Source organism: Sarcophilus harrisii, chromosome 3, assembly GCF_902635505.1.
Source record: "Sarcophilus harrisii chromosome 3, mSarHar1.11, whole genome shotgun sequence".
Taxonomy (NCBI): domain Eukaryota; kingdom Metazoa; phylum Chordata; class Mammalia; order Dasyuromorphia; family Dasyuridae; genus Sarcophilus; species Sarcophilus harrisii.
In genome coordinates this window covers 359291649-359435827 of record NC_045428.1, presented here as the reverse complement: position 1 = coordinate 359435827, position 144179 = coordinate 359291649, and positions in this window count along the sequence as shown.

Here is a 144179-nt window from a genome sequence, read left to right as displayed (position 1 = left end):
TGGTCACATAATAAGAGGATGGTATTGTTGAGATAATTGGACTTCAGCAAAATACCATGTCTCTGGCAGCAACCCAGTATCTGAGAGGACCACAGTAAGGAGCAAGCTGACCTTGTGGAGTTGTCTTGTACAGATGGAGCTATCTGTATTGACGCCCACAGTTACTGTACACAGATTGGAGGTTAAGCTAGAGGTGTCAACTCTTTATTTTTTCCCGAAATAATGCTTTTATTTTGTTCTTTAAATAATAGTTTTTTATTTTCAAAATACAGGCAAAGAGTTTTTAACTCTCACCCTTACAAAAACTTGTGTTCCAAATTTTTCTCCCTCACTTTCTCCCACCTCCTCCCCTAGACAGCAATCTGTTAAACTTGTGAAATTCCTCTATACATGTTTCCACATTTATCATGCTACACACACACATACACATACACACACATCAGATCCAAAAGGAAAAAAAATGAGAAAGAAAAAAGTAAACAAACTACAACAAAAAAGGTGAAAATTATGTTGTGATCCACATTCAATCCCCACTCCTCTCTCTGGGTACAGATGGCTCTCTCCATCACAAGGCTACTGGAATTGGCCTGAATCACTTCATTGCTGAAAAAAAGCCAAATCTATCAGAGCTGATCATCTCATAATCTTGTTGTTGCTGGGTTCAATTATATGATCATTTTAAACATATTTAAACATATTTATCATATTTAAACATATAAATATTAAACATATTAGTCGTGTTGTGAAAGAAAAATCAGAACAAAATGGGAAAACCATGAGAAAATAAAAACAAGCAAATAAAAAAAAAAGCTATCATTTTCATTTTTAAACATGAGGAAAATGAGACAGGCAATTAAGTGACTGGCCCAGGGTCACATAACTAGCAAATACCTAAAGCTATATTTGAACTCAGGACTTCTTGAATCCTGGCCCAGTGTTCCATCCATAGGACCATCAAGGTATCTATAGCAAAGATAGAAGTTATAAAATATTCCCTTCCCCAAACTTGAGAGGGGGAGTAGAAGGGGATACTCTTTCCCATTGTGTATGTCTCAAGAGAGAATGGGCCCAGATATAAAGTACAAATGATGTATATATATTTAGGGAGCACGTGAAGCTAAAGTATATGTAGCAACTCCTGGTCCTGGAATTACTTTTTTCTTATCATGGGCTCCCCACTAAACTTGCTGTGAGACGAGGAGTCACATTGGCAATTTGCAGCATGAAATATTTTGACTAATGGATCAATCTGGCAATGGGTGTCAAACAAGTCCCTGGGGTGGGAGGAGGGTCTTCTGGTATCTTTGATGGATTTTCTAATCTCACAAGTTACCTATCTAGGCACATCCCTCTCCAATACTTGGTTCACTAAAGGCAGGAAAGAATAAACAAGAAAGAAACAGAGGTATCATACAATTGCAGGTAAGCTCCTGCAGTTTTTTTCCATTCAAATACTATCATTTAAGAGAATGAGAAGATTGTCCACTGGAACATTTTGTGTGGGCATTTAGTTCTGACTCAGCTTCTACTAAGTCATCAGCCCTTCCAGCTCTTCAGCCACTTAGAAGACTTAATTATCACACCGCATTAGCCCCCAAGCCATCATGGCCAAACTTGGCTTCCCAAATTCCATGTGATTGACAGAAAATATTACACTTTTTCCCATATAACCCACCAGGAAGGGCAAACACCAGCAGGCCCTAAGGACTATCTATTCTAGCCTTAACTACCTAATCCCTTATTGCAAAAGCAGTTCAGCCTAATCACAGAAGCCTGGAAGTCCTTACCCATAGTGCCCCATCTCTGCAAAGAGAGGGAGATGCATTCTTATTTCTCTACTTCAGACCCAAGTTTGGTCATTATAATTACATAGCATTCAGTTAGATTTTGAAAAATCATCTTCTTTCACTTAGATTGTTAATAATCATCATATGTATGTTTTCCTGGTTCTGCTTATTGTTTTGCTACATAATCCATGAATCCATATCTTCTCTTTCAAGCTTTTGTGAGCCTGTACTATTTGCTGAACTTTTCAGGTAGGTGTAGCTGGAATACAGCCCTGGACCCAACTCTTGGAAATGTCCCTAAATTCTAGCTGGGAATGGAGGGCAGAGGAACAAAGAAGTTTAAGAAGGAATCCTGGGCTATACATTCATGCATATTCTCTGACCTAACAACACCACTACTAGGCATAAATACCAAAAGAGCTTAATTTTAAAAAAAAGAAAATAACTTATATGTACAAAAATATTCATAGCAGCCTTCTTCTGAAGACAAAAAAAAATGGAAATTGAAGGATGCCCATCAATTGGGGAATGGCTCAATAAAGTGTAGTATGTGTTTGCAATGGAATATTATTGTTTTATGGGAAAGGATGAGCAGGATACTCTCAGGATAAAAAAAAAAAAAAAAAAAAACCAAACTGGAAAGTCCTCTATGAACTCAGGCAAGGTGAAATATACTGTCTATAAAGTAATAGCAATGAGATGACCAGCTATAAATGACTTTGCTATTCTCAGCAATACAATTATCCACAATTACTCTGAAGGACTTACAATGAAAAATCCTATCCATACCCAGAGAAGGAACTGAATGTGTCTGAATATAGAATGAAGCATTCTCTCTCTCTCTCTCTCTCTCTCTCTCTCTCTCTCTCTCTCTCTCTCTCTTTCTCTCTCTTAACTTAATTTTTCTTGAGGGTTTTTATTTTCATTAGCATGAGAGATCTTTATTTTCTTTCACAACTTGACTTTTATGGAAATTCCATAACTTCATAAGTGGTTTCTTAATTGCGGATGGGATAAAGAAGAGGACCCAGAACTCAAAAAAAAAATTAAATAAATATAAAAAAAAAACCTTTGTTTTAAATGGAACTGGGGGAATTTTCAAATAAATAAATCAAGTACATTTTTTTTTTTAAAAGAAGGAACCCTGGGTTTAAGGGTTGGGATGGAAAGGGAACTGCCTGATCCTGAAATGGTCCCTTCTCCTGTGTCCAGCCCCCTGCCAGGAGCTGTAGTTGTAGGGGTCAGACAGATTGCCTATGGCAGCAGCTCAGCTTCCCACTTGCTTCCATTCCAGCTCCACAGCCCCTCATCTACCCACCCCTTTCCCTAGCTGGCAGCTGCTCTCTCTGACAGAGGAGATGATTGCCTTGTTTGCAGCACTTTGTTGGGGAAAGATGTGGAGGAAGGTTAGATTTGAGGGAATCAGGACTGACAGGTTGTGATCAGTGTGCGCTCCATTGTTATCTTCTTCCTCCTCTCAGGCCAGCGGCTCTATTTCTCCTCACTCCCCATTTCTATCTAGGCAGACACCTCCATTCAAGCTCTCACTCAATCATTTTCACTTCTTTAGACTATCCCAACAGGAGCGCTGGAAGGGGTCTTAAAGACCAACTAATCCCGTGATTTTTCTATCTTTTTGGTCTCAAATCCTTTTATACTCTTGAAAAATATTAAGGACCATCCTTCTCAAGAGTTTTTCTTTTCTGTCCATCAGTATTTACTGTATTCAAAAGTAAAATGTGTATTATGATGAAAATAGTTTTGAACTTACAGACCCTCTAAAAAAAGGTTTTTTTGATCCCAGGAATCTGCCCACAATATCTGAGAATCATATATCAGGTCGTGAAAAGACAAATGATTAGTTCTCTATTCCCGGTCTCTGGTGTTCTAGCTTTGTGAAGCACTTTCCTCGAAACAATAGCATATGATTATCCCCATTTTACAGATGAAGAGACTGAGATTTAGAGATTCCATGATTTCTCTTTAGACACACATAAGCAAAATGTAAAGCTGGGGCTCAGAGCTCCTGACTCCAGTCCAGCCTTCCTAGTGTCAGCAAACTTCTTTACCTTCCTAACTAAACAATCTTTTTGTCCCTCCTCTTGCCTATGGGACTGAAAAGGGTCCCAATTAAGGCAGCCAGCTAGATGGCACAATGGTTAGTATGTTTGTTGGACTTGGAGTTAGGAAAACTCAAATTCAAATCCTTCCTTAAGCTTAAATGAAATACATATTATCTCATTTATAGCTAATAAACCTTAAAACTCTGTGTGTTTCACTCTCTGTGACCCTATTTGAGGTTTTCTTGGCTCGAATGGTTTACATTTTTTCCTATTTTATTTTTCAGATGAGGAAATTCAGGGGTAACTGACTTGCCCAAAATCATAAAGTTCTGAAGTCACATTTGAACTCAGGAAAGTGAGTTTTCCAGATTCCAAACCCAGGACTCTATCCATTGTGCCACCTAACTGCCCTAAAATGTTATGTAAATGCTAGCTATTATTATTAAACTAAGTCCAGCTAGTCCCTATATCCCCAGGACTTCACCTTCTCATCTTCTCCATAGATAAAGTGTAGTGATGCCCCAACCCACCAATTTAGGAAGTGTTTCAGGGTGTCTAATCTCCAGTCCTCCTCCTGCTGCTACAGAAACAACCTTCACTCTTAGACCTTATATAGCCCTTTGTTTTGAACCTTGTTAAAGTACTTATCATGGATGACTATGTCAGAGTTATCTGTATCTGTGTCTTCTCCCTGGAATGCCTGCAATGCTTGCCCTACCTCTCTTTGTATTTCGAATTACTATTCATTTTTTAGACTTTAAAACAATATGAGGTAGTGGAAAGAAAGAGCCCAGACTTGTAAACAGTTGTGGACTCAGTTCAAATCCTGTTTTAGGATTTATTGTGTGACTATAAGCAAATTACTCAATTCCTCTAAGCTCAGTTTTTTCATCTTTAAAAGGGAGATAAGAATACTTTTATTCTCAACCTCACTGGGTTGTATAGAGAATCAAATGTGATAATGCATGTAAAACTCTTTGCAAAGTCTAAAGTATAATATAAATGCTAGCTATTATTATCATCATCATTTTATTATTACTTAAGGGCAACTAGGTGGCACAATGGATACAGTACTGGGCTTGGGATCTGGAAGGCTCATCTTCCAGAATTCAAATCTGCCCTCAGACACTTACTAGTTGTGTAACCCTAAGTAGGTCACTTAACTTTGCTTGCCTCGATTTCCTCACCTGTAAAATGAGTTGGAGAAGGAAATGACAAATCCCTCTAGTGCTTTTGCCAAGAAAACTCCAAATGGGATCATGGAGAATCAGATAGTACTGAACAAGAAAATTTTTATTATTCACTCTCCTGCTACTTCTCAGCCTTCCAGCATCTCTCCTGTTGGTAATGACTTTTCCCCTCCAACCACACATAATATTTTGTTTTGCATTTCCCCAGCCTTTGGAAACCAAGAACAGTGCAGATTGCAGCATACTTTGTGAGTACCCTGCAGTACATTTCATTTATCACATAATACTACACATTATATAATTTGCATGTGTGTTTTACCTTTCTATTAGGCTGTAAATTCTGTAAATTTTTTTCTAGAGAAGTTTCTCTGAACTTTAGATCTCTCACATAAAGTATGTGGCATACAGTAGGCACTTAATGAATGTTTGTGGAATGGAATTGTTGAATTTATCCTTCGTGGTGGGTCAGGAGGGGGATGGGATTGGGGGCAAGCTAGGCAGCAGTATCCTTTCTTAACCACCAGAAACCACCTTTCTCCATCTGACACAGTCCTTTAGAAAGATGCAGGTTTTTTCTACAGTGGAAGCTGAGAAGTTGGGAGGAAAGCAGGGTTATGTCCAATAATGCACAGAAATTAAACATCCAATATGCCATGTTCAGTGCCATTCAGACCAATCAATCCATCTTCTCCAGGTTCTCTGATGCGATAGCTCTCCGGGAAGCCAACACTGTGATCTGGTTGTTAGCTGTGAGGTTGTTTATCAGTCTCTTTGATGGAAAACAAATGTCTCCCACCTTTATCCATCTCCCCCTCCCAGCCCCCACCTCATTTTCATTCTCCTGATCACACAAAAGGCTTCCACTCCACAGATCTGGAAACCGCTTCCCTGGAAGCAGACCCACTGAAGAAATTCAATGAAGATCTGCAGCTGGGGAGAAGATAACAGAAGATGCACTTTAAAGGGCTTCTAAAGACCCAGGCAGTATGCCCAAGAAGGGCCTCTCTTTGCTCTCTCTTCCACAGTCCAGGAGAGGGGAGGAAGCCATCCGCTTTTTTTCCCTTACACACTTCAGGATCGGGGTTCACCTTCGTAGGAGTTTGGATTTAGAGCTAAAAGGATCCTTCGAGGACATACAGGCCAGCCTACACATTGTCCCAACGTGTAAAGACTTAGAGGTATTTGGAAACTGAGCACAGTGAGAATGGCAACATATTGTGGGTGCACTAAAGCAAAGGAAGGGCCCCTAGAGCCCTGGCCACCTCCTGCTGTCTCCAGGGCTTCTACACTCTGTGGGTTGATGATTGCTCAAATAGGGTCGCAGGATGAATTGTCAGGGAAGTAAACAAAGCAACAAACCTCCTTCTTAAGCATTCCAAAGTTAGATAAACATGATTTGGGGATTAACTGATACCTCCTGGTTTTAAAGCTATGATCCCATGTTTTGCCTTTCCCCCACTACTGCTCTGTTCCCTATGCACTCTGCTCTTCTCCCCTTGCCCACAGTTCCCAGAGCTCTCATATGGGGAGCAGGGAGATTTGGAGAAGTTGGGAAAGATGACTCTAGAAATAACGGAGTCCTTGTCTATCTTTCACAAGATACCTTCATACCTTCAGAGCAACTGGGAAGAGACTTGAGTAGCATTTATTAGGCCCTTATTAGATTCAGGCCCCATGCTAAGTGTTAGGGCTACAGAGGAAACCAAAAAATAAACGGCCCTTGTTCTCAAGGATCTCATAGTCTAACAAAGGAGGAGTTATAGTAGGAAGGTAAGAATGGAGGGCATTCCCTCCATTACTTTTTTTGTGTAAAGGAGACAATCACTGAGGCTGAATCCCAGACTTCTGCCTTGTTTCTTTGCGCAGAATGATGCTTGCTGCCTGGGCTAATTGGTTGCTAGCTTCCCATTGTTATTGTCATAGCCTAAATCCTTGAGGATGAGGATCATCTTCTAAGTGACCCTTGTAGATTATTCCATCACCTTACCCTGTGTTCAGCAGACATAAGGAGCCTAAGAAATGTCTTTCTTTATTGGAAATTGAGGGGATGTCCATCAATTGAGGAATAGTTGAACACGTTGTGATATATGAAAGTAAAGGAGTGCTATTATTCTCTAAGACATGATGAGCAGGTGGATTTCAGAAAAACTTGGAAAGACTTATGTGAATTTAGGAAAAGTGAAGTAAGCAGAACCAGGAGAACATTATACACAATAACAGCAACATTGTGGGATAATCAGCTATGACAAACTTGGCTCTTCTCAGTAATGCAGTGATCTAAGACAATTCCAAAAGTCTCATGATTGAAAATGCTTTCCACATCTAAAGAAAGAACTATGGAGACTAAAGGCAGATCAAAGCATACTACTTTCACTTTTTTTTTTTCTTGTGGTTTTTCCTTTTTGTTCTGATTCTTCTTACACAACATGATTAATGTGGAAATATGTTTAATATGATTGTATATATCAGATTTCTTGCTATCTTGGGAAAGGCAAGGGGACTCAAGGAGAAAAAAAATGGAACTCAAAATCTTATAAAAGTGAATGTTGAAAACTATATTTACATGTAATTTGAAGAAATAAAATTCTGTTAAGTTTAAAAAGTCTCTCTGTTATTTAGAGTTAGAATATGATTTATCCCTGAAATTAATATGTAATCTACATCTTTGAACAGTTCTCCCACTTCCAAGTCCCTCTAGGGGTCATCTAGCCTATCTCTTGCCTAACTGAATCCTGTCCAGCAAGAAATTCCAGGTGATCTTACATGTCACCAGCAATTTCTTCCTGAATTATAACACCTGTCCATCCTAGGACCACTTCCTTGAAATACAATAGAAAGAACTATACAGTCTATGTATCCTTGAGCAGGTCAATCTGCAAAATGGGCAGGACTAATAAAAAAATATTTTTTATTTTATAATAATATAATTGTTATAATAGATATATATATAATAAATAATAATAGATAATAAAAATAAGCATTTATTAAATATCTACTATGTGTCAGGCACTATACTAAGTGCTGGGGATACAAAAAGAGGCAAAAATTGCTTTCAAGGAGGTTCCAGTTTAATGGACTATATAATTCAGAGCTCTGTGAAGATACAGATTGATTTATATTGGTGTTCACATTCCCAATCATTCAACAAACATTGAAATGCCAAGCAGAATGCCTAGTACATAATCAAAACATATGGAATCACTACATATTGCAGTGGATAGAGTTCTGGATTTGAAGTCAAGAAGACTTGAGTTCAAATACAGCTTCAGACGTTTATTAGCTCTTGTAATTCTGAGACACTCACAATTTCCGTCTGCCCCAATTTCCTCAACTCAAAAATGGAGATTTTATCTTCCAGGGTTGTAAAATCAAATGCAAAAATATTTGCAAAGCACTTAGCACAGTACCTGGCACATAATAGGTACTTAATAAATGCTGTTCCCTACTCTTTTAAATACATATTGATTGACCAAAGGTCCCTTCCAACTATAAATTTATGATCTAATAACTTGTGATCAGTGGAGTCCCAACCCTGAACCTTAACCTGAAACAAATCACTTCATCTCTAATAACCTGGTTCTTCCTAACTTTACAATCTTCTCACACAATATTTACATCTTCCCTCTGCATTTTCTGCAATCCAGTGACACAGGACTGACTCCTTTGCTGTTCCTCATACAAGACACCCCATCTTCCAACTCCAGGTATTTCCACTACTATTCTTTCATTTGTAATTCTCTTCCTCCTCATCTCCACCTCCTGGTTTCCCTGGCTTCCTTCAAGATTTGGCTAAAGTCCTGTCTTTGGCAAAAAGTTTTTTTCAGTCTTCCTTGATCTTAGCACCTTCCCTCTGAGATGATCTTCGCTGTATCCTACCTACATTTTGTTTGGAAATAGCTGTTTGCATGTTGTCTCCCTCAATAGGCTGTGAGTTCCTTGAGAACAGGGACTATCTTTTACCTTTCTTTGTCTCCCTAAGACTTAGCACAGTGCACATAGTAGATACTTAATAAATGCCTGCTGATTTCATTTGTCTTATTGATTCTCTAAACCTCAGTTTCCTCACCTGAAGAATGAGGATGATAATACTTGTATCACAAATATGTAGAAAAAAAATGTTTTCTAAACTTTAAAGTATTCTAGCATATGTGAAATAGGTATCATTCTGCTTCCCATTTTACAGGTGATGAAATCAAGTCCCAGAAAAATAAGTAATTTGACAGGTAACAAAGAACCTCAAAAGAACTGACAATGATATGACTGGGATTAGAACATTTATTAGATTTATAGGTTGAGGGATCAGCCACCTCAGTGTCCTATGGGTATAAGGGCAGTTGGCTGTGTAACAGGCTTATATACCAGAGAGTCCCTAGATATCTGACACATTGACTTATGTGGAGTTTCCATTACTGGCAAGAATATGTGGGTTTACAAGATATCATTATACACAACAATAGCAAGATTATATGATGATCAATTCTGATGGATATGGCTCTCTTCAACAAAGAGATGATTCAAGCCAGTTCCAATGATCTTGTAATAAAGAAGAGGAGGACTGTGGGAACTGTGGATCACAACATAGTATTTTCACTCTTTTTATTGTTGTTTGTTTGCATTTTGTTTTCTTTCTCATTTTTTTCCTTTTTGATCTGCTTTTTCTTGTGCAACATGATATTTGTGGAAATACGTATAGAAGAATTGCATGTGTTTAATATATATATTGGCTTTTTGCTGCCTAGGGAAGGGGGTGGGGAAAAAGGAGGGAAAAATTTGGAACACAAGGTTTTGCAAGGGAGAATGTTAAAATTATCCATGCATATGTTTTGAAAATAAAAGACTTTAATAAAAAAGAATATGTGGGTTCGGCAGTAAACCTACTAATCAGGTAATAAAAGGAACAAAGAACAAGTTTAAGGAACAAGGCTTGGACATGTGGATTTAGAAAATGTCTGTTTGGATAAGAACCTATTTGAGAAAATGACATTTTAAGCTAAATCTTACATTCACTGAATAAGTGTTGCCTCAGGGGTCAGAGACTGGTTCAACAATATGGGGTCAGTCTCACTCAGGTGTGATAGCTCAGCCCCCACACCTGCTCAGTGGTCACAGAGTTAATAGGTGTCAAGAGTGAGAATTAGTATTTCCACCCACTTTTGCAAAGCTTCCCTACCAGAGGCCCCAGGGCTTCTTGATTGGTCCAAGGGAAGAGAAGGATTCAGAATGTGATAAGGAAAGAGAGAATATCCTAGTTTGGAGAAGGAATTGAGGTATCATTAATAGGGCAGACAAATGCCCCTACAACTTCTTCCCTTCCTAGAACACTTCAAAGATCCATCTCCCTTTCTAATTGGGAAAAGCTAAACAACTAATTACTGCATACTGGGTCCTTTCATCTTTCATCTGGCTTAGAGTTGGCTTCTGAGCTGATGAGGAATGTGAGGGGAGGGGTCATATGACCCCGGGTTTTCTACACTGCTTAAGTTTAGGACTTCACAGGACTTAAAGCTAGAAGGGACTATAGAAATCATTTGATATAACCCCTTCATTTTTGTTAGAGGTGGAAGGGACCCTCAGAGGCCATCTTACCTACCCATACCTGACCATACTCTCTACAACATGCCTGACATGTAATCATTCAGTGGGAGCTCAGCCTCCTAAGGCAGCTTCATTCTACTTTGAGACAACTATAATTGGAACAAAATCATTCCTTATATCAAGCCAAAATCTGCCTCTGCAATTTCCACCAATTACTGCTCTAGCTCTGCCCTCTCGGGCCAAGTAGAACTAATCTACTCTTCTTCATAATAGCCCTTTGAACACTTGAAGACAGCCACCATGGAGCTCTGCCCTGAAGTGTTCTATTCCCCAGCTGACATATCCCCTATTCCTTCATTTCATCCTCATAAAATATGACCTTAAGGCTTTTCACCATCATGATTTTCTCCCTCTCTATACTCTTCAGCTTATTAAATATCCATCCTGAAATGTGCCCTCTCCCCTTCCCCCAACTGAACAGGCAGCTAGGTGGTACAATGGTTGGAGCACTGGGCTTGCAATCAGGAAGATTCATCGGCAAAACCTCCATCCTAGACACTATTTTTTTCATGTAGCCCCATTAGTCTTTTTTAACTGTTATATTACACTGTTGACTCATACTGGGCTCTCAGTTCACTAAAACTGACAGAGCTTTTTCAAATGATTTGCTGTCTAGTCTTCCCCATCTTATTCTGTGAACTTGATAATTTTTTTTCATCTCAAAGGATATTAACTTTATATTTATCTCTATTAAATCTCATCTTACTACCCAAGGCTCTGGGCCCTCTTCTCTTCTCCCTCTACTATCTCCCTTGGTGATCTCCAGTTCTCATAGGTTTAATTATCATCTCCGTGCAGATGATTGCAAGATTTATGTGTCTAGCCCTATACTCTCTCCTGAGCTCTGGTTTCATATCAACAGTTACCTTTTGGACATCTCAAACTGGATGTCCTATAAGTATCCCAAACTCAAACTGTCCAAACCAGATTCTCCTCCTAAATCTCCTTTTCTGAACTTTCCTATTACTATTAAGGACTCCACTATCCAGGCTCACCACTCAATGTCATTCTCAATTCTTCTCTTCCACTAACTTCACATAAGTATTTAGTTTGTCTTTTCTCCCTCCATAATATCTCTGGCACATGCCCCCATCTTTCTACTCATACATTTACTCCTCTAGTGCAGGGACTCATCACCTCACCCCTGGAGGACAGCAATGGTTTTCTGATCTCCCCAGCCTCAAATCTCTCCTCAAACTCATCCTCCACTCAGCTGCCAAAAATGTGTTGTTGTTTTTTCCCCTAAACTGCAAGTCTGAATGCTCTCCCTCATGGCTTCCCTGGATTCCTTCAAATTCAGTTCAAGCCCCACTTTCTCCAAGAGACTTTTTACCCCATCTCATTTACTATTAATGGCTTCCCTCTCGAATTATCTCCCATTTTCACAGCATATATTTTATATATACTTAATTGTATGATGTCTCCCTGGTTAGAATGTGAGCTTCTTGAGAGCCAGGACTATATTATTGCCTTTATTTGTATTGTATTAACCAATTACTAATATGGAAGAGGGGAAATCCAGGAATAAAAAGTGGGTTTATTTTAATGAGGAATTGGGAGACATGCCTTTGATAATATCACTCTTAGACAAAGAGACTCATCTCTACCCAGACCACCTCTACTTTGGGCAATCTAGACAAAAGAATCTATTCTCCATTCAGTCTTACTGAGTAGAATTATGGTGGAGTTATGATAAGAATTCTGCCTAGATAAGATCGTCTTAATTTTTAATCAGAACTAAATTTGAATGTTAACTTTATATTTATCTCTATTAAATCTCATCTTACTTCCCAAGGTTCTGTTCTGGGCCCTCTTTTCTTCTCCTTCTACTATCATCTTTGGCTTCCCAAAGTGTCACTGACTTCATTTTATTGATTATTTGTTAGCCATAATTAATAATTGATTATTAATTAGCCAGAAATTATGTCTCTCAGACTTTTCATTTGTCATAGTATCTCCAGGGCTTAGCACAGTACTTAACACATCATAGGCAGTTAACAAATGTTTGCTGCTTGTGGATTGATTCCTTATTAGATTCATATCAACATTCTAATCTGTAAAGATAATTTCAAATCCTGGATCTTTGACCCACATCTTGTCTATCCTCCCTAATTTTGTATCATATGAACATTTGGTATGTAGGTATGGAATATTGAAAGAGGAAAGCTTCAACAGCACAGTGCCAAACACAGATCCTAGAGAACTCCACCAGAATTCCAAGTCAGCATCAAATTGTTAATAATTATTCTTTGGATTTAGCCAGTCAAACAATTTTGGATCTACCCGACTCCCCTCTCCTCTGGGACCTGGGTTCAAATTCTAGTTATGATGCTCACTAGATTTGTGACTAGTCAATCACTTAACCTTCCAGATCTTAGTTTCCTTATTTTTAAATGAGGAGGCTGAACTATGGCTTCTAAAATCCCCTGTAGCTCTAGATTTGTAGTATTCGAATCTAATGATATAGTCCACATATCTCTATCTTTTCCACAAGAATAGTGTGGGAGATATTACCTAAGAATTTGTCAAAATCTAAGTAAATTATGGGCAATTAGGTGGTATAGTAGATAAGGAGTTGAGCTCATCTTCCTGAGTTCAAATGTGGCTTCAAACCCTTACCTAATTGTGCAATCCTAGGCAAGTTGCTTAACCCTATTTGCCTCAATTTCCTCATCTGTAAAATAAGCTGGAGAAGGAAATTGCAAAACATTACAATATTTGTTCAAAAAAAAGGAGTCACATTCACATGAGCAGAAATGTTTGTAACAGCTCTTTTTGTGGTGGCAAGAAATTGGAAATTGAGCGAATGCCCATCAATTGGAGAATGACTGAATAAATTATGGCATATGAATGTAACTGAATATTATTGTTCTATAAGAAATGATGAGCAGGCTGATTTCAGAAAAGCCTGGAAAGACTTACACAAACTGATACTGAGTGAAGTGAACAGAACCAAAAGAATATTGTACACATTGTGTGATGACAGACTTAACTCTTCTCAACAATACAGTGATCCAAGGCCATTACCATAGACTTGATATGGAAAATGTCATCAACATCCAGAGAAAGAACTGTGGAGACTGAATGCCAATCAAAGCATACATTTTCACCTTTTGTTTGTTTGGTTTTTCTTTCTCTTGGTTTTCCCTTTTGTTATGATTTTTCTTTCACAACATGATTAATATGAAAATATGTTTAAATGATTGCATACATATAATCTATATCAGATTACTTGCTGTCTTGGAGAGGGAATAGGTAAAGAATAGAGGGAGAAAAAGTTTGGAACTTTAAATGTTACAAAAATGGATTTAGAAAGTTATATTTACATATAATTGGAAAAATAAAATACTATAGAAAAGAAAAATAAAAACAAACAAAAAAAGGAATATGAAATTCCAGACAGTTTTCTTTTTACTACAACAGGATGCTTCTCTAGATTTTTTTTAAATAACCCAGAATCCATCCCACCATGTCTCACATGAAAAAATTGAAGTTCAGAGATATTAAATGACTATAATCTAAGATTGTACAAGGGCATGGTCTACAAAGGTAGTAAGTAGAAGAGCTAGTATTCAAAGCCTCTAATTCCAGGTACAGGGTCCTTTCTATAACACTTACCATGTTTATCTCTTTGTATCCACTTCACTAAGTGGAAAAGATGACTCTCTTGTTCATGGGTGATATCTGGAAAAAATCTGAAAGAAGGTGAGATTGAAGGGACACGGGGAAATGACAAATTTATTTCTCAGTGTCTAGATATTTGTTTCCACACAACTCTTCCTCAGTCTCTGGGTCTTTGTGTTCTTCTCTGTGTGTGGTTCTCTTTGTTTTTCTACCCAGATGTGCTTCTGCTCCTATCAATTTTTCTATCCATGTGTCTCTAATTCTATCTCGCCATTTGTGTGTGTCCATTTCTGTTCATTACTCTTTAGAGCTTTCTCTGCTTCATTTTTTTGTAACTGCATCTTTCTCACTATCTTTGTTTCTGTCGTTCTCTCTGTGTCTCTCTCTGCTTGTCTCCATCACTGAATATCATTGTGCCTCTCCTCTTGTCTCCATGTCCTTAATTTCTATTTCTCTGTGTACTTAATCTAGGTGCCCCTCCTCCTCCATATGGATGAGCAGAATTTGGTTTGCAGAGGAATGTATTTTTTGGGAATTGCCAAGTGTCAAGAATATAATGGCACTGTTATAGCCAAGTTTTAAGTGTTCTTGTCAGTTTCTGGGTCAATAGCTCACTTGTCTGGTATATGAGAGTTGGACTCCATGATCCTTGAGTTCCTCAACAATCTCAGATTACTGGGCTAAGAGGAGAAAGACTAGAGATATAAAAGGGAAGAACTTCCTCTGTGAAACTCAAGGAACTCTTGGCTGCATTGGCCCTGGTATCTAAGCACCCTAAGAACAAGTCTGCTTGTTCCATGAAGGTTTTCTAGAATGAGTGGAAGGGAAACCTTCATTTTACCAACATGTTCTAGATTGTAAACTCCTTATGGGGAAGGACTAGAGCTTCTATTTCTTTTACATTTTAGAATGAACATTAATAAATTGGAGAATATCTAGGGAATAGTGATTCTGTTGGCAAAGGACTCTGAGATTATACCATCTCTAGGAATTGGTTGAAAGAACTGTAGATACCTGGCAAGGAAAAGACTCAAATGTGATCATTGTCTTCACATATGACAGGCAAAATTTGAGGGACTATTAAATGGAAGAAGGACTTGACTTGTGTTTAACTTTTGAGGTCAAAATTAGAATAAACCAATGGATATTTTGGAGACAAATTTTGTCTTGTTGTAAGGAAAAAACTGAACAGCTTCCATTAGAGTTGTTCAAAAATAGAATAAGCACCACCAGAAAGAAAAAAAAATAGTTCTGTTCTATGGTGAAAGGATATGGTTCAAATCCTACCTCTGATCTTTTCTACTGTGATCTTGGGCAAATAATTTAAACCCTTAGCCTCACTTTCCCTATCTACAAAACAAGAGAGTTGAACAAGATGGTTTCTGAGCAAATCATAGATCAAGAATGAAGAACCTTGAAAGTTAATAAAGCACACACACACACACACATTTTACAGATAAGTAAATGGAACCCTAGAAAGGTTATGGTCACACAGTTAATAGCTGAAGGAGCTTGAAAAGATAGTAGTTTAAAGTCAATGATCTTTGAAGTTCCATCCATCTCCAGCATCTGTGATTCCATGCTTTCACATTCATACTTATTTTTGCTTTATAACACCCAATGATATAGACAGAGTAGTATTATCATTTCTCCTTCACCCCTAAGGAAATAATGCAAAAGTAAAATTAGAGACATCAAGAAATAATGCCTTCTCCATCACTTTTTTATAGTTCAGTCATTTTTGTGACCCCATTTGGAGTTATCTTGACAGATATTGAAATAGTCTGCCATTTCCTTCTCCTGCTCATTTTACAGATGAGGAAACTGAGGTACTCAGGGGTTAAGTGACTTGCCTAGGGTCACACTTCTGAGGCTGGATTTGAAGTCAGGTCCTCCTATTCACTTCCCACCTAGCTGCTCTTGTCTCTTTCAAGCAAAGGCTGGATTACCCCTGGTCAGACAGGTTGTAGGGTAGTTGGATTAGTTGCCCTCCTGAGTATCTCCCACTCTTAGAGTCTGGATTTCTATAAAGAAAAATGAAACAAAACAAAAATGCCCCAAATCACAACACAAGTGAGAGAGAGGAAAGGAACCAGCTGGCACCCAGGCGTTCTTCCTGAAGCCCCACTACAGTACTCTTCTTACCCAGCTTCCCCTCAAGCACCAGCACCGTGCCACCTGAAGGAATGTATTGGGCCCCATCCCCTGCTTGGACCACCTTCCCCTCCTCTCCTGCCAACCACTTCTCCCTCTGGATCTGAGGCCGGCGAGGTGCCCTCTCTGTGTCAATGTTTGTTGGCCTGCTGCAAAGAGAATGATGAACAGGAAGATTTGGACAGCAAGGTATGGCACAAAGCTATGTTAATTCTTCATAAGCTGCGTCTGTTGCCTTTTATATATCAACCTGAAATGTAATTATCTTTATGGCTCCGGGAGTAAATCACGGGTGTGTGTCAAAGAGATTTGCTCCCCTGTTTTATTACGTAATATATTAGCTCTACAGTTTTAAGATGTCATTACTTGGCTAATCACACGAAACGTTTTCATGGGCAAACAGTAATGTTGGAAGAAGCCAGGGGCCAGACCGCTGCTGCTAAATCTTTCAATGGAAACCTGAAAGACCTCAGGCTATCAGGCTTGTCCAGCCCTGTGCTTCTAGGCTCAAACCCTGTCCACTCCCCACATAGTTCAGAGCTCTGCACTCTCAGAAGGGGTTGGAGACATGTGAATAGTAGAAAACAATCTACCCTGGATAAAAACATTAGAGGATCCAGGATATTTCAAATTGGAAAAGAGAACCCTGAAAAGATCATAGAAGGAATATTCTAGAGATGAGAAAGAATTCTGGCCTTTCTAATGAAAATAGGTCACAGAGATGGGAGGTGAGGTTGAAACAAAAATGATTTGGATTAGAAATGAAGGCACACAACATGGAAGCATAGTGAGGGATTTTACAGATGAGAAAGCAAAGAAGAATGGAGGAATGTTCCATTTAAGATTGTACAGCTGGGTATCAGCAAAAGCAGGACTAGAATCCTTATTCAGGTAATTTCCCATCTCTAGATCTCAATTTCCTCAGACTGAATAATCTCTAAAATCTTTTAGGCTCTAAAGGTGATGACCCTGATGCTTTGTATGTTGGGTTGGGTTATTCGGGGTCCCAGAGAGGAGAGGGAACTTTGAGAGAAATCTGAAAAGATGAATAAAAATGTAATCCACTAAAAGGAGGGGGAAGTGTGAAAAGAGCCCACACAAAGTCACAGAAGAACATCACCATTATATCAGAATATACCTGATAATTCTGGGGAAAATAAACAAGTTTGCTCTGAGTGGAACACTTATGTAGAAGAGTTGAGTCATGAGAAATAAAATAGTAAAGGTAGGTGAGAACCAGATAGGTTATTTAGGAATATTATGCCAGGGTTCATTCCACAGGCAGCAGGGAGCCATTGGTGGTATTTGATTGTAGGGGAGCAGATCAGGAATAGACAATGGGAACAACAGGGAATTATGAGTTTGGTTTGGGATGTTTTGAATTTGAGCTAAACAGTGACCTGTCCCAAAGGAGATGCTGGGAACACATTTGGGGATGGAAGACTGGGACTGAAGAGAAAGTCCTACATGTGTATCATTTCTCTTCATCGGTGGCACTTGCTTCCCCGTTCTCCACACCTGTATTCTCATCCTCCCTTACTGCTGCTTAGTATCACTATTTCAGAGAAAGAAGTCCACAGCTACTACAGTTGGATCATTCAAGACCAGATTAAGCTCACCTCCCCCAGGCAGGCAGGTTTCTCTCTCTTTCTTCCTTCCTCCCTTCCCTGGAGCAAGTGAATCCTCCCATTGGTGACTTAGCTTCAGTTGTCCCCACCCACCGTCCCCTCCCTGCTCCCCAGTAATGTTCCACCAAAAGAGATGCAATAAATCCCAAAGGGCCAAGTGGGGTTCCCACCACTGAAGGAACAGAGGATCCTCTGTGAATGGGAACTCACTGAAGAGAGGACAGAGGAAGTAGGCAGTGGGCCTTCCCAATATCCTCTCTGTATAACCGTGTCTCATCAGTGTGCCCACCAGAGCCTGCTATGTCAGGGTGCCTTGCAGTTCCCAGGGTATCCAGCAAACGCTGGTAGATCTGCCCAGCCTGAGGCATTCCTATCACTCTCAGCCTCTGCTCCCACCCCTAGTTCCTGCTCAGCAACTTCCCAGCATCTGGAAGAACACCTGGGAGCCCCAAGGGGAGGGAAATGATGCTCTGGTGTGACTATGGTTATACATTGGCAACTATGTGATCAGTGAGGGAACACACAGTGACAACATGTGGCAACACTCCCACTTGGATGTTGGTGCTTTCTTGGATCCCACAGGGACCAGTCACTGCTCTAAGCCTGATCCCTTTGGGAACAACAGCAATACTCGTAATGTTAATAAACTTGACAAGCAAGTAAGAGCTTTGGACTTAGACTCAGGAGACTGGTTCTTTCCCTTACTAATCACATGACCAAGTGCATGTCCTAGAATCAGCAAAACTTTTTCTTTTTTGATAACTTTTTATTGACAGAACATATGCCTGGGTAATTTTTTACAGCATTATCCCTTGCACTCATTTTTGTTCTGACTTTTCCCTTTCCTCCCTCCAGCCCCTCCCCTAGATGGCAGGCAGTCCTATACATGTTAAATATGTTATAGTATATTCTAGATACAATATATGTGTGCAGAACTGAACAGTTCTCTTGTTGCCCAGGAAGAATTGGATTCAGAAGGTAAAAAATAACCCAGGAAGAAAAACAAAAATGCAAATAGTTCACACTCATTTCCCAGTGTTCCTTCTCTGGGTGCAGCTGAATCAGCAAAACTTAGAATCATTTAACATGGAGACCAAAAGGGACTTTGCTACCTATCAGCAAGCACTTATTAATTGCCTATTACATGCCCAGGTACTGGACATGTAAATACCAAGACTGAAATAATCCCTCCTCTCTAGGAGTTTACTTCTAACCTAAGAAACAATAAGTATACATATAAGCATAGGATAAATTAATATCAAAAGAATAAATTCAGATAAATAAAATGTAATTAAATACAAGGTAGGTAGGTAGAGAGGGTTGGAAGCTAGCAAATGACCTACTGGGTCATTGGGATCCTTCATTTTACCAGTTAAGAGACTGAGAATCAGTCTTTCTCTCTCCTAATCTAAGTTTCCTTATCTGTGAAATGGTGATAGTAATATATGCACTGCTTACCTCACAGGATTGTGAGGGATCTGATGAGACAATGCATACCGTAAAAGAAAAAAATGTCATCTATATTCAGCTACTCAACTCAACAAACATTTAATTAATTATTTAATTATGAGCTCTCCAATTCCTGGCATGTGGTAGGTATTTAATAAATGTTTGTTGGTCCATTGATTGGTTGGTTGATTCAATTATTAGAAGAAACATGGAATATAATATTGGGCTTAGTTAAATCAGAAAGACCTAAATTTAAATCCTACTTCAGACATTTACTGTGTAACCCTGGGTAAATTCTGTAACATCTCTCAGGATCAGTTTCTTCATCTATGAAATGGAGGTAATAATAGCAACTAGCTCACAGAGTTGGTGGGAAGCTCAAAATGAGATGATATTAGTAAAGAGCTATATTAATGTTAGCTATTATTGTATGAAAGCATGCATTATATATAAACATGAGGTATTACTAATGCCAGGGTGACTATAAAGAAATATGATTGCTTTTCTTTTCCTTTCTTTTTATAAACAAGCCAGAAGTCTCACGCCCCAATAATTGTTGTCCCCTTTAAAGTACTCATTTGGAAAGGCTAAGTATTTATTCTAACAAAACAGACATTTGCTCAAAGCATTTGGGGAACTACTTTTGGAAACCCCCTCAGGATTCACATCACCATCTTTGAAAGATCCTTTTTGGATATTGTCCAATCTTCTTCCTTGGAAGGTAGACATGAGTGTAGCAGACAGCAAGTTTTATGAGGAATCTGAGGAATCAAATTGAGGAATAGTATTAGGGTCACATAGACTCTAATACTCTTAATTCAATTCAATAAACATCTACTAAGTACCTGGTACACACTGATAAACTCTGGAGTTTCCAAGAAAGGAATAAAACCATCATTACACTTACAGCCTACATTATTCTATGGCTCATAATTAATATGAAGGCAGTTCATGAATCCTAAAATTGGAAGGAACCCTCAGAGGCCATCTAATCTAATCTACTTGAAATATAACTAACTGCCCTCTACAATATGTCCAATTCTGGACTTGAAGAGCTCCAGGGATGAAAAGCTCACTTCTCAAGAAGTTCATTCCACTTTAAAAAATGTTATTGAAACTACCATATTAGCCTCTTTCTATCCACTTTCCAAAAGGGAATGTTTTGTCCAATTCCTTCTCCATGCCAAAAAAAAAAAAATCACAAGTTTATAACACATACTATATACCAGTCAAGAGCTGTTACTTGACTCGGTGGATAGAATGCCAGGTGTAAAGGCAGGAAGACTTCATATTCCTGAGTTCAAATCTAACTTTAGACAGTTGGTTGTCTATGTTGTCTATGTGACCTTGTCAAGTCACTTAATTCTGTTTGCCTCAGTTCCCTCATCTGTAAAATGAGCTGGAAAAAGAAACAGAAAATCGCTCCAGTATCTTTGCTAAGAAAACCACAAATGAGGTCATGAAGAGTTGGATATGACTGAAAAATGACTCAACAACAAAAACATTCCAGTCACTATCATCATACTCAGACCTAACCAATAGAAAAGAAAAAGACATTTTTTTGTGAGATAAATTGAGTCCCTTCTGAAGAAAGCCAGAAATCATCTAAGCCTTTGTGGTGGTTTCAAAGGCCCCTGTTGCCTGCTTAGGGGTTAGTTGAGGAACAGTGATTCCTCCTTCCAGGCAGTGGTTAAGATCTGAGGGCTCAGGGTGGGAAGTCTGGAACTGAAGTGGGGAGGAGAGGGGCAGCGAAGAGATGATCTGGTTTACTGGCACCAGGCCCTGGAACTCAGCAGAGCTGATGTGAGGAGGGGACTTAACCTACTTACTGGCTAATCCTTCAATCTGTCTTCAAAAAGGCACTGAACTCCACAGCAGGCAGCCTGGCCTGGGAACCCCCAGGGGCCAGGGTAGATGGAGAGACACACCTCAGATAGCAAAGAAATCTAGTGTGTTGGGGGCTGGATGTGGGTACCAGGGGGAGAGAGGAAGATGTATGGAAAAAGCCCTCCCTTTGTGCCTTTTCCTGAAGGAAAGGGTAACAGTGATCTGAACCTGTAGATATTTTCTCTCCCTAAAGCCTGGCCTCCTGGGATTAATCCACTCTTCCTAGAATGGCAAAAAGTCTCCCCCCAAAAAATGTCTTTATTGAACATCACACAGACACACATCTAGTCCACTTCTCACAAAACCTTGAATTCCTTAGTTCTTCTCCCAAGACTACTTATCTCTGGGACTGAGAGCTCCTTCTTACCAAGAGGTCCCTTTCCCTTAGGACTGAAATCCCCATGTGATGCTGACTTTCCCTCAGCCCTATCAAAGGTTATTTCCAGCAAGCAAAAGAAGCATTGGGTCCCTGCTATTTCTCTTTGTAGAGCTCCTGAGCTTTTTTTTTGGAAAGCCTAGGTCTCCCTTCCTGACAATTCTCTCTCTCTCAGAACTTAGTTCCTTTCCCTGTCACTGAACCCTCATTCCAAAAATTTGGCCCAATTCTTAGCAGACAGCCCCCCATTTCTAACACTCCAGCCCCCCATTTCTAACACTCAGTCCCTATCTTTGATGCTTATTTTCCATCTTTATCATTAATCTACATACCTAATCCCTTCATCTCTACCCCCAATTTTGTTGTTATCATTCAGTCGTTTTTCACTCATATCCAACTCTGTGACCTTGTTTAAGGTATTATTGGCAAAAGTTCCAAAGTAGTTTGCCATTTTATTATCCTGTTCATTTTACAGATGAGGAAGCAGAGGTAAACAGACTTAAATGACTTGTTCAGCGTCATAACTAATAAGGATCTGAGGTCTTTTTGACTCTAGTCCGAGGTCTCTATCCACTAGCTGCCCTTTGCCTCTAATACTTAGCCTCATCCACAGCCCTTGGTTCCCTGAAATTTTTTAGGTATTTCCTTTTTTTTTTTTTTAAATAGATTCCATTTCCTACCTCAATGTCTTTGCATAAGTGATTCTCAATGTCTGGTCAGAACATCTTTACTTCTGCCTTGTAGGATCCTTAATTTTCTACAAAGCACTACTGAGATACCATCTCTTTCTCCAAGCTTTCCCGATCTTCTTAGTTATAAATACACTTCTCAAAATTGCTTTTATGCATATTGTCTATTAACTCATACATTTCTAATCTCAACCCAGCAGAATGGGAAGTCCTTGAGGTTAAGGTACTTAATTTTGTTTAGCATCTAACACAATGTCTTGTATGTTGAAGGTTGGCTATCCCTCAGCTCTCTGACTGAACAATCCTAGGTACAGGTATTGTGGCTCTCTCTAGCTTGGGTCTCATTCTTTCCTGGGCTACTCTCTTTATTCTTCCCCTCAAAGTCCATTTAGGGTTAAGTACCAAGTCCCAAAGCACCTGGGAAACTCTCAAAAAAATGTTTGCCCACCCCATTCGGCTCACTAGATTCCCCTGATAATAACTTGGAGAGGAGACAGAGAACAGCCAGTCCATGTTACACACATATATGATATTTCAACACCATGCACTCATCCTTATCCCTTATTCTTGGCCTCCCCAAGTTCCAACACTTAGTCTTCTACCCCCAGAAATTGGGACTACCAGAACCAATATTCTCAGGACTGACCTCTTTCCCCATTCCCCATCACACCTGATCCATGGCTATGACCTCCTGTATCTTTGTCATAGTCCTGATCCTATCCAAATTTCCCACTCCACTCTTCCTCACCCTCATATTCAAACTTATCTTGACTCAAGCTCCCCCAGCAGAGAGTCAACCTTCAGTTACCTTCTGCTCCCTTTCATTGCTTCTTGCCCGTTCAAGTAGATGATGACTTGGGCTCAACATAAGGCAATGACTAGAATTGGGTTGTTCTTGGGTTGCTCTGCTACAATTATCCTTGTATAATTATTTGTTATTAACGTATATAATATCTATTATAGATTAATAGAGATATAATTAATATAATGTAATACAATAATATCAATATATCACAAATACATTAATATATTTATATATTATAGTAATATATTGTAATTAATTAATGAATAATATTAATAATTAATAATAATTATCAAAAGGCCAAACCTTTTATTTGGACCAGTTGGAAGAAATGAAGCTTCATGGCTGTATAAGGAATGCAATAAGTTTTTGTAGATTTGCGGGGGGCCTATGTGGCAGATTGAATTATTCTAATTTTTGAAATGATGCAAACATTCTGCCAGTCACATGTCTTTGTTTTTCCCTAGTTTCGGGAAGAGAACTATTGAGTTGGCAAAGTGATTTTGCAGTGAGATGGATAGAGTGCCAAAGTCTGCCATCCAGTCATGAAGGTTCCTGATTGGCTGAGGGTGAGCCTGGAGATTTTGTAACAGGCCAACTGTGCACCCATGTAGACAAATCCACATTTGGCATGAGAGTGCACTGGGATAGAAGATGCCATTCTTTTATGGGGCCTTAGGCCAATGTAGGCCTGGAAGACTTTAGTTAAGTAGTAGTTTAGAAATCTTAGGTGCCACTCAGACTGGGAATAGGTGGATTTTTCTTTTATGAACACTTCTAATTACCTTATCCACACGTGTTATTTTTGAATTTATATATACCCTTTTCTCTTGTGAATAAGTCCTAAGATACCCTTTCTTGTCATCTATAGTTTGCGGAGACAGAGTGGAAGGGAAGGTGTTGGAATAAAACAAGATAAAGAGTCAGAAAAAGAGGGAAGTAATTAGGGATCAAGGGTGGCAACTCAGACCACCAAACTAGCTCAAAAACCAAGGCTCATAGGATCAAAAATAAAGGGCTAGACTGATCCCAGACGGCATCTTATACAATTCCCTCATTTTAGAGAGAGAGAGAATTTGACCTGAGAGAAGTTAAGTGACTTTTTTTTATAGACACATAGTTTATGTGTCATAGGAAGAACCCAATGCCAGGTTTTCCTGATTCTAAGTCCAGCACTGGTCATTATTAGTGCATGCCCAGATGAGGCTCTCCACAATAACAGCTGCCATTTATAGAGCACTCTAAGATTTATAAAGTGCTTTAGAAATGTTACTACATGGGGTAGCTAGATAGTGCAGTGGATAGAGCACTGTCTTGAAGTCAGGAGGACCTGAGTTCAAATGTGACCTTAGACTCTTTTTTTTTTTTTTTTTAATTTAATAGCCTTTTATTTACAGGTTATATGCATGGGTAACTTTACAGCATTAACAATTGCCAAACCTCTTGTTCCAATTTTTCACCTCTTACCCCTCCACCCCCTCCCCCAGATGGCAGGATGACCAGTAGATGTTAAATATATTAAAATATAAATTAGATACACAATAAGTATACATAACCAAACTGTTATTTTGCTGTACAAAAAGAATCAGACTCTGAAATATTGTACAATTAGCTTGTGAAGGAAATCAAAAATGCAGGTGGGTATAAATATAGGGATTGGGAATTCAATGTAATGGTTTTTAGTCATCTCCCAGAGTTCTTTCTCTGGGCATAGCTGGTTCAGTTCATTACTGCTCCATTGGAAATGATTTAGTTGATCTTGTTGCTGAGGATGGCCAGGTCCATCAGAACTGGTCATCATATAGTATTGTTGTTGAAGTATATAATGATCTCCTGGTCCTGCTCATTTCACTCAGCATCAGTTCATGTAAGTGTGACCTTAGACTCTTAACATTTACTAGTTGTGTGACAAGTCACTCAAATTGCCTCATGCAAAACACCAACAGTACAAAAAAAAAAAAAAAAAAAAGGAAGAAAAGCAAAAAGTATTACCACATTTGAACCTCAAAGCAACTCTATGAGGTAGGTGCCCAAGGTGTAATTTATTATTCCTTTTATTGTTAAGGAAACTGAGGATCATAGAGTTCAAGTGACTTGTTCAGGATTTTCTAGCTAAAAGGTGTCTGAGACAGAATTCAAATCTGGATCTTTCTGATCCCAGTTCCAACATCCTATTCTCTATACCCAGCTTATTAAATCATGGTTTATGATCCCATATTGAGTTTTATAACTGAATGTGGGGGGGGTCACGAAATGATTCATTATCATCCAATCTTTGATTGGTATACCCATTTTATGTACCTGTATAATTGAGGTCACAAAAAGGGTCATGAGTGAAAAAAGTTTAAGAAGCCCTACTTTATATATCCTGTTTTTCCATATCTTTGAGTATCTTTTGTAACTATAGAGAGGTTCCTCGTCATATTGAGGACACAGAATGGTGTTCAGGCACAGTGTGAGGCGGGGACGAGTGGAAGATAAGGAACAAGCAATGATTACTGAAGGTGATGCCATGGGACAACAATAGCAGCATGGCTGATATGTCACTGTCCACCCCTGAGTCTCTCCCATTCTAGCCTTTCCCAAGGCTGAGAGAGGATGGGCACCACTAGGCTCTTGGAGTTAATAAATGTTGACATTTAGAGAGCTGGAACTGTCAAGGTATTTTATTGGTGTTAATATGATGCAGGCAGGATTATCAGTTCCCCAAATTGTCCTCTCACACAAAGCAAGTAAAGACAGAACAAGCCTCTTCTCTCCCACCACTCATTTAGGATTTGATTAAAAGCATCTTCTTTGTAATGAGGACAGGATTGAATTAGCACCAAACTGTCCCTGCTCCCTGGTTATATTTTTCTGTCTTCCTTAACTCTTCTCTCTGTGATAGGTGGATATCCCCAAACTTTCCCCTAGAGACTCAACTTCTTCCTCTCTCCACTTATTTAACCCCCAGAAATCTCCCCCCATCTCTGTCTATCTCCATCTCCGTCTCTCTCTTTGTCTCTTTCCCTGTCTCTGTCTCTCTCTCTCTCTGTGTGCCTCCTAACCTTTTTGCCTCTTTCTCTGTGTGTGTGTATGTGTATGTCTGTCTCTCTGTCTCTGTCTCTCGCTCCTCTCTCCCTCTTTCTCTCTCTCTGTTTCTCTGTCTTTGTCTCTGTGTCTCTCTGTCTCTATCTCCCTGTTTCTTTCTCTTTCTCTGTGTATGTCTCTGTATGTATCTCTCTATCTCTTTCTGTCTCTGTCTCTAGCTCTGTGCCTGTCTCTCTGTCTGTCTGTCTACCTCCCCTCTACTTTTGTACCACTTGTTTTCTGTTTTTCTCTTTGTGTCTGATTGTTTCATGTTCTCTCAGTATCTCTATCTATAGCTGTGTTTCTGTTTCCATATCTCTTGTCTCTGTTTTTTATTCTCTGTGGGTCTCTGCTTATATTTCTCTCTCTCGTTTTTCTGTGTTTATGCTTCAGTTTCTCCATCTGTCTTATTATTTCTATCTGTTTCTGTATCACCCTGTGTCTTTTTCCTTTTCTCTCTTTGGTGTATTGTGTGTGTGTGTGTGTGTGTGTGTGTGTGTGTGTGTGTGTGCCTTAGTTTCTGTTTCCTTTATCTCCTACCTGCCACCCAGCTTCTCACCCAGTTTGTCTTATACCTCACACTTTTTCCAGGTTCCTATGTGTCCTGCCACTATGACTGAGCAATCCATATGAGTGATTTCAAAGCCCAGACTGAAGAAATTGAAACATTAGTCAGCAAATGCTACAGCAGCCCTTTCTTTCCATGTCTCTTCTCTTGTCTCACTGTGGCTCAATCTTCATCATACTTTCACTTTTATTTCTCTTTCACCCTCTAACTCATATGCTCACTCTGGAAGCACCCTCAAGCTCATGCCAGTGACCCTTTCCTATCCATCAAGGTACTATGTGTGGCTTCCTGCCCACTCCCCTCCCAATTGCCTCCATCCAGGGACCTGAGCTCCTCTACCAACTCAAGCAGCCCAATCTCTCCAGCTGCCTGTTCTGATCATGGAGAGTGATTTGTTATCACTTCTCATCCATGATTCCATCTGGCCAGTCTTTAACATTCCAGCAGCAAGTATACAGGGTGGCTCAGCATCCAATCATACCTGCCATTCCATCCTCATCTAGGTAGGGGATCCATCCATGACCATGAGAAGGCTCCCTAGAGAGCTTGGTGATACTTTGGAGGGTTGGGATAAAAAGATGCAGAAGATAAACCTAATCCACATATCTACTTCTTCTTGGGTAGCATTGTGAGAGAATGGAGTAAGTTGACAACTTTCCATTTTATCCTCAGAGCTGTCCCAAAGTGGGATTAATTGAGTTAAAAGGTGGTAAATTTCTCATTCCTGGAAGTCTTCAAGAAAATGCTAAATAGTTACTTGTCAGGGTTGTTATTGAAGGTATTTTTCTAATATGAGTTATCCTACTTGGCCCTTGAGGTTCTTTCCAGGTCAGAGGTTCTGTTTCTGTGATTCTATCTAGACAACTGTTGCTCCATTTCCCTCAGGAGCAGCCCCTTTCCCATTCCCAGGCCCTGAGGAAAAGTACACAGCATCCAAGCGTACCTTGGATATCACAAAAAGGCATTAGATGAAACAACTTCATAGGGGGCAGTTTGTTCCAAGAAATGACTGCCAGTAGAGTTGGTCATTACTAATTTATAAGCTTATAAATGAATTAATGGGTGATTGGTTGAACAATGGTACAACAGGGATTTGTGACTTTGTGGCTAGGTTTGGTTATAATGTATTAAAATTATTACAAAGTAGCTTTGGTGGAGGATGTGTCTGGGTATGACATCTTGCAGGTAAATGTTCCACTGCCCTCTAGGGGTCTCCAGCTCTGTTTGGGACCAATCAAGGATATTACCTTCTCTTCCAGCTATGGAATCATAAAATCCCAGAGTTGGAAAGAATTTAAGAGATCAGCCAATCCTACCCCTTTTCTTACAGCATAAATCTCTGTCATTTATTTGAAGACTCCCGAAGAATGCCACAGGTGACAAAGCTGAGGCTCAATTATAGTGACAGTTGCTAAGAGCTGAGACCCAAACCCAGGACTCAACTCTTGGTCCACTTTTTTTTCCTATACTACACCTTTCCCTAATCAATAAGTATTTGAGTGTTCAGGTGTTTTCAGGAGAGATGCTCCGTGAACACTGCAAGAGTCAGGAGAGGCTTCCGGTTGGTGATGGGATTTAACTGTACCTTGAATGCAGGCTAGGATTTGGACAGGGAGAGGGAAGGAGGAAAGGTATTTCAGACAAAGGACAAAACTAGGGGAGCAGTAAAGAGCACATACAAAGATCTCATAATGTTATTTCTCTCACTTAAAACCAGCTGAAACCAGGACAGGATGAGTTAAAAAGAGAAAACCCTGAAGAGCTAAAGGGCTCAAGGTCTGAAGGGATGCCGGACTCCAATCCCTGGTGGGATTTCCCTGAAAGCTGCTTGTCATCTTTGACTTTAATCCTAGAGAATAAATTTTAGAGCTGTGTGTGTGTGTGTGTGTGTGTGTGTGTGACTGCATACTCATACACACATATATGTGCTTCTCCTGTCCTACCATGTGCTCTAGGACTTCCCAGAAAAGGAAATTAAGAGGCATCTGGGGGAGTCAAGCTTTATGAAAGGGATCAAATCCTGGGAAGAGGGGAAAGAGTGAAGTCCTTAACTTAAAGCAATGTAGGTCCCTGTACACCTCTCCTTTCCTGACCAGTCCTCACAGGCTCAGCTCACCCAGTCCAACCCTGACTGGGCACTGTGTCTAGAAGGTTGGGGGAAGGTTGAAAGACTGAAAAGAGCTGGGTTCCCAGACTCCAGAACTTAGAGGCAGGATAGCTCCCCACACATGCATCAGCTGGACACCCCAGGTGCTACATAAAAGGCACTGCCTCCTCCTGCTATTACTATAGCAGACTTTTCCATAAACTTCATGTATGACAGGCCAGGAAGGCTCATTCTAGAGCCTTTGCCTTGGCTGCCTCTCACTTCTGGAAAACTTTTCCTCCTTAGAATCCCTGGCTTTCGTCAAGATTTGGCTAAAGCAACACTTTCTACAGATAGACTTTCCTGGTCTCCCTGTTTCTTCCCTTTCTCCTAGGCAAACCTGTCCCTCTCCTGTAACTATGCAATTTCCTATCTAACTCAGGCACAATTACATTAACAGGACTCATAGATGTCATACCTTCAGGTTTCCTTCCATTGACCAAATCTATGTAATTTCCTTCTATCTCAGGCACAACTACACCAACAGAAGCCACAGAAAATCAGTTCATGGAAGATGTCAGATCTTCAGACTTCTTTGCACGGACCGAATCTATGCAATGGGTGAGAGAGCCCCACTGTCTCAGGGTTAGGAAGTCTGGGCTATAGGGGTGGGAGGGTGGCTTATAAGATAGGGACAACATATTCCTTGGTTTCTGAAAGACAGAAACATAGCTCAGGCAACAGGGAAGAAAAGCAAAGTTCATGGCATGAGCATGTCATGTTAGACACAACAAACATACAAACCCAGACACTTCACACACACAGTATCCCATAATACACAGGAATACATGGAATTCAACATAAATACCTCCATATCCCTATTCATGTCTCCAGTCTGCGTTTCCTCAGATCAAGGAGTATTATCTCTCACTCTCTCGGTCCCAGGGCTCACGTCTCAGTTGCTCACCCTTCCCTCCCTCTCTTCTTTCAGCTCCCTTAGATTATATTTTCCCAGAAGGCCAGGATTTCAAACTTAGGAGAAGAATCTGGCTGGGCCACTGAGCCTATTTCTTGCTTTCTAATTTCAGGAACTACTCTCTTGCTCTTGAAGCACCCCTGGAGTGATGTCCTATCTTTGGTCCATGTGTCAGAGTATGAGACAGAAGGAAATTACATAGATTTGGTCAATGTAAGGTCTGAAGGTATGGCATCTATGAGTCCTGTTGATGTAATTGCGCCTGAGATTAATAGGAAATGGCATAGATATAAGGGAACCAGATCCCCCCTCATTCTCTCCAAAGATCCAGGGAGTCACAACCCTCTAGCCCTCTGACAGAAGGGCTGCAACACCTTGCTGGCCTCCATATCCTTGACATATACTAGTTCCCCTTGGGGATCTGTCCTTAAACTGACACCTCAAAATGAAGTCATGATCTCTGTACTAGCCGAGTTTTGGGGAGTCAGTCTTCCAGAACCAGTCACCAGGATGCTCCAATCCTGTTCATTGCCTACGTGGAAAGCCTCAACTCCCATCCTCCGCTACCCCTCCTCCTCTCCTCATTAATCCTACCATCACCCCACCCCCACCCCCAACAGACACCCACACACTATTCTGTCATGGTCATTGAACTGCAGTGAGATCAGCCAGGTCCCATGTTTCCCCATCTCCCCACCCCCAACCCTGCCAGAAGGGTCATGTGTTTAAGAGAAAGGATCAGAGCTTTCTCCTGATTCCCCAGCCTGGCAGGGCCCCCTAGAGGTCAGCTAGTCATCACCCCACCCCTTTCCCCACCTTCACCAGGGCTTATCCTTATGTCCACGATTCTTTCTGAGGAAGGAATGCTATGGACTTTCCTGGTTGAATTGCATGTGGCCGGATTTCAAAAGCCTCAGTTTTGAGGGAATTCTCCCTTTGTCTGACCTGAACTCCATTCCCCTCCCACCATCTCCCTCTTTTCCCTCGGGAAATCCTCCCTCTCTCCTATAAGAGAAGAGCTTGTCTCCTGCCTCCTCTCCCCAGCCCACCCAGCTTCCCAGTGAATGGGTTCTGTGCTGCCATGTGCCCCCTCTCCAATCTTGCCCGGCTTTTAGTGGAGCCACAGAGTACGGGGAGAGGAGCATCCCTCAGTGTTGTCAATTTCACAGCTCCGGCTTATCAGCATCTTCATATGGTGTCAGTCTGTCAACTGGGAGCTGGGGGGCTGCGTGTGTAACAAGCCTGGTTAAACGCTTTTTCTCCCCACCCCCCTGCTGAGGACAATTTCAGTGCTGCTTTCCATGTCTTGATAGCTTCCCATAAAAGACATTCACTCACTGTCATCCGTCCTTATTTGATTATCTTCTTATTCAAAATGCCCGGAGTGATCCAGTTAGGAGAGAGCCCAATTCTTGGCATTTTGTTTGTTGTATCTAGAGTTAGCTCCATTTGGACAGGCAAGGGAAGAAGGAAGAATATTGGGGCAAATTAATTAGGCTTGATATGGAAGGAAAAGCATGTGTGGCAAAGATTGGAGTCAGGGAGAGAAAGGTTGGGAAATATAAGGGAAGTAGGACACAATATTATTTACACATGTAGTTGGATGTATTGGATTTTTGTTTATTAGTCTGTCACAAGGGGAGGTGGAGAGGAAGGGTGAAATGGCTACATATAAAAGCAAAACACAAATAAAATTAACAAAACCAGTGATGGTCTTAATCTCTAAGATAGAGAGGTTTGGACATTCTGTTTGAATAGAATGTTACATACATCATCAGATACAGCCACCATATTGGGTACTTTTTGTTTAATCTTTCTTCCTCATTATAATCTGGATTTAACCTGGGGCAGAGGGAGGGAAAATTTTTTCAGAAATTAATATAATGCGAAGATAATAAGCTCCATAAAAATGTATATTTAAGAGAATTCCTGGAAGTCCAGTAACCTGAAGGGTTTCTAGGCTACAAGCTGGGAGTTCTTAACAATGAAAAACGCCACTAAGAGCCTTGAGAAGCCACTAAATCCACCCCCCCTACCATGTAGCCCTGACCAGTGCTGACATTTTTCAGCTCTTCAGGCAGATAACATGGAGGAAAAATGCCAGGCAGAGACTTCAGAATGAATTAGATATCAGTGTTCTTCACATATAAGAGAAGTGCACACATTCACACATACACACACATTCACAATGAGTGACAGATTACCTGAGCATTAATGAAGCCACAATCCTATGTTCTACCTAGCTTTGCTGTGTTCTATAGGAACAATTGATACCTTTCAACTTGTCAGACATCTAGAAAACTTGGGCCTTCAATTATAAGGGGACAAAGGGAAAGAACGGATAAAATGTTGACCTCTTCCCACAGCTGAAAAAACAGTTCAAAGCTCATGTCTGATTGATGTGGGAGTGGAGAAGGAACATATTCCCCCATGAAGAGGCAGCACATTCTATACATACTATACACATTGTGGCTAATGTTGAAGAACAGCATAATGTGTAAAATTGACCTAAAATGCTGGCTAATGTGGCAGCCTAAGCAGTTTAATTTACCAAGAGCAACTTAATTTACAAGAGTAGCTTAATTTACCAAGTCCATAAGAAAAGAGATAATCAGGAAATTAAAGGTATGTTTATACCTCAATTAGGTATTTTCTGGCGCTTACCTTTTGTGAAACACTGAACATTATCCAGTTCTTTGGAGGTTAATGTTAGATGATCTTTCTATAGTAAATATAAACTATTGCATATACCCATAAATGCTCTCACACAAAACCACTTAGAGACCCATTCACATTTATACATTTATTGAACAGAACTCACCCAGATGTTCACATGCTTACACACTCACACTCAAACATATAAATATACCTAAACTTCTTTTCACATGTTAACATGCTTACCCACATGTATCTCACACACAGATAGATAGATAATACATACATATGCTTTTTAAAAAATCTCTTTCTCTCTGAGAATACATCAAAATGTACTCCCCCGAGCCTGATGGGGGAGGAGGAAAGAGAGAAGAGCATAATTATATGTCAGTATGGTATTTTTCTCACTCTCTTGTGGAAATCAGAAGTGGAATGGCATGGAGCCTTCATCCAATATTCATTGGGAATCATCCTGACATGATCCTAGGGGGAAAAAAAATTCCTTTCAAACCTACTGTTCCATCCCAACTCCTCAAAAAGCTACAATGCTCCAGTAGCAATGAACAGAGTGGAGTGAAGCAGAGTTGGCGCTGTGTTTGGGGATCAGCCCTGGTGGCGAGCACACGGCAGCAAGGCTTAATTATGATTCACTGAGCCGCATTGTGGAGATGTTTTAGAGCCACTTAATTAGTGTAGGAATATACAGCCATAATTATCCTGAAATATGGCCTAATTAACCTATGGAAAACCCAGGCCCACTGCTCGGGAAAGTTGGAGACATTAATAGTCTATTAATATACTGGGGCTGCTCATCTGCCAGGGCTGCTGGGGGGCCACCAGGAGCCAAACACTGTTTTCTGTTTGAGGTAACATTGCCATAAAGCAAGTTTCTGTAGAGCAGAAGAAAGGAACTAGGAGAGACACTGGGCAAGTCCAGGGGACTCTTGAATGAATAGTATTTTCTGGAGGCACCTTGGAGAAGTTAAAGCATTTAAGCTTAGACCTGCCTAGGGGAAAGAGGATGGAAGAGAATTAGTTCACATATCTACCATAAAGCCATCCTGTGAGGGAGAAAGGAGAAGGATCGTGTCTTCTCTGTATAGATAAGGAAATTAGAGGCTCATAGCCCTTGAATTGTGTCCTAATAGACACAATTTTGGAAAGGACTTGGGTTGGTCTTGAAACCCATGCTTACTGATTCCAAATCCATTTTTCTTTCCATTACACAGGACTGAAGGCCTTCTGACCAAAGAGTTGACTTCAAAGCCAACTCAGAGCTTATTTAACAGACTCAATGATTCTCTTCAACAGATGTGCCCAAAGCGAAGATGCCCATTACTGGGATGAAAGTACAGTGTCATTATTAATTTGAATTCAAATTCATCACTCCCTCTGTGAACAGACTTCAGTCCCCAGGACAGGGAAAGGGAAGTGGGCAGGTTTCTTGAATCCCAGTGACAAAGCATTCTTGAAGAGACCTGGGGAGACTTGAGATTTGGAGTCTGCCTGGTCAACACTGTCACAAATATTCCAGCAACATTTTCATTCCTTAGTGATCAAAGCAGTCAGAATTGAACTTGCTGTAATCATCCATCAGGGAGTTTGCTTAAAATTCCTCTAATTATGGAAGAGCAGAAGATTGCTGCACATAGCATTCTGAATAGAGAAATCGAAGGCACCCTGCTCCCAGCTGCCAGGAGAGATGCAAGCTTGGAAGGGAAAGGCAAGGTCTAGAGGCAGGAGGAAGTGAAGCTGGGCCACAAATCACAAGATAAGATGATGGAAAGGGAAAGATTTTTTTTCCTCTCTGCCATTGACTGTTGGGCTTCACTCAGAATTGAGGTTCACATGACCAGGAGATGAGAGAGGCATTTCTGCCAGCTGGAGATTGATATCAATTGAGCCAGGGCTGTTTCTCCTGGTGCAGAACATAAAGTAGGAAAAACTAGCAGAAGAAGTAAGAGCAGATAGCATGGTGGAAAGACATAAAACCCAGGAAATATGGATCCCGAGAATGAGGGACATGATCCTGTCTCCTCCTATTAAGAAAAAAAAAACCTGCCTGGTTCCCAGTGTCTTATCTAGGACCCCCTACATTCCTCCCCTCTCCACCTACTCTACTGATGCTTTGAACAGTGGTATAACTGTCATTATAAAGCCATTCTTCTTGATGGCCAAAAGCCTAGTAATGGAGCTGCCATCATCAATGGTGCCATCCTCATCTCTCCCATTGAAATCCCAACCTCGGCATACCTTATCAACTCATTTTGGTGCTTCCTCTTTGCCATGGAATCTACAGATTAGCCCATATCACCAGAGACATCTTTATGTCGATGAAGACAAAAACAAGAGAAAAATAAAATATCAAGCTTCATTAAGTTATCATCTTAGACCCTGACAATTGAAAGCCCCAGGATGGAGAAACATCCCCTTCAAAGTCCCCTAAGATTAAGCTGATTGGAACTGCTCCTAGAGCCCAAGGTATTGGTGCTAGTGAAGAAACAGAACCAGATGAACTAGAATCCTCATAACCATGATTCCTCCCCACTTCATTAAAGGGAATAGGAGAGATTTAATTTGTTTAATTGAAAGTAATAACAAATGCAGAGAAGAGGAAAGGGGAGGGAAGGAAAAAGAAAAAGATAGGAGGAAGAAATGGATTTGGTAATAGGAAGACTAGGTTTCCAATACAAATGCTTGAGAGAAGATTGGGATGTGGTGGGGGGAGCTCAAGTCATGAGTCTTCCTCCTTTCCCACTGCTTCCTGGTAATCTTAGGAACTCAAACCATCTCCAGCCTTGCTCATCAGACTGGGTTTAAGTTCTTTGGATAAGGAAGTGATATGTACTGGTAAATGTTTGACAACCAACTTTCCCACACACATAAACAAAAATATACTCATGTCACTCTTTTAAGTTCAATCAGCATTAACACTTTCTTAAGTCTAGACAATTAATTAACAATAAATCAATTCCTGAATTGTAGCATTTGCCAATTATGTGGTAAATGCTCATATTGAAAATTTAACAATCAGCTCTTTTGAACTATTTCTAACTGCAGCCTCCTGGTTATATTGACAAACGGGAGTATTTGGTACTCCCAGGGATACTTTCTGGTTTGGAAATAATGCTTCATTCTACCAGAAACAGAAAGGATGAAGGATATCCTATCTCTATTCATTTTCTTAATGACAATGGGAAATGGATTAGAAGGGCTGGTTCTGAGGTGAGGAGGGAGATAATAATAATAATAGATTATTATTAACCTGGTCTATGAAGACAAGAGAAGCAGCTGAAGCCTTGTAGGCAACTGAGGGAAAGACTAAGCTTATGATGGAAGAAAGAGGACTAGATTTGAAATCAAAGCCCCTCTGCTACTTGCTACCTGTAATGAGCTTGGACAATTCCCTCCCTATTTCTGGGTCTCGGTTTTTTCTGAAAAATGATGGGGGTTAATAATTCCAGAGAATGGATAATGAAGCATGCTACCCACCTCCTGCCAGAGAAGTGATGGATTCAGGGAGCAGAACGAGACATTTTTTAGACAGACAATGTGGGAATTTGTTTTGCTTAACTATGCATATTTGTTACAAGGGTTTTATTTTCCTTTTTATTTCTAAGAGGAGGAGGCAGGATGGAAATAGATATTTGTTAAATAAAATGAAATATTTTTAAAATGGAGAGGGATGAACTAGATGGTTTTGCACTGGGTGACTTTCAGCTCCAAATCTATAAATGTATGAGAAAGAATATGGATAGAGAATGGGAGTTTGGAGCTGAGGAATTAAATTGATTAGCATGCAATGAGTAAACACTATGGTATTAACCTCTTACCAGAGCACTTTGGGCATCCCTGGTTGGTCTCTAGCCAAGGTTCTAACTTAGAACAATGGCCTAGATGAGAAGAAAATGTAGTGGTGGTATCCGTAGGCAAAAAGTCCCAGCAATAACATGGGACATTAGGTGGCTGATGACTTTGTATAACAAGAGAATTGCAATTAAAAGGATGATCAGTCCCTGGGCACCAACAGGGGTCCTGATGCTGGTTGTTTTAAAAAGCAGCCATAGTGGGGAATTGTTTTGTTTTGGAAAGGTACCAGTGGAGGAATTATAAGGCTTCAACTTGGACAATGCCCAAGCTCCTTTGACAGATCTTCCAGGAAAATTACTAAAATGTATTCAGATTGAGTCTTTTTTTTTCTTTTCCTCTTTTTTGCTTCCCCATTGCAAACTGAGTATTTTTATTTTCAGACAACAAAACCCAGGTAGGTTGAGAGCTCACAAAGATTCCTCATTAGACACTCAGCAGAAACCACACCCTCCTCTACATTTCAAACAGTAGAGGAGGAAGAACATCTGGCTGAGGGAAATAGAGAAGTGAGTGATGAGAGAAGATGGCAAAGGTAAAGTGGGAGGCAGGGAGTGCCATAACCTATCACCTACAGAAACTGTCTGGTTCCCATCTCTTTGTCTGAGGATCCCCTACATTCCTCTCCTTTCCATGCTGCTCCACTGATACTTTGTACAATGGTACAATTGTCATTACAAGGCCATTCTTCTCAATACCAATAGTATAGTGACAAAGCTGCCATTACTACAAGTGCCTTCCTCACCCCTCACACTGTCATGTTAACTTAGGCACACCTCAATTCATTTTGGTGCTCCCTTTGTGGCATGAAGATCTACAGATTAGCCCATATCACCAGGACATCCAACATCCCCATGCTGATAGAAACAGAAACAAGAGAAAAATGGGATCCCAAGATTCATGATCATTGATAAAAACCAACATCACCAACAGTGCTATCTTCCTTGCTGTCATTCCACTTCCAACCCACACACTTTGTTAAATCCTTAAGTGCTTCTTCTATGGCATAATATTAGCTGATATCACCAAGATGATGGAGACAGAAACAAGAGAAAAATGGAATCCTAAGTTTCATGTTCATTGGCAAAACTACTTCACCAACATCATTGCTGTCATTCCAGTTCCAAACTAGGCACACCTTGTCAACTCCTTAGAGGAGATAATCTCATAAACACCAAAAACATCCTTATGGGGACAGAAATGAAAAAAATGGTACTGAAAAAAATTCATATTCGTGGGAAAGGTTTGCAGATGATACTAAGAACACATTGATGTCACCCACCACCTAGGTGGTATAATATGTGCTAGTGCAAAGTTTTGCTTGATTCTTCAACAGAAACCCCTTACCATACAATTCTTTTTGTTTTTGCTGAAGCAATTGGGATTTAATGACTTGTTCAGGGTCACACAGGTAGAAAGTGTTAAGTGTCTGAAGCCAAATTTGAACTCAGGTCCTCCTGACTTCAGGGCTGGTGCTCTATCCACTGAGCCACCTAGCTGCCCTTCCCATATAATTCTTATGAATATAGGGATATGTGCATTCTGGCTGGAACTAAAGGAATTGGCATACAATTAAATCATAGAGATGTTAATGGTTATGCTCATTTACAGGAAAAGAAACAGTCATACTATAAACTCTGGAAATGGGGTTGGTTGAAGAGAACTTGGAAGTTGTAGCCAGTGATGTCAGAAAGTGATACTGTATAGGAACTGAGAGTGTTTAGAGAAAAAGTTGGTCCCAAAAGGGGAATAAGATGATGAGAACAAAAAGTCACATTATTTAGCTCTTTAAAGACTTCAAGCTTTATATGTAGATAGAAAACTGGGCTTAAAGACAGAGAGATCTGGGTTCAAATCTTGTCTTTGCCACTAACTCAAAAATAATAGACAACCCTGATAGTCTGGAAGTCTTTCCAGGTATCTAATCTCACTAGCTGCTGCAATTTGTGTTTTCTCTCTTTCTTCTTCAAACTCTCCTGCTTCCTACCATTGTGGCTCTTTTACTTACTTACCCTGCCCTTTCCTCTCTCCCTTCTTATCCTGGGTTGTTCAGTTGTTCTTCAGTTATGTCTGATTCTTCATGACCCTATTTGGTGTTTCTTGGCAAAGATACTGGAGTGGTCAGCCATTTCCTTCTCCAGCTCATTTTACAGATGAAAAAACTGAGGCAAAGAGCATTAAGTAATTTGCCCAGGGTTACACAGTTAATGTCTGACTTTAGATTTTAACTCAGGAAGATGAGTCTTCCTGATTTCAAGCCTGGTTCTCTATCCACTGTGGCACCTAGATGCACCTTCTTGGCATTAGTAGGTCACTTTAATCTTTTATGTCTCTCAACTAATTCTCTAGGACTTAGCTACTAAATTAACTCCATTGGAAGAGAGAATTTTGCCTGATGAAATCACCGATTATTCCCTAAGTGGAAAGTATGGAAAGTGTTTGTTTATTTGTTTTTTTTTTCACAATATTCCTATGGGACATGCAGTGTAAATGGTATTCTCATTTTATCCATGATGTTCACAAGACTTCTGATTTCACCTGCAGTAGTCTGTCCACTGCATTACACGCCATATACTATGTTTATAATTATAGTTTACAAAGTATTTTCACTTGAATTTTTTTATTTAGTCTTTATGATACCTTTGTACAATTAGGGAAAATATCAATATACTTATTTGACAGATGAAGCAAATGGATCTTTGAGAAGACCCATTCATTCTCTTTCAGCCAGAGCTTCACAGCCCTGACTTATTTAAATAACTTTCCTAGGATCACATAGCTAGAGAGCTGGATTTAGACTTGGATCTCTTGGGAGAAATCAGATTAGTCTAGATTAAGGATTAAGCAAAGGCTAAAAAGCAGAGGATTATATTCAGGGAATCTATGAGTAATGACTGGGTCAAAGTTCGAGTGATCATGAGAAGAATAGATTTGACCTGAATCTGAGATGACCTTGAGTTTACAGAGAAAAGGAATTATCCTTTCCAGAGACTCAAGGAACTGACAGTCAAAATTCAATCTGAGCCTGATGGTTCAGGGTTAACTAGTAAGGTATGATAGGGTGGGTAAGAAATAAGGTGAGGACTCAATCTTGGAAAAGAAATTCCTATTGTGTATGGTGACAATAGAAAGTTCCCCAAAACAATCAGTATTGGTGACCATCTTGTTGATGTGTGTTCTATGACAGATCCTCCTTTTGTGTCCTAAACACCCACCAAAAAAAGTTCCTTCTAAGAAGACCCCATGATTTTCTAAGATGAAGAATGATGAGGTGAATAGAAGAAGGCCATCAAATCAGAAAGACCTGAATTTGTGTCCTGACATCCAGACTGATGGCACCATATTGGACTCTTTGTACCTGAGGAAACTCTCTCTGACTTTAAGTTATAGATGAGATGCTGATCTATATCCATGATGTTCTATATCCAGTGCTTAACATCATATTTGGCACATAGTATATGCTTAATAAATATTTATTGAATTGGATGGAATGAGGAAGACATTTGCCCAAACCAAAACAATTTAAAAAGAGATAGATAGATAGAGAGAGAGAGAGAGAGAGAGAGAGATTCTATGACTTGTTGAAATTAATTCTAGGCTCTGAAGAGGTCATCTCATCCTTCTCTGTCCCTCCAGGGTAACTTCACCTCAAATTGTTCTAATCTCTTTCTCTCTCTCTCTCTCTCTCTCTCTCTCCTCTCCCTCTCCTCTCCCTCTCCCTCCTCCCTCTCCCTCTCCCTCTCCCTCTCCCTCTCCCTCTCTTGCTCTCATTTTTTGGGGGGGGTTATTTAGTTGATTGGTTTGGGATTTTTTTTGGTACCTACCCAGGCAAATAGGAGCTAGTCCTCCAGTTTCACCACCTACACAGTCTGGAAGATCTTCTTGACAGCCAACTTCAATTCTTCTCACTTTCTGTCTTTTACTTTCCTTCATAATGATATTCTCTGTGCTTTTGCTCCCTCTTCTCGTGTTTTTTTTCACTCCTTTCTTTCCTTTCCTCTCCTCCCCTCTCTTCCTCTCTATTATTTCTCTTTAGTTAATTCACTCAACTATAGAAAATTAAAATAGTTGAGACCAAACTCTATTGACTCTGGTTGAAGGTCTTTTCATTTTTGTGTAAACCACAGACCCCAGAAATTTATACAACCACCATTAAAAACCCTTTCAGACTCATACTCCATCCTTTTTCCTATTTTTTCGGTACTTCCCCCTTACACATTATCTTGCCTATAGTGCCCCCTTGCTGCCCACCACATTCTCCTAGCAAAACACAAAGATGCTACCTTTTTTGAAATTCTTATCACCTGTCACATTGAGCTCCCTCCTTTTTCCCCACCCCCCACAACGTTACTTAAGTGATGGTAAAGGTAGTGGCTAAGTGATCTGTAGCTTCCTTTCCTTCTTCTGCTGTAAAATATGGACAGCGGGAACCACGGGAGAAATGAGCCTTGAAAATTAATCTGCTTTACAATCCTCATGAATATTTAAAAGCTGATGAATATGTAACTACATTTCTCTTCTCTATTAGTGCCTGCTTGGGTGTCACTCCAGTTTCTCCAGGTTTTCTTTAGTCAGGGCTTTGAAGGACTGACTTCTTCTACACCAATGAGTCATCAACATCTCCTGGACTTCCACCCAGCCCTGAGATTAGGACCCATCCCTTTAGAATTCTCAGTGAATCTCAAAAGGATCCCCTTTACACCTTTCCCAAGACCAAAACTACCAGGCTAATAGAAGATAATTAACTAAAGCTAGTGCTTTTGGGGTGTGGGATTTTAGGAGTAGCTGAGTCAGAAAGATATTATATAGGAACAGCCAAAGGTCAGTAGAGAACTTTAAACTAAGGGCTTGCTCTGACCTAGATCTCTCACTTGTTCATCAACCCCATGGATGAGGGAAGGTAAAAGTCACAAGGCATTAATGAATAGAATTGTGAGAACCAGATTAGTTAAGCCAAAAGAAAGAAGATAGAACTGTCTAAAGCTCCTTGGGATCCGATGAGAGAAGTAGGTGATGGGCATGCACAGATAAGGGATAGGGTCCAAGATACGCCTTACACAGAACTGATTGATACTGGCCCTTGTTGGATGTCTAAACTGCATTTGACATGAATAGTTCCTCTGACTTTTGTCTTTCCTAGATCTACCTGACTCACACTTCATACTTGGCTGGACTCTGAGAGGTATGGCAAACATAGTACGCCCCTTAGCACAAAGTCATTATCGTCATCATCATTATCATCATCATGGTTTCTCTACATAGAACAGTTTGCAACTTACAAATGACTTTATTTGGCAGAGCAGTTATTCTAATTGCCATCTTACAGATGAAGAATTTAAAGCTCAGAGGAATGTTTCACAGAATTTTAGAATTACAAGGACCCTCAGAGGTCATATAGTCTAACCTGTGTGCTTAGAAATCCCTTCTCTAATAAATCTGACCCTTGGTCAAGTAGCTTGTGTCTGAAGACTTCTAGAGATGAAAAATACATGACTTCTTAGGATAACCCATTCCAGTCAACTCACCCAAGATGATGCAGATATCAATCAATCAATAAACACTTAAGTGAATACTATGTGCTAAGTATTGAGGACACAAAAATGGAATTATACCTATCCTCAAGGAGCTCGGGTTCAAACAGGAGATAAAACATGTAGAAATATAGGTATATACATAATAGATACAACATAATTTGGAAGCAAGTATTTGTCAGACGCAGGTTTTCTAAGATCACATCTTGAGGGGTTTCCATTACAAATTATTTCCTTTCCCCTTTGAACTATTTTTATCCTTAGGTGAATAAGAAGTCTCTGCTGCCCAAGGACAGCAATCACAGCTAAGCCAATCTGACTTGAAATGAGGGGCTGCTCCAATATCTTGATGTTTTCAAGATATGCTGCCTTTAATTCCTCTTAGTTTTGTTGATGATTCACAATAGATCTTTCGCTCTTCCTTCCTGGTGAGGTACAAATACATACATCTACTATCTGGGCATCTTTATTGGGTCTTTTGGAAAACAGTAAGAGAAATGTACAAGATTGCATTTGGAGGAAGAAAAAAGCTAAGTTTGTATATGACTTCACTCATGAGACTCCATTAACAAAAAGAACCATATCACACCCCTCCCAAGATTACCTACTATATCAAAAAACTTCTCATTACCTCTAGGACCATCTCACCACTCACAAGACCGTCTCACTGCATCTCAAATAACGTCACTCTTCCCCTAGTACCATCCTACTCCAGTCCTAAAAGCATCTCACTTCATCCACTATATCACTCCTTTTACAACCATCTCACCTCATTCAAAACTATTTCACTCCTTCCAGGACTGTCTTCATTGCAGACATTCAGCAGCTTTGGGGACCATTTCAATTCATTCTCGATCCAACTCACTCAAACCTTAATAAATCTCATTGCTACAACCATACTACACCCCAAGGCCATCTCACTGCTCCCTGAGCCATTGAACTGGTCTACTTTTCCTTATGCTCCACTTTGGTTTCCCTGGATCTCATCTTCTTCCAATCTAGAAGTGGGCTCCAGAGAGGAACAGGCTTCACTCCCAGCTGCTATATGTCTCCATCAATCACCCTGCAGGAGGAGCAACAGCAAGAACAGCAGGGCACTTTCCCAAACAGCAAATCTTTTCTTAGACCTCGAAGCAGACTCAAGTACAGAATCAGTACCCTGCGATGGAGGAGGGGTTAAGCCTAGGGCTGGCAGGAGAGCCACTCCAAGGAATGGACCAGTGGACCATGAGGTCACTCCATGGTGCTAAGATTCAGAACAGAGCCATGACTTAGTAAGAATTTGGTGTTAGAATGGGCTTGAATGAAAAGCTCTGATGTAACATGGCACCAGTCTAGGAATTCTGGGCTTGAAAAGCATCACTCTTTGGAATTCTAAGGAGAATAGTATTTGAGAATTCCAGGCAGGAACAACCCTGAAAATTTTAATCCAAACTCCACGCTGTGGAAATTCTACCTTCATCCAACCCTGAGAATTTGAGGTCAGATTGCCCTGATCCTGAGAGTTCTTCCAGTCACCCAAGTTCATAACTTCAGACTCATCCTCAATTCTTCACCCTCCTTTACCCCTATAGCCAATCAGTTTCTGGGCCTTGTCACTTCTATCTCTACAGGATCTCTTACATTCATCCCCTTCTCTTCACTCACATAGCTATTACCTTAGTCTATTACCTCATTCTTCCCAACAGCTTCCTAGTCATAGAATCTATTCTAATTTTACTTGCTTGTCACCTCTCATCACTCTAATCATCCTAAAAGTAGTCACTCAAATCATCTTCCAACACTCTATTGATCACATCCCTCCCCTACTAAAGAGCCTACAGTGGCTCCCTACTATTTATTTTACTGAATTCATACTTAATCAGACCAATAACACATTGATCAACCATCTTTCCCCCTCACCCAATCTTACTACCTTCACATGCCCCAACCCAAATAACCAGGTGGCCAGCCCCAACACACCACCTCTCATTCCTCACTCTGCACTAAATGGATACATTTGGCTCTTCCTCCTCTTTTCTTAAGTTGCCCTCTCCTTACCCCTTCATCATTCGATGTCACATTCTTTCTTCTGTGACCTACTTTCAGGAAGCTTGATGATGGAATGAAATTTCTTTTATTGTGAGTATAAATTGTGTTTCATCATTATAGCAGCAGCAGTCGGGATGGGGGAGGGGAGGTTGTACAATTGTAGTATGGACTTTGGATAGACACTATGATGAAATGAGTCATTGATTTGATACAGAAAGGGGATGAGCTTCTAGCTGGGTTAGGACAGATATGGAGCTAGTATTTTCATCTTGGCAAAGGAGCAGTGATCTAGAAGATTGGTGACAGTAGTTAAAGTGTGGACCTGGGGTATCAGCCTATTAGAGGGAAGACAAAGGAAATTTTAGGGAAGAATGGGACTGCTCTTTGTCAGCCTTATAAGATTAATCTCAATGAACTAGTCATTCCTCTGCTCTGCATCTATCCCTTCACATTTCCCAAGGTAGTGCACCCCATAGTCATTTCCATAACCTTCATATGTGCACTCGGTGGAAAGGACTATTTGCCATGCATCATCTTTTCAGTCAGACCTCCACCCCAATCCTCATATAGATAGTTGTCAGCATCAATGCATCATCTTAGAGAAGAAACAGCAATGTAGTATGTGAAGGGAAACACATATCTATTCATTTTCACTTGCTGATATGGTTCTCTCCATGGGTCTTATTGCTGTTCTTAGAGGTGCTTTATCAACCACCAAAGCCATAACTTGGGAACTTCTCAAGGACAGAGATCTCATGTCTCCTTCCTCTAGATGTCCCTGCCCCTGCATATCCTATATGCAGGTGTGCCCTTTTTAAAATGAAGTTTGTTGGATTTCATTTCAAAAGAATTGGCTTTGGGTTCTGGCTCTAATACTTCAAAGCTGGATGATCTTAAGCAAGTAATTTTATCTCTCTTGAGATTCAGATTTTAATCTGTAAAATGAGGGTGATAACACTCATGTTGTCTCTCTTACATAGTGGCTGTGAAGCAAGGAATGAGGGAGGCATTATTATTTTCGTTATCATTAAGAGCCTTGGGGATGCAGGAAGGGCCACTGAGTCACTATGATGAATGACAAATAGAACACAGGTCAATCAGTGGAGCATTTGCCTTGGTTTTCCAGGCTCATCTACCTTTCCTCAGAAGAATGAACCAATGAGAACAATGGCCACGAAGGCCTTTGAAACAGGAACTGTGGAGCATGTTAGACATCAAAGGCTCTAAGGTTATTCACTGTCTCCGGCCCATTGCTGGTCACCTTAACTTTTATCCTACCATTAGATTTCAGTAATGTCTCTGGAAGAGAGAATAAAGATGAAGACTTTGTGCAATTCTGCCTCACTTAATTTCAATTCATGAGTCAGTCAAGACATCACCTGTGATAACATTGGTCCTCTTCAAAACAAAAGTCAAACAAGAACCTGGTGGTTGTGAGGAAATCATTTTGTAAACCTTAATTCACTATACTAGTAATAATAGCTAGCATTTATAAAGTACTTTAAGTTTCACAAAGTAGTTTAATAGTATCACTTGATTGTCACAAAAACCTTGGAATTATATGCTATTATTATCCCCTGAAGTTCCTTCTAGCACTAAATCCTATAATCTGGACTCAGAAGATCTATATTTCATCCTCAACTCCACTGTTTACTAGTTGTATGACTTTGGGCAAATCATTTAAACTCTTTTGGTCTCAGTTTCACCAAATGCTAAATAGGGAGAAACAACTTGCACTTCTGACTTTACAGGATTGATAGGAGGACTGTACTATTGATTGTTGTTGTTCACTCTTTTTGAATCATATCCAACTCTCTGTGGCCCCATTTAGGGCTTTTCTGGCAAAGACACTGGAGTAGATTGCCATTTCTTCCTCTAGTTCATTTTATAGATGAAAAGCTGAGAGCCACACAGGATTAAGTGACTTGCCCAGAGTCACATACTAGTAAGTATTTGAGACTGGATTTGAAATCAATCTTTCTAACTCTAGGTCCAGTGTTTTACCATGATACATAGGTATATTATATAAATGTGAAATAATAATTGCTACAATAATAATCATTATCATTTCTAGGTATGCGTTTATGGGCTAAAAGATTCATTGGAATGTTACCAAGTTTGGGTACAGTGCTTTAAGTGAATAGTGATTGCTTAATTTGGTGTGGTGGAAATAGCATTGACCTAGCAGTCAGAAAACCTAATTTTAGTTCTGAGTCTTCTAATAATAATGAGGATAATAATGCTTTCCTGGATCAATAGCAGTGAGGTATTATAGTGTGGTATATAGAGTGCTGAGCCTCGAGTCAGGAAAACTTATCTTTCTGAGTTCAAGTTAGGCCTTAAATATTTACTATTTATATGATCCTGGGAAAGTCCCTTAATCCTGTTTGCCTCAGTTTCCTCATCTGCAAAATGAGCTAGAGAAGGAAATAGCAAAGCACTCCTTTATCTTTGCCAAGAAAACCCCAAATGAGCCACAAAGAATCGAACGTGACTCAAAAAGACGGAACAACAGGTTAATAGTAGAGTCCTCCATTCAATATTGTAGAGTTAGAAGTGTAAGAATTATTATCCTTATTTAACGCAGGGTGGAACTGAGGTCAAGAAAGTTGAAATGACTTGCTGAAAGTCACACAACTAGTAAATGGTAGATGAAATACAGATCTGAGTCCAGATTATAGGACTGAGTTCTAGAAGAGAGTTTAGAGATTATCTAGTTGAATCCTGCTCATTTTACAGATAGGGCTTAAGTAACGCATCCAAGGTCTCCGAGGTAACAAATGACAAAGACGGGATTCAAATCCAAATCTAGTACTTCTTCCATGACACCAGATTCCATCTCACTAAAACAGAACGATAGAGGCAGAAATTCTTCGCAAACTATAAAGTGAAATAGAAGCATGTGGTCCTATTATTCCCCTTCTCACCGTCTCCTTTCACAGAGAGGAGGGGGCGCGGATCCTCAGCTGGACAGATGCCCCCTTGCTTGCACGCCACCGTCAGCGTCAGAAATTCCTGGCCAGGATTGGGTTTGCGGTACCCAGCCCCAGCTCCCCACTCCCCAGCTGACTCCACAGCATGAACAAGAGCTCGTCTTGTCAGACAAGCCCCTCGCCTCCTCGCAGAGCAGAACAAGCAGAGCGAGCCTGGTCCTTGTCGGAGGCTCGGAGGCGCCGAGCATAATTACCCAGCACTTGGGAGCAACAGCCCCTCCCCCACAGCTGGTACATTTGCTGCTACCATACAGCCAGCAACCATGAAACCAGAACAATTCTGTCCAGGGGGAAGTAAGAGTGGGTCTTGTAAAGTAGGGTCAGGCAGATGGAAGATCTGATGGGTGGGGCTAGAGGCTCTCGACGAGATGTGTAAAATCTGAACTCACCATTAATCTATTTCCTTTCTTACCCCTTTTCTCCAGTGAGACAATGTTTTGTTTTGGTTTGGTTTTTTGTCCCATTTTCTTATTTATAAAATTAGGAGCTTGAACTATGATCTTCAAATCCTATAAAAGCCTTTTCTCACATTCCTGTGAGGTAGATCATGCCATTCTATTAAGTCCATTTTACTGATGAGAGAATTGAAAAGGTATAACAAAAAATGGCAGATCCAGCAAAACAAAAGCCTGCAGATAGCTCATCTCCCAGTAGAGTGAAAAGACAACTGACTCTCTGATCAGAGGATGGCAATTAAATTCTGCTCTTGTTTTTTAACTATCCATATGAACTTGAGTCTTAGTTTCCTCACCTGCAAAGTGAGTGTTTTTACTGGATGGCCTCTGAGGTCTCTTTCCATTCTCTATCTATGAAACTATGAATACCCTATCCTTGGGCTCTAGAAAGATTTGATTTAAGTTGCATGTGAGCTCTTTGGGGGTAGAGTCTATTTCTTTTTTTGTCTTTGTATCTCCATTGTCTAGCACAGTTCCTGGACCATAGTGGACACATGATAAATGTTGAATTGAATTAGCAATAGTTCTTAACCTAAGTCTCAGTATCTTCATCTTTAACATGGGAATGATGGTGTCTATCCCATTTCACAGTTTTAGAAACTAAATGAGATGTTGTTTGTTATGTGGAATATAGAATAACTGAACCTTCTCTGGCACCCTACATCCTTCCCTCTGCCTCTGTCCTCCATATGCTGTCTCCTTTTCTCTTTAACTCTCTCTGTACCTGTCTCTGTGTGTCTGTTTCTGCCTTTCTCTGTTTCTTTCTCTCTCTTTCTCTCCTGTCTTTTTCTCTCTGTCTCTCTCTCTTCATTCTCTCTCTCTCTCTCTCTCTCTCTCTCTCTCTCTCTCTCTCTCTCTCACACACACACACACACACACACACACACTGAATTTGAAGTCAAAGGATCAATATTGAGTGCAAACCAATTTGGATATTTACTATCAGTATGACTTTGGGCAAGTCACTTAACATCTATGTATTTCAACTTTCTTACCTCCAAAGTGGGTGTAACACTATCTATACTAGCTCTTGTGAGGAGTGTAAAGGAGAGTGTTGTGAGGAGAGTACCTATAGAAACATGAGCTATCTCTATTACCTCAACTCAAAGGGATCTGATCATCTACACCAGAGGTCACTTAGTTTAGGTCTTTTTTTTTTCTGAGTCCCTGAGTCCCTGAGTCCCTGAGTCCCTGAACATTGTGCTCCTTGGGTGGGGGAATAGGAAGACAAGATTAGCATTTCAAACCTTCCTGAAGTTCTTCTTCCCCTGACTAGAGCCTCAGGTCTGAATTAGCTACAAGACTTATGGGTAATAAGCATTGAGATAAATGGAACAGTGATTAGCAGCCCATTCATATCATTTAAAAACCTGTTCCCTTGAGCACTGGCAGCTCTCAATAGCTCTATTGCCCTCCTCACCACCATACCTCTTTCTCTGAGTGCCAGGTAAGAGAAAATGCAGAACCCCAGAAGGATTTTGGCCTCTCCCTCCCTCCCTCCTTCTCTTGCTCTGGCCAGCCAGGCCAGATGGATTATGTCTTATTTCTCCTGGATTTGGCTGCAGGAATCAAACAGTATTTAAGGTCATTGATTGTTCCAAAGGCCAAGTGTATAATGTACCAGAAAATGAGTTTTGAGTGCCTGGCAGGAGGCAGCTCAGCTCTGGTCTCCACTTTAGCTCTACTTCAGCCTTGAGGAGAACATTGGCCTACATAGTTGGGAGGTGGGAAAATGGGAGAGGGAAGAGGGAAGAGGGTGGGCAATGGAGGCAGACTTTGGGAACTTGAAGCCCCTTCCATCTCCCATGATGTTTCATGAGAGTCTTACTAGACCTAGATGTGTCCTTCCCATCTTCAGATGAATGCTCAGTTTATCTATAAATTAGAAAGTCACACTCTGTATACCTCATCTTATTCTCTCTCTCTCTCTCTCTCTCTCTCTCTCTCTCTCTCTCTCTTTTTCTATCTCTCTGTCTGTCTCTCTGTCTGTCTCTCTCTCTTTGTCTCTCTGTCTGTGTTTCTCTGTCTCTCTGTCTCTCTCTGTCTCTCTATCTGTCTGTCTCTCTCTTTCTTTTTCACACACACATACACAAATATCAAGTATACACACAAAAACACAATGTTAGAAGCCTTCATATTTATTTTTACCCAGTACATGACCTATTATCACAAAAGAAACAGTGTGACATATTGGAATGAGTCAGAATTTGAGTCAGAAAATTTGAACCTCAGTTTCATCATCTATAAAACATATAAAAACATTTGCTCTATCTACTTCTCAGGAGTTGGTTTCTTGGTTGGTTTGTTTTTAAAGAAAAATGCTTCATAAATATTAAATAATTATATAAATATAAACTACATATGTAAATGCAATTTAATGTGTGTATGTATTTAATATAGTGTATATGTAGTTAGCACTATACTATATTTACTTCGGCATATATTGACAACCAAAGCAAAAAATACTTCTTTGTGAGCCAAGAATTAAAGTAGTGGACCTGGTTGAATCAGCACACTGGACAGCTCCCAAACAATTCATTAGCTCCACCTTGGTCATCTCTACCTTTTCTGAAGTGTCTCTTCCAAACACTTGTCTCAGTCTGTCAACATTAAAGTCACAAAGACAGTGCTGTTTTCCCAATAAGATCCCAGTTAAAGTACAAATGAGAAATGACTATAAAAATCACATTGCTCACAGTATGTAAAGCGTTAAATAAGCATCATTCCAAGAACAATCCTATGATGACAGTAGTAGTAGTGCTATTATCTCCATTTTCTAGATGAAGAAACTAAAAGTGAAAAATGTTGTATGGATTATTCACAATTACATAGATTTTATCACAAACTAGATTTAAATTTGAGTCTCTTGATTCCAAATCCTGTGAGTACTCTTTCTACCCTTTACCATGTTATTTTTTCAATATAAATAGCAATACAGATTTTCATTGAGTGTGTGAAAATAGAGGTGGAGTGATCCTAGCAGGGACATGTTGCAACATGTTTAAATTTGCAGCAACAAGATTTGCAAGGTCAATGAGTCATATGTTAGCAGTTCTGAAGAATGGAATTATCTACTATTTTTTCTCAGGATGAAGATAGATAACCAATATTCACAGCAAAACATTAAAAAAAGGAGAAGCTAAGAAAAATCTGCCAATAAGACACTTGAGTTGTTAAAAGATATTTGTATAGGGCAACTGGGTGGCAGAGTGGATAGAGTACTGGTCCAGGTGTCAGGAGGATCTGAATTCAACTCCAGTTTCAAATACTTAACACTTACTAGCTGTATAACCCTATACAAGTTACTTAATCCTAATTGCCTTGCCAAAAAATGAAGATATTTGTGTAGAAGACATAAAATTAAGACTTTCTGACTAGCAGCATTCTGAGGCATAAATTGGTCATCCAATCATTTTTTTAAATGTCAAGAGATTTAATCCTCTCAAATCAATAGCTCACTATGAGAATGATAGCTGCAGAGTGGAATGTATGTAAAGTAACATACGCTGAAAAACTTGAACTTGAAGAGAGTTTCTGGAAAGACTGCTACCCATTTGAACAATGAAGAGAAGCAGTGAAGCCTTGTTATTTGTTCTGATCTTTTAAGGGAAGCCAAACGAAATAACACATTGCTGAAGAAAATAGTCATTGGTGATGAAATGAGAAATTCCAGCATGACCCAGAAACAAAGCACTCAAATATTCTCACGACCCAAGAAACAACACATGTCAAGCTTACAGGGGAAGACACATTGTTGATTTATTCCTTTGACCTCAATTGTCATTGTACATGCCAAATTCATCCCACAAGGTCAAATAGTCAAACTGATTGAGCAAAAGTTCTAAAGCTCTTGGAGAGATTCTATGATGCACGAAGGAGTGAGATGTTTTAGGGTTTGCTATAAGAAAATCAGATTGGAACAAGATTGATATTTTCCAGTCAGATTATCCACTTTAATTATCAGACTTGAGTCTAAATGGCTTTGGGTCACACTTCAAAACCAAAGTCACTCCTAAGATTGGCCACCATTGAAGATATTAAGAAGGATGACTCCAAAAGGGTGTGCCCCTAAGGTTCTGAGCAATGGAAATAACTTGGAATAAGTACATAGCCATCCAGTGTGACTACTTTGAAGGGTACGATACTTATTTGGATTTATAAGCTCTAGTATGTCTGTTTAAATATTAGTCCCATTACTTTAAAGCTAATGTATCTGCTGCTCTCCTGATGGCATATTAGATCTGGTACATTCCTAGAAGTTATTCGTCACTTTAGCCCAGAGGAAGTAAAATATAGGGTAAATAAGTTTTAATGTGTATATTTTGTGGGGAGGAGGATGACAGAAAGAAACTCTGTGTGTCAAAAAGTGAGAACAGGAAGAATCATGGAAATAATACCAGACTGGGAGAGGAGAAAGGAGGGAATAGGCTTAATATGAGGAAGTGTCTAGATTGGAGAATTTACAAATGAGTGGTATAGGACCCCAAAAGAAGATGAATATTGTATGTAGAAAACTGTGCAGGGCAGTAGGGAAGATGTGATGTTACAATGATAGGATTCTTACTCTGATGAAGCTCATAGGTTGGATTTCACTGCTCTTTATTCTCTGGCTCAAGATTCTGATCTCTTAACCTTATGGATTTCTAAGCTTAGATCTGCATCAGAAGACTTTGGCACCTTTCCCTAATGACTTTTATCCCTTCTGCCATTCCACCAGTCACAGTGGCCATCTTCCATTCTATCCCTGTTGCTGCATGATTCAAACAAATGCAATTCTTAAGGGAAAAATATACATTCAGAAATCGTGTATAAAGAGCAAAGCAATTTTTGACAACAATAGCTTTTTATTTTCAAAATACTCGCAAAGATAGTTTTCAACATTCACCCTTGCAAAACCTGAGCAAAGCAATTTAAAAAAAATAAGTATACAAAATAATCTGACTTAAAGACTGGATGACTTAAAGACAAGCTCACAGAACTATTCTTACCAACTAAAAATTCACAAGTTAAATCTTCAACCCACAATGATTCCTAAGGCTCCATTTTCTGTCCCTATATAATGCCAAAAAATGCTATGGAAAGCCAGAAAATTAGAGTAAAGGGGGATTTTTAAGATCACAGAGGGCAAAGTCCTTATTCTATATAAATTAGGAAGCTTAGACCCCCCAAAAAAGGAGGTAGTTATCCTAAGGTCACAAGCCAGTATTTAGTAAAAATAAGATCTGTTCTCAAGTTGTCTGACTCTGAATCCAGCACTCTTGCCTCTGTGCCCATGTTATCTTTCCATTCCCAGAGCAAACTCTCATATTCTAGGCTCAGCATAGTTAAACATTCTGTACAGTATATATTCATTCTTTCTACAATTCCAGGCTGTCCAAATCCTCAAACATCAATGTTGCCTTCATTTGGCAGAGGTGGGAAGGGGAAGGATTGGGAAGAAGACCTGTACCTTCTCACTATAAGAAAATGCCTTCTTATTGTTGTTTTTTTTTTGTTATTCCCTTGATTACTCTGTGCATAGAAGGGTCAGGACCCACTGATCTTAACTTTGTTCATTATCTGAACCAGTGCCTTTCTTATTTCTGACATTGACATTTAAACTAGCTTACTGTTATAGTGATCTATGAAACTTACAGTTACCTTCAAACCCTTTCTTCCCTATTTCTTCTCTTCCAGGTTGATCAGAATATGAGGAAATGGGCTTATATTGCAACAAGAGAAAGAAATACTTATATGAAGAAAGGAACTGCCTAATAGGCTATTTAAATCATAGAACAGGAGTAAGAGGGAATCCTTATAATTGTTGACCTTGTTATGAAACAAGTACCTGGAGAAAAGAAACTGACCCCTTTGCCAACCTACAGCAACCTACGAAGGGAAGTCATAAATGTCTTAAGACAACTGTTTGATATGAAGGAGAGTAGTTTTGCAGACTCTCTGAAAATTCCAATGTCGTCATTTAATAGGAAAGTTTCAGCTAATGAATGCCAGGGATAACAGTAGCTTCTTAATAGGACCTTTAATGAAGACTCATTTCAGCTTTTATTAACATGGAGGAGGAATAAACATTGTTTCCCTAGCCATCGGGCATCAGCGGGAATGAAAATCAGTACCTTAGCATTCTCCCAGTCCCTGCCTCCTGGATCTGTATTGCAACAAATATAATTATGATCCCCATTAGCATCCAGTGCAGCAGAAAGGATTGAGACTAGAACTGTAGGACTTATTTGGGAGGTGTGGTGGGGCACTGTATATTGGAAAGGCTATGACATCATCTTTGAAGCCTCCATTTGAAGTCTCCAGAGAGACCTGTGGACATGTCATTCTCTCTAGGGGCCGAAGAGTGAACAAAATGAGAAGGTGACTCTATTAGATTGTGAAATCTCTGAAATGTGAGCCCCAACCCCGGACACAGTTCAGGAGTCCTACTTAATTGTCCCATTTCCTAAATCATCACTGCCGTGAGTCCCAATGGAAAACTCCAGTTGGAAGATGAGAATAACTATGAAACAAGTCCATTATTATCCTATTCTTGCTGCTTAACCCATCTACCAATAGTTAGCACACAATCACCAAGTTAATTAGATGAGTCTCTGGGCTCCAACCAGTTAATCAGGCTGAACTAAGCACCAAGGTGTTAAAAGCACCATACTAGGCACTAGTCAGAGGCTCAGATGAAAAGGCAGCTATGGAAAGATCCCATAACCAGGTTTCAGGAGACATGAGTTCAAAGGAGTTAGCTCCTTGACCTGGGCAAGGTCAATTCCCCTCTTGGGGATGAATTAGGCTACCAGGGCTAGTGCTCTGGGAGAGCTCCCAAGCTAATAGGCAGATAGCCATACCCCTATTAAACAACACTTAAGTAAGTTTATAATTATTTCCTAACTGCTCAGAGATCAGAAGCAGTCAAGGGCTAGTCAGTTAGGTGAAGGCTTCCTAGAGGAGATAAATTCAAAGGCAGAGTTTGGAGCAAGGGACAGAAAGACATCATCATCATTGTAATAGCTCTCATTTTTTCCAGCTCTTTGAAGTTTTCAAAGTCTTTCCTTGAAACTATCCTGGAGCACAGGCAGTACAAATATCCTTAACCTCATTCTACAGATGTGGAAATTGAGGTTCAAGGAGGTTATAACTGAGTCTGGAGTCAGAAAACCTAGGTTCAGATCCTAACTCTGATACTTAGTATGTGACCATAAGCAAGTCACATTTCTCCCAGCTTCCGTTTTCTCATCTGTAAAACCAAGGATGCTGGAGTGAATGGCCTTTGAAAGCTCTTTGCATTCTACTTTTATGATCTGATCTGCATCAGAATTATGGCTCGCCTATGATCTCAGAGCTAACAGGTATTAGAGTGGGGAGAGGCAGAAGAAACATTGATCTATCAGGGACAAAATGGAACTTTGCCCTAAGCTCCAACATGAAGGGAAGGGCCCACTCCCATTTCCCCATCATTCTAAGGTGATGACCATCCCTGTGGTTTGCTTGAAGATTTTGCACAAGCTTTCCATAAGACCTTCTGTGGACTAGGCTGCCTCCTTTAAGGAGAAGAACTGTCCCATTGGTTGTCACTGCATTCCTCTCCTCAACTATCATGATATCATGAGCAACACTTCAACTGAATTTGCCCCAAGTCTCCTAGAGTCTAAGACTTTAATGCTATATCAGACTGATTGTGTAAAGAAGCCTGCTAGGCTTTCTTCCTAAGTGAGTGATTTACCTATCAGTGGTATATTGATTTGATTAGAGTAGAATCAATGTTGGTACTCAAAGCTCACAAGGGGAGACTCCTCTTTTCTAGGAAGAAAAAGTGGGAATAAGGAAAGTTCTAACCCAGATAAGGAAGGAGATGGTGCCAAGGCCTACTTTGACCTGTGGTTTTATTCATTTTATTCTTCCTACCAGGTTCTTGGTGCCAGGTTGGAAAGAGAGACTTTACAACTCAAAGAATTCATCAATAAGATTTCATTAAGGAGCAGTAATGAACTGAACCAGCTACATCCAGTGAAAGAACTCTGGGAGATGACTATGAACCACTACATAGAATTCCCAATCCCTATATTTTTGTCCACCTGCATTTTTTATTTCCTTCATAGGCTAATTGTACACTATTTCAGAGTCCGATTCTTTTTGTACAGCAAAATAATGGTTTGGACATGTATACTTATATTATATTTAATTTATACTTTAACATATTTAACATGTATTAGTCAACCTGCCATCTGGGGGAGGAGGATGGGGGGAAGAAGGGGAAAAATTGGAATAAAAGGTTTGGCAATTGTCAATGCTGAAAAAAGTTACCCATGCATATATCTTGTAAATAAAAAGCTATTAAAATTAAAAAAAAGATTTCATTAAAATTCAAATGGAATCATGAAGATTTTTTAAAACCATAACATCTGACTATTATACCCCATCTGCTCATAAAGCCATCGGTAGCATGTTGCCCCTAGAGAGAGAGCATGATGGCCCTGAGGAACCAAAATCTGTGAAGAGGGAACATTTAATAGAGGTGGTGTGGTACAATGCTTAGAATATTCACTCTCAACTTAGGAGACCCAAGATTGAAATCAGGGTCTGTCATTTACTATCTGTGTGACACTAGACAGCTTTCCTTATTCCTTAAAACCTCAATTTCTTCACCTGTAAAATTCTAATAATTAACATCTGAGAAGCAGCATGGCATAGCCTCAGAAAACCAGGGCAAGAATCAGTAAGACCTGGATTCAAGTGAAAAGTCACTTAACTCCTCGGTGTCCAGAGGCAACTCTAGAATTATCCATTTCAGAGCAGATGCCAGTCTGTATTGATAAGAGAGATTTTCCTCATTAGGTATTCCCTTGCCCAGTGAAATCACAAATCTGGTTCAGAGAAAGAAAAAAAACACTAGTAGCTACATAATTTTAAAGTCTTCAAGTGATTTACATATATAATTTCATTTGAGCCTTAGAACAACTCTGTAAGGTAATAGAAGGAATATACCATTTACACCAATGAGAACTACAGGAGGTAGAGTGAGATGGAGGGCAAAAGAGAAAACCAGACAAATGGCTGCAGGGAATCTGAAGATCACTTTCAGCTCAGGAGATCAAGGAAGGCCTTGTGGAGGAGGTGCACCCTAAGCTGGTTCCTGAAGAAAAATAAGATTTCAAGCTGGCAGCGATGAAGCAAGATAGACAGTCTACATGAACCCACAGAAGCAGAAAAGTGAGAAATGAGATTAAGGAACAGCTAATGATGCAGATGCAGTTTGGTTGGAACACACTATATGAAGGGAAGCAATGTGAAATAAGTCTGGAAAGGTAGGTCAGAGCCAGATTGTGGGGGGATTTAAAAACCTGACTGAGGAATTTGTGTTATATCCTCTTGTTCCTAAGTACTCTCTCTGCACAGAGACAACAGGGACCAATGAGCAGCAGTGGGAGGGAGGCAGAAATGAAATCTCTTGGCACAAGAGTCAGAAGACCCTCTGGCCCGACTGAATCTCCTTTTTTTTTTTTTTTTTTAGGAAACTGATGCTCTTGGGCAATTAAGAAAAAAAAAACTTTCTGTTGAGGAATCTTGGAGGTTGGATAGGAGAGAAGGCAGCAGAGGAATAAGGTATTTGAGCTGTCTATTGATTGACATATTCTCTCCTGCTCAAGAATATGCTGTGGCTCTTTATTGTCCACAAGCTAGAGCCAAGAGCCTCCACAAACATAGATATAATAGAGATAACAGCAGATCACAAGGCTGGAAAACCAAAGTGAGCACCACAGTTCCCTGATCCTTCTTGCTGTTGAAGGAGAAGGGAGCAAGGGAGGGAAACATAAACTGAAGAGAGGGAAGTTTCCATTAGATATACCAGAAAGTAGGAAGGCTACCCACCTAGGAGTGGTTTGGTAGAAGAGACCAGCGTGGCGTGGGTGAGCAGCTCCTGTGATATAAGCAAATGGGGCAGATTTCAGGGGAAACCAGGCAGCATGGAGAACTGGTATCCATGAGACATCATGGAGGGTTACTGGACGACCTGGCCATCCGATCCCCACATATCTCAGATCCTCCTCTTCTCCTGAATAATTTCACCTCCCACCACATTGATCTTCTCTTGTCCCAGGATTAAATTCCATCTCCTACATAAAACCCACACTAGCCACAGTAGATCACTTCAATGATCCCTCCTACTCTGAACTTCCTACAGCTCCTTCTGTCTGGATCACCTCCTTGATCTTTATAGATATCCCAGTATTGGTGTTTCTCCTGCATGCATGACTTGTCTCAAGAGAATATATATAGGCTCTTTCAGGACAGACGATATTTTCTGTATCCTTGTACCCTATTTCTTTATATCTTTAGCACTTAGCACAGTACCTTGTGGCTTCTGGTGATAGCATAGCTAAATGTTTGTAGAATGAATAATGTTATCTCTGATAGTAGATGGAAAATTCCTTGAGGACAGGGGCCTTATTCATTCTCCTTGGCATCTCTCCCATGCTTTGTATGTACCAGTCATTTAAGAAATGGTGGTTGATCAATGAATTGATCAACTGGACAATTGCCCAATTCTTTCTTAGGCCTTTATTTGAAATGATTATAAAGTCACAGCATAAACATCCCATTATGAATTACGTTTGGTGATGTACTCCTTGAAAGGGAGTGAGGAAGGAGCCAGCTGATTTCTTCTACCTGGGAAATGGATAATTCTTTCTCCCTAAGCCTCTCAGAGTTTAAAGTTCTTAGAGGGATCTTGCCATCTTTTCATTCCCATCCTCCAGACCAGCTCCAAAAGAAACATCTGTCTCCTTGGATTGGATTTCCTCCTCCTGGGCATGCCCACTGCCCCCTCCCACCTGCCCTGCATCTCCCCAGGCTCCCCTCGCCTGCTCAAAGTCATGTAGCCAGGAATGTAATTAGGCCTTTCCTGGGACGTCATCCCTTCTGCACAGTCAGGCTGCCCGTCCAACAGGGGATAATTTATGGAAATGGGTAAAGGTGTTTTAAATTATTCAATTTAAATGTAAATAGGGGAGATGGTTTCTCTGAATAAATTGTCTTATTTATGTTCGACCCTCCCCCTCCCAGTGAAATATGGAGCTGTTTGGAAACTGCTTAAGCAAGGGGGCTCCTCACCCAGCCTGGTAAATAATGTGAAGATTACCCTTGTTTGCTTAAAAAGGGATTAGAATTATAGATAAGAAAGCCCCCTTTTCCAAACTGCAAGCCAGGGACCCCTGATGGATTGCTGGTCCTCAGACCAGCAACACAAAAAATATTCCTAGGGGCTCTCTTGGCTCTGTCCAAATCCCATAGGCTGAGACTCAGAAACTTTTGGCCAGTAAGTAACAAAGAAAATGGAATCATGGTTATGAGAGGGGTGAGATTAATTCCACTTGACCCCAGAGAGCAAAAATAGGAACAAGGCATATAAATTCCAAGGACCCAGATTTTGTGCTCAAAATCAAGAATAGAGCTTCAAAAATTTACAGCTGTCCCAAGACAGGAAAAGCTGCTCATTAGAGTAATTTGGGAAGTGTTTAAGTAGAAGCCAGATGGTCATGTCTCAGGTTGAAATGGAAAGTTGGAATGTGGAACTGCATGACCCCTAATATCATTTTCCTTATTTTGAGCCTAAAATCTACCTCCTTATAACTTTTATCCATAGATCCTGCTTCTGTCTTCTGGAGGTCAAAGCAGAATATACTCTCATATCCATGGCAATTATTTGTCTGTCCCTTCCTTGGCTGTAACTTCTGTGGGCCAAGTAATAGGCCCAGTCTGGTCCTGAGATTCTATGATTTGGTGCCCTGTTGGCTTCAGGATTAGAAAGCAAACAATTAAACAGACTCCCCCTTTGTCAGCGTGGTGGGGAAATGGGGCATCATAGGGTGCCAAGGCAAAAGAGGATGCAGGTGGCACTTGGGCTGTACAAAAGAGATTCCCCTGGGGTGCCCCCACTGTGCCAGGGCAGCCAGGAACAGCTGAAGCGAGTGGGAGCTGATTGTCCCAGAACTTCTGCCAAGGTATTTAGGGAAGCCAGGTGATGGGAAGGGGCTCATATACCTTGGAACAAAGCATTCTAGAAATGTGAGAAACAGAACGTGTGCATCAAGTAAGTGGAAGGAAAAGAAGGTAGAGAAGGGCTGACTTTAGGCACTGATGAGGTGATTGTAAAATCCCAGCATGAATGGCCCATTACCAGTCTTATTTAGTGATAGACTCCTGGAAAAACAGGAGACAGACCAGCTGATTCTTCCTACTTGATGACTTCTGGTCTTGGGTCTCCTCCCCTTCTGCCATTATTCTTATGTCTCGATTTCTGGTCATGGTTATATCATGGATTTCTGGTCAGCCTGGGACTAGGGTATATGCTGTATGAAAACTTGCATGTGCATAAACACACACAGGCACCCCCAGGCCATCCATCAGAACTATGGGATGTGTGGCTGATAAGGGCTTTGGTCAGATCCAGCTGAGTTGGGCCTTCCTGGATTGTACCACAGGAACGTTCACTCAATGTCACAACTAAAGAGAAGCTATACCCAGCAGACCCTCCTTAGGCATGGATAATAATACTCATTTCTCTATGCAGGGAAAAACAGGGGAATTCTAGAGTCCATTCTCAGACCCAGGCACATAGAGGGCAAGGCTAATTGGAAAGTAAAAACAACTGATTCTTGGCCCCTCTTATCTCTCCAGTAATTACCTCTCCTCAATCCTAAGGATCACCACTGTTTGTGATGCCTTTAACCTCTGAGGGCCCCGCAGTCAGACCTCTTCCCTCCCCACACCCCCCCAAATGCAAGTACGTGTCCTCCCCCCCTTTCCCCCACAATACTACCTTCTGGTCAGTTTCTTCAGGTGACTGACTTTTAAATTTTTTATAAATTAATTCACTAAGATGAAGAGTAAATTAATATGTTAATGGGTTAATGTGTTTTCCCTTCCTACAGGGGATTTCTAGAAATATCAGCGCATTAACCCAAAGGAATTATTGCCTAGTACAGGTATTTCACTTCCTATGGTAAACCAATAGAGGAGATTAAGCAAAAGTAAGCTCCTCAGACATGTCTCTTTTTCTTCTACCAAAAGCAAAGTTTGACTCTGGAGGGATACACATTATTTTTTATGATAGCTTTTTATTTTTCAAACTACATGAAAAGATAATTTTCAACATTCATCCTTGCAAAACCTTGTGTTCCATATTTTTCTTCCTCTCTCCCTTCCCTCTCCTAGACAGCAAATAATCCAATATAGGTTAAAGATGTGCAATTCTTCTAAACATATTAGGGATACATATTATTTACTATCTTGTTCTCCAAGGAAGCTTGCAAGGGACACCCTTCCAGCAAAAACGTCCTCAAAGCTGCTGAGAAAGAAAATCAGTCTTCTTATACATTGGCTTTTGGAGTCAGAGGACATGGATTCAAATCTGACCTCTAATACTTACTATCTATGTGACTTTGGACAAGTTACTTAACCTTTGACCAGATGGTCTCTGAAATCTCTTTCAGAAATGGAGCCATGATTCTATGGTACAAACAAAAAGAAAAAAAAAAGGAGCTGTCTCAGAAATAATCCAGAGAATTCTTGTCCAAGTTACCACAACCATCTCATTGCCATTATCACTATCATCAATCTTCATTATCACATTGTATGGGTTTCATAATTACCATTATCACCACTATTATAATTATCACTAGTGCCATAATTATCTTGTGGAAAAGAAGAAGTTATCTGGTATAAACAATAGTGCAATTAGGTGAATTAAGAACTAGTCCAATGACCAGACCCAAAGAGTTGTCATTAATATATCCTTGTCAAGCTGGAGGGAGATAGCATATACTTACTTGTTCAGTCATTTCAGTCATGGCCAACTCTTTCCAGCTCCATTTGGGATTTTCTTGGCAGAGAGAATGGAGTGGTTTGCCATTTCCTTCTCCAGCTCATTTTACAGATGAGTAAACTGAGGGAAATAGGGTTAAGTAACTTGTCCATGATCACACAGCGAGTAGCTGTTTGAGACCCTTGAACTCAAATATTCCTAATTCCAGGCTGGGGACTCTATCCACTGTGCTACCTAACTCTCCTAGCATATACTAGTAATGTGCACTTGTGATCTCTGCTTAGGACTGTGCTCTTCAGCATTTTTATTGGTGACCTAGATAAAAGTATAAATGAAACACTTGCCAAACCCAAGGTTACCTTGTGTCTGCCTTATTTGTGTTTTCTATACACATATAAATAAATGTATATGTGTGTATATGTACATATATATATGTGTGTGTATGTATATATATATGTGTATGTATATATGTGTGTATATGTATGTGTGTACATATGTGTGTGTACATACACACACATACACACATGTTGTTTCCCTACATAGAAGGTAAGATCCTTGAGATCCAGGGCTATTTTCACATCTCTCTTTATATAATGTCTAGCATGTGCCTGACACATGGTAGAAACTTAATAAATACTTCCTGATTGATAAAAAGTTGAAGCAGATATAAAAGATGCAGTGGAGTTAATATATCCTGAGTTCAAATCCTGCTTCAGATAATTACTAGCTGTGTGATTCTGGGCAAAGTATTTAATCTCTCTGAATTTCAGCTTCCTTATCTATAAAATGGGAATAAAAATAGCACCTACTTTGCAAAAATTTTGTGAAGATCAAATGAAAATATATGAAAGTATCTGGCAAAACTTAAAGTGATATATATTTATATCTGTGTGTATATATATATGTATATACTGGATATTATTATTGGCTCTTATGAACTAGTAAGGATAGCTACTATGTTGGATTACAGAATCTTGATCAAAAGGGTCTCAATAGTATAGAATAATGGGCCAACTCTGATAAGATTAAATTTAATACGGGCAAAGGTAAAATCTAATACTTGGGTTTGAAAAAATTAATTGTGTAAATACAAGATGCAGAAGGTGGGGCTATTTAACAATTACCATGAAAAAGATCTAAGCATTTTAATTGGCTACATGCTCAATGTTAGTACTGCAGACAGAAGTCTGCCACCTTAAACTCAGGTTTATCATGGAGACAGTACTCAGAATGAAAGCACTGCTTGAGCTCCTACTAGATTCTGCTTTAGATCAGATCACACCTGAAATACTGAGTTCTGTCTGAAGATTATATTATATTTTATTTATTTTTTTATTATAGCTTTTTATTTACAAAACATATGCATGGATAATTTTTCAACACTGACCCTTGCAAAACCTTCTGTTCCAAATTTTCCCCTCCTTCCCCCCTAGATGGCAGGTAGTACAATATATGTTAAATATGTTAAAATATATGTTTAAATCCAACACATGTATACATATTTATGCAGTTATCTTGCTGCACAAGAAAAATCAGCTCTAGAAAAAAAAAAAAACCTGAGAAGGAAAACATTATGCAAGCAAACAACAACAGAAAGAGTGAAAATGCTATGTTGTGGTCCACACTCAGTTCCCACAGTGCTCTCTCTGGATGTAGATGGCTCTCTTCATCACTGAACAATTGGAACTGGTTTGAGTCACCTCATTATTGAAGATGGCCACGTCCATCAGAATTGATCATCATATAATATTGTTGTTGAAGTATATAATGTTCTCCTGGTCCTGCTCATTTCACCCAGCATCAGTTCATGTAAGTCTCCCCAGGCTTTTCTGAAATCATCCTGTTGGTCATTTCTTACTGAACAATAATATTCCATAACATTCATATACCACAATTTATTCAGCCGTTCTCCAATTGATGGGCATCCACTCAGTTTCCAGTTTCTGGCCACTACAAAGAGGGCTGCCACAAACATTCGTGCACATACAGGTCCCTTTCCCTTCTTTAGTATTTCTTTGGGATATAAGCCCAGTAGAAACACTGATGAGTCAAAGAGTATGCACAGTTTGATAACTTTTTGAGCATAGTTCCAAATTGCTCTCCAAAATGGCTGGATCCGTTCACAATTCACCAACAATGTATCAATGTCCCAGTTTTCCCACATGCTCTCCAACATTCATTTTTATCTTTTTTTTTTGTCATCTTAGCCAATCTGAGAGATAGGTAGTGGTATCTCAGAGTTGTCTTAATTTGCGTTTCTCTGATCAATAGTGATTTGGGACACTCTTTCATATGACTAGAAATAATTTCAGTTTCTTCATCTGAAAATTGTCTGTTCATATCCTTTGACCATTTATCAAATGGAGAATGGCTTGATGAAGATTATATTTTAAGAAACAGATTGAGGAAGTTATTCTAAGTCTGGGCAGCTAGGTGGTACAACAGAAAGAACTCAAGGTCTGGATTTAGGAGATCTGAGTTCAAGTCTAATTTCAGACATTAGTTATGTAATTCTGGAAAAGTCACATCACCCTGTGTACCTCAGTTTCCTCATCTTTAAAATTAGCTATAGAAGGAAATGACAAATCATCCCAGTCTTTTTGCCAAGAGAACTACAAAAAGGGATCACAATGAGTCATATACAACTAAAAATGACTGAATATCATTTGAAGACAAAGTTCAAAAGAAGGCTCCCAGGATGCTGAAGAGCTCTGTGAGGGTCAGTTGAAGGGCCTGGCAATAGTTAGCTTGAAGAAAACAATACTCAGAGGAGACATGATCTGATTTTCACAGGATCATCTTGTTATGTTTATCTCTAAAGGACAGAATTAAGAGCAATGGGTAGATATTACAGAGAGGCAATTTGAGGTTTATGCTTCCCAAAAAAAAAGTCCCAAAGTGACCCAGACTGTCTTAAGAGAAAATAGGTTCCCTTCACTACAAATCTTCAGACAGAGGCAAAATCACCACCTCATTGGTGGTAGATTCTCATTAGGTATGGGTTGCATTAAATGACAACATGGAACGCCTCAGACAGCATGGATTCAAATTCTAGCCTTCCACTTGCTAAATGGATGGTGTTGGGCAGTCACTTAACCTCTCTAACTCCATTTCCTCATCAGTAAAGTGCATGGATTGGACTAAAAGAATTATGCCCACTAAGATCCAATGATCTCTACCTCTATCCCCTGCACCCATAGGGAAAATTTCATATTGATTCCTCACCCTGCCAAATCTAATTCCCATTCAGCCCCTGAGCATAATCCTAAAATGCCCAGCTTCCTCCTAGATATTGTCTCTTATTGATCCAGAAGATCGAGAGGCAGATGAACCTGACCATTCTTCAACCCCCTAGCTCCAGTATCATCCTCAAATAAAATAGATGTGGTTATGTTCAATTCCTGGAGACAGACCCCCACATTGGTTCTGCCACCAGCTGCGTGTATTCCTCAGCCTTCCAAAACCCCAATTGCTCACCCTCACTACCATCTCCACAGATCACAGGGACAATCAGTAAGAGATGGACAAGGTTCCTGGAATCAATTTCACGGACCTTGGGCATGATAAACAGCCAAGTAGAGAGGAGCAGCATCCACCTAAGGAGTTAATGGCCTTGGGTGTCTGCATATGGGGTCACTCCTTTTTAGCAGAGTCTTGTCTTTCTGACTCAGCTGCCTTCTCCCCTCTGAACTCTTCATAGTTTTGCTTTCTCTCAGAGTGACATAAGAAGTATTGTCTGTCTGCCTGCCTTCCTTTCTCTGTCTCTTTGTCTTTTCTCTCTTTTTCTCTCCCTCCTCTATATTCTCCCTCTTCCTCCTACTTTTCTTCTTCTTTTTCTTTCTTTCTTTTCTTTGTTCTTCTTTTCTCTCCCCTCTCTCTCTCTTCCCTCTGTCTGTCTGTCTCTGTATCTCTTTGTCTGTCTGTCTGTCTCTTCCCTCTCTCTATCTCTGTCTCTCTCTGTCTCCTCTCTCTCCTCTCTCTCTCTCTCTCTCTCTCTCTCTCTCTCTCTCTCTCTCTCCATCCACACTCATACCATAACACACTACATTCTCTGCCAGCACCAGCAGACCGACTCCAAGGCTGGAGGTGATATGACAGAGCTGTCCAAAGCAAGTTTGCTGGAAGGTCATTTTGGATGGAGAGATATGAATCCCTTTCCTAAACATCCCCCAAGGAGACTTTATAACTCTTGTCACCAGAAAGTCCAGCATCTATTCTGAATTCATCCTGTTATCCTAAATCTATCCTTACTTCTCCAAGGGAATAGAGTAGCAGTCTCCTGTCCTTCATAAACCTCCTTAAAGATTATGCTGATTTTTCTGTCAGCCTTTTCTTTCTTGAAATACCAATAACTTTTCCTCCTGAGGCCTATTTCAATAAATCCTACTAAGTTTCTTTTCTTCAGTTTAGAACAATGAGACAGCTCTAATGAGATAGAATTTGACAGGACAAACATAAAATCTGAAACTTTGGTTCAGGTATAAATTATAAGTAAGAATGAGACGTAGCACAATAGGGTAAAAGGATCTGAGTTTGAATCCCAACTCTAACATTAGCTGTTGCTTTGCTTCTCTGAGTCTTAGTTTTCTCATATATAAGGTTGGTAGAACCAGTGTAAATGTCATTATCTTCATTTTACAAGGTGGGATATTGAAACTTCTGAATCAGTTAATGGAAGAACCAAAGCTATAAAGAGATAATAGACAAAGATAACAGAAAATTTTTCTTTAAGGGTCTCTAAGAGCAAAAGAAACAATGTGGCATGGAGCATTGGCTTTGAAGTTAGGAGGGCCCAAGTTCAAATCTTAAGACCTGGGTGAATGAATTTATCTGTGCTTTTGTTTGCCTTCTATAAAATAAGAGGACTGGGCTAGACATTCTCAGAAGTTTCTGACAGCTCTAAACCTGTGTTCATACTTCCCTCAACTTGCCTAAGAAGTTGTCTTCCTAGAGATAGGATAAGGGTAGATCAGTCTCTGAAGGGCCATAGGGTCTCAGATCTCTAAATGAAGGGCCTGCTCAGGGCTCTGCTCAGGTTTTCTAATTCTTTGTCACATACTCTTTCCATCTTACAATTAATCCTTGATATTCAGTAACAACATCCCACCCCTACTCAAGGAGACAAACAGAAGTTGAAACTTCAAGGTATCCCCTTGGAATTCCCTCTTTCTCTGCTGACCTCTCTCTGCCTTACCTCTCCTAAAGAAAGAGATGATTCCTAACTTCGAGGATTTCTGATGAGTCTTCCTGCATGATTATGGAGGCAGAAATTGTGGTTTCTCTGAAAGTTACATCTCTAGCACAGTATTCTGCACACAGCTGGTGTTTAATAAGTGTTATTGATTGAATGAATAAATTGGATCTTGGCTGCAAATTATTTCTAGACTCTTGCACTGAGATCTGTTGGTAAATAGGTAAATGAATGACTATGGACCTGATTGGGAGGCTTAAAGGCAGATTGGAGAAACCCGATGCTCAAAGAAAAGAGATTTTTTTTTTGAGATGGGGGTGGGGGGAGAAGACTGTGGCTAAGGCAACAGGCAGAGCACTGGATGCCCCCCTTCCTCTTTCTGACTAGGGGAGCAATCATCCCCATAGAGGAAACAGCAACAAGCCTTCTTGACATTTGGACTGGAATTATTAACAGATACTTGTTCCCAATCAGGTCTCAAGTGCCTCTGAAGACCGATCAGCTGCCAGAGGGGAGAGACAGAGACTGCCCAGATCAGGAAGAAATTGTTCGTTGCCCCTGCCTTCCTTATCCAAACCTAAGGAGCTTCTAGAGCCTGAGGATACTGGAAAGAGCCATAAGAGAGCATTGAGGGAAGAACCTGAGTCCTCAATTTTGAAGGGACAGAAAAGTAGCACGAGATAGAGGGATGGGAGACTATCTTACTAAATTCCCTTTCTAATTTGGAAATACAGAGAGGTCTTTGAGAGTGAGAATGGAGTCAGGATCCTAGAAATAAGGAAAGGTTGTTTATCAGCTGGTGAGAGCTGGAAAAGGCTCCCTAGTGCTAAAGTTCATCTTTAAAAGGTATGTAGGATTTCAGCAGAGGCAGGACATTCCAAGAGGGATCAGTCCGAGAAAATCAATGATTCAGAAGAATCCATGGCCCATTTAGAGAGCAGAATCTAGAGCTTGGCCGGGATGGAAAGATAGCATATCTATGCTTAGAGAGGGAAAGAAGATGCAAGGTCAACAAAATAGTGGAGATCCTTGAATGCCAAGAACTATGAACCATGCTCAGGAGGTAAAAACGAGCCAAGTAAATTCACTTTATCTCCCTGTTATCTGTGCTCATATCAAGCACATGCTTCGTCCATATCTGGTGGTACCAGAAAATATTAGGAAAAGAGCATTAGTTCTGAAGTAGGGGTCTTGAGTGCAAAGACTCCTTTTGATGTTCACTACTGGGTGATCTATCATCCCAATTGTTATTTTGCCACTGGGCCCAGATGACTCCAGAGAAGAAAGTGAAGCTGCTGGTTTTGTACAACCCTTCCTCCTTTTAAATCCAACTGACTTGCATGCCATGGCATCACCTCCCTGATGTCGTGGCACTCTTTTAGAATGAAAGACAAACAACAACCTCAGTGATTAGAGCTATTCCTATTGGTTGGACATTGTTCATTCTTCCTTTCTTCCTTCTATCGTTCCTCCCTCTCTCTGTCTCTCTCTCTCTTTCTGTCTCTGTCCCTCTCTCTCTCTCTCTCTCTCTCTGTCTCTCTGTCTGTCTGTCTATCTCTCTCTTTCTCTTCCTTCTGACCACATAGAAATTCATACTGATACCTGTGGGTGCTCTGCCAAAAAGCACATAATGATTTTTTTTGATTGCTGAAACTTCCCAAGATATCTTGGGGTTTATCGGATACATTTTTTTTCTTAAGGACCATGTCTTAAATCACTCAGGCTCTCATTGATAAACCAAAATTAGGTTTCAGACCAAGCCCTAGTTGGTCACAGGACTCTTGATTGACTCAGAATGAATGTAAATAACAATTGTTTCTGTTTTGGCCAGAAACCCTGAGGATCTTTCCCTCCCAGATTGATTTTTTTGGTAAGGTAAAAAAAACCATTCTTTGTCCCAATTCTTACCTAGCCTTACTCATTAACTGAGCATTGCCTCAGTCAAACTGAGACCCATTAAAGACTTTAGCTTAAAAAAACCAAGGCCTTTCACTACATCCCAGACAATCTCCGTTATCCTGATAGGAACCCAGATGGCCCTGAAGGAGAAAGTGAGGCTGGTGACTTTGCACAGCCCACCTTCCCTTAAGGATCAACTCCATTCATGTCTTGGTATTACCTCCTTAATGCCATGGTCCTCTTCAGAAATGACAGACAACAATACCTGTGTGATCTAGAGCAAGTCACTTAGTCTCTGTTTCCTCATCTATGAAATGAGGCCTGGGGGGAGGGGTTAAATGATTTCACCCAGGATACACAATAAGCAATAAAGGTGTTATTTTAAAGGGAGCATTCACTACGCTCCCATTAAATTTACACACACACACACACACACACACACACACACAAAATGCCTCACTCCTAGTCCTACATGCTCGCTCTCTCTTCCATCTTTCAGAAAATTTCTGAAATCCCACCTTCCAGAACTAATCTGGAGGAACCATGTCCCCCAACTCCATCTTTTCCAAACAGAAAAATTTTATCACATCTCTCTTTTTTTTTAACCACTCACAACCTTCTTAATTTATAGTCATATAAAGCAAATAATTCTTTCAACTCCTCATAGTTCATTATGTACCTACTACAGAGATGGTATAGAAAAAGGGGGACTTCACTGGGAATTCAGAGATCTGGTTTCTAATCTGACTCTAATACCAATTAGCTTTGTCAGCTTGGACAAGTGGAACATTACTTTCTCACTAAAAGTACATCATAATCTCGGCTTCACTTCCATCCACAGAAGTATCACAAGACTTAAATGAGAGAATGTGGAAGAAACTGCTTTGAAGCCATAAAGTGAGATATAAATGAGAACTATAATTATTTTTAGTCTGTAAGCTCTGTGAGGGCAAGGGCCTTGTTTCAAATACTCATCTCTGTCTTTCTCCCAGGGCTGAGCAGGGTACATCTCACATAGTACACACCTTACTAACTGCTTTTGGTTGAATTCTATTGAGTTGAGCATTATTACTGTAAATAATAATTAATTGAGAAGCATCTCTACCATGGGTAGAGCGTTGACCTTAGAATTAGGAAAAGTCCCACCTTTGATACAAATGACTGTGTGACCTTGGACAAGCCACTTAACATGAAAGCTGCTTCAGGCAGCTTTCAGTGCTGATCTGTATTGGTAAAGAGACTTCTTCATCTGGAGCTTAAAAACCATAGGTTCAATCACAAAACAGATCGATGCTACAAACACTGTCTGCTGCCCACCACTCTGCACCTGAGACTTTCTGATAATGTTTTCCTTCTTGTTGGGAAGTTGATTCTGAGTTCTAGAAGAGTTATACTAGGGGAGCATAAGCTGGTATTTGTTGAATTCTCTGTGATTTACTAAGTATTCTTTGTGTCATGGCATTTTGTTGTCTCAAGAATCCTGTCAGGAAGTCAGCTGTAATTGTTCCCATTTTAGAAGTGAATAAACTGAGAGTAAGAGCACTGAAGTAACTTGCCCAGAGCACTTAGTTATTAAGTGGCAGGGAGGGAGACACTCAAACCCACGTTTCCTGTCTCAGATTCCCAAGTTGGGAGGGACTTCCCAAAGAAGCAATTCCTCCAATAAGAATCAGGCCTTCTATACCCCCACACACCCCCACACACCCCAGCGACCTGTTGGAATTTATTTCAGTCACCAAAGCTCTCATTTCTATTAAAACTCCATTTGCCAGAGAAGCAAAAAGGTAATTATGATCCTTCGTCTTAAATCACTCTGCCGCTGAATTATTAAAGGGAAGAATTAAAAATAATCAGGCTTTTTCATTACACTTCATAGCAAGGAAATTAAAGGTGTAAGAATGTATTTTTTTCCTTGAATTTAAGTATTCATTTTGGAGATTTATAGGGGAGTCGAAATGATTCCCTGCGTGCCTGGCTCTCCTTTTTATGAAAGGGGGAGAGAGAAAAAAAAAAACCTTGTAAAATTAAAAGGGAGATAGAGCGAAGAAGGGATTTAACATAAAGAAGTACATCTGAGTGTTTTGCATTTTAATACATTTTTTTTTCTGCACAATTACACCATTGAGTGATATGGCAGGAAGAGATTAGGTTGCTGCTAATTTCAGATACAGGGTGGTGAAAATGAAAAGGGGCGGGAGGTTTCAACAGCTGTTGGGTCAGTGGAAGCATGCTAAAGCAGCCATCATGACTAACTCTGAAGATCTCCAAGCACTCCGTGAGTGATAGGCTTTACCTTCCAGGATGTTTCTACTCCTTATTGATCATCAGATCCCCATTGTGGGTAGGCAGATTATGCAAAGTGGGTTTACTTTAAAGAACAGTATGTATGAGACATCAAAAAGGAAAAGAAATAGAGCTGTTAACAACTGGAGGTTTAACATAGAGAACTTTCTAATTATCTGGGTCGAGAGATTATAGAGAAACATAGTCAATTAAATAAGAAACAAACATTTTAAAATCAACTTCTCATTTTATAAATGAAGAAACTGAGATCTAGAGTGGATAAGTGGATAAGACATTTTTAGTTCAATCAAAGAAGTAGAACCTACCTTGCCATAGCTATGAAACAAGTGTAAACTCTGTGGTGTCATGGGTGGTGGGGTGAATGACAGTTCACAGCAATAAAAACTTTCGCTTACAAATTACTTTAAAGGATTCAAAGAATTTTCCTCACAATTCTGTGTTGCAGACAATACTAACCCTCACTTTGCAAAGGAGGAAACGAAGATTTGATCATGCTCACAAAGCTATTAAGTTTTGGAAGTGGGTTCCAACCACAGTCTCTTGAATTCAAGCCTTGTGTCCTTTCACTACAGAGCAAGGAGAGCTTAATTTAAGAAGCCTTCCTGGAGAAAATGAATCTTGAATAGGTTTTTTAGAGAAGAGGGGAGAAATGTGGTTTAACAAAAAAAAGGACCTCTAAACAGATCACATCAGCTCATTTAAGGCATCACCCCTGCTCTTCCTTACTTCATAGGAATTGTTCAAAAGGAAAAAAGGGGAATAGATATATTAAAAAAAATCTCCAGAATGGGTCCTCTAACACTGAAGGTTTTCAGGAAGAGACTGGATAATCACTTGTTAGGGATCTTACCAAAGATATTCCAATTCAAGGAGGGTCTGTACTAGTACTGCTATTCTGTTACTCTGTTAGTTAGCTCCCTATCCTAGGAATGGTTCACGTTCAGGCTAGATGACCCTCTAACAAAATGTAATTTCTGAACTGTCATGCAGCATGAGGTTCCTCTAGATGTCTTCTGATGTTCTTTACAAGTCCAAAATTCTATTAATAAGTGCTGAGAAAGTGTCAAGGATTCACATTATTGGCAACAGCTGGGCAGCACCAACTTCGACCCAGAGAAGGGGCCCCAAGAGAGAGAACTCCATCCCCATCCAGATGTGTACCAGCAACAACAGCTGGCCTGCTTCTCACTGACTCCACCCTGGGCCCCTGAGCAGCTGTGGCAATGGAAGTAGGGAGAAAATCTTACCTCTGTCCTTATTCTTTTTTCTGCCCATACTAACTGGCAGCCCAAATCCTGGGGTAGGTGGATGAGAAGAGAAACGCATCTAGAAAGGAAATGTGCCTGGAGAGTCCTTCTAACCTCCTCCTTCCCCCACCTCCCCAGCAGTAATGAATTACAGGGAGACGCTGCTGAGAGGTGTCAGAACAATTTCTATTAAACATAATTTCCTAATGAAAAGGTTACGAGGGAGTTCGCTGGAGCTAATCAGGATTGAATGCTCCTCTTCAACTGAGGGAGAAAGACTGGGGGTCCTGTCCATGGTGCTACAACACTCAACCCAGCCTGTGCTGGGAGAGGGAGGATCCTGGCATCTAGGTGTCCAGGGGGACAAAGCTCTGAGCAGCTGCCTATTTTCCTGATGGTATATATGTTAGTTTCCCTTTCTTAAGAAAAAAAGATTTCATGTGTCACAGCACTAGCTTAGAGTCTCTAAGCAATGATTATAGATAAAAACAACAACCCGCATTTCTATAAGGCTCTAAGTTTTTGAAACCACTTTCCACTAATGTGAGAAAAAGCCATTGCCCTATGAGGGAAAGAATAGAACTGCTGTTGTCTCTATTACAAACATGAGGAACAAAAAGGTCTCAGTTGGAGGTGACTTGCCCATATCTTAAGATAATTCATTATCAGAAGCAGGATTGGAACTCGTCTTCTGTTTCCATGCTGAGCATCCTTTCTACAATGCAATGGTGGCAAGAATACCCTCCTTACCTTGGTTCAGTTAACATACTGTAGTGGGAAGAACAGAAAACTTGGAGTCAGGAGAGCAGGGTTCAAATACTCCCTAGCCAATCTTAAACTCCCATAAAATTATTTTGTTGAAAGAAACATAGAAATCTTGAAGTAGGAAGGATGTGGTGGGGGAGGGGGAAATTGGTGATAAACACACTTTAATTCAGAAGTATTAAAGAGAATGTGACCTCCATGACTACACAACCTATTTTGTCTCTTTATTCAGTAAAGTTTTCTATCTTGCTGAGAGAAACAGAGAAGTAGGGAAGGAATGAGAGACAGAAATAGAGACAGAGAGACAGACACAGAGACAGAGAGACAGAACAAATAGAAAAACAGAGTTAGAAATAGAGACAGAGACAGAGAGAGAATCAGAGAGGAAAGACCAGGAGGAGAGGAAGGAGGAAGAGAGAAAAAGGGAGAGGGAAGGAAAGAATTCATTTAAAAGAGAATTATAAGATGACATTTTCTACGTGGAAGGTACTTTAGAGGTCAGTCTCCTCATTTTACAGTTGAAGGAAATGAGACCCTGAGAGGTTAAATAGCCTGTCAAATGTCATACAGGCAATAAGTAGCAGAGCAATGTTCTTCTCAAACTCTAATCCAGGGGCTTCTACTCCAGTCTTGGCCCATTCTCAGGCATGAAAAAAAGTTTATTCCTTCTAAGAAGTACTGAGTGAATAACTTGTGCTAAAAAAAAAAAATGTAATTCTGTGTTAGACTTGCAGACATAGCACCGAAGAAAAACTAGCCAGTCTCTAGGTTAAATGCCTTTCACATTAAATCCCATTAAAGGAAAGCAAATATTATGTCTCTGTTTTCCAATTATAGAATCATAGGTTTTGGAATTGAAAAGAAGCTTAGAGGGAATACAGGGAGCAACTATGTAGCTCAGTGGATAGAGCACAATTCCTGGAATTAGGAAGACTCATCCTGAGGTCATAATTGGCCACAGACATTTTCCTAGCTTTGTGACTCTGAGCAAGTCACTTATTTAACCCTGTTTGCTTCAGTTTCCTCATCTGTAAAATGAAAGAAATACAAACCACTTTGTATCTTTCTCAGGAAAATCCCAAGTTGGATTGTGAAGAGGCAGACACGACTGAAACAATTGAAGACCACTCCAACCTCCTCATTTCTCAGAAGAGGAAATTGAGAACTAGAGACTTGTCCAAGTTTATAAAACACTAGAGATAAGGTTGAAACCCAGATGAACCTCATTTTGCAGTCCAACGACTGGATATATTGAGTATGTGTAAGGCTAGCAATTCCCTATAAGGTTATGCTCATTGGTCCTATAGTTGGCCTTCACCAAAAATTTGTGTCTAAGCAGTTTCTTCCCTTTCCCCATTCAAGTCCATTCATCTTAGAAGCTGAACTCCCATTGCAGTGAAAGTTGGTGCTTCTAATATGTTGAGGGATTTCTCTTGAACTTTCAATTACAAACCATTTTGAAATCATCATCACCCTCCCTCAGCCTAAAGATTGACATAGAATAGAGAGAGAGATTGGGAGACAGGCATTATATAGACAAGAATAATAGAGAAAGCTGGGTAAATCTGAGCTTTTAATATTGATTAGTTCAATTGTCTTTCAGGATAGGGGTCAGAAACCTGAGCTAAGGGAGAAAGTCCTTTAGAAGTACAGCCTGATCATAGTAATAGTCTCAAAAAAGTTATCTAGGACTCATGGATCACAGAAGCCACAGCACAAACCTTTTATTTCATAAATCAGAAAACAGACTCAGACAAGTAGAGTGACTTGCCCAAGCTTATACAGATAGTATGCCACAAAGCAGGATTTTCATATAAGCTGTCTGGAAAAGGGAAACAGGAGGGAGATGGAGTTTCAGATATATCCTCAGACACAGGACCCCAGAAACCGTGGATCTAACAGGTTCAAAGGAGTTCTATTCTCTCATCCTTGGAAGAAAAAAGGGGAATTGTGTGAAGGAAGAAAGTATTTATATCCCACCCATCATCTGCATACTCACACATTCCCCTGTCTATCTGTAAGCTGCCATCTTCCCTTTTCCATCCTAAGGACCCCCCTCTCCTCCATTGCCTTTCAGAGAACATGGAGCTTCCATCCCTCATTAAGATGTAGCTGTCACTGACTCTGTCACCCAACCTATTCAGGACATTCAAAGCCAGCATAAAATATGCAGCTGTCTTCTCCCAACCCATTCCTTCTCTCTAATTGCTCCATGCAGATTAAACCGGGATATTGCAGTTCTGTCTGACAGGAAATTCAAACACTTATTTCCTCAGAATGCAAGAGCAAGACATTTCAGCCTCGAGGTATAGATGGCTGGGTTTTCCTTTCTTTAGGGATGCCTTAGGTCCCTCCATTTATTCTCTCCTAAGGACATTTACCACAAAGGCTGAGAAATGAGATGAGTAGTAGAGTAGTGAGGGGTAGCAGGTGGGACTTTGAGGCTCATTGACTCTCGGTTCATGAGCAATAATAATGGGATGATAATGATGAAGTTGAGATTAATGTAGAACTCTATGATCACAAAGTGTTTTCACAGACATCATGCACCAGGAAAAAATATTGAATTTGTAGCCAACAGACCAGATTCAAATCTTATCTCTGCTACTTTCCATCTGTGTGACTTTGGACAAATCACACAACTTCTCTGGGCTGGTTTTCTCATCTGTAAAATGGGGAAGGGGAAGGGGAAGGGAATGAGCAGAACCAGGAGAACATTGTACACAGCAACAGCAAGATTATGTGATGATCAGCTATGATAGACTTAGCTTTTCTCAGTAATACAGTGATCCAAGGCAGTTAAAATAGACTTGGGATGGAAAATGCCAAACATATTCAGAGAAAGAACTATGGAGACTAAAGGCAAATTAAATCATATTTTTCACTTTTTTGCTTTGTTTTTTCTTTCTCATGGTTTTTCCCTTTTGTTCTGATTTTTCTTTCACAACATGACTAATATGGAAATAAATTTTTAAAGGATTGTACATGTATATAACCTATATCAGACTGCGTGTTGTCTTGGAGAGGGGAAAGATAAGGAAAGAAGGGGAAAAATTTGTAATTTAAAATCTTACAAAATAACTATTTTTACATATAATTGGGGGAAAATACTATTAAGTGAAAAAAAGTCCTATCCAGTTCCAAATTTATGATCCTATAAAATTGGGGGAAACCTAGTGTCATTGAAGAAGCTATTAGCTATCATCAAAGCATATAAGATGATGAGAGCCTGGTCTGTGATTGTTGTTTGTTGTCTGTCCATTTTTTGAAGAGGACCAATGACATAATGGGATGGCTCCTTGATTAGTATGTGATTTGGCTTTATGTGAGGCAGAGTTGCACAAAGTTGTTAAGCTTACTCTTTTTTTTCATTGAAATCTGGTGATAGGACAAAAATCAGGACAACAGGCAATGACATGGGATGTAGTGGATGAACTTGGTGTCTTCAGTGTCTGAGCAAGCTCTTAGTGCTCCATACATAGCACTTGGTTCAACCTCCTTCCTGGACAATGGAACAAATTGTTCTCATCTGCCCATTCCACCAGGGAAGTTTTCTTGGGGTAGGTTAGAGATAAAACATCTCTCTAACTTAGCAATGGTTTGAGACCTGTCAGTGAAGGTAACCCAACAAGCCTCAGAGCTGTTGATGAGTTAGAGGAATTGGATTGGAGTAGTGACAATGTGACCAGGTTGGAAAAGAAACATACATAAGAGAAAGAGGGAGGGTTAGAAGGATCAGGACCCAGAAATCCTAAGCCAGATTATTAATGAAGTGCAACTTCAATCATGTAATGTGTCTCTGCTTCCTAACTGCCACCTGTAGGAAAAACACCTAGGAAGGACCCTAAGAAGAAGAAATCTGCTATTACTGCTAATAAAAATCTGCTGATCAGCTTAATTTGTCTTTGTAAGTTCTCTCATTTTTTCCCAATGCTTTCCCACTTTCTAGTTCTCTGGCACCCTCCAAATATTCCCTTCTTAGACTCCAGACTAAGCCAAGTACTAATCTATATTATTTGTCATATCAAATCCATGCTCCCCAGTCTTGGGCTTCAAGGACCTTCCACCTGTCCTGCCAGCTCTTTTCCTATCTCAAAATATTCATTTCTAAACCTTTCCTTGACCAGCTCTTCTCCCTGCTAAAGTCACCATCCCTAGCACACAGGTTATTTACTTGCACACAGCATCATAGAATCTCTGAGATGAAAGGAATTTCCAATATTATCTGGTCCAGCCTCAGTCTGAAACATGAAGCTTGTCTAAAACTTCCCTAAAAAATAGTCTTCCAATTTCTACTTCAAGGCTTCCAGAAATGGGAAATTTGTGTCCAGTTTCACTCTTCTTTCCCAGCCCATTCCCCTTTTCAGGTTTCATTTTTGAATTTCAAATTCCCTCTGTTTGGAAGCTCTTCTACAACTTGTGCTAAAATTTGCCTCCATAGAAATCCCATTCATTCTTAGTTCCTGGTTCTATCCTCTGGAACCAAGGAGTAGGTTGATCCCTCTTTCATGTGATAATCCTCCATATACTTCAAACAGTAATTTTATTTTCCTCCCCTTGTCTCACAGGCCTTCTCTTCTCCAGTCAAAGAGACTTTTCTCAATTCCTCAAACAGAAACTTAGCTGGTACAATCTTTAGATCCCTCATCATTCTTTTTGCCCTCATCTGAATATGCTCCAGTTTGCCAACAGCCTTCCCAAAGTGTGGCCACCAGAATTGATCCCAATATTCCTGATGATATTTGACCAAGGCCTCTGAGTATTGACACAAGTTTTTCCCAAAGCCTCTCCAGTAAAATTTCTGCCCTGCCTTCAAAGCCCTTCACAAAGTTCACCCTTCCAGGAAGACCCTCTTCTGTCTTCCTCATCAGTTCTTATCAGCCACAAATTGCCATATCCATAGCAATCATGAACGGATCCTAAGCATCTCACACATGCCCTCATATTTCTCCATTGTGCATGTGGGGTGTGTGTGTGTGTGTGTGTGTGTGTGTGTGGTGTTTCCTCACTTCTCCCCACACAGAGATACAGATGTGACTTGGGTGCACAATGGAAGAAAAACACATAGATGAAAAGAACTCAGACAAACACCAATGAAAGGAAGCAATTCAGCTGAAGCAGCAAATAACCTGGCTCTGTAACTTTGAGAGGCTCGGATGTATTTTCCCAATTTTTCTTTTTGGTAAACTTTGGCTGAGTGAATTTCTAATCCCTTGGCTGTACCAACTGACAGTGAAAGCAGGAAGCTAAACCCCAGCTGAACAGCTGCAGGAAATCTGGGATTAATAGCCACAAAGCAGATAATCTAGAGATTGACTGAATCTTTATCAAGCTTCTCTTTCTAAGAGTTTAACATGTCTTTACAATTCTTCAAATCACTTCTCTCTTTGACCCCCATCAGCCCCATGAGGAAGATTAGATTATTCTCCCAATATTTCAGATGGAGAAGTTGAGGCTCAGAGAAGATCAGGCAACGGTTAATCAGTGGGTCTGAAGGAGATTTACAACAGTAATAATGATTAAGCATCTACTTTGTGTAAAGCAGTGTGCTGGTTATTGGGGAAAATATTCATATTTTCAGACATAGTCTGACATTATCCCTGACATCAAGGTGCTTACAAACTAGTAGAAGGATAAACACCAAAACAGATGGCTATGATAAAAATATGTATAAGCATATACCTATATATAAATAATACATATGCATAATATGTATAAGCATATACCTATATATAAATAATACATATGCATAATATGTATAAGCATATACCTATATATAAATAATACATATGCATATATGTAAATACAATATAAATATTATGCATTAGAGAAATACAAATAAAAGTACTCTGAGTACATTCAAAGGTAACAGGAAACCAGCCCTCTTTCTATCTCACCTAATACTCCATTCTCTGGCCACAATTAGCAGGGGAAGAGTACAGGAAGATTGCTATCCATTTGGGTTCTGCCCACAATGCATGAGCTGCCAGTAAGCCACACACAAAAAAAAAAAAGAAAGAAAAAGAAAAAACCAGAAATGCTTTCAAAAGATCATCCCTCATCTATCACTCTTTACTAAATACCCTGGGACAAATAAAAACTACAGCTCCTATTTCCATAAAGCTTTAAAGTTGTTTCCTTAACTAGCCCATGATATATGTAGACATTATCCCCATTTAGCAGACCGAAAAACTGAGAGCCAGTTAGTAAGTGTCCAAGTCTCTTTATTTCAAGTTGACTTCTCTTTCTACTAAACCAGGATGCTCAGACAAGGATTCAGATGCTATAAAAGTAAGAGCTTGGATTAAAATTCCAATTATAGCTGTGTTTAGAGTGGGAGTCCAGGTAGATGAATCTGAAAGACCAAGACAAATGCTCTACTAATTGAGGCGTATTCTTGTTTATCATAGGGACTCAGTGTGTCCCTTTCTGAATCCCCAGCAAAGATGGAATCCTTGCAAGTCAAGTCTGTCTTTGTTTCAGAGTGACTTTTTAGGGCCAAAATGGAGACTGTTCAATTGCTCCTGAATCACGCAAGATTTTAATAGTCTGTAACTCTGGCTGAACAGTGTAAGCCTCCCATTGAAGGCTCCTCTAAGCCTTGTTCATGTGAACACTCTGTCCTGCCTGTAATTGAAGGGACCTTTATGTTGTCTAGTGAGACAACAAAAGCAGAACCCCAGAATCCTCCTCCATCCACCAGGAAAAACACACACAGGCCAAATATGTCCGCACTTCTTGGCAATATGAGAGGGTCCCATCATTTTACCAGGGCCGTGTGGGGATAGACCGAATGCCGCAGGGCCACCTTCGGGCAAGTCTCCAACCAGTGAGAGGCCAAACAGCTCCCTGTGAGGATCCAGAAGTGGGGACAATAGACAGCCCCCTTCCCTGACTGGAACTCTGGGAAGTTCTACATGGAGCTTGAAAAGCAGGAGCCGGGGATGGCCTAGAGGGGAATATAAATAATGGAGGTAATCAATTAAAGCAGGGCTGCCTCTGCTCCCAGACACGGCACCATATACAGCAACACAGGTCCAGGAAATGTGCCCCCTGGAGAATTGAACTGACCCTCTAAGTAATGAGGGCCAGAGGCAATCACATTTCACACTTCCTGGGACCAGTCCGACCAGCAGCTGCAGGGCATACATCTTGTGGATTCCACCAAATAAAAATGGAATTGAGGGGGTGAGGTGTGTGTGTGTGTCTATGTGTCTGTCTGTGTCTGTGTGTCTGTGTGTGTCTGTTTCTGTGTCTGTGTGTCTGTCTGTGTCTGTGTGTCTGTGTCTATTTGTATGTCTGTGTGTCTGTGTCTGTCTCTGTCTATGTTTGTCTGTGTGTCTGTCTGTCTGTGTGTCTGTGTCTGTGTCTGTTTCTGTGTCTGTGTGTGTGTGTATGTGCTGTTACTCCCACACCAAGGACAGCACCAGACTTCACTACTGAGCAGACCCTGACGATACCAGAGATGACTCCTCACTCCCCCTCCCTCACTTTGTCGGAACTCGACATGGCACTTGTCTGCTTCCCAGGGACTGGGCACTGCACTTCCCTCTCTCTAAAGCAGTTCTCCCTTCGGACACATCTCCCTGGAGGCCCACTGGGGTTTGAGGTATTTCCCCAAGACTCTATGAACACATGGACCAGTGGCCTTCCCTCTCTCCCCTTGATGGTTTCTGATCATCTTTCTTCTCTCCTTGACCCCCAGTTACTGAGCTTCCTGAACTCTACAGGAACAAGCTAGAGAGACTAAACAGGGACCCTTCTTTTCCCTCCCTTCATTGGGAAAACTAAAAGATTTTGTCCCTGGGACCAATTCCTAAATTTCCCGGACAAAATTACAATTATATAAATTGTAACACTTTTCCTTCTCTCTCTGTTTCTTCTCTTTCTCTAAATGCCCCCGTTCTGCTTCTGTCTACCGCTTCTCCTCTTCTTGTTCTCTCTTTCTTCTGCCTTTTTTCCCTCCTCTCTGTTTTCCCTTTATCTCCATTTTTTTCCTTTTGTCTCTCTTTCTGTCTCTCTCTTTCTTTCTCTCTTTCTCTCTCTCTGTCTTTCTTCTTTTCTCTCCCTCTGTCTCTCTCTCTTCTCCCCCTTCTCCCTCTCTCTCTCTCTGTCTCCATTTCTGTCTCTCTCTCTGTCTCTGTCTCTCTCTGTCTCTGTCTCTGTCTCTGACTCTGTCTTTCTCTCTCTGTCTCTCTCTCTCTGTTTCTCTCTGTGTGTCTCTGTCTCTTTCTCTCTCTTTCTCTCTCTCTGTCTCTATCTCTGTCTCTGTCTCTGTCTCTATCTCTGTCTCTGTCTCTGTCTCTGTCTTTCTCTGTCTCTCTCTCTCTCTGTTTCTCTCTTTTCTCTTCTCTTTCTCTCTTTTCTCTCTCTGTCTCTATCTCTGTCTCTTCTCTGTCTCTACTCTTCTCTTCTCTTCTCTCTTCTCTCTCTTTCTCCATTTTCTCTTCTCTTCTCCATTCCTTCTCTCTTTCTTTCTCTCTCTCTCTCTCTCTCTCTCTCTTTGTCTCTTCTCTCTCTCTCTCTTGTCTCTCTTCTCTTCTCTCTCTCTTTCTCTGTTTTTTTCTCTCTTTTTCTTTCTCTCTTCTCCATCTCTTCCTTCTCTCTCTCTTCTCTCTGTCCTTTTTCTCCTCTTTCTCTCTGTCTCTTCTCCTTTCTTCTCTTCTCTTTCTCTCTTCTTTCTCTCTTGTCTCTTCTCTTGTCTGTCTGTCTCTCTCTCTCTTTCACACACACACACACACACACATACACACACACACACCACCTCCTAATGAATTAGAATCCTGGTTTTTCCACTTACTGTGTGACCTCTTTGAACAGACTATATAGAATTCCAATATCTCCAAATAGATATATATGTCTAAACAGAGACAGAGATAGAAAGGATTGGGTTCTGCCCAGACTCAATTAGCCTACGGGATAATATAGAAAGAGGGAGGCAAAATAGCGGCTCCTTGACTCCCTAAAAGTTCTGGAAGCAGGGAGGTATGTCCAGGGAAGCAGAGCAGTTGACTTTATAGACAAGGAAGGCATCCGTTATTGCCAATTACCCCAACAAGGGTAACAGCATCTCTGCAATTCTGGATAGCTGCTGCTAGCAACAAATACAGACTGGAAACAGGGCGGCCTTTTGGCTAGTGTTGAGTCCATTATGCTGTTCCCTGAGACCTCTTTATGACACAAAAGTATAGGTAGAGGGAGCTGGCTCCCTTGTGGATGGTCCAGAATTAGACTGTACTATAAGCCGACTGCTGGCCATTGGTGATGGCTTCATGTTCCAAGATCTGTGATAGTAGTGTCCCTGACAGCAGCTCTTGGACCCTTCCCCATCCTCTCAGTTGTGGCTATGTCAGAGGCTAGGAGACCCTGGATGTCAAAGGTCAAGTGATCCTAGCAGCAAGATTGGGGGTGCAATACCCACATCTCCCCAGGGAAGCAGGACGGAGCACTCAGACTGGGGATAATCTGGGGAGCAGCAAGTCGGAGTCCTTTTGTAGTAATTAACAGGTCTTTGTTCCCATCCATGATCTCGTCAGGCAAAGCTTTAATCATCTTCTTCCCTGCAATGAGCAGCCTTCTCATTAGGGCCTTAAGAACCTCTATTATAAACATGTAAATGGAACTCAACGAGGAGGGAAATATTTGACTGCTCCAATTTCCTTTGTGTCTCTGTCGGTTTTTAGCAGCACATGGCACGTGATTTTACTGCTCAGCAGCCCGGTGCCGGCACGGTGCCGCCGCCACCTTGTCATACTTCTCCATCTTTCCTTATCAGAATTTAATTACCTTCCCCAGCTAATGTTTGGAGAACCCCTCTCCATCGATTGATTCAGAAGTCAATTTTTTATTGCTCCACACTCAGTGTCACTGAGCCAAAGGGAGCTCAGGAGCAGGTGGAGCTGGGACCAAGTGGCCTCCCAAACACTGCAGGTTACGGAGAGCCATCTGATCAATCCCCTGCCTCCCTGCAGGGTAACACCTCGTTGGGCCCAAATGGATTTGTATCTCTACTCTTCTTTAAAGGTCTCAAGGAATGGGACTCATGAGCTTCCATTTTCAGTCTACTCAGAAATCTTCACCAGGTGTCTACCCCCTCCAAAGCAAAATGGATGTTTCTGTTCTTGAGTGGGAATTAGAGAGGGAGCTTATTTAGGACTACAGGATCACAGGTATAGTGCATGAGGTGACCTTCAAGGACATCTAATCTAAGCCTCTTATTTTATAGATGAAAAAACCGAGGTCCAGGAGTAGAAAGTATTTTCCCAAGAGCCAGGATGTGAATTCATTAGGTTATGATCCAACAACTTCCCAAGAAAGGAGGTGTCAGACACCAAAACCAAGATCTCCTGTCAGGAAACCTGATGTGTTTTTCCCAGTTGTGAGAAAAGCCCAATTACCTATTCTAAAAGAACATACATCCTTCTAGGCAGGACCCCGCAGGATGTCAGAGCCTGGTCTGGGGGTACAAGGGCAGATACACCTCCCCTACCACTCAATAAAGTCTTCTGAGACCACTCCACTCACAATGATCTCACCTCTTTCTGAACTCACAGCACTTATTAGCTACATTGCTCAGCTTAGTAATTAATCATGGCCAGCTGCATGACATCTCATGTATTATTGTCTTATACTGATATTTAATTTTTAATATGTGCATGTCTCCCTAGATGATTATAAGCTCCTTAATAGCAGGGATCATGTCCTAGAATAATTCACATTTGTATAGCACTGCAATGCTTTCTAAAGCGCTTTGTATCTTTGTTACTCACACATAGGGATGGTCATGCATTGTTTCTCCTCATCACTTGGGAGTGCTCTACTTCCCTAATAAAAATTTCTCTATGAGACATTTTTCTACCTGCTTCCTATCCTGCCATCTCTCTCCATGTCTCCCCTCTCCTAAATTCATTCTTCTCTTTCATTAAGCCTTCATTTCTTCTACCCCTCAGGACTTTCTCTTCCATTACTTCACTTCCTCCCTCGCCAATCTTTAGCTAGTCCAATTTTACATTGTCCTTGTCTCTCCAATCACTTACTCTATCACTCTTCATCTCTTACTTAACCTCAGTCCTGAATTATTCCCATTATACACCTTCTCTGCTCCTAATAAAGTACTGATGAATAGAGCTGTAGTAAATCACACTACAGGGTTAACTGGGTACATTATCAATTCATGCTAAACAATTTCAGTTGGGCTCTCACTGTAGGAAGGCAATCTTTTTATTCTTCCTTAATTGATTCCTTATCTTACTCCCTACAAAGACTTTCACAAACTTCTTCTCTCAAACCTCCCATAATCCTTACTTTTTCTCTCAGTTGAAGATCTTGCTCTTACTTTACTGAGAAAATAAAGGTCATATATATACATATATTGTATTTAATTTATACTTTAACATATTTAACATGTATTGGTCAACCTGCCATGTGCAGGAAGGGGTGGGGGGAAGGAGAGGAAAAGTTGGAACAAAAGGTTTTGCAATTGTCAATGCTGAAAAATTACCCATGCATATATCTTGTAAATAAAAAGTTATAATAAAAAAAAAGAAAAGAAAGGTCATTCAAAAAAGCTCCCTCTTCTCCCCTTCTCTTCATCTTATGATATCCTCCTTTCCCCTACTGTCTGACAATGAGGTAGCCCTTTGCCTTGCCAACACCAACCCCTATATATGTCCTATCTCCTATTTTATCCAGCACATTTAATCTTCACTCTCTTCCTAGCTATTAGTTTCTTCACTACTGCTTTTAAACTTATCCAAGTCTCCCCTATCCTTAAAAATCTTTCTTAGATGTTGCCATCCTATTAATCCATCATTGTCTCTTCTCCTTTTCTTATTTATTTATTGTTTTAATAATAGCTTATTTTCAAAATATATGCAAAGATAGTTTTTAACATTCACCCTTGCAAAACCTTATGTTCCAAATTTTTCTCCCTCCCTTCCCTCCACCCCCATCCTGAGACAGCAAGTAATCCAATATTTGTTAAACATGTGCAATTCTACTATACACATTTCCACATTCTTCTCCCTTTCTTAACAAATTTCTTTTTTTTTTTTAAAAGAGATAATCTATATTCACTGTATCCACTTACTCTCTTACTCATTCTTCAGTCTTTTATAATCTAGCTTCTGAATTCATCATTTAACTAAAACTGCTCTTTCAAATTTCCAGTTTCCGATGCTCTTTTCTAATTGCCAGATCTGATAGACTTTTCCCAGTCTTCCTTCTGCTTGACCTATGGCTATATTTAACACTGTTGGTCACCCTTTCCTGCTAGATACCCTTTTCTTCTCAGGCTTTTGTCATACTCTCTCTTGGTTCTCCACATTCCTGTCCAAATATCTCTTCCTTCTCATACTCCCTTGTAGTTCAATACTCTGTAATTGTGGGTATTCCTTAAGTCTCTGTTCGAGGCTCTCTACTATTCCCTCTCTGCACTCTCTCTTGGTTATCACATCAGACTTCAACTCTATGCAAATGACTCACAGATCGATTCATCCAACCCTACTGTCTATTCTAGCTCAGGGGCAGTTAGGTGGTTCATTGGATGGAATGCTGGACCTGAAGTCAGAAAAACTCATCTTCCTGAGTTCAATTTTGGTCTCACACACTTAGTAATTGTGTGATCCTGGACACTTAACCTTCTTTCCCTTGGTTTCCTCATCTGTAAAATAAGTCAGTGAAGGAAATGGCAAACTCCTCCAGTATCTGTGCCAAGAAAATCCCAAGTGGATTCACAAAGAGTCACACATGACTGGACAACAAGCAATCTCTCTGGACTTCAATTCTGCATCATTAATTACCTATTGAAACTAGATATTCTGGAGACATCTCAATTTAACATGTCCCAAATTGAACTCTCTCTCTGACTCCTTAGCCAACCCTTCTTCCACACTTCGCTATTTCTGTCAAAGGCACTCCTATTCTTCCAATTTCCTAGGTTTGCAACCTCAGCATTATCTCCTGGCTTTCCCTCATGTCCAACCCACATGTTCAACCAGTTGCCAAATCTTACATTTCTACTATAACATCTCAAATCTTATGCCTTCTCTCTATTGACAATTAGTGCAGGCCCTCATTATCTAGATTATTGTGGTAGCCCCTGAATTGGTCTTTTCCCACCCTCAAATCTCTTCCTACTTCAGTCCATCTTTCAAATGCTGCTGACATGATTTTCCTCAAGCACAGATCTAAATATGTCACTTTTCTACTCGATCAAATCCACTGATTCCCTATTGCCTCTAGGATTAAATGTAAATATAAACTCCTCTCTTTAACTTTTCAAGCCTTTCACAACTGACCTCAACCCATCTTTCCAAGTTCATTGGTCATTGCTTTGCAGTCCAGCAAACTGACCTCTTTTTCCCTTGGACACCACACTCTAGCTTTGATTGGAATGCTCCCTCTTCTTACCTCTGCCTCTTAGGATCTCTTTCTTCTTCCAAGATGCAGCCCAAGCACAACCTTCTATACCAGGAGTGGGGAATGTTTGGCCCAAGGACCATATAAGGCCGATTAAATCATTTGCTAAGGTAACCACAAAGCTAGGTACAACAACCTCCCACTGCTTGAGTTCTATAGGTTGATAATTTTGTGTGGCCCATGAATGATGTTATAAATATCCAAATAGCTATTGGCAAAAAAAGTTCTCCATCTCTGTTCTACACAAAACTCTTTCTCATTTATCCCTACTCCAACTACTAGTGCCTTCCCTCCCTAACTTCTATGTATTTAACAAGTTTGTATTTATTTGTAATTATTCTATATTTGGAGATTGATATACATATATGTATGTATGTAGATATATACATACACAGTACCCCCTGTTGAATGTAAGTTCCCTACAAGAATGAATTATTTTATTCTTTATCTTTGTAGCCTCAGCACATTAGCACAGTTTCTGACACACATTTGATTCACATTATCTCATTTGATTCACATTATCTCCTTAAAAAGCAAATAGTGCATGTACTTTTATCCACATTTTCTCTTTTATATAATAATAGCTTTTATTTTTCAAAATACATGCAAAGGTAATTTTCAACATTCACCCTTGCAAAACTGTGTGTTTCAAATTTTTCTCTCACCTTCCCTTCCCCTCCTCCCCTACCTTAGACAGCAAGTAATCCAACATATATCCCCATTTTCTGCATGAAAACTGAGGTTCAAAGAAATGGATTGTTATTTCCTTTGATATGATCACATAGTTAGTATCGTAGCTTAAATTTGAAGCTAGGACTTCTTATTCCCAGTCCAGTGTATTAGGCAGGCAAGGATTAATGGCTTGTACAGAAGCTCAAGATGATTTCTTGGGGCAAAAAAATCTGTCTAAATCTTTAAAAGTGGTAAGATTTTTGAAATCATCTTTGCTTTCAGCATACTATGTGCGTCTGTCAGTCAGAAAGCCTATCAGTCATTTCTTTAGAACATGAGCAAGTGTGTAAATCAGTCAGTCAGTCAGTCAGTCAGCTGGCCAGGCCATCACTCAATCCTTTAGCCAAGCAGTAATTTAATTATGAGTGGTTATTCAGTTAACCAGAGAGTCTTTCCCAACAGTGTCAAACATGCAGCTCATAGGCCACATACCTTCAACATTCCCCAGTGTGGCCCAAATCAGATTAAAGTACGTTTGGAAAATATTTAACAAAATATAACAGAAAATGTTAATACAGGGCTTTCTAAGTCAATATGTGCCCACAGGGATCTTTATGTGCAGATTAGTGGCACCTGTTTCTATTTGAGTTTGACACACTGGTCTATCCCATCCATAGACTGTCTGCATTTGGTGTTGGGTACCCTCAGGACTGAATATTGAATAAGCTACTGTGAGGACATCCAGGAGGAAGAAGAGGCCTTCCCTTGGTGAACTCCCACTCTAATGGGGAGACCAGAAACAATCATAAATATTGAGGACAAACATGATGATGTTTACATGTTGACATAGAAATGACATATAGTTAAATAAAATAATCATGACCCACTCTCCTATTAGAACACAAGCTTTTTTAATCCAAGGAAAGTCTAGGTTTTTGCATTTCTATTTCCAGCGTTTATTGCTGTAACAAGCACATAACAAATGTGTTTTCATTCACTTATTTCACTCCTTACAGATGGAGAGATTCTCCAGATGCTCCTGTCTTGTGATGACTTTGTGCTGGTTGTATTCAGCCCTAGGGTCTCCTCAATGAGGTAAGCTGTCACGTAAGCTAACAACCTATGCAAAAAAAAAAAAAAAAAATCAAATGGATGAAGAATGTGTATCCTTCATGTTAAAGCATGTCATTAGACAGGCAGCCCACTGAAGTTAGTCCATCAGGATATCTGTTCCAAACAGACCAACAAACTGGCCCAGTATGGAATGGGGGAAGAGGATGTTGAATCACATTTGGGAAACTGTACCATACTCTTAGTGATCCCAAGCTGTTTCTGCCACCAAAGTCTATCTTTTTAACGTTATTGTCCTCTCGCTGATAAGCTGTGAATCATTGAGCACTGCTATCTCAGAAAAATCTAAATTGTGGATGACCCGGAGGGCAATGCAGATTCGTATGGTGAGCATAGGTAGGAAGCAGCATATTGCCAAGGAGGAATTGCATGGGAGAAGATGATGGGGAAAAAAGAGTTAAGTTGGCCACTTGGTGAAGAAGATGGATAAAAGGGCAGCTGCGGGAAATATTGAAAAAAACAGAAGAAGACACTGGGTAAATTCCATATAGAGGATTCATGAAAGAATATAAACCTTAATCCCAAACAAGGAGAGGATGGGGGAATGAGCAATCCTTTCACTGTCTAATTAAGGATGGCACTACATCTAGTAGAACCCAGGTCAAGGACAGATGTTGTTTGAGAATAAAGGAAATTCCCAAGTGACCAAGATGACTATGGGCCAGTTTCCAGAGACAAGAGGAATGAATAAGATGTCTTCTGGAGGGTCTTGGCAGACTAAAGCAGAGGAGCTATTTGAGATCATTCAGAAATAGAAATTATGGAGTTTCTAGGGAAAAAAAACTCCCCTACCACCATTATACTTCTAGGTCTTTAACATGGAACTGTGCCAGGGAGCTGCCCATGTATCTGGCGATTGGGTGTTAGGAGCCGGTACATCTGTGTCTACTCTATCCCAATAGACATTTTCATCAGATCAGAGAATCAATGATTCACTGGCAAAGGGGACTTTCCACAGACAAGGCAGGAAAGACAGTACAATATTGTAGAAACAACAATAACTTTAGAGTGAATGGAACTGGATTCAAATCTTGCCTCTGATATTTGCTACTTGTATGACTTTGGACAAGTCACTTTGGACCTCATATACAGCTAATATTAATAAAATTTTGCAGATATTATCTCATATTATCCTCACAACAACTCTGGGAGGAAGGTGCTTTTATTATCCCCTCTTTGATGACAAAACTGAGTTCAAGAGATTGAGAAAACATAGCAAGTTGGTGACTGAGGCAGGATTTGAACTCCATTCTTCTAGACTTCAAGTCATGGTCTCTATCCACCATTTGACCTCAGTTTTATCATCCATAAGATGAAGGGATTGAACTAGTATTTTAGGAAGTCTCTCTGGAAGCTCCATATCTATGTCCTATGATCTTAAATCTGAATAGGGGTATGGGTTGTCACTGATCAGGGAAGGGATAGGAAGAGGATTTAAATTGGTTCCCTCCTAAAAGTGAAACTATTTGGAAGGAAGAGAATCAGAATTATGAAGAATAACTATTATTCTTCTATTTTGTGTCTCTTCTCAACTCGGAGGCCTTAATATATGGGAAAGGATGAAGGAAGGAAAGTAACAGTTGCCAATCCAGAAAGATTAAAGTCTATCTTTAGCAAAGAGCTGTATCCCAGAAATCCTCCTGCATGAAATTGTAAACATAAGCTGTAGTTTTCACATGCTTACTCAAGCCCTTTCTAGCCAATTAGTCAGTCTGGTTATGTTGGCATGGATCAATTAATCACTATTCTTTGGGTCTATCCATGTACACGTAATACTAACTTCCTATCATAGGTTCCCTTAAAACCACACATTGAGCACCACTGAAGAAAGGGAGTATCTAGAAAAGAGAAGACAAGCTAAATGCACTAAAAAAAAGTAGCCTTAGGAATCCTCAAAAATGCCACCTTGCACCTAAAGCATTAAATGAGGGGAGAATACAATGAGAAAATGGCTTTTGGTAACTAAGAGCTGTGTTATTTACCACATGTATTCCTTACATGTCTTCCCTAACATTTTAATACATGTTTAAAGCTCACTCTCTCCAGGCTGAGCAAGAAGAGAATGGATCCCTGATTTGAAGGATTATTTTATAACAAAGAGTTCTTGCTGGAATTGGAAATTGAGTGGATTTCCATCAGTTGAGGAATTGGTATGTGAATGTAATGTGATATCATTGTTCTACAAGAAATGATAAACAGGCTGATTTCAGAAAAGCCTGGAAAGACTTACATGAACTGATGCTGAGTGAGGTGAACATTATGCACAGTAACAGCAAGATTGTGTGATAATCAGCTATGATAGACTTAGCTCTTCTCAGCAATGTAGTAATCCAAGACAATTCTAACAGACTTGTGATGGAAAATGCCATCCGCATCCAGAAGGAGAACTATAGAGATTGAATGCAGATCGAAGCATACTATTTTCACCCTTTTTGTGGTTGTTGGGGGTTTTTTTCCATGGTTTTTTCCTTTTGTTCTGATTTTTCTTTCACAACATGACTAATATGGAAATATGTTTAAAATAATTATACATGTATAACCGATATCAGATTGCTTGCTGTCTTGGGAAGGGAGGAAGGAAAGAAGGAAGAGAGAAAAAAATTGGAACTCAAAATCTTACAAAAATGAATGTTGAAAACTATCATTACATGTCATTGGAAAAAAATAAAATACTATTAAAGAAAAAAAATTGTCCTTGATGTACCTGCTTTTATGAATAAAACCTATGCAGCCAAGAATAAAAGGAATACAGAAAATTGAAAGGAAAACTTTCATAGGCAATCTCTCAGATAGTATGTGATTGGGTTGGATTATTGCTGTGGTGTAGGAAATGATAAATTGCTAGATTTAGAAAAATATGGAAAGACTTAGACTTATACAGGGAGATGCTATCCACCTTCAGAGAAACAGATGACAGGAGGAAATAACTATAGTGCAGTCTTATGTATATGTGTATGAGTATATAGACGTCTATGTTTCATATGTTTATATACATATCTGCATATGTATGTATCTGTCCATGCTTAATTGTAGCCTTCTTTAGGGTGGTAAAGGGTAAGAAAAGGAGAAAAAATAAAGTGAAAAGGACATAGCAAAGAACAAAAGAAAACCAACAAATAAGCAAAGAAAAACTGGGCAGCTTTGAAAACTATGTGCAATATTTATTATATAGGATTTTTTTGAAATGGAAATTTGTTGTTTTATATTGAATCTTCTCTTATGGTTTACTGTGTACATGGCAATGATTTTTTTATTTCATATTTAAGTTTAAAATTTTTAAAAATTACTTCCAAAAATTTTCATTTTGTTTTTCAGTTTCACTCCATTCCACTTACTTTTCTCCACCCTCTCTCCCATCCACTAAGAAGGCATAAAATATGATACTCATTAAACATATGAAGTTATATAAAACATTCACTGTACTTCTTTTAATATAGTCTAAGATTTCTTTTTTCCATCCGTTTTTGGCTGCCATGTCTCACTACTGACTAAAATCCCATGTCATTTTCTGCTATTTAGACACTCATCTCACATGTGTAAAGTTGATTTTTTTAAACCTTTGTCAGGTATGCATTCTATGACCATTAAAGCTCATCTTGTTCTATTCAACTTATCAGTCTCATTTTTCAAGATCTTTACAGATTTTAATTCTATCCAATGTTCTTCCTAATTTCATTGTTATCTGAAAATTTGATAAGAAAAACAAGTCATTTGTGCTTTTGACCTTTATCCAGGTTCTTGATAAAAAATACCAACCAGAGCAGATTTGAGCTCCATCAGAGACCTCCTTCTAGGTTGGCATAATTCAATCACTACACTTTGGATATGGCTGGTTTAGAATTCACCTAAATGTTCTCCCATACTGTCTAAAACTCTTTATTTTGTTCATAAGATTATTATAAAAGGCTTTGCCAAATTCTCTGCTGACAGTCAGATATCCTGTGTTCCCCTAATTTTCCAGAAAATAAAATGAGGTTAGTTTGGCAAGGCAGGTCTTGATAAGCTCATGCTAGATTTTAATAATCACTACTCCTTTTTCCTAGTTGTCCATAGACTATTTCTTTAATAATACCTTCTAGAATTATGCCAGAAGTTAAAATTAAGTTCACAACACTATCTTGTTGCCTGTTTTTTAAAGGGGCAATTTTTTTTTTGCCAAATTTCAATCCTTCCATTCTCTACTTCTGTCCAACGCCTCAGTGATCCATGATTCTATCTTTGTAGGCACATTCCCTACCAGCTCAAATCAAAACCCTCCTTTTGCCTTAGTAAATGAGTTTCATGTGTTGTTGGAAAAGAAAAATACATCACTCTGTTGATAGGTGTCTCTAAACTTATCTAAGCTAGTCCTCAGGAGGAAAAAATAATAACCCCAGTAAATCATCGAGTCAATACCCAGCTTTCCAGCTGGGTAAAATCTACAAGACCATATGCTCCAGTTGCATAGCCTTAAAGAAACCTGGATCACCTCTGCACTACAGTGAGGCATCATAGCACAACTCATGCTCTACAATTTCCCAGAAGTCACTGGCAATGACTCAGTAATTATATCTGAAAGTTATTTCACTACAACAGGACAGAATCCATCCTGATCTCATTGAACTCAGTGAGGGCAGCCAATGAGTACAGCTCTCTTAATAACTTCTACCTACTGCTCCTAGTTCTGCTTTTTGGAGTCAAACAGAACAAGAGGAATTCCCCCTTTCCTGAGAGATCCCTTCATTTTGTTGTAGTTTGCTTGAACTTTATTTTCTTTCTCATTTTTTTCTACTTTTGATGTGATTTTTCTTGTGCAGCAAGATAGTTGTATAAATTTGTATACCTATATTGGATTTAACATATATTTTTACCATGTTTAACATATATTGGATTACATGCCATCTAGGAGGGGGTGGAAAATTGGAACACAAGGTTTTTTTCAAGGGCCAATGTTGAAAAGATTATCCTTGCCTATGTTTTGAAAATAAAAACGTCAATAAATAAATAGAAAAAATAATTGAAAATAATTGTCATGCTCTCTAAGTCTTCTCCAAAGTAGGTACCTCTAATTCTTTCAATAGTTCATAGTATTTAGCACAATGCCTAGCACATAGTAGACTCTTAATAAATACTGGTGACTGATGATTACTTTCAATAATAATCTCCAATAGTTCCCCAAATCAGTTTATTGTTCTGCCACTATCCTGGTTGCCCTCTAGATATGTCCCAGCTAGTCAAAATCTCTTCTAAAATGTAATCCCCAGAATCAAATGCAATAATCCAGCAATGGCTTCATCAGCAGAAATTTATGCACAAAGGATGAAAACTCAAAATCAGAAAAGAGTAAGAATCCAGTAACATGGAAACAGGAGCTGCAGATCTACCTGCCTGGACCAGAAGGGTAGACCTGAGGGACCATGGAAGAAGAGAAGAGCTGGAGGAAAAGATGGTGGATGTGTTGGAGGGGAATCTTTGTTCAAACGGGACAAGCTACAGAGAGCAGACATGAAGAAAACTGTGTTTGAACAGCAATTTCAAATAGCGTATTTCACTTCAGCTAGAAACAAATGCCTAGCCATTCCTGTAAAAGGGTCCCTTCCAACCTCAATAGCTCCAGTTTTCTTTTCTGTTTTCTCTCTGACTTATCTTCCCTACCTCAAGCTTCCCATCTTTTCAGCTACAGATCTTCAGTGACCCTTCCTTCATCCTCTTTGTCCAACCCCAACCAACTAAGTCGTCTAGGAACCAGAGTCCATGTCATATACAACAAGCCAGCCAGTCACTTCTGCCAATACATCCTCACATATCAGAAAAGAATCAGGAAAGGGGATTTTAAAAGAAATTTGATTTTATGGGATTATTTTGTAACAGTTTCCCCATTTCTGATGTGTGCGTATGTGTGTGTGTGTGTGTGTGTGTGTGTGAATGAAAACTATCTAAAAATGCCCAAAGATATCTCTCTCAATTGCTGAGATCTGAAGGTGGGGGGAGGGCAATAAAAAGTCAAAAAGAATTAAGGGCGGGGGAGAATATCCTCTAGATTTCATTCCATCACCATCTCTCCCTCAAGGATTTCCAAGAATAGAAAGGAATTCTAGGAAGCAGAAAAGAAAAGACTGAAGGCAAGTCACAGGTGTAGCAGGGAGGGGATTTCAAGGAGCTGGGCATAATTGGGAAGTCAGCCAAGTAAATCTGTGTTCCTCTTTTCTCCATTCTTTTACTCCACTTTCAGTGATCCCTCCCTCACCCTTACTGATATATTTCACCACCCCCTTTTTTCCACCCCTTGGAAAAAGAAATGATTAACTTAGGGGTATGGGGATCAGCTTGAACTGACTCAAGAGAGACAATTGTTAAATTTTTAGTTTGAGTATTTACACTTTGGAAATCAACCAGTTCCATAAATCAAGGCTTGTTAATCATTTTATTGATCTTCTAAACTTGAGGAAGTGATGGAGAAAATGTTAATGCAAATTAAACTTAAAAGTGTGCCCTGCATGCATTTTTTTTCTCAAGATCTTGTTGTTAAACATTACGAGCACATCATTGAATAAACTAATTGATGTACTGTTTTCCTCCCTTAGGGAGATATGGCATTCAAGGAATTAATGGTGGAAATTCAGTCAAAGTGGTAGATGGAAAGGGATGAAGACTCCTGGGGTCCTTCAAATCATATCATATTGTTAGTTAGCTATTCCATCTATATAAGGCTAATTCAGAAATCCCCTTCTCTGATTTTCCCAGCTGATTGTAATTGGAAAGGGGAATGTTTGAGAAAAATCCTATGGAAAACCCCAGATTAGAATGGCATAATATTTATTACTTCTTTTCACACATATACACACACATACACACACATATTTTCTCCATGGACTGAAGAGTTAAAAACTACCCCCCTACAGAATAATTCCTCAAGTTGATACAGAATATGCCCCAGACACTCACACTACCTTCCAATGCTAATGCTTATGATCCATTTAATGAGCTAGAAACCACATTTTCAAGAAGAGAGCTGATGTTGATGGAGGGAGAGGAGAGAGGGGCAGAGCAGTGGAACAGGAGCTTATTTATCAATGAACCCTCTAGTATCTAGTCTCTTTCCTTACTCTTTCCATTCGTTTCCTTTGCTTCCCGCTAACCACGGCTCATTCCATCCCTCATCATGTCAACACACATCACATGCTTAGTATAAATCTCAAAATAATCAGATATAAAATCACTAAGTCCTGAATAGGGAGTAAGAGATGGGAGAGGAGAGATGTGGAAGGAAGAAGATCAAGTTTTGTGCTGGTTAGAAGAGTTCAGAAAATAGGGGGATGGGAGGAGAGGAGCTCAGCCAAGGAAAGATAGATTGAAACAGGGTATATAAGGAAATGTACAGAAAAGGGAAGATTAATGAGGGGAAATGAGTGGGACTAGTCTTCAAGTCTCTCCCTGAAAAAAATGGCAACAGTTAGTATGTAATAAAATGTGTGCTGGTCTTAGAATCTGAAACCTGAGTTCAAATAGAGGCTCTGATTCTTACTAGCCATTTGACTAGGAACAAGTCACTTCAGTTCTCTAAGTCTGTTTTCTCATCTATAAAACAGGGATAATAATACTTCTATAATCTACCTCAAGAGTTATTATTTTTATTGTTACTACAAATTTGTTCCTCCACAAATTCAATTTTAGTAGAATTATATTATGGAGGAAGAGTAGTTCCAAAGTACCAAAGTCTTATAGATGCAACTAGAATATAGCAGATATCATATCTTTAAGATGGGTTTTGATGACCTGCCAGTTGGGCATGAGACAGTCAGTCAGCGAGCACTTGTTAAGTACTTCTATGTTGGGTACACCTGCAAAGAAAAGCAAAAGTATGGTTCCCATCTTTAAGGAACTCACTTTCCAATGGGGGAGACATCATGTACATGATGTTGGACATGATACTTATGAGTTACTAAGAAAGGGCAGCAGAGCAAAAGTATGTGCATGGCTCTGGATAATTGGAGGGGACCCACTGTCAAGAGGAATAACTAGAGGGATAACTGAGCTATCCCATCTAAAGTGGGATAATTATCACTTGCAGCACTTTCCCAATACCCTATAAAACAATTTGTATTCAGTCACAACTCATTCTGCACCAGCAGGCATCTTGCTGGGAGGAACCAGCAGGGAGAAGAATTCCAATGGGCTTCATGTAGAAGGTGGCGCTTAAGCTTTGAAAGAAATTCAAGATTCTAAGAGGCAAGGATGCGAAGGGAATGTGTGACAGGCATAGGGCTCAGCCTAGGCAAAGGCTTGGAGATCAGAGATGCACTGTTGGGTGTGAGGTATCATAATCAGGCCGGTTTGATTGGAAGCTAGCGTGCATGAAGAGGAGTGATGTATCAAGCCTGGAACAGTTGGCTAGAGTTGTGGACTTTGCATGACAGAAGAGTTTTTATTTTATTGTAAAGACAACAGGCAGCTACTGGAGACTTTTTGCAATGAGAGCCTGTGGTGAAGCCTGTGCTTTAGCTATCCCTGTGGCAGCTGTATGGAGAACATATCAGAAAAGGAAGAAACCAAACAAGAAACGGTTATAATAATGCAAATAATGGAGATAGAGCTAAACTAGGGTAATAGCTCTGGAGAGGAAACATAGAAGAAACCACAAATCATAGGTTTAAATCTCTAAAGTTACCTTTGGAAGTACACTCCCTTCATTTTTCAAATAAGAAAACAGATCCAGAGTAGCTAATGACATGGCCAGAATCACCCACCTCATACATATCTGAGGAAGGTTTTGAATCCAAGTTTTTCCTAACTCCAAGTAGAGGGGTTCCTCATCTCGTGCTTTTCTATAGCTCAGCAGAGACCAGGATGAGCTTTCTTCTCCTTCAGGTACATAAGAAGCAATCGCTGGTACAGTGGATAGAGCTCAGAGCCTGGGGCAAGGCAGACCTGCATTCAAATCCTTATTAGATGTGTGACCCCGGGCAAGTTACTTTTGCCTGTCTCACTTTCCCCAACTATAAAATGGGGATAATAGTAGCACCTGACTCCTAGGGTTACTGTGAAGGTCAAATGAAATCATATTTGTAAAATGCTTGGCGCATTGTCCAGCACACAGTAGACAATTAATGAAAGTTGATTTCTTCCCACCTACAGATCCTTGATCATGTCTCTTATGCTGCATAAAATCTAAGCAATAGCACCCTACAGAAAACTTATATCAAGTCATATATATTACCCTTTTTAAGGAGGTAGAAAAGTTTTTTTGTCTTCTTCCAGATCTCTTCTCTAAACAAGAAATGAAGGCAGGCACAATTACTCAAGATTTCTCTCTACTCCCCAAAATATGCATGCCTATCTACATGTTTACATTGCTTATACATTAATAACTGAACATAGATGCGTATGTCTGCATGCACACATGCTTGAGTGTGTATTCAATATATACATGTATACTTGTGTTTGTGTATGTGTCAATGTACATAACATTTATATTCATGTGTGTGCATATGCATTGCAGAGATATATATACATATATAAGTGTGTGTGTGTGTGTGTGTGTGTGTGTGTGTGTGTATACACACAGGCACCAATATGAACTGAACAAATAATTACACCCAGGCTCTTCCTTCCATCCTCGAGCTCTAAAATCAAGTTAAAGCCTGGGGGCACAGGGAACTTCCAAAGCGAGAAGGAAGAAGTTGGGGGAAAGTGGTGTCTGCCCCAGGGAGCCAGCTCCACTAGATCCTCCTTTTGCTCCATGACCTCAATGTCCCTCCAGATCCCGAGTCCAAGGAAAGCTATTGCTTCCTTGGATCACCTCCTAACTCTCCAGGATTCCTTTCCAGTTTGTTTGCTCCGAATAGCTCCTGGCAGGAGCTCCTGGCACTGTCCATGGTACTTGGAAGGCAGGGGCCAGACCTTAACCCCAGAGGTTCTCCAGGAGGAGACTCCTTTGTATGTCGTCCAGGGGCATGGAGAAGGGCCAGAGAAGGCAGGATCCCAGCCCCGGCTCTGCCCCCCTGATCCACAGCAGCACAGCTGGCGCCCCGGGATCCTAGCGCTGGGTGGGCTCGGACTGGGGGGAGGGATGCAAGCGCTGGCAGATGAAGCAAAGATGAAATATTGATGCCCGCATCCTGGTAAGGCAGAGAACGCCGCCTGTCCATGAATAAAAGATGGGCCGGAGGAGCAGGACGGGCAGCAAATTAATTAATCCAAGAGAGGCTCTCAGCAGCCATTAGAGAAAAAGAAGCAAACAGCTCCCCCCGCTACACACTCACTCACACACGAGGCGCGCAGGCTCCTGGCCCACAGTTTGGGGGAGAAGGGGGGAGGGAGAGAGGAGCGGGGAGTCAGGGCCAGGACAGCTGGGCGTACACGAGGCAGCAACAGTGCCCACCCCCAGCCCTGGCAGGGAGCCGGGGAGCCGGGAGGTGCCAACTACAGCAAAAGCCCAGGAGAATTTGGAGAATCAGGCACAATCAGGCGCCCCAGGTTCAAGTCCCAGCTATCCCTAACTAGCTGGTATGTCCTTGAGCTATAGCACAAAAGCCGCCTCCAGGCAAGAACCAGGTCACAAACATCCATGACTGTGCACATGGAGTGCTTAATAAATGATTATTGCATGCACAATTAAGTGAATGATGTCACTTCCTTTGTCTGAGCCTCCTTTGTCTGGGCTCTAAAATGAAAGGGCTGGACTGATTGACCTTTGAAGTCCTTCCCCAGGTCTAACATTCTTTAAGGAGGAGAAGAAAGACTCATGGCAGCTGGACAGCTCTGGGCTCCTGAGTCCCTTCCAGATTGGGCTTCAGCATCCATTCTATGGGTGTCATTATTTGTTCAGTTCATATAAGTGCCTGTGCACACACATGTGTGTGTGTATATATATGTATGTATGTATACTATCCCTCCTAGTAATTCACTGGCAGATGGGGAGAAGAGGAGAGACTTGGCATTAGGAAGTAGATGAGGGGACCAAAGCTGTTGGACACTTCACAAAGGGGGAGGGTAAACAAAGAGGAGAGACCCCAGAGTGCCATGGGAGGTTGGGCACAACCTGGGGGCCATTTAGAAGAATCCGGACAGTGGTGGGGCAAGAATCTTCAAGGCAGGCACAAAGTAAGTTGGGGCAGTTGCCCTCCTCCTCCTCCCACCCAATGGACTCGCCTTCTAATCCTTTCAAGGGAATCAATAAAGAAGCAGTATCAAATGCCCTTTTGGATCATGCCCCCAGCCTCCAGCTGTGAGATCCGGGTGCCCAGATGGCACGAGTTCATATGCCAGCTGCTACCACCTAGCACCCTTGGGAGGCGCTCCCATACAATGGCGCTCCCAGGTTGGCACAAATGAAGTGGCAGTAACGCGGTGCCTGGGGTAGCCACCCCAGCTGATGCAAGCACCTGGAGAAAAGAGAGAACCAATATCCGCCATTTTTCCTATGGTAGCCCTCTAATAAGATGCCAGGGACTCCGATGGCACCCGCCCCTGGCAGAACTCCGGATGGTGTGGGATCGGTGCAGACCATGAGCTGGCTAAATGCTGTGCAATCAGGGAGAATGGGGGAGAGGGAGTAGAGGTCCTTCCCTCCAGCCTGACCTGTGAATCACAGATGGTAGATCACAACTCAGGAAAAAAAAACAAATGCAGCCGGTCAGTTCCGGGAGCCAAAACAAGACACAGATTGGAAAGTAACAGCCAGACCTGGGCTGTTGACATCTGCTTTTCCCTAGTACAAGGAGAATCTGGCCCAGGAAAGCTGAGCACGCAGGCTAAGGGGGAAGAATGAGCTTTCTCTCATCTCTGTCAGCATCATAGGGCTGATGCATCTCAACCAGTTGTAGTGAACTGAGCCACCGTGGCAACATCTGATTTTTCCAGTTCAGGAGTCACCTCCTCCCCAACGTCTTCCCTGATATGGCAGTTTAAAGCATCTCTTCTCTCACCAAATTCCTTGAGTTCTGATTGTCTGCACTGAATGCTGAGGTGTACATACCACCCAGTAGCAATTCTGGCACATCCTTCTTATGCTGATCTGGGGAGGACTTATGTCCATCTGCTTGGGTCCCTCATGAGACTGCATGGAGAGACCCTTGTGTGTCATGTCATCTCTCTTTCTCCTTTCCTGATTCCCCCACCCCTCTCCTCCCTTTCCTTTCTTTCCCCTCCTCTTTCCCCCTCCCCTCCTCTTCCCTCTTCTTCTCTCTTCTCCCCTCCCTTCCCTTTCTCTCCCCTCCTCGCTCTTCCTTTCCTCTTCTCCTCTCCCTTCCCCTCACTCCCCTTCTTTCCCATCCTCTCTGCCCTCTTTTTCTCCCCTTTTTTTCTTTCCTTCCTCTTTTCCCCTTCCCTTGCCTCCCTTCTCCTCCTGTCTCTTCCCTTCCCCCACTCCCCTCTTTTCCTCTCTTCTCCTCTCCTCTCTCCTCCTCTCCTTTCCTTTCCTCTGCTCTCTCCTCCCCTCCCCTCCACTTCTTCCCTCTCTTCTATCTCTCCCCTCCTTTCCCCTCCTTTCCTTCTCTGCCATTCCCTCCCTTCTCCTCCTCCTCTCCTCTTTCCTCCTCTTCTTTTTTCCTCTTTTTCCCTCCCTCTCTTTCCCTGACAGTACATATAGCCTAGACTAACCAATAAGAGGGCTGCTCCCTGGGCCCTGACATGCCCAATGTCACAAACATAGGAAATCATAGACCCAAGATTCAAGCCCAACTTCTCTGCCTCCAAATCCAAGGCTTTTGATCCTCCATAGTGTCAAAGTGGCTTAATGAGTTTGCATGAATGACTGACAGTCACCATTGCTAACATTTATCTAGCCTTGAAGGCTTGCAAAGTACTTTATATATATTGTCTCATTTGATCCTCACAATCCTGTGAGACAGACCCTATAGTCATTCCCATTTTAAGGATAAGAAAAGTGAGGGTCAGAAAGCCTAAAATGCAAGTGTATAGAATCATACAGACAGTAATTGCTGTCTGAACCAAATCCTTCTTGACTCCCAACCCAGTGTTCTCAAAGCTAACCAATGGCCCTGCCTCCTCCTCTAAATCGACCTGGGATCACCCTCAGTGTCCTTTTCCTTGCTCTGGCTTCTTCTTCTTCATCTTCATCAACAGTAACATTGATTGTTCCCTTACTATCTACACTGTATAAGACCACTAGCCATGGGAGATTGACCAAGTCAGCTCCTCTGAGTCTTTCTTTCCTCATTTCTAGAATGACAAGGTAGAAATAGATGGTTTCTAAGGGGCAGCTAGGTGGCTCAATGGATAGAGCACTGGTCTTGGAGTCAGGAGGACCTGAGTTCAAATTCAGTCTTAGACACTTATTAGCTATGTAATCCTGAGCAAGTCACTTAATCCTAATTGCCAAAAAAAATAAATAAAAATAAAAAGATGATTTCTAGTCCTTTCCATTATTTACTCCTATAAGCCCATAAACTTTCCATTTTTCACCTGTTCCCAATCCTTTTTCTGAGAAAGAGAGAATAGAGAATTCAGAAGTCCAGTAAAACTTAGGCAGTGCTGAGTGGCTAAGAGCAGCCCCTGAATGAAAAAGAGGTGCCTACAATTGAGCACCAAGGATCTTCAAGAGAAGTAGGAACAACACAGGATTTGGGGGTAGGGAAAGAGATATTAATGCAGTATACCTGGGGGAGGGGGAGGAGCCATATCGATAATTAAGAGACAGTACATAAGATCAGACCTCATTTAGGGGACTAAGGTTGGGAAGAGGGTGGAGAAGCTCCTTTCTCTCTGATCCCCTTGTATCCAACTCATTCCCTATCAATAACCCAAGGGCTCCTGTTTTCTGGATCCCATGCTACTCTCTCTAGACTCTATCAGCCAAATATAGATGGGGGTAATAAGAAAATACTTTGAATTTAGAGTAAGAAAATTTAAGTTGGGGTTCCAGGTCTTTGGTTATCTTCTGACTTAACTTTTCTGGGCTTCAGTATCTTCATCTCTAAAATGGGGGTGATAATATTCACATACCTGCCTACAGAAGTGGTCTGTCATAGTAATAGAGCTTTGAATTTGGAGTAAGGAATCAATCTATTAATACATATTTATTAAACACCTACTATGTGTCAGCACTACCCTAAGAGCTAAATATAAATCCTAATATAGCCTTTAAAGCTTTCAAGGCATTTTATTAAGTTACTTCATTTGACCTTCATAACAACATTTAGCTATTGGTGCTATTATTCTTATTGTAGAGAGGGAATTGAAGCAGATGGAGGCTAATGTCTTGCCTAGAGTCACACTTCAAATAAGCATCTGCCACCAGATTTGAACTCAGGCCTTCTTGATACCATGTCCAGCACTCTGCCTACTGAGCCTTCAAAGTACCCCAGTAATACAGTCCCTGCTCCTGGTTTATCTCTTCAGTAGCTCTGTGAACGTAAGCACCTCTGTTTGAGCCTCTCCTTCAGCATTTCCAAAATGAGGTATGGTTTGGACAGAATGACTTCTGAGGCTTCTTCCAACCCTGAGATCCTTTTTGATCCTGTGAATACCTGATCTCTAAGATCTCTCCAGCTCTGACATTCTGTGACATCTCCCAGGGTTGTTCGAAGAAAACTACTTCGTAAATTCTAAGATGTTGTAGAGACGTGAGCTCCTATTTCCTTGAAGAAACAGTCCCATGAGCCCAGGCTTCAGGAATCTGAGAAAAGAAACAGAACCCTGAGCCTGCTATTCCTGCAACAATACTCCCACCTTCTGGTCATTTGAGAAATAACCAACATCTATTTTTATTTAGCATTAAGTCTCTGTGCAGGTCAGGTTTTCCCTCCCCTTCCTTCAGCATCACCTGGCACTTCAACATGATGTAGATTGGACATCAGGAAAATTTTCCTAACCTGAGAAAGAAGGAAACAAGGGATTATATGACTGAGGGAGACAGTGGGTATGGAAAAGACATAAACATCTACTAGAGTGGAAAATCTGAGGAAAGAGTTTAAATTGAAGGTAGCCAATCTTTTTTTTTTATTATTAATGGTTTTTATTTTCAAAACATAGGCATAGATAATTTTTCAACCTTGACCCTTGCAAAACCTTGTGTTCCAAATTTCCCCTTCCTTTCCCCCACTCCCTCCTCTAGATGGCAACTAATCCAGTATATGTTAAGCACTTTAAAATATATGTTAAATCCAATATATGTATACATATTTATACAATTATCTTGCTGCACAAAAAAATCAATTCAAAAAGGAAAAAAATGAGAAAGAAAACAATATGCAAGCAAATAATAACAAAAAGAGGGAAATGCTATGATGGGATCTATACTCTGCTCTCATGGTTCTCTCTCTGGATGTAGATGGTTCTCTTCATCACTGCACACTGAAACTGGTTTGAATCATCTCACTGTTGGAGAGAGCCACATCCATCAGAATTAATTGTCATATAATCTTCTTGTCATGTATAATGATCTCCTGGTTCTATTACTTCACTTAGTATCAGTTCATGTAAGTCTCTCCAGGCCTTTCTGAAATCATCCTGCTGGTCATTCCTTATAGAACAATAATATCCCTTAACATTCATCTACCATAATTTATTCAGTCATTCTCCAGCTGATGGACATCCACTCATTTCCGGTTTCTTGAAGGCTGCCAATCTTCAAGGAAAAGTTCACACAAGAGTTGGGGGAACGAAGAGAGAGAAAGAATGAGCCAACGAAGCACCTCCATGGCAATCATACCAGAAATGGAAAGTCAGAGATTTCTGAGATATAAAAAGTGTGGTCTTTCCCCTAAGACAGTGCCAAAGATGAAGGAGGAACTATTTGCCTTCCCAAGACAGAAGCCAAGATAAAGGTCTTGAGGGTCAGAAGGGCAGTGTTGAAGGGTATACACAGTCACAAAAAGACTAAAAATCTAACATTCCTCTACCTTTCAGCAATTCAACACATTTCTAGTTCTTTGCCTTTACTGTGCCATTTTGGATCTGCCAACTCAACACATTTCAACTGGAAAAAGTGCCGCTAGAGCCAAGACAAGCCTGGTCAGTCTGTTCTTATCACGTTTCCTCCGACCAGAGTCTGCAATGAAGAAGACTAAGGATCACGATACTTTTTTCTCTGAGGTAATTGGGATTAAGTGACTTGCCCAGGGTCACACAGGTAGGAAGCATTAAGTGTCTGAGGTCAGATTTGAACTCAGGTCCTCTTGACTTCAGGGCTGATGCTCTATCCACTGCCCATCTAGCTGCCTCAATCACAATACTCTTGATGTCAGAGTCAACAAGCATCAGATCAAGTGGGCCATGAAGGAGTTGGGTTACATCAGTATGGGCAGGGTCAGTACCACAATACAACCTGATTGAAGGAAGAAGACTCCCCTCTTAAACTTGCCCCAGACTATGATGCTTTGGGTGATGACAAAAAGATTAGAATTTTCTCAAGTATGTTCCTCATACAATAAAGTTTTATACTGTTTAAAAAAAAATACATGGTGACCACAGCCTTTCCTATAGATGTAGGATCCTGGTTGACAAGCTGGAAACAAATCACTTGGTTTAGTATCTTCATCTGCAAAATGAGATGGTAGTCTAGATGAAGATACTAAACCAAGTGATTTGTTTAAGGTCACACAGTAGTAAATATTCCCACACACATCTGACTTTTTGTTCTAACATGGAATTCCACCTATTTTTTCTAGCTTGCTCATTAGAACCATTCATTCACACGGACGTGTATGTTGGGATCCATACTCTGCTCCCATGATTCTTTCTCTGTGTGTAGATGGCTCTCTTCATCACTGCACAAATGGAACTGGTTTGAATCATCTCTCACTTGGAGACAGCCACGTCCATCAGAATTGATTGTCATATAATCTATGACAGCTAATAACTAGCTTCCTCTCACACCTGTGTATACACAAACAGACTCCTGAATTAGTATATGCAATTACCTAGCCTGTCCCCTCACAAACTTGTATATACATGGAGTCTATATAAATGTGGTTTTTTCTACATTCCCCCGAACACTTCTCAAAGCAATAATGCCTCCTTTAGTAGCCCTCTAATACCCAAGAGCTGTAGTTTGTGGTGGTCTGGAGCTTTGGAATCTCTGTTTTAAACTTGGAGCCCTTCCCATGGGACTTTCCTAACTTAAACACTGTGTGAATGTACTTTGGAATTGGCCTCCATCCCAGAAATCACATGGGCTCAGGTTTGGTGTGAGCTTCATAGGCTCGTAGAATGTCAGCAATAGATGGGTTATCTAAGTCATTCCCTTCATTTGACAGATGAGGAAACTGATGTGTCTAGGTTATTAGGGGGACAGCTGATAAGTTGAATAAGTGCCTTCTAGAACACTTGAGGAGATTATAGAATGTAATGGGAGGTAATAGAGACAATGAGATATTAAGAATCTGCCCCCTCCCCCCCGAAGTAGAAAATAAATTCATATCTTGGGAAAGGTGTGCCTTCAGATCAGGAGTCTAGACAAGTTTACATGTTGTAAAAGTATCCCTTTTCAGATTATGAGTGGATCGTTTTGTATCTTGTAAAGGGCAAGAGATCTTGAATGGTTTCTACCTTGAGCTACCCATGTGCAGATTTACAAAGGATGTGAAACTTCATATCTTATAAAAAGGGCAAATATATTAATATATTATATATATAATATATATATTATATTAATATTTCCTTGCTCTCTCAGAAGATATCAGGAAGTTGTTCCATCAACTAGATGGAATTATAGAGTACCTAGCCATGGTTGGATACAGGATCAGGCACAAAAGCAAGCTAGCCAGCTCTATGCTAGGGTAATCATTCTTGTTAATTCAAGGAGTCATCTCTGGCAGTTGATTAAAGCCATAGTATCTAAGAAGGAAAACCTCAGCTCTTGAGGCAGAATTCCTCCTCACTTTTTCCCTTGCTTCTCTTCCAGTGTAGTGGAGGTGAGGCATGGCCTCTTTCCTGAACCCCCTTCCAGTAATGGAATTCTTACAGCACAATTCATCCTGTAGGAAACAGAAGGAGCACCTCCACTGCGGTCCAGACAGTTCAGTCACACACACCTGATTTATGACTAGAACCCAGCTTAAATCTCATGACTTACAGTTCATTTCTCTTTCTACTATATCATGATATCCCTGGAGATCTGTAAAGATGGCACTATCAGGGACCATGAGGTATCCTGACCATGACTAAGCATCATTCACCAGTTTCCTCCCCACCAGTTTTCCCAGGGAAAGATCTCAGAGTAGCTGGGGGATTGTCTCCAAGGGAAGTCTTTGAACATGTTTGAAAATCTGTGAAATTTGTCTCTGGGCCACCAACTTTCCAATTCAGTGTCCTTAGCCCCCATTTTCTCACCCAGGACCAATCCTCTTCCACCAAAAAAAAAACCTAAAACCCATTTTCACTGAGATGCCATTCACTACCGTACATGGCAAAATGATAATGGACAATAGAGAGAGGGAAGAACTACCCATCTCCTAAATCTCTACCAAGAAAAATAATCTTCAGATAAGGAACGTTAGAACTAAAATGACTAATTAGGAAGTGAAACATAAGATAAATGAAGAGGTAGTAACAGCATACCTTACTTCCCTCAATGAATTTAAGTCACCCAGCCCCAGATCAACTACATCCCCAGGAACTGAAGAGTTTCTAGATACGTGTTCTGAGTATCCATCAGCTAGCTTTAAAAATGTCCTGGGAAGAGGAGAAATTATAATATAGGACTAAAGATGGACAATTACCAGTCCAATTTTCAGCAAGACAATAGTTTCTTAGAACCAAACGCTAGTGAGCTTAACTTAAAATCTTTGAGGAATTCTATAATAGATTATTTAAGGTGTGGTTTGTAGACCTATAGAGAGGAAAACTGTGATTGCTGACAGCTAGAATAAGTTCAAGAACAAATCATGATAGACTGATTTCATTGCCACTTTTAATGGCTAAGGCTAAGTTAGTTGATCAATAACACCCACAGGCACAATATATCTGGATTTCAGCAAAGCATTTGACAAAACCTCATGACTGAGGTCCTAGAGGGTAGCAATTTATGCATTAATGTAACATTAATGTAACAGAGATATCTACAGTGGAGTGCCATAGGGATCTGTCCCTTAGAGACTTACATTAAGCTATAGATGAGGGGCAGCTAGATGGCACAGTGAACAGAGCATCAGCCCTGACATCAGGAGAACCAGAGTTCAATATGGTCTCAGACACTTAACACTTCCTATCTGTGTGACCCTGGGCAAGTCACTTAACCCCAATCGTCTCAACAAAAGAAAAAAAGATATGGGTGACATATTTGTCAAGTTTGCAGATGACACAAAGCTAGGAAGTATAATTAGCACATTTCATGACAGACTCACACAAAATATTGACAGAATAGAACAACAGGCAACATCTAACATAATTAATTTTAATAGGTCTAAATATAAATTCCTACATTAACTACAAAAGTACATGGTAAGGAAAGACTGAATAAAATGACTGAATTACAATTTATGTGGAGAAAGAAAGATTTAGGAGTTTTAGTGGACTACAAACTCAATATGATCCCACAATGTAACATTGAAAAAGCTTCTTAGATCATAGGCTGCATAATAGAAGTAGTGTATAGAATTTTAGCAAATGTCCTGCTCTTGTGTTTCATTGTGTTGTGGAGGTTGAAGACTACGCCACTGTAATGAAAGCTGTAAATACTTTAAGTACAGAAATGGAAATTAATCATCTGTCCAACATCTAAAGAACCAACTAACTTTGGAGAATGTTATCACAAGAATACTGACCACCAAGGGATGTATTTTTGGCCATTGTAACTAATGAAAACTGTCTTGGGAAAGGTGTGCCCGTTTCAGACCAGGAGTGCTAGACAAGTTCATACCTTGTAAAAAGTATCCCTTTTCAGATTATGAATGGATCATTTTGTACCTTGTAAAGGGCAAGAGATCTTGAATGGCTTATACCTTGAGTTACCTATTTGCAGATTATAAAGCATGTGAAACTTAATATGATCCCACAAACAAAGACCAATGAAGGAATTGAGAGGTTGCCATTACCATTAGTGGAGAAAGTACTAATATCAATGAAACCACAAGTCCGAAAAATATCCAAGAATCTGGAACAGGAAAGGGAACCATTCCACTGAACCCATTTGGAATATTATGCTCAGTTTTGGATGCTACATGTTTCTATAAAGAAACTAACCAGTGCTAAATTGATGGAAAGAAGCATGACTCCAAAGACCATCAACCTTTTCCATCATCTCCATTCAGCCTATCCCTTGGGTTTGGCAGAGAATAGAGGAGTGTGATGGTTGAAAAACAGATTTCTCAGCAGTTTTCTATCTGTTTCAGCTCTTTCAGCTCACTATTTCTAGCTCTTTTTCTTTGAGGATGTGAATCCTTGAGAATACTTGCCCTAAACAAAAGGATATTCTAAGATCCCATAATTAACATGCATTTCTGACCATTAGTCAAATGGGAGTTGAACTGAAGGAGTCAGATGAAATAATAAAAGAAAGAGGAGTTCAAAGAGCAAATCGTGATCCAGACATTCCAGACATCTGCTGCCTTCTTTGGCTAGCCTTGATGAGAGGAAGAGCTTCATAGTCACCGGCTGAGAAACCTCACTGAGGTTTTTATCACTTTTTTGCAGGCAAAAAAGCTAGTCACAGCAATCCCCAGTGATTAGAGGACAGAAGAGCAGTTAGAACTAAAAATAACATATTTACTGAATGTAGTAGCTACAACTGGGGCAGCTATGTGGCACAATGATAGAGTACCAGGACTGGTCAGGAAGACTCAAATCTGGCCTCAGACACTTGCTAGCTGAGTGGCCCTGGGCAACTCATTTACCTCTGTTTGCCTCAGTTTCCTCATCTGTAAAATGAGCTGGAGAAGAAAAGGAAAAATCACTTCAGTGTCTTTGCCAAGAAAATCCCAAATGGGGTCACAGAGAGTCATACACAACTGAAAACAAAAATCCAACTATAGCTAAAAGTCACTGAGGGAGAGATTTGATGATCATAGTAACCTGTAATGATTGGCAGAGATGACTATGGACTTTCTTTGCATGGAAGAGGTTTACTAACCATAGCCTCCTAATGAGTATTAAGTTAACCTGAAGAGAGCTGATTATCTAAGACCCACCAGAGCTAAAATAAGGCACAACAAAGAGAAACCTGACATAATCTGAAGACATCACCGTCTCTGAAACTTGGAGATAAGAATTACCCCTCATGCGTATACCTTGACTATATATGCTCACCACACGTGTATGCTGTATAAATGATCCCCTTGTGTTTTCTGAATTCTCAGTGAGGGTGTTTAGCTCTATCCTGTTTAATGTTTTTGTGAATAACTTAGATAAAGATATAAATGGTTTGCTCATGAAATATGCAAATGCCATATAGTACAGAGGTATAACTAACACACTGGAGAGAGAGACAGAATCCATATGGATTTTAATAAGAGTAATGACATTTATCCAATGCTTTAAAGTCTATAAAATGTTTTACATCCATTATTTCATTTGATTCTCAAAACCACCCTGCTATGAAGGTTGTAGTATTATCCCAATTTTGCAAGTGAGGAGACTAAGATAAAACAAGGTTAAATGCTTTGCCCAGAGTCACAAAGCTACTAAGTGTCTGAGACCACATTTGAACTCAAACCTTTCTGAATCCAGGCCTAATGTTCCAGCCACTGGATCACCTATATGCCTTGGATCTTGATAGGCTGAAAGCACTGGGCATTTTATCTGGCTGTCCCTCATGTGTGGAATGCTTTCCCTCCTCATGTTATTGGCTTTCCTAGCTTCCTTTAAATCTCAACTAAAATCCCATCTTTTATAGGAAGCTTTCCCTAATCCCTCTTAATTCTAATGTTTTCCTTCTCTTAAGGATGTCCTATTTATCCAATATGTAGCTTGTTCATACATATTTTTTTGCTTGTCATCTCCTAGATCAGATTATAAATTTCTTGAGATCAGGGTCTATTTTTTGCTTCTTTTTGCATCCGTAGCACTTAGCATAGTGCCTGACAGATAGGAGGTTCTTAATAAATGTTTATTGACTGACAGACCACAGTAATGGAAGAAATCTTGTAAGATGAAATCCAATAAGAAATACCTGCAAAGTCTTATACTTGGTTACAAAAAAAAAAACCCAGTTTCAAAAATATAAGATTGGGGCAAAGTTAGATAGTTGTTCTGAAAAGAATCTGGGCATTTTCATGTACTACAAGCTCAACCAGAGCCAGAAATATGATGTAGCAACCAAAATATTTGTGATTTTGGTCTGCATTAAGTGGGCCATAGGTCTTAGTAATAGGAGATCAGCCCTCTTTACTCTGCCCTCCTTATAATCATATAGAATATTGAATCCAATTCTGGACACTACAGTTTAAAAAAGATATTGAGAAGCTAGAGAGTGTCCAGAGAAGGGCAATTATGGTACAGAAGAACTCTTGAGTCCATTTCATATGAGATTCAGTTGAAGAAATGTAGAATATTTAGCCTGGAGAAAAGAAGGCATAGGAGGAATATGATGGCTATATTAAAGTCTTTGAAAGACTATCATGTGAAGGAGGGATTAGATTTGTTTTTATTTGGCCTCAGAGGGCAGAATCAGAGGCAATAGGAGTGGGGGAGAATTGCAAAGAGTCAAATTTAGTTTAATGCCAATTGAGTTGAGTCATTTTTAATTTATGTTCTATTCTTCATGACCTCATTTGGAGTGTTCTTGGCAAAGATACTGAACGAGTTTGTTCTTTCCTTCTACAGCTCATTTTGCAGATGAGGAAACTGAGACAAACGGGGTTAAGTGACTTGTCCAAGGTCACACAGCTTTTTCTTTTCACAGTAAAAAATTATTTGTAATTTTCATTCCAGATGTGTTAGCTAGTGGTGGGGATAAAAATGCAAAATACAAAAAAAATAAGAATCTCTACTCTCAAGCAGTTTATAATTTTTTTAATTAAAACTTTTTATGTTTCAAAACAGTGGACAATTCTTCAACATTAGCCCTTGCAAAACACTGTATTCCAGTTTTTCCCGCCTTCCCCCAAGCCCTCTCCTAGATGGCAAGTAGTCCAAGATATGTTAAATATGGTAGAAATATATGTTAACTACAATATATACATACATATTTATACAATTATCATGCCGTACAAGAAAAAAAAAGAGAAGCAAAGTAAAATGCATGCAAACTACAACAAAAAGAATGAAAATATTATATTGTGATCCACACTCAGTTCCCACTGTCCTTTCTCTGGATGTAGATGGCTCTTTTCATCACTGAACAAGTGGAACTGGTTTGAATCATCTCATTATTGAAGAGAGCCACATCTATCAGAATTAATCATCGTATAATCTTGTTGTTGCCATATATAATAATCTCCTGGTTCTGCTCATTTCACTTAATATCAGTTAATGTAAGGCCTCTCTAAAATCATCCTGCTGATTGTTCCTTATAGAACAATAATATTCCATAACATTTATATACCATAACTTATCAGCCATTCTCCACCTGATGGGCATCCACTCAGTTTCCAGTTTCTTGACACTACACAAAGGGCTGCTACAAACATTTTTGCACATGTGGGTCCCTTTCCCTCCTTTAAGATCTCTTTGGGATACAGGCCCAGTAGAAACACAAGCAGTTTATAATTTAAAACTATTTGTGACATAGACTCATAGCTAACAAGACAAGTAGTTCCAATATGATCATTTAGAAATCTTTGGTTATTGGGGGTGACAAAGAATTCCCCCCTAAGCAGAAGCTAGACAACCTCTGGTTTGGTGCATTCTAGTGGAAACTACTTTCTGGCATGGGTTAAATGATCCTTTATAATGGTCAAATTTGGTGATTCTCTGTGTATTTGTGGAATAATGAGCTTATAAGGAAAATGTTCTGTTGTTATTTTTATTGCTATGCTATTTCATTAAATACTTTGCTTTGAACTGTGTGTTCTTTGACTAAACAGTTAAAGTAAACACATTAATGGAGAGAATTCTAAGCAACTAATAATTTGGAAACTGGGTAACTTTCTGGGATCCCTGATCTCTATATTAGGAAAATCGCTAACTACTAGAGCTTTTCCCTAAGAGTCCAACAAGGATCATGAAGGGCCTAGAATATTATCTTGTAGGGCTGAGTTGAAGGAACTAAAGACATTTAACATAGAAAAGAAAAGACTTAAGGGAACATAGCTCCTTTCAAGAATGTAAAGGATTGTCACATGGAAGAGAAATTAGATTTGTTCTGCTTGGCTTCAGAAAATAGAATGAGGAAAATGAATGGGAAATGAAGTGAAGCAGAGTTAGCCTTAATATAAGAAGAAAAAAAAAACTTCACAATAATTAGAGCTAACCTCAATAGAATGGACTGCATCAAAAAATAGTGAGCTCTGTTTCATCAGGAGTATTTAAGTAAAGGCTGCTTGATTGTTGAAGGGGAGGGGAAGATGTGCTAAGTGCAGGTTTGATTAGTTTATCTCTGAAGTCCCTTCCAAATCTGAGCTTCTATGATCCTAAGACTTACTACACTCATGACTCAGATTAAAAGGAGACAGGGTTTATCACTCTACAATGGCAGATTTCAAACAATGTGACAGGTAAGTGAGGAAGATATTTTGAATGGAAGGTCTGTAAAGAAATAATAGCTTTCTTTGGAAACCTTAGGATAAAAGGGAAAAACTGAGGGAATATAAGGATATAGACCATCAGGGGCATCTAGATAGCATAGTGGATAGGACACTGAAGTCAGGAGAACCTGAGTTCAAATCTGATCTCAGACACTTAACTTCCTAACTGTGTGACCCTGGGCAAGTCATTTAACCCCAATTGCCTCAGCAAATTATATGTATGTTTTTTTACATAGAGTGAGCTATAATGAGAGAGAGAGAGAGAGAGAGAGACAGAGAGACAGAGAGAAAGAGAGAGACAGAGAGACAGAGATAGACAGAAACAGAGACAGAGACAGAGAGATAGAGAGACAGAGACAGAGAGAGAGAGACCATCCAAAAGTCAGGCATCAATTCAAGTTTCTTGATAGACTTAAAGTGGGTTTGAGATTGGAAAACCAATGAATAGGTTCCTCTAAGATTCCAGGTCAAGCACTCAACAGTGTCAGATGCCACAAAATTCAAGGAAAATGAAGAAGCTTCTTACTGATATCAGGAAACAAACAGGAGAATTTCATTTCTGTCATTATAGCTCAGTGCCTGGCACATAGCAGACACTCAATAAATTCTTGTTGACTTGATTCAACTTCCTTCCCACCTGCCCATTACTAGCCTGAGGGAAATCACCTGTCTCCTGTTGGGGATCACGAGTGCAACAGGAGTATTTGTTCTGAATCATAAGACTCTGGCATGAAGAGGGCCATCCTCATCATTCAAGCATGTGCATAGGCGTGTCCATATCCATGTGGGCGAGTAGCCACGTGCCTTTCAGCTGCCTTGGCCCACCAGATGTTTGAGTCTGGCAGAGGCATGGAGCATGTCTGTCTGTTTTTCTGGATGGGCAGAGACACCCAGACAGGCGCATACCTGTGTAAGCTAATAATAATAACAATAATAATAATAATAATTGAGAGATGAGAACAAGGTAATATTAATACATTGTGTTTGTACTGGACTTTCTGGCTTACAAAACAGATTATCTCATTTACTTCTCACAGCTGTCTGGTGAGGTAGGGTGGGCAGGGAAGAGATTATCTCCATTAAGCAGATGAGAAAACAAGGCTTAAAGAGATAAAGGAACTTCTCCAACCTCACACAAAGAGCACATCTTGGAACCTAAGACTTTTCTACTCCTTCCACTAAACAATGTCGTTCCCATGGGTCAGAGCCTCACCTTGGAAATGAGTTTGCGATCTAATGCAATTGTACATAAAATCGTATGCTTCTATTTAAGCAACTCCAGTGGCTTCCCATTGCCCCTAATACAAAATATAAACATATACGTATATACACGCATATATATTTGTGTATATATATATATATATATAATATATACATGTGTATGTACATATATAAAAATATATATGTATATATAATATGTATGTGTGTATATATACACCCACTTTATGTTAATGCTACATATTCACTTATATGTACTTATCTCCTTCATTAGAATATAAGCTCATTGGGGCAGATTGTTGGTACAGTGAATAGAGCACCAGCCCTGAAGTCAGGAGGACCTGAGTTCAAATCTAACCTCAGTCACTTAACACTTTCTGACTGTATGACCCTGCGGAAAGTCACTTAACCCCAATTGCCTCCACAAACACACACACACACACACACACACACACAAGCTCATTGAGAATAGGGATTATTTCATTCTTTGTACTTCCCTCCCCAGAACCCATTTTAATACTTTTGATTGAACTCCATAAGAATCATCTCTGTGTTTACAGGAATAGTGATGTAAATCAAACAAAAGAGGATTAAAATTTTGAATTCTGCTCCTTTTCTTATTGCCAGTCTCATGCCCCCAGCTCCAGAGTTAACTCTAGAAAGTAGAGAATTGGGGATCTGACCCAGTCTTATGTGCTGAAGAGATTAATGACAGAGATACTCAGACATATACATTCCCATATAAAACAAGTGAAGGATGGTCATTCAGGGAGGCAACTATTAGAGAAATAAATTAAGAAGAAGTCAAAGGAATCAAAGGAGAACAATAGAGTACTATCATAGAAGCCAACACAGAGGGTATCCAAAAAGTGGTCAGCAGTATTATATGTAGCAAAAATATTAAAGGAGATGAAGGAACTGAAAATTTTGAGAGAGTTGTGTTCAATTCAGGAGCCACATTTTAGTAAATGTGATTATCTAAACCAGTAGATAAACTGGTTTATGCCCAGAGAAGGGGAACTAACATAGTGAAAGGACTGGACACCCTGCTCTGTGTTTAATTAAATTAACTGGAGATATTTAACCTAAAGATAAAAATTAGAGACAAAATATTAAAAGTCTCAAAATATTTGAAGGCTTTCATGTGGAGGAATTAAGCTTGTTCTGCTCCCAAAAGACTGACCTAGAAATTGGGAGTAGGAAGATCTACTCTCAAAGTAAAGAAATGTTTTCTAACAGGCAGACCTCTCCCAAAGTGGAATGGGATACCCCAGGAGGTAGACTTCCACCTCATTAGCAGTCTTCAAGTAATGCTGGATTTCCACTTGCTAGGATGTGACAGAAGGTTATAGGTTGAACAACAATCCAGATCTGACGTACTGATTCTAGAATTTGTACTGAGAAAGACCTGAGGTTCTGAAAAACATGTGTGAGGGACTTTCTCCTGATAGAAAGGCCCTCAATCCATTTTTGTTATTATTTAATCACATTCAGTCACGTCCAATTCTTTGTGACCTCTTTGGGGTTTTCTTGGTGGATATGCTGTAACATTTTAATATTTCTTTCTCCCGCTCCTTTTACAGATGAGGAAACAGGGATAAATGACTTGTCCAGGATCACACAGCTAGTAAGTCTAAGGCTGGATTTGAACTCAAGTCTTCTTGACTCCAGGTCCTCCATTGTGCCATCTAGCCTCCCCAGATATACTTTAGGGGCCTCTTATGTCTCTACTTCAGTTATCCCCAACCAGATTATCTTAGAATTATACAACCTGACATTCCCTTAAGCATATATACCAGTTTCTATTATAAGTACATTGGCTTGCCTGATTCTAGAAAGGCCTGGAAAGATTTACACGAACTGATGCTGAGTTAAACAAGCAAAACCAGGAATACATTATAAGCATTAACAGCAAGATTGTCCCATGAAAGGCTTGGTTCTTCTCAGTGGTTCAGTGAGCCAAAGCAATCCCAATAGACTTTGGACAGAAAATGCCATCTGCATCCGGAAAAAAGAACCAAGGATACTGAATGCAAATCAACACATGCTTTGTTCACTTCTTTTTCCTGTGGTTTTTTTTTTTTTTTTTTTATCTCTCCCAGGATTTTTCCCTTTTACTCTGATTTTTTTCCCCAACAAGATTCACAAAGCAATGTGTATTAAAAAATAAAAAAATTAAAAAAACACAAATACATTGGCTTGTAAAGCTGATGGTGTGAACAAATTTCTTTACAAATTAATATAAACAAACAGTATTGTCTTGATGGAGAGCAATCAGGGTTTGTTCCCTCTCATTCTTCATCTTATCAATTCTCCCTTCTATGGTTACTCTGTGCTCGTGGCATTGCTTGTTTTCAGCAAGTTTCTGCTTCTCTCCAATGCTTAGTACAGTACAGTACTTGGAACATAGTAGATGCTTTAAAAATGCTTTTGTCTAATGAATGCTTATTGACTGATGACTCTTCCAAGACATCTTCAGACACTGCTCAATGGTGCTCCTGTAACCTCTCCTCAATGATGCTCCTGTCATCTCTCTACCAGCAAATGATACTCATCTCACTTCCAGTGCTGGATAATTGGACTCTCCTGTCTTCAAATCTCCACCCCCTCACCCCCCCCACCCCCCCACCCCCACCCTCCGATTCTAGTAATTGCCTTTGTATTCAGCAGTTCAGTTCTTCTCCAGGAGATGGCTCTCATCCTCCATCCCAGGGGACCAACTCTTTAACCTCACCTATGAGAACATGTCAGAAGAGTGTTTTCTTAAATCTAAAAAAAAAGAAAAACAGCAACAACCCACATATATAATTCTGAAGTCTTCTCCTATACAAAATTCCTATAGCCCCAATAAAGTCCCGTAAAGTCTCCTAGGGATGCTTTTTTTCTCACACTGAAACCTCAGTATTCAATTCCACTTAAGCTTATAATGAATCACTACCTCCTGCCTCCTCTTTCACCCAGTAACCAGACAATGGATCTCCTGCCTAGGTCAACACTTCCCAGTGGGTCTGAGGGTTTCGGTAAGCATATATCTCCCCCAAATGATTTTCCAGTGTTATCCTGTTATTCAAATTACCCAGTGAAATTGCTCTGAAACTCATAGACAGGAGAGAAAGAGGAAGGGATATGAAGAGTCAAACACGACTATGATTGGACAAATGCTCCTGCCAAAATGACACACATACCTATAACACACATATACCTATATGACTGCATCATCAAGAAAAAGAGTCCTCTGTCCCTTAAATCTGTCCCTTTACCTTCCACACAGACTCCTCAAGCTGTATAACTGGCCAAGATGAATATTATTCCTTATCCCTCTAAGTGAGCAACCGAGGGAAAATTAGACCTCCTCAATGGCCTCTGACTCTTCTGACATCCTTTGGCACTTGGACCATACCATTCAGCCAATAGATCCTAAATTTCTATGTACATATCTTATCTTGTGACTAAAGTGTTAGCTTTTTCAGCCCAGAAGCATTTGATCTCTCTGGTGGCATGAACTTAACAAATATTTACAATTCTTTGCCTCCCCATCCCACCCTACCTCCCCGCCCCAAAACCAAGCACAATGCTAGGCACAGAGCAGTATGCAGTAAATGCTTCCGCCTAGGAATTGATTTATATGCTTCTGCATTCAGGCTGGCTAAGTCATTTCTTAATGACTTGCCAGCATGATTTGCTGGCTAGGAAATGTTAGTTACAGTAACTAACAGTGGCAATAACAATAACAGCTCCATGTGGGTGGCTAACCTTCATTCCTTTCTCTTCCCAGATGGCTGCTGCTATGTTCCCAGCTTTGACCATGAGCAAATTATTTTGGAAAATCTATGTTCAAAGTTTCAATTCTCCCCGGCTCCCAGCCATAGCTTCTTCTCTGACTCCTCCACCCATCTTCTCTGAATTAATTTGGTCTGGAATGGACTCTCAGCTGACTATGGTCAGTTTCTAGCCTCCACCCCACTTCCACCACATACAAACCCTAACAACAAACTTTTGACTCATCTTGCTGGGAAAATATGAGAAAAAACAGCTGTCCCAATGAAACAATTCAGCATCACTAGATCCAAGAAGCCATGGAGAGAAAAAGTGAAGTGTCAAGAAGACAAAAAGAGATCCATATCTAATAACAGAAAAGAAGGCTGCAATTATGGAATTTAGTTTATAGCACATATCTGGGAAGAGCTTCAGAAATTATCTAAGCTAACGCAATCATTTTACAAATAAAGAAAAAGAAGCCCAGAGTGACTGCTAAGATCACACAGCTAAGTAAATAGTTATACTATGGACCCAGTGCTTCAAATCCCAGTGCTCCTAACACTATGGCAGGCTGCCTCTAATTAAAAAGTCAGAGCAATCATCAGAACCAAAGAAATAATAAGTACAAACAGATGGTCAGAAATAAAAAAGCACACCAAAAAATACAGTTAATCACATAGATCCCATCACCACCTCCAGGCAGGCGAGAGAAACTGAGGGGGCATGTGACATTTTTTCTCCTGCCACGAAGACATCCTAATTCACTTCTGATGTTTTGAAGGCTATTGTGACCTAATGCAGGGGCTAGAAATGATTTATTTCTATATGCTGGCATACATTTCCCAGCAGCTGTGTGGCACAGGAAATAGAGTGCCTGGCCTGAAATCAGGAAGACTCATTTTTGTGAATTCAAATCTGACCTCAGACAATTACTTACTGTGTGAGTCTGGGCAAGTCACTTAACCCTGTTTGCCTCAATTTCCTCCTCTATAAAATGAGCTCCAGAAGGAAATGGCAAACCATTCCAGTGTCTGCCAGGAAAACCCCAAATGGGGTCATGAAGAGACAGGTATGACTAAACAATAACAACCTAATTCCAGTCCTTCCTCAATTGTCGTGCCTAAATGATGAGAATTTCATATAGTCCTTGATTGAGTTTAGTGAGCAATGAGACATTCATGAGGCCGGGACTTCCTGCCCAAACCAAGCAGACTGAAGTCAGCAACAGTGATTTAGCCGGCAGCTACCTCACTGCCTAGTGGAACACATCTTTCTGCACTTCCCAGTACTGGCCACTGGGAGTCAGCCTTACCCCAATCATGATCCCCCCACACCCAGGAATGTACCATTTGAAAGCCCCGATGCCTCTGCTTTCAATAGTGCTGGAATTGGCTTTGTCTGGCAAGTCCAGGGATATAGATTGTCTGCTCTCTTCCTTATTGTTATTGTTAGCCCTTTTGTCTCTTTTCAAATCAGCATCCTTTTCTTCCTTCCCAAAGATCACCCGCATTCCTATTCTTCCAGTCTTGATTTTTCTCTCCAGCATGAAAGATCAGTCCCACCAGACTTCTGAATGCTATAATAGGATTATATATCTAGACTTGGAAGAAATCTCCATTGGTATCTAACCTAACCCCCTCATTTTACAGATAAGGAAACTGAGACCCAGAGGTTAAATTATTCACCTAAGGTCACAAAGTGGTAAATGTAAGGGACAATATAAAAATGTAAGGATTTAAAAGCAAGTCAGTTGCCTTAAAAGACAATCAATCAATAAACATTTATTAAGAACCTTCTATGTGCTATGGTACGTACTATGTACTAGGCACTATACTAAACTCTGAGGATACAAAAGGAGGCAAAAGATATTCTCTGCCCTTAAGAAGATTACAATCTAATGGGAGAGACAACATACAAATAAATAGATACACTATATCCAAGATAAAGAGGAAATAACTAAAAGAAGGAAAGCCTGAAATTAAGAGGAATTAAGAAGGAATTCCTATAGAAGGAAGAATTTTAATTGAGACTTAAAGGAAGCCAGGGAGGTCACTAGTCAGAGAAGAGAAGGAAGAGCATTCTAGGAGTGGAGAACAGCTAGAGAAATGGCCCTGTGCTAAAATAGCTGGGATTCATGGAACAGCCAGAAACTAGAGTCACTGGATCTAAGAGTATGTGTGTAGGAGGAAGGTGTGAGAAGACTGGAGAGATAGAAGTAGGGTGAAGTTATAAAGAACTTTGAATGCCAAGCAGAGCATTTTGTATTTGTTCCTGGAGGCAATAGGAAGCCAGGGTGACATGATCAGACCTGAGTTTTTAAAAAATCTCTTTGACTTGTGACGGAGAGAGCCATCCGCATCCAGGGAGATTGAATGTGGATCAAAGCACATGTTTTCATCTTTTTTTGTAGTTGTTTGTTTGTTTTCTTGTGTCTTTTCTTTCATCTTTTGACCTGGTTTTTCTCGCACAACCTGACAAATATGGAAATATGTTCAGAAGAATTGCACATATTTAACCTATATTAGATTGCTTGATGTTTATGGGAAGGGATGGAGGAAAGGAGGGAGAAAAAAATGGAACACAAGGGTTTGCAAAGGTGAATGTTGAAAACTATCTGCATGTATTTGGAAAAATAAAAATATTAAGTTAGTATATGAACCCTTTCCATATCAAAGTCAACTCTCTAACCATAATGTCTTGTTACTTCATAATAAAAATTGTAATGAGAAAAAAGAAAAGAAAAGAAAATCACTGTGGAGGCTGAAAGAAGGATGGGAATAGTTGTCCTCTACAGTAATAGGGAGGGTGAGTGGTGTGACAGAGGGAGTAAGGGATAGATATTATGGTAAAAGATAATGAGTTCGGGTTTTGATATATTGAATTTAAGATGTCTGCTAAACAACCAGTTCCAGATGTCTGAAATGCAATTGGAAGATGTGAGATTAGAGTTTAGTAGAGAGACTGGGGCAAGAAATATAGATTTGAGAATCATCACCATAGAAGTGGAAATGAAAGCCATGGGAGCTGATGAGATCGACAATTGAATAACTAGTATGAAGGGAGAAGAGAAGAGGGCCCAGGGTAGAAGCCTGAGGAACATCTATGGTTAAAGGACATGATCTATAACAGAATCTAGGAAAGGAGACAGAGAAGTGGTCAGATAGATAGGAAGAAAACTAGGAAAGAGCAGTTTCCTGGAAAGTCAGGAGATTTGAGTCTGGAAATGATGGATCACCATTCCTAGAAATGTCACTTTCTCAGTCTCTGACTTGGGGGTTGAGAGACTGAGTCATAAAATCTTCAGTGGGTTTGGAAAGGAAAGAACAGACACCAACAACATTGAAGACACAGAATCCACAGGCCTTGCTAACAATTTCATATAAAGAATGAGGGAAAGAAAGGAGTGCAAAGATAACCAAGGTTTTGAGCCTGAATGATGGCTATTGCCATCTTGCCCCCTTTCTTCAACCCCACTATCAACACCTTCTTTCAGGTCCTCAACATCTCTAGTCTGGGCTACTGTACTAATAATAGAAGTTCTCCAGCTTGCCCCCAATCTAATCCATCCTACATATTACTGACAAAGTAATCTTTCTATAAAACTAGGCCCCAATCATATATCCAAAAATTTATAGTGACTCCTCACTGCCTACAGAATAAAATCCAAATTCTATTGTCCTTCAACATATGAACAAATATGAACACAATATCAATTATATGCTAGTAAACATATGGCCCCAGCTTATCTTTCCAGGCATCTCTCATCACTCCCCTATACATGTTAGTCTCAGTCAAACTGGACTAGTCACTATTCCCTAAACATGCTCTATGCTTTCCAGCCTTGTGCTTTACTCATCATTCCCCTCTGAAATATCCTATCCCTACAACTCTACTTTTCAAAAACCTACATACCCTTAAGGACATAGCTTAAATGATACTAATAAACCTTTCTTGATCCCATAACCAGATATGATTTTTTCTCTATTTTTTATTTTTAATACTTCATTGACTCATTTAATATGGCTTTATTAAGGATCTCTTGTCTAAGAAATACAAAGATTAGATTAAAGAATATGTGGATTGTGGTTGTGGACCTCACAACTTAGTAGATTGGTGCAAATTCAGAGAGCTATAATGCACAATATTACCCTGTAAGAGCTTTAGAAAATCTTCCCCCCCCAAAAAAAAGGAAAAAAAGGGGATACCTGATGTGCTAGGGGAAGGCTGATGCCAACCACATAAATACATGGAAGGTTTTCTGGAGGTGACTGCATTGGAGTTGAGCTTTAAAAAAATGAATAAGAATTCACCAGGTAAAGGGGAAGGAATAGAGCCCAGGTATGTGTTCTTAATAGCACATATCACATTCTTCTTTGTAGTAAATTCTGTTCTTGTCTCATCATACTTTCAGACTTAGTTCCTGAAAGGCCAAAGATTATATCTTACTCCTATGCTCCACAACAGCCAGGGCAGTAAGATAATGTAACAAACTTAGAGCTGGAAAATTCCATAGAGGCAAAATCTAATTCCTTCATTTTTACAGATGAAGAAACTGAGACCCCATGAAGTAAACTGATTTGCCCAGGGTTACCAAAGAAGGATCTGAACCCAGAGCTCTCTCTACTGTGCAAACTCTGTCTTACAACACATTGTGGGTACTCTGCCAATATTTGTTGAACTGAAAAGAAAAGGAAAGAGAGAAGAGAACAGGAGGATTTTTTAAAATATTGACAAACTCAATATGAACACAATATCAATTATATGCTAGTAAATATTTAACAACCAGCTCCTGGTAAATAGGGAGGAAGAAAATATCCCCACCTTCTCATTGAGGTTTAATCTGTATTATTAACATTTTCTCCATCACTTTCTTAAGTCTAGGCAATTGATAAATCAATAAATCAAGCCAAATTGGAAACATTTGCTTATTTCTGAGGTGTAAATGCTCAACTAAAAATTTTTAAAATCTGATTCAGTTAGAAATATTGTACTATTGCCCCTTAAAATGCATTTTCCAGGTTCATTGAGAGAGAATTGACTTTAGAAAAGCTCAAAGAATAACAAAAAAAATTTAATAGTGATAGGTAATAATAAGAGCTAATGTTTCTACAGTACCTATACTGTGCTAAGTGCTTTACAAATATAAGCTTATTAGAATTCAAGTCTTCCTGATTCTAGCTACTGTACTCACTGAGCCACCTAATTGGCCTGAGCTTCTGTCCCTTTTTGTCCTCCTGCTGGTTTCCCACTCAATCTGGCAATCTATGAGTTTTCAGCATTTCCAAAGTGGTATGATCCAGGGGAAAGTCTGTTCACTGCCCTCATGGTTTGAGTTCTGCAAATTCAGGCCCAAATTAGGATCTATTGGCTTATGTATAGCTGAGTTTCCAGTTAAAACTACGCTAAGTCACAGTTATCTGCTGGAAGGTTCAGAGCAACAGATTGTCAGTTGCCTTTTGGCTTTAATCTCTTGCCCTGGTTATTGTTCTACAAATTTATATATGAGATTAAAAGTTAAGACTAAATCACTCTGTTCCTGGTCTCAGAATCACAAGAGTTCTGTTTCTGAGTTCAAAGTTTGTTCTGTGGCCAGTACTCAGAGAGCTACTTGCTCTACTATTTCTTTCTACCCTAAGTCTGAGACCAGGAATTGGACAGCTCTAGTCAGAAGGCAATTCCCAGGGTGTCAAACTCACAGAAATGTCCCATTATTCTTAGCAATGGGGGAAGGAATCTAAAAGTCAGAGTAAAGAAATTTTAAGTTCCTTCTGGCAAAGGTGGGGATGGGCATTTAATGTCTGGCTAGGAGGAAGGGAAAGACCAAAGGTAGGCATTGGCAAGAAAGTAGGGGAGTAGGCTCTGGGGGGAGGGAAGGGGTCACTAGATGACACAGCTGCTTGCATCCTTTCGGGTGTCCCCATATGATCTGAGCCTCCTGTTTGCAGGGGGAAGAAGAAATGGATCATCTACGTGTTCTTGGTGCCCATTCCCAAATGATTGCTAAATGCAATAAGCCCCTGTGCCTCCCCAATGCAGAATGCAGGAGGAGGGGGATATATCAGCTCCCTAGTGAGGAGAGAAGAAAGGAAAGGAGGGGAGAAAAGAAGAGAAAGGAGAGGAAAAGGGAGAGGAAAAGAGAGAGCAGAAAAGGAGGAAAGGGAAGGGGAAGGAAGAATGGGGAGATGAGGGAGAGAAGAAAGAAAGGAGGGAGGACAGAATAGAAACAAGGACACTAAACAAGAAACAGAAGAGAATATTTGGTTACACTTTGGGACACTCAGCAGCAGATAAGAATTTACCTATAGAGAGAAAGAGAAAGTGGCAAAGACAGAGACAGACAGACAGACATTCAGATGGAGACAGAGAGGAGAAGGAGGAGGAGGAGGAGGAAGAGGAGGAGGAGGAGGAGGAGGAGGAGGAGGAGAAGAAGAAGAAAGAAAGAAAGAAAGAAAGAAAGAAAGAAAGAAAGAAAGAAAGAAAGAAAGAGAGAGAGAGAGAGAAAGAAAGAAAGAAAGAAAGAAAGAAAGAAAGAAAGAAAGAAAGAAAGAAAGAAAGAAAGAAAGAAAGAAAGAAACTAGATTTAGCTCCCAAATTTAATAAATGTTTCCTATGTTCCAGGCACTATACTAAATTCCGTGGATACAAAGACAAGCAAACAAGACAATCCCTACCCTCAAAGAAGTTACATTCTAATAAGTAAGACAGTCTATAAAGGGGTGCTAAGGAGGGGAGGGAAGAGACAGGCAAGGGAAGCAACAAAAAAAAAGTTAAGAAATGGCTTAAAGGTCTGGACTCTGGAAGGATAAAGCAAAACATCTTCATTAAGAAATGAAAGAATGGAGGAGGAGCAGGAATAAGGACAGAGAGTTCACCAATTTCAGATGAGAGCACAGAGATGGATCCTAGTAAGGATTTTTTTTTCCAGGAGGGACCTTGCCAATCTGGCATAGCAGAAGTTGGCTGAGGCACCTGAAGGGAGAATGGAAAATCTAAGGGAAAACATTCAGAACAGCAAGTATTATTACTGAGTCAACAACTCCAGCATCTTCTTCAGTCAGTCTTCTCTTAGGAGCCTTCCCTGGAGTCACAGAAAAAGCGTTAGGTTTTATTCATCCTCATTCTTAGCCTCTACATTTTCTGAATTGTGAGTATCTCCTAGTCTCCTTCCAAGTTACTCCATAAGAAACCCACCCCTTCTGCCTTGCTATCCCCAATCCAACAGCCCAAGCCTTGGAGAAGTTCACAAATTCTAGGGGTATAGATCTCCCAGAGACTTTAAATTCCAACCTCTTTACTTTGCATAGCAAATACGAGTGCCATGTTGGTAAATATTTAACAACCAGAAAGCTGGGGGAGAAAATATACACTGGACACATTTTTCAGTTTAATCGGTGTAACCTAGACACGGCTGGGCACATCCAGCTCAGATAAGGTGGCTTTTGGAGAATGTCCAGAGAACAACCCAGAAGGCTTCTGTATCCCCTACCATGTGAGTTGGGGAACCCTCCTTTGATTGGCTTCTGTGTCCTTAAAACTGGCAAGACTGTTTTTTCCCTGGTACTTTCCTTCTGCTGCTCTCTTTATCATCTTGAAGATCATATCCAATCAAGCTTCAGCCTTGCATCACCCCCACCATTCATCATTTTGCGCCTACACAGATGCTGCTAAACAAAAGTGGAGAAAATAATACCATTATTCTAAGTCCACTGTAAATTGATGTTATACAACTTCAACTGGGTCTTTACTGCTATTAGGTAATCCTTCTACACTTTCTTTATTCACCCACTATCCCACTCTCCACCACTGCTTTTCCAAACTTTTTCACCATCTCCTCAAAATATCCATTCACAGAGAGTTCCTTTTTCTCTCCTCTTCTTCATCTTCTATCATTCTGCTGCCTTCTGTCATTCACTCTTTTACCCCTGTCTGATGAGATCAAATGACCTTACTCCTCACCAAAGCTTACATTTCTACTTGTTCAAGTGACTCCATTCCATCACTGGATGGAATGGCACATAGGAAGCATTTATTAAATTTGTAAGCTAGCTCTGGTTCTCTCTCCCTCCCTCCCTCCCTCCCTCCCTCCCTCCCTCCCTCTCATCTCCACTCTTCCACTTATTTCCAGTCTCTCTTTGTCTATTGTCTACTATCCACAAATATGTCCATGTCTCCACAATACCGGAAAAAAAAACTCTCCCTTGATCTTTCCATCCCAGCTGTCGTCCTAGATCTCATTTTGTCTTTTACAGCATGTACAATAGGTACCTCTACTTTCTCTCCTTTCATTGTCTTCTTAATTCTTTACAATCCAGCTTCCTACCTCATTCCACCGAAATTGCTTTCTCCAAAATAACTAATGATCTTTTAGTCACCAAATCCAACGCCTTTTCTCAATCCTCATTCTCCTTGACCTCTCAGCAGCTTCTGATATTGTTGGTCCCTTTCTCCAAGAAGATAGTCTCTTCTCTCTAGGTTTTTGGGACTTGACTCTTGAAAGGAAAAATCTTCATTATGGCTCCACCCTAATAAATTAGGCAGGCTCAAAAAAAATTAAGCAAAAAGGGTCTATTATTACACACAAGGTATATGCATTGCATGAGCCAGGACCAGAGCTCAGACTATATCTAACCTTTTAAACACAAACTTTTGTAACAAGAGAAGTCAATGCTAAGAGGTTAAAATTACAAAAGGGGATGGGCTAGTATTGTATCAATGTCGAGTTTACAATCCAGGTAGGATATTAATTTCTAAAGAGCATCAAAGCGCATGTAACGCTTACTCTCAGGCTGATACATAAGTCAGCTTTCTCTACGAGAGGGCTATCACCTTTACCTGAGCAGTCCCCTGTCATGTCTGTCTCTAAAGGGAATGAAAATCATGAGTATGTTTGGCTTTTACGTGGTGGCAAGATAATACTTTACTATTGCCTTCTTCTGGTTTTTTACCTACTTATCTGATCCTTCCTTCTCAGTCTCTTTTGCTGGAGCCTTCTCCAGATCACACCCTCTTACCTTAAGTGCCCCTCAAGTGACCTCAGACTTCAGGTGAGACTTCTTTTCTCCCTCTATGCAACTTCACTTGGTGACTTCATCAGCTTCTGTGGGTTTCGTTACAATCTCTATTCTGATTATCTTCAAATCTACCTTTCCTGGCCCAGTCCCTCTGCTGACCTCCAATCTCTCATCTCCAAATACCTTTCAAAGATCTCAAAGTAGACATTGAACAGTAGTTACATCCAAAACAGAGCTCATTCTCTTTCTCCCTAAACTCTCCCACCCTCTTACCTTCCCTATTACTGTAGAAGGCAACACCATCCTCCCCGTCCCTCAAGTTAATAGAAGTCATCCTGGATTTTTCACTATCTCTCCTTGCTAAGGCCTATCAATTTTGCCTTTGCAACATTTCCCAAATATGTCCCCTTCTCCCCCGACAGACTATAAACACTCAACACCTCATGTCTGTATTACTGCAATAGCCTTCTAGTGGGTCTGCCTGCCCTAAACCACTTCAATCCATTCTCCATTCAGCCACTAAAATGATTTTACTAACATACAGATCTGATTATGTCACATATCCGCTACTCAAGAAATTCCATGAGCTCCCTATTTCCTCTAAGATCAAATGCAAAAGCTCTCTTTGGCATTCAAAGCCCTTTCTAACCTAGTCCCCTCCTACTTTCCCAGTCTTCTTAAATCTTACTCCCCCACATGTTACTACTCTTAGATACAGTAATTTTGTTCTCCTAGTTGTTCCGTGTTCCATAAGTCACTCTTCTCCGCTCCAGGAATTTTCTCTAGCTATTCCCCATATGTCTGGAACACTCTCTCCTTCCTCTGTTCTGACTACTGACAGATAAGTCCCAGATAAAATCCCACCTTCTACAGAAAGCCTTTCTTAACTCCTCTTAATTCCAGGGCTTTTACTTTGTTAGTTATTTTCTATTTATCCTCTATATAGCTTGTTTGGTATATTTTTTCAACTTGTTGTCTCCCTAGTGTGACATTTAAAAACTTGGAGAGACATAATTTCTGGGTAATTAGTCATTTTATTAATAATGCAGGCATTTTAAATAAAAGGTTAGTGATACTCTCAAATGCCAAAGACAGTCATGGTATTGGCTCACAATATGCATGCCCTTGGAAGAGATATTCTGGAGAATAGCAATAAACTCCGATTGGTTAACAGTTAATGAAAGGATGACTATTACAATGAGGGGTTGGGAGTGACATCATGTCAAAAGGAAACTATCTCCAAACCCAAACCACTCTCAGCCTTGGACAATTTATTCAAAGAACTTATCCCCACTCAAAGATGCATATAAGAAAGCTAAATCAGTGATGTCCTTCAAGAGACTGAACCTTTGAAATAAGAAACTTTAGAACAAAGTGAGGAACTCTGGATTTCCCCAAATCATTGATTATTAATCATTTCTCTTACCCATTAGATTGTAGGCTTCTTGGGGTCAGGCAATGTCTTTTTTCTCTTTTTGAATCCCTAACTCAGTGCCTCACACATAGTAGGTGCTTATTGAATAGAATTCTGCAGTTCTTTTTTCCTCAGTCAAGCCCAGACATGTAACACAGACTACCCAGTACCCCACTGCCCAAAGGCCAAGTATGCTGCATTTTACCATTTCACTTCTCTTTTAAAGTTCTCCAGTACCTTAATGGGATTAGGGGGATCTCCATGCTCATCACAAATAATTTCAGTTCCTGCTGATGTTGTTCCCAGGTGTATGGATGGACTCCTGTACGCCTGTTCTATTAGACACTAAAATCAGCTTATGTTTGACAAAGAAATATTTACTTTAAAAGTATAATCACGATTGTATAAAATTACTCTCCTAAGTGGAAGTCACAATCCTTCTTCTGATTTATACCACCTCAATCTCTGGGGAGGGAAGTGAATTAAATTCAAGGTTTAACTTAATTCTCATAAAGCACAGTCCCAGTTCCAAATATAAAATCCCTCCTCAGGCTCAAGTCTCAGGCACCCTGGATTTTCAGAGCTTCCATGTTGGGCTGACTGGCTATCCCATCTCACAGGTAATACTGACTTCAAGGTCATTATGTTTCAAACTTCTGTGTCCCGTGAAAATCATTTCTGGCACCTGATCAGAGGAGGGTAAATACATAGGTCAAAAACAAACACCTTCAAATCTATTCCTTGGAGCCAGAATAAAAGGGAGAGAGCAGGTAAAGGAAAGCTCTTCTGTTCTCACCAGTTCAGATGAGAGTGTCCTCACTGTGGTAAACTGAAATCTTTACCCTCTAGACCCAAAAGATAAGTTATATCCCCCCTCCTCCATTAAAAAAAAAGCAGCAGGAAAAAAGTGATGAGAAGTGGCTCCATCTTGCCAGTTTTAAAGCTATAGGAAGCCAATCAGAGGGAGCTACCCCAACACCCATTGAAAGACAATGGCAAGGTCTTCCTGGTAGACAATCTGAGCATAATTCAAAGTTCCACCAAAAACACATCCACATTAGCTGAATGGTGCATCCCCAGACACGCTTAGGTTACATCTGAATTTATTAACATTTTCTCTATCACTATATTAAGTCTTTTTTTAAATAACTTTATTGGCAGAACCCATGCCTGGGTAAGTTTTTACAACATTATCCTTTGCACTCACTTCTGTTCCAACTTTTCCCTTCCCTCCCTTCACCCCCTTCCCCAGGTGGCAGGCAGTCTTATACATGTTAAATATGTTACTATGTTTAAAAAAAATAGGCAACAAAACAATAAATCAGACCTTGATATATACCATTTGCTGATTTCTCAGGTATAAATGCATATGTTGAAAATGTAATAGTTGACTCTAGCTAGTTTTATGAGCGGGTTTCACCAGAAACCTATAAAAGTCCTAACTGTGTTGTCACAGACATGTCAAATGTTGGGGTTGTAGGAGACCCTAAAAGTCACTATGTCCAGATATTTGGAAATAGTGATCATGGACCTTTCAAGTTTTCCTTTTTCCACACTAAACATTCCCAATTCCTTCATATTATGAGGCTTCATATAGGTCCTCTCATCATCATAGTGATTGTCTATGGATGAGATTCAGTTTGCTAGTCAGAGTTCTACCTAAATTGTGATGCTTAAAACAAGGCACAGTACTCTACAACAGTTCTTATTCACCCTCATCAAACATAATAATATACCAAATCAGTTTCATAATATTTTCCCAAAAATTATCTTAATACAAGTTGTGATAGAAGAAATAAACTAATCCTTCTAATCTCTACAAACAGAGCTAGCTTTTCCTTAAAGGAAATTCAGACATTGATTTAGCTGCAAGGGGTTTGGAATAAGGGCTGACTGTCCAATCATTTACTTCTTCATCACCTGAATACAAAGCATACTGCCCAGTACAAAACTGAAGGGACTCTCACTTAGCCAACTTAATTCTAGTGATTTTCAATGCCTGTCCTTATATCTATCTTCCATTATAAGTAAATTCCTCTTGTTAGCCATTGAATGGTCCAAGAGTGTCATATTTTGTAGCAATATTGAGCCTAACCTAGAAGGAACTGATCTGAGTTATGACCAAACTAAAGCAATCAGCACAGTTGGGAGGATTGGAATATAATGAGTTCACTGAAGTGGGAGATAAGCTACATAGAAGAAGATAGTCCAGATTGGTCTTTCTGCTTCTGGCAGCAATTATGGTGCTGCATCTAGAAATGGTGGTTGATTTTTTTGTTGTTCAGTTGATTTCAGTAGTGTATTACCCTTGGTGACCCAGTTTGGAGTTTTCTGGCAAAGATACTGGAGTGGTTGGCCATTTTCTTCTCCAGTTAATTTTACAAATAAGGAAACTGAGGCAAATAGGCTTAAGTGACTTGCCAGGGTCACTCAGCTAGTAAGTGTCTGAGGCCAGATTTGAACTGGGGAAGATGAGTTTTCCTGACTCTAAGCCTCTCTTTCCTGAATCTCTCTTCTTTCTAGGATTCTCTCCCAGCTTGCCTCCTACCTGTGGGCACACTCTTTCTCAGTATTTGCTGGATCTTCTGACTGTTTATGTCCTCTAACCATGAAGATCCTCCAAGATCCTCTTTCTCAGACTTTCTTCTCTTCTCCCCTTGAACTATTTTGCTTGGTGCTCTCATCAGTTCCCACATATCCAATTATCATATTTGTGCTTATGATTTTTAGATCTATTTATCTATCTTTAATCTCTTTCCTGATCTGTATCTCCAGTTGCTTGTTGGGGACTTTGTTTTTTTCTTTTAATTTTTTTTTCAATTGCTTATTGTTTACCTCAAACTGCATGTGTCACCAGTATATTAAACTCAATATATCCAAAAATTAGTTAATTATCTTTTCACTTAAGCCTTCCCTTCTTTCTAATTTTCTTCTTTCTATAGAGACACTACTAGCCTCCCAGTCATCTAGACTCACAACCTAGTGATCACCCTTAATTCCTCACTATACTCTCTAATTTGGCACCAAGTGCTATTGATCTTACCTTCTTATTATCTCTTCTATATCCTCTCTTTTCTGATCCTACCACTGCCCTGGCACAGGGCTTATCACCTCAGGCCTCAGTTGTTGCAACAGCTGTTGGTGGGTCTCTCCCTTCTTCAAATCTCTCCCCATTCCGGTCCATCAGCTTCTTTGGGTCTCAATGGTTCAAAATGAGTATAAATAGCAATTTTTTGGCCAGAAACTCTGAGGATCTTCCCCTCCCAGATTAATACTTTTGTGAAGGCAAATTAGGCCATCTTTTGTCTCAATTCCTACCTAGTCTAATTACAGAATGGATATTGTCTAAGACAAAATAAGACCTGAAAGATTTTAGTTTATAAAGACCATGGTCTCTCATTGCCTCTGGCATCATTACCAGTCGTCCTAATAAATTTTTTGCCACTGGACTTTAGAGGAGAAAATGAGGCTGATGACTTTGCACAGCGTATACTTAAATACAATTCCCTTGCAAGTCAAGACATCAGCCTCCTAATGTCATTGATCCTTTTCATGAACGAAGGATGAACAACCACAATCCTCAGTTGCAGGAATTTGGAGATGCAGATCTGACCATGTTCCCTTCTCTCTCATTTAATCAACTCCAGTGGCTTCTTATTACCTCCAGGACCAAACATAAAATCTCTGTGTGCTGTTAAAACACTTGGTGATGTGGCCGCTCCTTATTTTTCCAGTCTTCTTACAACTTGTTCCCCACTATCCTCCCTGCCAAGAAGTCTGCAATTCAGCACTTTGGCCTCCTTGCCATTCCTGGAACAAGACATCCCCTGACTTCATGCATTTTTACTTGCTCTCATTCTATGCTTGGTCCTTCATCCTTCTCACCTCTGCCTCCTAGCTGCTCAGGTCTCAGCTAAAGTCTCATCTTCTGCAACAAGACTTTCCTGTTCTTCTCAAATGTTAATGCCTTCCCTCAGAGATATGCTCTAACTGATCCTGTATGGAACCTGTCCATAGCATTTGGCATGTTCTCCCCACCATGAGTCTTTGAGAAAACTATTTTTACTTTTCTTTGTTTCCACAGTGCTTAACACAGCACCTGGAACATAGTAGGCATTTAATAAATGTTTGACCATGTTTCTCTACTCTAGTTCCTAGATTTCCTTACATGAATATATGATTTTAATCTATAATGTTAGAGTACTCTATCCTTTACCTATCCTATTTCCTTTTAAAAATAAGGATAAAGATAGAAAGATGATAAATGATAGATGGAGAGAGAAAAAGAAAAAGAGAGAGAGAGACAGAAAGAAGGAGAGAGAGACAGAGAGAGACACACACAGAGAGAGACAGACAGAGAGAGTGAGAGAGACAGAAAAAGAGTGAGAGAGAGAGAGAAATAGTTAAATGTCACAGTAAAGAGAGTAGAGTGCTGAGCTTGGAGTCAAGAAGACTCATCTTCCTGAATTCAATCCAGGCCTCAGATACTTCCTAGCTGTGGGACCCTGGACAAGTCACTTACCCCTGTTTGCCTCAGTTTCCTCATTTATAAAATGAGCTGGAGAAAGAAATAGCAAAACCACTACAGTGCCTTTGCCAAGAAAACCCCAAGATGGTGTCACAGAGAGTCAGACTTGACTAAAACAATTTAACAATAGACAGACTAATAGATAGAAAGATGGATGGATGGATGGATGTAGAGGTAGAGATAGATGATAAGTAGATAGATAGAAAGATAGATGAATGGATGGATGGTGATGTAGAGATAAACAAAGAGATAGATGAATAAGGTTATCTCTGTCCAAACCACATATCAGTCATGGGTCTTATTCCATCTAGTTTCAGTGATGATGCCTATGAGATATCATTCCTTCAGATCTCATATAGTAAATGATATTTCATTGTGAATGAACTATAACTGTAGGGGAAAAAATCACATGTAAAGATGAGATTAGGCACTATCCATGTGGAGGAGATCAGTATTATGGCCACAGGTAGTACAGGATATTTTCTATACACAGAAGTAGGTCTTCCCACCCCAACCCCCACCATTACCCAAGTTTATTTTGGCTAAAGTCTGAGATTTAAAATGTCAAGTCATTCATATTTAATATTTCATAAAGATATTGCAAATTGGCTCGATGCCATTAGAATTCTTATCTCCTTTGAGCTGGAAATTCCTTAGCTGCCAGTTCTAAAGCACAATTACCTAGGAAAGAGAAAGAGAGAGGCGGAGGGAGAGAGACAGAGACAGAGACAGAGAGAAGAGACAGACACAGAGAGGAGGGAGAGGAAGGGAGAGACAGAGACAGAGATTTGGAAATGCCCTACCTGCCATATAGCACAGTTTATGAAACCTCTCTTTGGTGTGACTCTGTGGCTTGACTCCTGGAATATTGCCCAGGCTTACCTCTCACTGGTTGGTATTCCCAAACAATCAAGTCCCTGAGGTCTTGAACTCCTCTGGTATGCATAATAATTTCTTTTTTTCTTTTTCATTTTTTATTGATATTTTTGTTTTAATATTGCATACACTTCCTAATACATACCCACTACCCCTCCTAGAGAGCTATCCCTTACAACAAAGAATAATAAGGGAGGGGAGAGGGTGGGACAGCTCAGCCAAACTGATCCGCAAAGCCTGACATACACAGTGTTCCCTATATCCTAAGTGGCTCAATGGATGGAGTACCGGGCCTGAAGTCAGAAAGACTCATCTTCCTGAGTGCAAATCCGGCCTGAGACACATACTAACTGTGTGACTCCGGGCAGGTCACTTAATCCCGTTTGCCTCAGTTTCCTCCTCTGTAAAACGAGCTGAAGAAGGAGATGGCAAACCACGCCAGCATCTTTGCTAAGAAAACCCCAAATGGAGCTACAAAGAGTCAGACATGACTGAAAAATGACTGAACAACAACTGCATCCTCAATCCTCCACCTCTGCAGAGATGGTAGGAGGTATCTCCTCTGGGACCAGGTTTTGTCATCATACTGTAGTTTCACAGAATTCAGTCTTGTTTGGTTTATTATTGTTGTTTTTTCCATTTACACTTTTGTAGTTAAGTGGGATTGGGGAGGAAGTGGATCAGGATTAGGATCCAATTCATGTTGGATAGAACTCTGGGTCTGGAGTTAAAAAGACCAGAATTCAAGTTTAAAATCAAATACTTGCTAGCTGTGTGACCCTGGCTAAGTCACTTAACCCTTGCCTGCATAAAAATGGAGAAGGAAATGGCAAACCACTCTAGTGTCTTTACCAAGAAAACCCCATGGACAGTTGGCCCACAGTGTCACAAAGGCTTGGACGCAGACAGTTGGTCCACAGTGTCACAAAGGCTTGGACGCAACTGAAGAAGTCCTTGTATATATTGTATTCCTGCTTCTGCTTGCTTCTCTTCCTATTAATGCTTATAAGACTTCTTCCTGACTTCCTATATTCATCATTTCTTATAGCACAGTAAAATCCCATTATATTCATGTATCATATCTTGTTTAACCATTCCCCAATGAAAAGGTATTTATTTTGTGTCCAGTTCTATAAATATTTTTTTTTGTATTCATAGAGCCTTTTATGGGATAAGCATAAGGGAGAAGTAGAAAGGTTGAGGCAAAGCACTATGGGAAATGAAAGGAAAAAAGATCATGTCATATCATGAAATAAATCATAAAAGACTTCCTGAGGGGGTAAAACATGATTTGTGCTTGAGGGCAGGGTTGGACTTCAACAGATAGACTTGGGCTGGAGGAGCAGGGGACTGGCACTGGTACAGAAGAAAGTGGGTCCTTTCTAAACATAGAAGTGGGGAGTAAACTAAAGATTTGAGGCAGGAAAGAGCAGGATACATAGAGCAAGAAGCACTGTTTGTGTGTAAAGGGAAGGAGTGAAAGACAAAACTGGAAAATTAGAAGGGAAATAAATTATAAGCCTTGAATGCCCACATCAGGAATAGGAAGCACCAATTTTTAACAAATAAATGATATGATCAGTGTGACCAAAATATAGATATTGACACCATTTACAAAGTAAATGCTATGAAGTTTTTTAATAAGGCAGCTAGATGATGCTGTGGATAAGACACTAGACATGGCAGCAGGAAGACTGTCACTAGCTGCAAGATCCTGGGCAAGACATTTAGCCTCTGTCTGCCTCAGTTTCCACAACTGTAACAGGGAAGAAATAATAGCACCTATTTCTCAGAGTTGTTGTGAAGATCCAAGGAGATGATATTCATAAACTTTAGCACAGTGCTGGCACTAGGTGCTTAATAAAAGCATACGGACAATGAGGTGGTGCAGTGGATACAGCACTGGGCTTGGAATCAGGGAACACATCTTTCTGAGTTCAAATCTAGTTTCAGATACTAGCTGGGCAAGTCACTTAACCCAATTTATTTCAGCCTCCTCATCTGTAAAATGATCTGGGGAAGGAAATGGCAAACCACTCCAGTACCTTTGCCAAGAAAACCTCAAATGGGATCATAAAATATCGGGCTCAACTGAACAACAAAAACAGTGTTTGCTTCCTTTCCCCTCAAAAGTGAACTGAGAAATGATAATAATTTAAATATATGTAGCATTTTTTAGTTTACAAAGTGTTATTTCATTTGATCTCTATAGCAATCTCACTTGACAAATGAAGAAACTGACTCAGATGACTTAAGTATCTTGCCCAAGTTCGCATAGATGGGAAGTGACAAAGCCAGAACTTTAATATACATTTTCGGTTTCTCCAGTTCAATGATGTTGCTACTCTACCAAATTATCTGTCTGCTTCTGGGACTTTCTTTTCTAGCTCCATGTGGACTTCTCTTCCTCAGCCTGGGAGCTATTCAACTGAGAATGCAGGCTCTTAAGTAGTCAGAGAATTTCCAGAAGCCACTTTGAAGCCATTCTAATGACTTAAAATTTTTCCACAAAAGCTTTTTATGTAATTAAATTACAAATTCACAAGCCCCAGGAGAGCAGTGCTGCAGCTTTACAGCCCCAGCCCCAGCCTCTGGAACTTTTCCCCAGTCACAAACCTGCTAGCCCCTTTTCTCTGAATCAGCAAAACATCTTCTGAGAGAAATACAGAGAATTAAGAGGAGGGTTGGTCACTGAGGTCAATCAATTCAATGTAACATTCAGAAAATGTTAAGTGGTTATGTGCCGAGCACTTGCTAAGACCGAAGAAGCGAGATGGTACAAAGTCAAAAATGAAACATTCTCTCCCCTAAAAGACTTATAAAAGTACTTACATTTTGTTATGGGGTAGAAGTTGGAGGGAGATGAAGTAGAGAAAGTATGCTTCTTATCTGGGTCTTGAAGGTAGAGCAGGATTTCACCAGGTGAGATGTGGAAGAAGTACTTAGGTGATAGACTGCACAAAATGCCCAGAGGTGGGAAAAGGCAGGATGAATATCACAAAACCCATGTGGTTGAAATGGAGAAAGAAAATGAAGGAGAATAATGCATAATATACCTAAATCAAACTCATTGTGAAAGACATTATAATTGTTAATATTTATTATTTTAAAATATTAATTATAATAGATAATAGATGTTTTTTATGGTCATATAGTGACCTAGGTCTAACTGAGGGTAGTCCAATGATTCAGGCTCAGGGTTAGAATGAACTGAGACATTTGTGGACCATAAAATCTAATAAAATTACTTAAATAACAAAGGTTTAAAAAATACAATTTCTAGGGTTAAAAAATTATGAGAATTCCACTCAGCTAAAATTTTCAACTTCAACTAAGCTAAATTTCCCAATTCTTCATGGGCTGAACCTTTTATGCTTCAAGCTAAACCAATGATGATCTGAAGAACAATTGTTATCTGTCTCCTTAAAGGAAAACATGAACTTCTCCTGACACAGTTCCTTAAATGTAACTGATAAGCTATTGCGTTTGTTTTTTTTTTTTTAATAGCTTTTTATTTACAGGATATATACATGGGTAACTTTACAGCATTAACAATTGCCAAACCTCTTGTTCCAATTTTTCACCTCTTACCCCCCCCACCCCCTCCCCTAAATGGCAGGATGACCAGTAGATGTTAAATATATTAAAATATAACTTAGATACACAATAAGTATACATGACCAAAACATTATTTTGCTGTACAAAAAGAATCAGACTCTGAATTATTGTACAATTAGCTTGTGAAGGAAATCAAAAATGCAGGTGTGCATAAATATAGGGATTGGGAATTCAATGTAATGGTTTTTAGTCATCTCCCAGAGTTCTTTTTCTGGGTATAAGCTATTGCGTTTGTATGTCTTGTTACTGAAGATTTTTGAGCAGAGTAGTTTTTGCCTTTCTTTGGATCCCTAGATCTTAGCATAGTGCTTGGCACAGATTCTTAATAAATGCTTATTGTTTGGATTTGACTTGACAAGGTAGAAATATGGTCAGATTTCCTTCTTGAGAAGATTATTTTGATAATGATATGAAATATATTTTTGAATAAAGGGAAACTGGAGGCAGTGAGACCAGTTAAAAAGCAAATTCAGTCCAGTTGAGATGTTATTTGGACCCAAATTACATAAATGCAGAGCAATAAATAGATACAAGAGATCTTACATGAAGAGAATCAACAACACTTGGCATGTGATTAGATATGCAAAGAAGAGTATGAAAGAAATATTCAAAGATGACTCTGAGGTTATAACTGGAAGGATAATGAGTTCCTCAACAGAAACAAGGAAGTTTGGAGAAAAAACAAGTCTGGAAATAAAAATGATATAGTCTGTTTTGATGTGTAAATTGTATTACTTCATTTTAATTAATATCTAATTGATCATTAATTGTTGTAAGGATTGTTGATTTTAATCATTTCAAACAGATTTACTTTATATAAATCAATTACCACAAAAGGGAAATGCCAAAAACCTAAAAACTGCCTTAATCAGCTAAACCCAAAGAGAAGAGAAGTGACAGCCAAGGGCAACATTATTTAGAACATAGATTCTTTTATAAAGTCTCTTTTTCTCTATTCATTTTCTCTTTTTAAATTTTATTTTAATAATATATGATTTTTCCAATTACATGTAATTTTAAACATTCTTTTTTTTAAGGTTTTGAGTTCCAAATTCGTTTTTCTCCCTTGCTCCCTTACCTCCTCCCACCCCAAGGTTGCAAAAAATCTGATATCTATTACCTTTTGTAAAGTCTTATGGAGAAGGATGATAGAACCTTATACGTAGTATCATCTCATAAAACATAGAAGCAACAGAGGGCAAAACTAATTTGAAGAAACATGGTGAAATAAAGAGGTACCAAAATACTTAAGTAGCCCTTTTTGTAGTAGCTTCCAAACTTGAAACTAAGACACTATCTTCCTATTAAAGAAAGGCTAAACAAATTATGATAAATGGATATAATGGAATACCATTGTATTATAAGAACTTATGAAACCATTTCAGAGGAAACTTCTGATAGGATGACTTCTATGAACTTTTAATACAGAACAAAGTGAGCAAAACGAGAACAATTTACACAGTGACAACATTATCAAGAAAAACGTTTGAAGATCTTTAGATCTCTGGTCAATGCAATGATGAATTTTAAGTCCAAAGGGATAAACATGATTCATGCTACCTACTTCCTGACAAAGAGTTGACGGGCTTAAAAATGTAAATAAGACTTTCATATTTGGATATGGGCAATGTGGGAAATTGCTTTGCTGGACTATGAATCTTTGTTCTCAAGGGAATTTTGCTGAGGAGGTGGAACAGTGGGATGTAGAAATAATAAATCTTTGTAAAAATAAACAAATTCATAAAAAAAATTTGGTAAAGATCCATCATAGCAAAAATATATTGAAAATATTCAAAGATCAAACTGAAAGGAAGCCAATAAACAGATGTGCTTATAGAAAAGGTAGAAATGGCCCAGAATAATCAGTCAATAACCATTTGTTAAGTGCCTACTATGTTCGTCACTGTACTTCATGATCTAATGGGGAAAAGAATATATTTTTTAAAAGGTGAAACGATAAAGTAGGAGTACAAAAAGGGGAGAACATGTTGAAGTCTTGCAGCCAGAATGGGAAATAATTAGAGGAGGTAGCAGTTTTTGAGTTGATTTCATCTTGTAGAGTTGTGAGTTTCTGGAGATGATGAAGTCCAGGAAAGTATTAGGTGGGAAATAAGGAGGAGAATTCACTAAATGCCCTTCAATTGTATAGAAACTGGTAAGAACTATCCAGTGTATATCCTCTATCACCTCCAACCAGAGGGAGGAACCCTAAAGGCAGAAAACACTAAGGAGGCATGAATTTCTGAACAGAATAATGAGTTTCTAAAGATGAAATCCAGGAAAGCGATGAAATAAAACGATGGAGTAAGCAGCTGGACTAGAACAAATAAACAAAGAGAAGATCTGTGCTATAAAGAACAATATTGTGTGAGGAAGACATTGAGGGATTGATTTTTGAGACATATGAAGGAGGGAAAGATACCAGAGACATAAAGAACAAAGATCTTAGATCTTATTATTACCAAAAGAAGACAACCAAGAGAATAGCAATAAAATTATCGACATATGTCTACTTTCAAATTAATATAAAATGTATAAAAATAATCTATACATTCATTGAAAGCATCTTGATCAGGATATTACTGGGGGAAAAGGCAGCCTTCTAAGAATGACATTCCACATAAGCTATGTCTTTATCATTACACAATTGACTAAAAGAGATAGAAAACACAAGATTCCTCTTTTTTCTTGTTTGTTGACTATTGTTTAAAAATTTGATTCAATAACCTGAAATGATAACTGATTCCCTCCAATAAGGTGTCTCTCATACACATGTTAAAATTATTTAAAATTCTTTTTAAAAAATATAACAGAGATAACCTCATTTAATTACCTTCTTATTAATATTTGTCAAGGCATAAAATGGAAATGGATACTCAATAAAAGTCTTTGACTCAGTCCATGTCAAAGAGGTATTGTCTATAGAGGATGAGATTGTCCAGATGTTTCTGTTTTGGGATGGTACCATGCCAATTACATCAAGTTCTAGAACATGGTAGAGACTCCAAAATGAAATCAATAACCACTCAAAAGAGTTTGGCTGAACCATTTACACAGTAAAAAAAAAAAAAAATCAAAGCAGATAGAGTCCCTTTTGTTGAGACTGAGATAAAAAGGCATAAGGTAAATGAATAAACCTATAGAGCTCATTCATCAGTATAGTTATCTTAGACACATGCTGCAATTATAAATTGGACCCATAATTAAATAGGAAAAAGAAAGCACATTAGATTTGTTTTGGGAAATTGCAGTTACTAGACTAACTCTAAAGGTCTTTCTAAAATAAAGCTCAATCTTTCTAACACTAAAATTTTTCTAATGTGGTTGGATGGCTTTGAGTTGTAGAACACCACAGTCTTTTAAGAAATGAAAATGTCTTTCATCCAAAGGGAATGGGAAGGATCATGTGAAAGGGATGAGGAAAAAGAAGTCTAGGATGTCATCAAAGAAACATGGGAGCCAAAAAGATTGTGTACCAGAGAAATATTGCAAGAAAAAGCAATAATCAAAGCACAACACAAATTGTCTACTATGACTAGGACATAGCTATTTTGTTCAGTCATTTTCAGTCATATCTAATTCTTCATAACCCTCTTTGCGATACTCTTGACATTGGAGAGATTTGTCATTTCCTTTCTAATTCATTTAACAGAGCAGAAAACTGAGGCAAACATGTTTAAGTGACTTGTCCAGAGTCACACTGCTAGTCTGTCTCTGTGGCCAAATTTAAACTCAGACAGCGAAATCTTTCTGACTCAGTCCAGCACTCTATCCATGATGCTGTCTAGCTACCAGGAAAGAGCTGGCACTTATTAAATGCTAATTGATTGATTCTCATGATATGCGGAGAAAGTGATGGAGTTGAGTGAACTCTATGTGAAGTATAGGAATTAAAAGAACAAATCAGTATGGATGTGTCCTAATCTACGTATTGGGAGGAAATATCACATGAAAGATAACAGATCCACGAGTTTAAGTGAATATATAAGGGTAAAGAAACCACTTTATAAAATGTAACAATCTATTTTTTAAATGGCTATACCAATCCTAACAGAGTCCATTACAAATCCGAAACAAAAGGGTGCAACTGATATTCCTCTTAAATTCCAGTCCTAGGGAAACATCAGGGGGAAACAAAAGCCTGGAGTGGGAAATCTTATCTTCATAACCCCGGTCCAAAACTGCCTCTAAGCAGTGTAGGTTCCAAATCATACGTTGTGGCTCTTGGCCCTCCCTAGCTCAACTACTTCAAACTCTTGATGTCTCTTTAGGAAAAATTTCGTCTCCGCTGAAATTTAGTTAAAATTGGGTCAACATTGAAGGGGAAAAGATGCAAAGGAAATAGAAAAAAAGAGGTAACACTAACTTTAAGGTTAGAGGGAAAAAGTTCAAGCCATAAACCTAGAGTAATCCTAATTGTATGAATCTCTTTTTGTCAGTCAACAAACTATATGTCAGGCACTTTGCTAAACTCTGGGAATACAAGCAAAAAGAAAACCAGGTCCTATCTTAGTTACATGTATCTTTAGTTATATGTACCTTCCCTCATGTACATGAGAAATGCTTTAAAAGCGTTCCTTGAGCTGTTATGTTATTTTTTAACCAGGAGCATCCCTTCTATTGAGATGGGAAGGGAATTAACCTGACCTGAGATGGAGAAATTCAGAATAGCCTAAGGGTAAGTGAAGAGATAGATGGCTGTCCTAGTCACCCTCCTTCATTCACCAAGACTTGACTTTTTCTACTGTATGGTGTATACAGGTAAAGCCAAAACAACCACATCATGCTACTCCTCTGAACTTCAAAGATTATCCAGCTCACTCCCTTCCCTTTGAGTAAACTCAGTAAAGAGGCTTAAAGTAAATTGGTCCAGCTTTCACAGAAAATTAATGGTAAAGTCAAGTCTATTGACTGCTCATCCATTATTCTTTCCAGTTCAACTCATCTGCTGTCCCACTTTGCAGGATCCTGGAATGATTTCTCCCTCACCACCCATTCCTCTCTGTCCCACCTCCAGACACTCCCACTAAGTGTCTCATCATCTTGGCCTTAGGCAAAACGAAGAGAGATCTAAGCCTAGAAGCAGGAAAAATGTGCTCTAATCCCACCTTTTTCATTAACTATGTGAGCATGGCAAGTCACTCCTCTGAACCTTATTTTCTTTGTCTGTAAAGAGAACATTGCACTAAGTAATCTTTAAGAACCCTTCACACTCTGTAATTCTGAGATTCTATGATTAATTCCACTGAAAAAAAAAGACGGATAACTTTAAAAAATAACATAACAATTTCATAAGCAACTCTTTTAAAGCATTTCTCATCTACATGAGGGGAGGTACATATAACTAAGGATGAATGCAGAATCATACAGGATTGTAAGATCAGTTCTCAAAAGGCTAATGCTGAGGATTGTGCACAATTTTAAATTCAGTTTTAGAAATGTTATGGGTTGGGCCTGATTATGATAGTTTACGTTTAATGATGGAACAAAATAAAACACTAGTAGGTTATCCAACAGTTAACAAAAATAAATTTGCTTATCCATAGCAGGAGAAGGATATTCAACAAGGACTAAAGGCTATCAAGTTGATTTAGCTTCATGAAGCTTGCTGAATCTACCATCATCATCATCATCCTTATTATCTACCAGCCAAGTTTCAAGGTTCCTCTGCAGCGCTGAGAATTTCTTTTGTATTCAAGAAATGAGGAAATTATGTCAACAGCCTGAGCCTTTAGTCTTTTGAATCAACCAGGTCTCAAGGAAGATCTTAATACCTTTTAAGAATAAATTTCATGTAACTGAATGAACATCATTAACAAGGAATTAAAACTCAGGATAGAGTAAGATATGACAAAAGAAAATATAACCATTTTAAAAATAAATTCAGGTCTCAGTACCAAAAGAATTAATTCTTGAAGTAATTGCAAAACCATGGATCATATTTAAGAAATTAAAGACTGGAAATGGGCAAATCCTGTGCCAATTATCAAAAGAAGAAAAAAATATAAATTCTTTGGAACTGGAGATCAGGAAAATTTGTGTTTTCTCTTCTTGGCAAAAACTCTAGAATGAATTATTAAACAGAGAGTCTGGGAGACTTAGGAAAGAAAGAATTAATTGCTAGGAGGCAAAATGAGTTCATTAATAAACAAGATATGCCCAAGTACCATCAATTTTTTTCCATATCTGGTTACTAGACTGATAAAGAAAATACCATATTCAGAGATTAATTGGATTTCATAAGGACAGTTAACAGTCTCTTATGACCTTCCTGTAGCCAAGACAGAGAAAATTAGGTTGGATAATAAAGTTATGGACTTGTGGTTGATTGAACAATTATCCCAAAAGAGTATTGACTAATTGATTAATGTTAACTTGTAGGGAGGTTTCTAGTATCACAGGACTTTGTCCTCAACTTGCTTCTATTGAATGTTTTTTAACATATGGAAGATATGCCTTTTAAATGTGAGAGAATACAGAACTAAAAGTAATCACTGACTGTTAGTTGACAGAATTGGGATTCAGAATGGTTTTGATATAAGCCAGAATCAAGGGGAAAGGAAGGAAACATTTATTAAGACCTTTTCTGACTTAGTTGCTAGATTCCCTTCTAGACTATGCCTTCTAAAAGTAGATGTCCCTTAGGGTTCTATCCTGAGTTCTTTTCTTTTCTCCCTTTAAACATGGAGATCTCATCACTTAATGATCTCATCAGGTCACATGGATTGAATTGCTATCCCTATGCTATTGATCTTCAAATCTACCTTTCCCAACCCAGATTCTCTGCTGACCTCCACTCTCATATTTCCAATTCTTTCAGACATCTCAAAATGAATATCTAGTAGGCATCTTAAACTCGATATATCTAAAACAAAACTCATTATCTTTCTCTCTTAACCTTCCTGTGTCCTACCTTCCTTGGTACTGTACAGGGCAACACCATCTTCCCATTCTCAGGCTCACAACCTAGGAGTTATCCTGGATTCCTCATTATCTCTCACCCGGCTATATCCAAGTTGTTGCCAAGGCAATTTTACCTTTGCAATATCGCTAAAATAAGCCCTTGTTTCTCCTCTGACATTGCCACCACTCTGGTTTAGATCCTCATCACATCCTAACTTGTTTACTGTAACAGTCTGCTGATGAATCTGCCTATCTTAAATCTTTCTCCACTCCAATCCACCTTCCATTCAGCTACTAAAGTGATATTTCTAAAATGTAAGTCTGACCATGACTCTCTCTGTCTCTGTCTCTCTCTCACACACACACA